General features: G+C 35.6%; 1 protein-coding gene across 2 annotated transcripts; it reads left to right on the forward strand.

Annotated features, from left to right (window-relative positions):
- The first annotated feature begins 40,609 nt into the window (after positions 1-40,609).
- GABRA1 (gamma-aminobutyric acid type A receptor subunit alpha1) lies at positions 40,610-98,430 on the forward strand. Of its 2 annotated transcripts, none has more exons than XM_059417304.1 (10): positions 40,610-41,068; positions 43,354-43,442; positions 46,823-46,935; positions 60,677-60,744; positions 67,696-67,916; positions 70,171-70,253; positions 76,583-76,726; positions 85,460-85,612; positions 89,973-90,175; positions 95,526-98,430. In XM_059417304.1, the coding sequence occupies exons 2-10, from the start codon at positions 43,369-43,371 to the stop codon at positions 95,835-95,837; spliced, it is 1,371 nt and encodes a 456-aa protein (XP_059273287.1). In that variant the 5' UTR covers positions 40,610-41,068; positions 43,354-43,368; the 3' UTR covers positions 95,838-98,430. The 2 variants fall into 2 exon arrangements, with proteins under 2 accessions (XP_059273287.1, XP_059273288.1); XM_059417305.1 differs by lacking the exon at positions 40,610-41,068 and adding an exon at positions 41,081-41,190.
- The last annotated feature ends 7,041 nt before the right edge of the window (positions 98,431-105,471 follow it).

Below are 105,471 nucleotides of genomic sequence, written 5' to 3' on the forward strand. Positions count from 1 at the left end.
ATATATCACCTCACACCAGTCAGAATGGCTAAAATTAACAAGTCAGGAAATGACAGATGCTGGTGAGGATGCAGAGAAAGGGGAACCCTCCTACACTGTTGGTGGGAATGCAAGCTGGTGCAACCACTCTGGAAAACAGCATGGAGGTTCCTCGCAATGTTGAAAATAGAACTACCCTATGACCCAGCAATCACACTACTGGGTATTTACCCTAAAGATACAAACGTAGTGATCCAAAGGGGCACTTGTATCTGAATGTTTATAGCAGCAATGTCTACAATAGCCAAACCATGGAAAGAACCTAGATGTCCTTCAGCAGATGAATGGATAAAGAAGAGGTGGTATATATACACAATGGAATACTATGCAGCCATCAAAAGAAATGAAATCTTGGCATTTGCGATGACGTGGATGGAACTAGAAGGTATCACACTTAGCGAAATAAGTCAATTGGAGAAAAACAACTATCATATGATCTCCTTGATATGAGGAAGTGGAGATGCAACATGGGGGGCTTACGTGGGTAGAAGTTGGGATTGGGAGAGAGACAAACCATAAGTGACTCTTAATCTCACAAAACATACTGAGGTTTGCTGGGGGGAGGGAGTTTGGGAAAGGGTGGTGGAGTTATGGACTTTGGGGAGGGTATGTGCTATGGTGAGTGCTATGAAATGTGTAAACCTGGTGATTCACCTGTACCCCTAGGGATAAAAATACATAATATGTTTATTTTAAAAAATAAATTAATTAAAAATTTTTTAAAAAAAGTGAACTGAATCTACAAGTCACTTTGGGTAATATGGAGATTTAAAAAAATATATTAATTCTTCCAGTCCATGAACATAGGATATCCTCCTATTTATCTGTTGTTGTTATTTTTATTTCTCTCATCAATATTTTGTAGTTTTCCATGCTCGAGTCTTTCACCTCCTTGGTTAATTTATTCCTAAGTATTTTACTCTTTTTGATGCTTATCAATGTAAATGAATTGTTTCCTTAGTTTGCTTTTCACATTGGTTGCTGTTAGTATACAGAAATACAACTGATTTTTGTATATTAACTTTGTATCCTACAATTTTATCAATTCACTTACTAGTTCCAACAGGTTTTTCTTACTTGTTTAAATGTTTGTTTTTTGTGTGAATCTCTAAGGAAAGAAAGAAATTAAACTAGCTCTACAGATGAATTATATACATTTGGGAAATACAGAATAATGTAAAAATATCCCCAAAATTTACCTGTAATTTTACTACTAATGATAATGTTTTATTTCTTTTATGTACATATATTTGCCTCTATATCTGTACATTCCTATATATGTATTTTTATTTAGATGCATGAGTACATATATTTATAAAGACATACCACATTATAGCATGCTTATATCTTATGTCTTATTCTTATATCTTGGAAATTTTCACTTGTAAATCTAAGTTTTTCCAAAGTTCAGTTTTAAATATTTTTTATGCCATTGTATCATACTTTCAGCCCAAATATCTACCTACAGATAAATATCTTCCCTATATCTTTCTTGACAGATAACTGGCATCCTCTGCTCCTTTGTTTATCTGACTCTGATACAAAGCATAAGAAAAAAGTGGGTTGGGCTAATACTTTTTCTTCCTTTTATCCAGGAACCTGGCTTGTTTTAGAGAATGCCCAGGTGACAGAAAATAACAGGCCAGGTGAGAAAGTCAGCCATCTAAAGCTCTTCTTCATTATGAAAAATCAGAATGAATTTTCAGGGAATAGATTTAGATGTTTGGTTGAGAGAGCTGACCTGAAAGAGACTAAAGCAAAAGCGAGGGGGGGTACAGTGTTCAAGTAACATGAAAGTGAGGTCCAGTGAGAGCCTCTGAGGGGGCTGCAACTTTGGTCTGGTAATTTCTTTGGGTATGTTTGACTATCTGGATTCCACATAAATGATTTATTGTGTATAGGATTGTTACAAGAAGAGGCAGAGAGAAGAAACAAAGACCTAACATCGCTTTGTTGTGCAATGGGCAGAAAAACAGTGAAAGCAGTGACCTGCCTAAGTTATCTCAGCAACTCAGACTAATGGGATTTTTGCCTGCTTATATTGTGCAGATAGCATCATAATGGTCTGCTTTATTTTTCAAGCAGGGACACAATCTTTGGAACAATGTCAGGAAAAAAATACAGAATCACATATTTTCTGTGGCTGGGTTCTATATAGGTTAATACAGAGACACATTATTTTATGCCGTATGGATAGAGGGAGAAGAAAGTTGAAGCAAAAAACTTCCTGATCCTTGATCTCAGTTATAAACCTTTGTCTTGAACATATATTCTGTGAGTATAATTCCAGCTTTTGTTCTTCCTTAGTGGTTATGATTAGACAGTACCTGTTCTCTGTTCCTGCAGTATTCTGATATAAAATTTGGGAGTAGACACATGACTTACTGCTTTTGTATTTGTGCCATGTGTGACAATTTTAAGAGAAAGATTTTTTTTTCTTTATTTGTCAATAATCCTTAAAATTATTTTTTTAAAGTTTCTCATTTTTCATAAGCCACCTTGCATCTTTAACACATGGGGCATTGTGTGTTACACCTTTGCGCCTGCTGTTCCTTTTGTCTGTAACACTTCCTCAGACCATCACAGGACTTTCTCCCTCACTCACTTCAAGAGGTTGCTCAGGTATCATCTTCTGTGAGGTCTTCTATGGTCATTCCACTTAAATGTCACCTACCTATCTATCCTTCCTATATATATTTATACCGCCTTTTTGCCTTTTTCCCCCCCTCTTTAATACCTTTCTCTTAATACCTTCTAATCAAGTATAGAATTTTTATATTGTTTATGTGATGTCTTCCCACTAGGATGAAAGTGCTTTGTGGAGAGAAAATTTGGGCTGCTGTTTTAATAATAATAACCAGCACCTAGAACACTGTCTTACACATAATGGGAATATATACAAATATGTTGAATGAATGCTATTACCACAAGAAATTTTTAATGGATAAATATAACTACATACTTAGATTTATTTTGGTAAGCTACAAATCAACAGAAGTCTAACAACCAAGGATATCTGTCTAAATACTTATAATATTATAATTCCCTATTTAGACAATTATTTAAAAATTAAGCAGTCTGCATCAATTTTAAACTGAATAATTTATCATTGATTTGGGCATCAGTTCCTGAAATCTTCTAAAATTTCAGTTTTGCAAGTTATATTTTAGCTTAGAGAATATTCTTGCTATCAAAATATTTTCCCAATAACAAGAGGACAAGAGGATTTTTTTAGTTACATTTTTAAAAGACCCAAAAGAAATTAGAAGAGTTTTACCTAGTTTCAGTCATTAGCTCAAAACACCTGAAACAGAAAAGAGAAAGAGCAAAAAAAAAAAAATTACATCCTGAAAAAAATAAATAAGCATTGTAGTTTCAGATTTCATGTCTTCCCCCCACCTCATGGCTTTTTTTTTCCCCTCCTCTTCTCTCCCACCTGTGTTTATCTGCCTGTGTTCACTGGCAGAGGATCTAGTTTCCTAAAATCTGTTTTCTCTCTTTTTTTTTTTTAAGATTTTATTTATTTTTATTTGACAGATAGAGATCACAAGTAGGCAGAGAAGCAGGCAGAGAGAGAGGGAGGAGGAAGCAGGCTCCCTGCCGAGCAGAGAGCCCAATGCGGGGCTCAATCCCAGGATCCTGGGATCATGAGCTGAGCGGAAGGCAGAGGCTTTAACCCACTGAGCCACCCAGGAGCCCCCTAAAATCTGTTTTCAGAGAGACATTCTATGAATTTGTTTTCCACATTAAGCCTAACTAGGAACTAATTGCTCAATAAAGGATAATACATTTAGTTTATCCTTCATTTATTCATTCAGTATGTACAAAACATTGAACTAGGCTTTGTATTATCACAGGAGGAGTAAAACGGGATCTCAGTCCTCATGCAACTTACAGTCTATGGGAAATAACAACTCGACAGTCCAGGCATGTGTGGTGATACCCTGACCTTTGGGAGCTGGGTGGTACCTCACAGTATTGCTCTCTATATATGATGATCCTTGTATCTGTGAAGTTCACAAGTGTCTTAAGCATTGATAAGTATTGGCTGGCATGGAAACAATTTGTCAAATAAGACAGGAGGCCATACATGCTATTACAGAGGTGTAATCAATGTGCTGCTCAAGTAGTTATTTCTGACCCAAAGACTGCAAAATGGGAAAAGCGGGGGGGACAGAAACTGTAGGTGGTGTTACAGGATTTCCCCCCGAAAGTCAGGTAGATTATTTGGTTTAGATAGAAGAGATTTTATAGATCACTTCTATTTCTATCTTTGCTTTATTGATCAGGAAACAGATTCAGAGAAAGGAAGTGATGAGCCCAAACTTATAGAGGTAGTTAAATGTATTGCAGAATTCTAACCTCATTTATTAACTGTTACTTACTGTCAAACATTATTTTCAGTCTTGAATTTTTCTTTACTTTTTTAATGAGACACCTCTCTGTCAGTCTCTTGATTATTATAGTGGTCTTGGAATTGCCGTGTGATATAATATGGAAAACTTTTAGATAAGATTGTATGTTAAGAATCTGCTTCAAGGAAGAAGACTGTTAAAAAAAAATTTTCATGCAGATTTCCTTAACTAAATGAATTTAAACTAATGATTTTTTATTTTTAGTTTCTTCTTATGCTCTTAAAAAAAAAAAAAGTAACCATAGCAGAAATAGCATGTCATAGCAATACTGATGGGGGTTAATTTATTTAGAGATTATGAAAAACTATTTCCAAAAAAACTAGGAATTTCTTTAAGTCCTCTAAGTCTACTCTGATAAAAGGAATTAGAGCTGGGGAAGTTTGCTCAGGAGATAAGTCAGAAAGTATACCTCCTTGATTGTGTTCCATGTCTGATTTTATCCCCACCTTCCTCCCTGCACAGTAGCTTCATTAGGAAAAAGCCATGTCATTTAAATACTATTTACCTAAAATTAAACTTAATTTTGCATAAATTTACATAGAATTAAACATCATTTAAATCACCCCTCAGGTGCCTGGGTAGCTCAGTCTGTTAAGCATCTGCCATCAGCTCAAGTCATGATCCCAGTGTCCTGGGATCTAAACCTGCATTGGCCCTCTACCCCTACCCCCTGTTCATGATCTCTCTCTCTCAGGCGCTCTCTCGCTCTCTCAAATAAATAAAATCTTTAACAATAAATAAGTAAATCACCTTTTTAATTGAAAAGTCAACATTCTACAGCCTGCAGATAAAAAACCTTTGAATCTTGAATTTATACTTACTCATGTTACTAGGAGTTGAAAATGCTCATATTCCATAGGCACATGTATTTTAGAGTAAAACTTCATCAGCTCAATGTAAATAATTCCCATTGATAAGGCCGGCTTTTCTTCCTAGTCATCAAGAAAATTTTAAACCTGACTCACTAGCTCATTCAACAAATGCTGTTGACCACCTACACTGAAGAGTAGGCACAGAGTGTGTGATGCAGTACATCTAGAGGGCTCTCCTTCCTTCATTTTCATCCATTTGTCTCTAAATCTAGCTTCAGCTTGCTCCTTAAGTAACCAGTCTGTATATTGTAGAATTACGTTTTCTGTCCCTCTTTCTGACCCACAGGGGTACAGTAGGAAATACAGTGCCACAGGACTGGAAACCAGGTGAACAATGGCTCTTCTTTAGAAAGTATCCCTGACTCTACACAAGACAATTCTCATTTCTGATCTCAGAAACATGTTGTGTATACTGCTGCAGATGAAGGGAACAATGAGGTTTCTGTTTTACTTATTTATTTTCACCAAATCTCAGCAATCTCATATTATTTCACTGCTTTGTGGGTGTTTGTATGTCTGTGTGTTTATTTTGCCTTATTCTCAGTATAATGAGCATACAAGAAAGGACAATGTTCTATACTTAATAATATGCATCTTCCTTAGCAAGTAGTGAGGACTCATCTGTTAAGCTGAATTGAAAATGCCATTTGGAAAATATTAAATGAGAGGGTTTACTAATCAAATCAATTTTGCATACTTGAAAAAAGTTATGAATCTGGAATTAAATGATAGTAACTGAATTTTTGAAAGATTCTAGTTCTGGTAAGGTATGCTTAAAAATCCAGAAGCAGGGGCACCTGGGTGGCTCAGTGGGTTAAAGCCTCTGGAGCCCCACATTGGGCTCTCTGCTCAGTGGGAAGCCTGCTTCCTCCTCTCTCTCTCTGCCTGCCTCTCTGCCTACTTGTGATCTGTCTGTCAAATAAATAAATAAAAATCTTTTTATTTAAATCCAGAAGCATTATAATAAGATTAATTATATAAAATGTTTGTTAAATTCCTGCCAACCTCAAATGTAAATCCATCCAGTTTAGGAGATATTGAACTAACTGTAGTGCCAGATTGGCATACTGTTTAGTACCTTGAATATGCATTTCCAAAGTATTCATTATTTTATGACATTTATGAAGAGGAAAAAAGATTAATTTCTATGTGTAGGTATTTCTCTATTAATAACAAAAGTTGAAGAGAATGAGAAATAAAATATTAATGGCAGGCATACTTGAACAGTGAGATTATCATTATATTTTTTCCATGTTTCAGTTACTACACTTTTCACTATGTTAGGTTTAGTATGTATTGCATCTATTTGGAAAAAGAACCATAACTGAAAAATAGGCAAAACAACACTGAAACTTAAAATGATTTCTGAGTCACTTGGTAGATTTTTCCCCATATGTAATTTACTTTTTAATTTTATATTTTCAGTGTTCCAAGATTCATTGTTTATGCACCATACCCACTGCTCCATGGAATATGTGCCCTCCTTAATACCCACCACCAGGGTCACCTAACCCCTCACCCCCTCCAAAGCCCTCAGTTTGTTTCTCAGAGTCCACAGTCTCTCATGGTTTTTCTCCCCTTCTGATTTCCCCCAGTTCACTTTTCCTTTCCTTCTCCTAATATCCTCTGTGTTATTCCTTATGCTCCACAAGTAAGTGAAACCATATGATAGTTAATTTTCTCTGCTTGACTTATTTCACTCAGCATAATCTCCTCCAGTCCCATCGATGTTGATATAAAAGTTGGGTATTCATCCTGTCTGATGGCTGCATAATATTGTATATATGGACCACATATTCTTTATCTATTTGTCTGTTGAAGGGCATCTTGGCTCTTTCCACAGTTTGATGATTGTGGCCATTGCCGCTATGAACATTGCAGTACAGATGGCCCTTCTTTTCACTACATCTGTGTCTTTGGGGTAAATATCCAGTAGTGCAATTGCAGGGTCATAGGGTAGCTCTATTTGTAAATTTCTTAAGTGCTTTCCAAAGTGGCTGTACCTACTTGCATTCCCACCAACAGTGTAAGAGGGTTCCCCTTTTTCCACATCCTCTCCAATGCTTGTTGTTTACTGTCTTGTTAATTTTGGCCATTCTAACTAATGTAAGTTGGTATCTCAATGTGGTTTTGATTTGAATCTCCCTGATGGCTAATGATGATGAACTTGAGGCAGAAATCTATCAGAATCCTAGATGAGAAAGTAGGCAGTAACCTCTTTGACATCAGCCACAGCAACCTATTTCGAGACATGTCTCCAAAGGCAAAGGAAACAAAAGCAAAAATGAACTTTTGGGACTTCATCAAGATCAAAAGCTTCTGCACAGCGAAGGAAACAGTCAACAAAACAAAGAGGCAACCCACGGAATGGGAGAGGATACTCGCAAATGACACTACAGGCAAAGGGCTGACATCCAAGATCTATAAAGAACTCCTCAAACTCAACACTCAAAAAACAGATAATCGTGTCAGAAAATGGGCAGAAGACATGAACAGACACTTCTCCAAAGAAGACATATAAATGGCTTACAGACACATGAAAAAATGTTCATTCCTTTATGTAATTTAGAGCCAGAAAGACGTGTTTGAGGATGCCTCATAAAATACCACAAAATAATTAAAAACTTAAACTTTAAGGAAACATTTATTAAAGATGACAAATTTAGTGGTTTAATTGTACACTAAAAAGTGCCAGTGTGGGACACCTGGGTGACTTGGTTGGTTAAGCATTTTCCTTCAGCTCAGGTCATGAGTCCCACATCAAGCTCCCTGCTCCAAGGAGAGCCTGCTTCTCCCTCTGCCTCTGCCTCTGCCTCTCTTTCTCTGTCTCTCATGAATAAATAAATAAAATCTTTAATATATAATTAAAATGAAAAAAAAAGTATCAGCTCTCCATCATGCTTTGAGGTTTATGGGACCCTTAGGTATCACATGATCTTATTCCAGGTTTTGATGTCTTCACATTTTAATCTGGGCAAGATAGGAGAGGTGAACAATAATGCAGCAGATGGCACTCCTGTCCTTAGGTCTAAACTAAAACAAAATCTCAAGTTTGTTTCACACTTCAGTGTAGAAACAGCACTTAGAAATCTATAAAATTTGTTTATCATAATACTAACATGGATCAATGCAATCCCAATGAAAAGCTCAGTAAGTTATTCATAGGTATTGACAAGCCGATTCTAAGATTTATGGGAAGAGGCAAAGACCTAGAATAGCCAACACAATATTAGAAGAGAAAGTTGGAGAACCGACACTCCCTGACCTCAAGACTTAACTATAAATACACAGTAATCAAGACAGCAGGATATTGGCAAAAGAATACCCAGATCAATAAAACAGAATAAAGAACCCAGAAGCAGATCCCCATAAATACAGTTAACTGACCTTTGACAAGGGAACAAACAATATAGGGGAGAAAATTTAGTCTTTTCAAAAAATGGTGTCATGAGAACTTGGAATCTACATGCAAAAAAAAAAAAAAAAAAAAAAAAAAAAAAACATAGACATGAACCTTACACTCTTCATGAAAATTTCCTCAAAATGGATTACAGACCTAAGTTTAAAGCACAAAACTATAAAATTCCTAGAAGATAACATAGGAGAAAATCTAGATGACCTTGGGTATGGCTATGAATTTTTAGGTATCACACCAAATGCATGATCTATGAATAAATAGTAAGTTATACCTTATTAAAATAAAAATTTTTAGCTCTGCAAAAGACACTGTCAGGAGTGGAAACATAAAATGACAAAACCATTTGGAAGACCGTCTAATGGTATGTTACAAAACTAAACCTTCTCTTATCATATGATCCAGCAATCATGCTCTTTGGTACTCACCCAAAAGAGGTGAAAACTTACATCCATGTAAAATTCTGTACATGAACATTTATAGCCGCTTCATTCATAGCTACCAAAAGTTGGAAGCAACCAAGATGTCTTGTAGCAAGTGAATGGAGGAGTAAACTTGGTGCATCTAGACAATGAAACATTATTCAGTGCTAAAGAGAAATGAGCTATCAAACCATGAAAAGACTTGGAGGAACTTTAAATAGGCATACTACTAAGTGAAAGAAAACTATCTGAAAATGCTGCATACGAACTTTGATTGCAAATGTACCACTTTGGTAGGGGATGTTGAAAATAGGGGAGATTGTGGGGTGCAGGGGATATATGGAAAATCTCTGTATTTACTTCCAAATCTATTGTGAATCTAAAAAGAAAAAAGTTCTTTTTAAAAAACTATTTATCATAATACTAGCATGGACACCAAGTATATTTAGGGAGAGAGGGATGGTATTGGATAAACAAGCTCATGTGATCCTTAGTAAGTAAATGGTATGGTTGAACTATAAATAACCTTGAGTGTACCAACGTTCCTTACCACTTTCAAGAACAGCCCTCTACTGACCTTTCTGCAAACACAGCAATTACCATTATTGCAGAAATTTACAGTCCACTGTGGTTTAAAACTTTTAAAAAGATGTTGACATATTCAGCGTGACAGTCTTCTTTCTCCTGAGATACTCGGCAAATACTGATTTAAAAGGGTCATGTGAAGACCTATTGGAAGGTGCAACATGGAGGGTAAACATTTTTTTCTTTTTAAATGTTTTTGTGTGGTGACACGGGATGAAATACCGACAATACTTCTTTTCAAGCTATCCGTCCTGATACTAACTCAATGTCTCACCAAGTAGATGGAAGGTATAGAAGACCCTAAGGGAGAAAATCAGAATTCAGACTGTTTCTAAAATACATATTTTGTCTTCTTATGGCACAGTGATATATGTATATACATATATATATCTTTGCTTTAGACTTCATAGATTGCATAAATTTTACATTATTTGGTCAGCATCATGCAAAATTTGAAGTTTTCCCACTTATGTTGTACCATGCTCATACACATCATTTGCCAATAGATTATGTTTTTAAAGCAATCCAATTGCTTTATAATTGGATTTTTTATCCAATTTTAACTTGGATTAACTCCGAACTTTTTAAAATAAGAAAGTTAAAGAAAATAATTTCATTTTCTGTACCATAATGCCACAAATTGACAAATGCTAGTGAAATCTTTCAGGAACAAGAGTTAAGAGCTGTATTCAAATTATGATAAAACATCAAGTAGCCTCATTTAAACTTTTAGTCATCCAAATCTTTTGAGTATACAACATCTAATAGGAAGATATAATAAAGATTATTGTTGAGAATAAGAAAGATATATAACATCTTTCTTCTTCAAGGGAAGAATTAATTCTCTAACAGAAACCTACATAAGCTCATGGTAGTCCTTCAGAGACTTATTTATCTGAGATCCTTCTGTACTCAAGATAACCACATTTCCAACATTCAGAAATTTGCTACATGAATTCTGCAAGCAAGAAGCACAAGCTTTGTGGAGCATGTTATCAATACATAGAAGTTGTAATAGCTTGTGATGAGGAACACATACTCAAGTACCCTAGTTTAACGGCCTGGTTCTGCAACATCATAGCTATGCGAACTCGAGCAAGTTAATTGCTCTGTGACTCAGTACCCTCAGCTCTAAGGGAAATATGCTGCATACTATATACATACTATATAGCTTTAAGTGGTACTTTTCTCCTTGTGTTGATATGAAAATTAAACAAGTTAGTTATAAAGTTCTTAGAACACTGCCTATATGTAATAATTGTTATATTGAGTATGTTAAATATGTTTGAGAAATGCTTATACAGTAGCTGTCTCTTTAGAGTCATAATGCATGAGTGTATTAAAACTCCAACAACACAACAGCTGTGTTGTGATAATGAACAACCACAAGATCTCAATAGTTTATAATGACAGATATTAATTTTTCACTCGTACCATATGTAGACTAGTTTCAAGTGTTTGTTCTTTTTTTTTTCAAATATTTGTTCTTAAACTCACATGGCGTGACATTGGGCAAGTGACCTATCTGTAAATCAGATTCCTCCTTTGTACATCAGATTCCTCATCTGTACAGTGGGAATAAGAATCATATGAATATATCGGAAGGTGGCTGTGAGTAATATATCTTAGCACACGTAACATGCTTTTGTGGAATGAGACATTATAGGCACACTAAATGTTAGCTTTATGATTGAAATTCTTTTATAGATAAGAAAATTAAGCAAAAAGATGAGGTGTTTTATTTTTTTATAATTAAATGATGTTTTTATTACTGAGTTCACACATTGATTTTTTTTATTTTAAATTTTTTTTATAAACATATAATGTATTATTAGCCCCAGGGGTATAGGTCTGTGAATCTCCAGGTTTACACACTTCACAGCACTCACCATAGCACATAGATGAGGTGCTTTAAACAAAGTTTACATAACTAGCAAATGATGGATCATAGACTCAAAATAAAATTGGTTTGAATTAAATCCCTTTTTTTTAACATTATATTTCTAGGAAGTTCTTATTGCTAGAAATGGTTATCAATATACTATTAGAAATATGATCAAGAATTTGGAAAAAATAACTTTTTCCCTACTGTATAATATATTTCAGTGATTCATATAAGTTGGCACATTTAGGTACACACAAAGTATGAAAGTATGAGTTTGCAAGTAATAACCGTGCTGGCCCAATATCAGTGTGATTTTATCTTTTTCTCAGTCTTCATTAGTCCCATAATAAACAAGGAAGGAAACTAACATTGAATACTGATCAGGTTTCATGTACAATGCTGTATACTTACACTTAACTTAATTCCTAAAATAGAAACCTTGTAAAATGGTCTCAATATCTATAAATTTTATTCCCAAAGCACTCCAGTATCTCCATTATTGTTTTTGGATTTGTGCTTGTTGAAATTCTGTCACTAATTTCACTATATAACATTTTTCACTTAGCCAAAATGCTTTCTAAGGAAGCCTTTCTTTGTCAAACTGTAGAAAAGAGGCTGTATCCAAGTCATATCACTCATCACTCTCTGAAATTATAATTATCTATCTATCTCCCCTATTATCAGTGGAAGCTTCAAAAATGCAGAGGTATTATCTGTCTTGGTCCCTGCTTAATCCTCACTGTCTATAACAGTGCTTGGGTGAACAAATGAATGAACCTGTGAATGCAGAATTGAATGAATGAAGCTAAGAGATTGTTAAGGAATTTATCCAGTCACAGTTCGTAAGTTGCACAATTGCAATCTTTACTACAGATTTGGGCCCAATCCCTATTGGCATCCCATTGTGCCAACTGTTTCTATCTTTTTTCCAACATTTAATGTCACCATGGCCATGAAAAACAACATTATGTAATATTAGTTTGAACCATATAGATTTGCCTTTCAGAGCTGAGTGACATTTAATCTCTAACATAAAGTATATAAAGCAGCCACTCTGCTAGTAGGAAAGACATCTTATGCAAAAAAGTCAGTAAGGTCAAAGGCCTTATTTTAGGGGAGAGCCTGGGTTATGCTACAGAATGACAAAATGGTCAGAAATTAGTGGGTGACAAGGAGAGTGTTTGAGAATTAGGCAAGGTCTAGATACTGCATGATGCTGTAGGCTATATAAGGGAATTCACATTTTATTCCAGGTGCAGTAGAAGCCACTGGAAGTTTTATGCTAGTAGAGTAAGATGATCTGATTTGAGTTTTTGAGGTTTTGAACTAGTCACTCTAACTGTTGTGTGGAGAATGAACTAGGAATGGGCAAAATATACATGTGCACACATATACCTGCACACCCCACGTGCTGCCTTTGGGTTTATAGGATGGGGAAAAAGAGGATTTTGCATAGAACTTGGCACATGGTGACACAAGTTAATGACTGCATCCCATGTCTCTGAACACCAAATGATATGTCTCCTTTTTTCTTGGTCCAACTGCCTGACTTCTGCAGCATGAGCAGCCTCACATGGACTAGGACCCTGCTGTACAGGTGGCAACTCTAATATGAATGAAACACTGAACCTAGATATAATTTCATACATAAAATATTCAGTGTGTAATGATGACTTACATATTTTCCATTGTTAGTACGCACTTTATTCCAGTATACTACCCAGTTGCTAAGTATGGTTTTCTTTAATTTTTTTTCCTAGGACCATGTGATCCTTCCATCTAATGTTCTTTATTAGCTCCTCATTTTCTTTTACTTTGTAGGATAAAATGCAGGCATTCAAAGTTCTTCATGATCTGGCCCCTACATCTCTCTCCATTCTCACATTTATACACAGTCCTCCCCATCCATCTCACATGCACCCATACTCTGTGTTGAGGCAGTAATGAATATATTCTATTATTGTCTATTATTATCTATTATTGTCTTATTCTTCTGTATCTTTGGGTACTCCTAGTTTTTGGTTTAATGAACTTCTACTCGTTTTTAAAACCTTGGCTATTTTTCTCTTCCACAGAAAGCCATCCCTGGTACTTCCTTAATTAGAGAGTCACACTTTTCTCTAAATTTTCTCTACCCCTTATTTATGAATATATTAATAGATTTCTTTACTGGATTCTTATTCATTTATTACCAAAATGAGTTTCTGGTTGAAGGATTACTTTTCATTTGTTTTATGTTTCATGTGTATAGTAGCATTGGGCCAGAGATAGTTCAGCCATTAGACAAATATGTTCTAGGTTGAAATCGACTTTTCATCTATGCATATATTCCGAATAACTACTATTCACAGAGAAATCAAGTAAATTCACAATATGCAGTAATAGGGAATCCAGGATAATTCTTATTAGTCATTTGTCACACTACAGTGGCAAAAGGTATTGCAACTTAACAAAACAAAGGGAAATAAAATATAGACCCTTTGTGAGATTGCAAATATTTTTAAGAATTTTAATATATTTTGTGGTTTTGGAAATCTATACTTATGATAGATACAGAACAGAATAAGAAAAAATTAAAGTCAATAAAAGTTTTATTGTTTAAAAAATTGGAGTTGGAAGAAATGTGTTAAAATATTGTAGAAACCACCTTTTTTATTGTTTTGATTTAAACACTTTAAAAATAATGTTTCCACTAAGGGCCTTCACCACAATTTATAAAGGTTTTTAGTCTTTACTCTTTTATTCAGAATGCTGCTGACCTTTGAAATTTAAGGAACTGGGAGCTGGAAGGAAAGAAATACAGTATTTATTATTTGAAGAGGCAGTGCACTACTAGACTGCTTTCAGCCCTGACAAACGAGATCATACTTACAAAGGTCTTTGAAAAACTTCAAAAAAAAAGAAAAAAGCAACCTCTATTCATAATTCTGGTAGCAATAATGGAAATGACATACCTTCAAGATTCAAGACCCCAGAAATTAAGAAATAGAGAACATTTGTTATAAAGTACAGGCTTCAGTGGATGTATTTATTATTTGGTTGAATGTTATAACTTTCTGCTCATATTTCCTCACTGCCTTCCACGGGGTCTTTGGAATGTCTAAAAATAGCATAAATGAAAATAATGTCATAATGAATTAATTACATCAGAAAAGGAATCACAGACCTCCATGGTTATATGAATTCTACTAGAGTCTAAGTTGTTTTTCTTGTTCCCTCTGTAAGTCGTGCACCCAAAATATGGGACAAACAATACAGAATCCCAATATTTGTTGGACTAACAAATGATATGTTGAGTACCCATCTTAAATTTAAATGGAAATAATACCATTTTTTCTAATAGTTATGTGAGCTTCAATATTAGTGTGTAAATATCAGATCTTCCAGTTGTTTAATTTTGCCACTTTTGTTCTGTCTCCCAATCTCTCTCTCTCTCTTTGTATATAAACAGCCATTATCTTTTATCTTTTTCTGAAGTTTCAAGAGTAAGGTGTGAACAAAATGTCCCCTTACTCCAAACAGTACATTATTTCTGTTCCCCAAACAACTATATTTTCTTGAATAATAATCACATAACCCTCAAAATAAGGAATTTTAAATTGGCACAATATTACCACTCAATCCCAAGTTCCCATTCGAATTTTGTCAATTGCCCCAACGGTGACAACTTTCCCATTCTGGCTCTGTTTCCTATCCAAGATACCATGTGACATCTAATTGTTAGGTCTTTTCTGATTCTTCCATCCTGGTTCAGTCCCTCAGAATTTTTCTGTCTTTTGTGTATTTGACAAGTTTAAAGAGAGGAGGCCTTTATGACCCTCAACCTGAGTCCATGTGGTAATTCTTCCTGTCCTGACTCGGTTCATGCACTTTTGGCAGGAATTCTGCAGAAATGTTGTTACACACTTCTTGGGGCATCACCTCACGAGACACTTATGAAACAATCCTTTCTCTGGGGACTTTAATGGATACCCTCAACATTCATTGAGCATTACCTTAATTTAAGGCACAATATGATAGTCAAAGCTCATCTCCTACTTTCCCTGTCCTAGTTGTAGGAAAAGTTGGTACTTCAAGAAGCCCTGGTTCCTTTTAGTGAGGTCAGCAGTTAGAAAACCAGTGTCTTAGCACTCACTGTACTGACTGTTACAAGAGTATTATTGCCCTGTCAATATGCAGAGCTTGGATGTATATGTATATGAATACATATACATACATACAACTAAAACTATTATATACATAGCTGTATATATATATTACAAAATCATGAGTCTTTAATTTTAGTCTAGCACCTCATTTTTCTTTCCATCATTTTACCTTTCTTTGTTAATATCTTCTCTTGTTTCGAGGGGCTTCATATTATTCTCAGTACATTTACTTATTTGCTCAATATAGCAAATAAATAAGCATATTTGCTCAATATAGCAAATAAGTAAATATGCTTATTTATGTAATACATACATGTAGCCAAACTCTAGCCATGCCAGCCATCTTTTCTGTCATCTCTAACTTTCTTCTCATTACTCCCATTGTTGGTCATCGCATCTTCTAGTCTGCCTAACATACCTGACCATCATCCCTGCCATTCCATACCTCCATGCAGTTTTTCAACTCCTTCCTCCCTCTCTACCTCACATGCCACTTGTCATATTGTTCTCCTCTAGAAAGGAAAGCCAAAGGAAAGAAAAACTGGTAAAGAATTTTTTTTTAAAGATTTTATTATTTATTTGACAGACAGAAATCACAAGTAGGCAAAGAGGCAGGCGGAGAAAGAGAGGGAGAAGCAGGCTCCCCGACGAGCAGAGAGCCCGATGCGGGGCTTGATCCCAGGACCCTGGGATCATAATCTGAGCTGAAGGCAGAGGCTTTAACCCATTGAGCCACCCAGGCACCCCAAGATAAAGAATTTTTAACACCATTTCTGTCCATTAACAGGTACTTCACAAAATATTCATTAAATAAAGTCTATGCTATACCAACAGGAAAAAAGAAAGGAAAAGAAGAAGGGAAAATAAAAAAAGCTCTTTCTGGTTGCCCTTTGGAGCACATATTTAAATTTGAGTTATCTAAAGAAATGATTCTAGAGACACCTGGGTGGCTCATTCAATTGAGCATCTGACTCTTGATTTCAGCTCAGGTCATGATCTTAGGGTTGTTGGATCGAGCCCCACATTGGACCTCCATGCTCAGCATAAAGTCTGCTTGACATCCTCTCCCTCTGCCTCTCCCCCAAGTCACATGTGTGTCCTCTCTCTCTCTCTCTCTCTTTTTCTCTAAAATAAGTAAATCTTTAAAAAAGTTCTATACTTGTGCCTAAGATATTTCTTTGCAGTTCTATCCCCCAAATTATGTTAAATTAAAGGTGTTTATTGTAGAATTTAAGACATTTGCCATTTGTGAACCCTGGTGTTATAATAAAAAATGTTGTATTGAGATACTAATTCTGTATACAGTTCTAAGTTTATTTCTAGAGAATAATCATGTAAAATTGTATGATTTTTTTAATTCAGTGAAAACAACTATCTTGCCTGCAAAGCCTGGCCTTTATATAAGAGCATATATAGGTAGAGCATATTTACTGTCACCATTTAATGAGAGAGAATACTTAGGCCAAAGGAGCAAATAGTTTTCTAAGATCTCAGAGGTATCCAGTTCTTCCAGTTCTTTCATATACTGCCTCTGACTTTATGATAGCATGAAACATATACCTACAAAATATGTTACTCTCTTCCAAAAATGTACAGTTTTCTGACAATATCTCAGTGGTTGATTTTAGCCATGAACCGTAGAATATCCCATTAAAAAGAGATTAATTATTGTGGATAGATATTACTTCACACAATAGGAAATTTAATGTGAATAACTGCAAATGGTCTGAGATTTCACTTTACCTGAGCCAAAATAGCCTGCAACAGTTTTCATGAGTGCATGTGAACACCAGACTCTAGGTCAGAAACAAAGGCTTTATTACTCAACAACACTAACAACAGCCAGAGTATCAGTTTTTGCTGGTTCCATGCATCCCATTTCCACATGGAAATTAAAAGGTCCAGGTAATATGTGCCCATAAAGTTGGTTGCATTAAAAGAGAAGACCTCTAAACTTAGGAAACCTGAATCGTTTTTGACAGTCTTGCCTATGCTTTGTCGTGGAGGTAAACATTAATTTCATCATACTGAAAAGTAAACAGACTGGCTCTGTTACAGAAGGAGACAGTACCTCTATCTTCCAAGCCTCTTCATTATACAAACGTCCTTGAAAATGTCGTCAGAAACACAGGTAGTCAGTACTGCTTTTTGCAAGAGGTACAGAAATAAAGAGACCCATGGAAAATTGTTTCTCAGTGCTCAGCCAATGGATGATTCCAGAATTGATTTTGCAAGTCAACGATCTCATGGACCCAGATGCTCAGTATGTTAGTCCTCTCTTATCTTCAGCGAGTTGGAAATATTTTTATTTATGGTCGCAAGATGTTTATAGCAGTTTTGTGTTATCATCTTGACATATGGCCATATCTAGTGAAAAAGATATTTTTACTCTTGCATCATTAAAAGATTTTATTTATTTATTTGACAGACAGAGATCACAAGTAGGCAGAAAGGCAGACAGAGAGAGAGGAAGGGAAGCAGGCTTCCTGCTGAGCAGAGAGCCTGATGCAGGGATCAATCCCAGGACCCTGGGATCATGACCTGAGCTGAAAGAGGCTTTAACCCACTGAGCCACCAAGGTGCCCCAACTCTCACATCATTTTGTTTGTTTGTTTGTGAAGCTACATTGACTTTCCTGTCTAGCTCTTTGGTCAGGATTGGGTCACACATTCATAACTAATCAATCACAACCAAAGGGTTTGAGACCTAACATAATTATCCTCTTTCCCCCCCCCCCCTGAACAATGTGAGAGTAAATATCCAAAAAAATGGAGGTTCTGTTGCAAAGAAATAGGCAGATGGGGCAACCAACTGAGACTGCCAGGCTTCTGGATTCCAGGAACATTTCTATTTCTCTGCGCTATAAATTTTAAGCATTTCTTTTGCAGCACAGAGGTAGGAAATGGTCTTCTCTTTCACATACAATAATGGAGTATGAGCAATTACAAAGTCTTTATATTTGGGGAAAACCATAACTGTGAAACTAAGTGGGGCACCTTGCTTCATCCTATTATCTGAGAGTTTGTCTTCTTACTCAACTTGTAAGTTGTAATTCAGAGGTTTCCTCCTTTTTACTCTGAGATTTAGAGATGATGCATTATCACCATTACTCTCCCTTTCAGGAACCCTTCTCAAGCTTCCATTCTAAAGTGTTTCTTCTTATTTGTAACTTGAAAAAAATATAAGTGGGACTACTCTTAAAAATCAGATTTCCTTACATTCCCTTGAGAGCTCATCATTATTTTCTTCATCAAGAAGTCATCTCTTGATTTACCAGAGAGCCAATTAGCATGATTTTGAGAGCATTTTGTATTTGAATGGTCTTTAAATTTGTATTTTATGGAAGGAAAAGGAATATATCTACTTGATTAATTTAATTACTAAAGGTAAAACTCCAAAAAAGAGAATACTTTCCTCCACTGGATTGGCTCTTCTTTTTCCCTGGTCTAAACTTTTATACTGAAGAGCTCTCAAACATGCATCCTGCTGTGATGTGATGGGATCTTATGAAACTGGGTTACTAAATATTTCAGAAACCTAAGGAAGTTTTTTTAGTCTTTTAACCGGTGGAGCCTCAACTGAATATAATAAAGGCCTTTTTAGTTGAAATAAGGTGTTCTCATGTCTCCCTTCCTTAAGGGAAGTAATTACATAAAGTGTTCTACCTAGTTTTGAAATATGATTTGAATTACATCACATTAGTTTCTAAACAGGGGACCTTCCAGTCTTTGATCTCTGACACTGGTTCAGATGCTGTTACTTTAGGTGTTTTTGTTAGATTTTCAAAAATCAAGGTTCGACCTTCTAACAAAATTCAGGAAATCAGTGTGTTCTAAACTATACACACACCTACCTACTTTGTGGAAGGGAGAAAACCTGCGTCCTAGCCCATGGCTTTTCCCCGAGAATAAATTGCCTGGGAGCACACCACACAGTAATAATTTTGAAATATAGCCCCCTCCAAATAGCCACTATTAAATGTGACATTGGAAAAGTCACTTTAGTGCTCTGGGATGTTTGTTTCCTTACTGTGATGTTCAAGCATTGGATTAAATGCTCTCTAAAAATGATCATTCCATAAACTGATCTCAGGATCTTTGAGATTTCATGATTCTTACTAATTTTATAAGACTGTAGTCAAGATGTTTTCTAGACATTAGGACATGCCTATAATTCTTGAAAAAATTTTCCATGTAAACCCTTCAAACGTTCACTACCCTGATTTTTATCTCAATGATTTTTTTCTCCATTTGTGAAAAACAAAGACTGAGCCACATGATTGTTTCTCTGCCTGATTCTCAAATTATTACTGCCTTTTCATCTCATCGAGTATATTGTTCTTATAGAAATAAAAAAAGCTGAATTTAATTTCAGTAAAGGAGAAAGTACTATGTGTAATAATGTCCTTTCCTTTGAATTTGTACTCTAGGACATCAGCAAAACTTTCAGTAGAACAGTTAATAAAGCAGAGGGAGTGTATATACCACTAGCCACTCCTAATTTTCTTTGGGAACTAAATGAAGTCCAAATAAAAATAAACAAAAATATACTTTTATTCTTTTCTACAAGTCATATGCTCCAATCATTACTTTTTAATAAAATATTTATTAAGCTTACTGGGTATTCAGCACAGTCACACAACTCCCCTCCCCCCAATCTGTATACTCAGCCTCTGCCATTATCTGATAAGATAGTGATGCATTTTGCCAAAAATCCTTTAGAGCAGAGTATCTTAGATACATTCTCTTCATGAGGTGATCTATTTCATGTGTTTGAAAGAAAAAGTTTTCCTAATGGAATAAAATCAGAGGCAGGAATCTTTGTAAAAGAATATTGATGGTAGGCAAAAGCAGCATGGAGAGAACTTGAGTTTTAATTCTTCACACACTGACTGAGTCCTCCCTGAAATCTAATCGGCAGGGTGGAATGGATGAGAGTGACAGGTGGGATAGAAATGACAGCAAAACCACAATAAAAAAGATAACCAACCTCCAACCATCTCAAGAGGAAGATACTGATGAAAAGAGGAATCTAAGAATCTCATTCAGAAATATTTTACAGCTCTTCCACAAAGGTTGCAGAGGTAGGACTGTTTAAAAGCTCAGAATCTCTTCAGAATCTGGTGTGGTAGAAGGTTGTTACAAGAACGCATGAAGCTGGGGCACCTGGGTGGCTCAGTGGGTTAAGCTGCTGCCTTCGGCTCAGGTCATGATCTCAGGGTCCTGGGATCGAGTCCTGCATCGAGCTCTCTGCTCAGCAGGGAGCCTGCTTCCTCCTCTCTCTCTGCCTGCCTCTCTGCCTACTTGTGATCTCTCTCTGTCAAATAAATAAATAAAATCTTAAAAAAAAAAAAAAAAAACTCATGAAGCTGGTTACACGCTGTTGTAGTTGTTTTGATTTTAGGGATACTAAGGAATCCTAAAGGTGTTATTTTCTCCCAAAGAAATCACTCTGAAATCAGGACTGTGCAGGTTTTTATTGATGTTGCAGTCATTGGCTCTTAGTATCCATGGTACTACCTCAGTGAAAATGATACTAGCTTCAGTCACAATACTGCAAGCAAGTGTAATGGTAAATACCATAGTAGACAGTTTCTCAGCTCTTCTCAATGTCAGGAATGTTGGCCCCCCGGGAAAATGGAAACCTCCTTGACTACAGATATGAAGACTTGAGCAGACTCTGTTCTCTTATTTCAAAATAGTGAGATATCTTCAAAATGGCAAAGAAATCAAAACTGTCTTCAGCATGGAGCTATAGATCAAAGATGTATCTGTATTTTTGTGCTCTTTATAAATAAAAGCTGTTCTTGGGGCACCTGCGTGTCTAGGTGTCCAACTCCTGATTTTGGATCAGGTCATAATCTCAGGGTAGTGAACTCAAGCCCTGTGTTGGGCTCTACACTGGGTGGGGAGCCTGCTTAAGAGTCTCTGTCTCCCTCTCCCCACCCCCCCCGTGCATGCATGCATGTACACACATGTGTGCTCTCTCTCTCTCTCTCTCAATAGATAAATAAATAAATAAATAAAGTTCTTTAAAAAAAAATTGGAAAATGAGAAGTTTTTCAAAAATTTATTAATTCATGGAATTGGTTTCCTCAAACGCTTTCTATTGGTGTGGGAGCCAGGATTTCTTTATCTCCTATGACTGTTGATAGTTTTATGTAAGTGGTATTGTTTTATTAATAAATCCTAGTAACCTTTTGCTTGTCAGTCAGAGGTTACTACTGCAGTGGCTGATGGCCTCTTGAGTGGAATCCAGTTTGATGTTCTCTTATCTGGTTTTATGCCCTACCTTGCCCACTTTTCACAGTGAAACTCCCTTATCTAGGCTGCACCTTAATGCCAGAGAGGTAATTCAAGAAAACAAAACTGATTTTGTTCCTCGTTGTCTAAAATTGCTTAATAGTGCCACATTGCCTAGAATATAATACCTACGTGCAGTAGAATGACATAAAAAGCCTTGCATAGTTTGGCCTTTGTCTACCTCTTCAAAAGTGTAATTCTGTCACAGGACAATGTATCCAACTGACTTCTGTTCCTCAGCTGTTATCAAAGTTGCTGAAGTTCTTGGGACATACTACTGTCTCTTTGCATTTATCACATTTCCTACTTGTCTTGTATTTCTATTTCTTCTCTATTTAGAAAACTCCTTTTCTCCCCTCAAGACCTAACTGAGTTTCTTTTAAGAAGACTTCCATGGCATATTCAGGGTCAATCATTCTGTCTTTTAGTTTCCCACATCCTCAGCATTTTGCACAGTGTCACATAGTAATTTCTTAATAGTTGTTTTATTTATGAATGTATTATTTATGACATTAATTTCCAGTCTTCAGTGACTAAATGTGCCTGTAAACCTTTAAGTGAAATGTACAGTGCACAGATGTACAACACACAAAGTGTGTATCAAGAATTGCATGCAATTGCTGGTATGTAACAGAGATATAGTCACAATTGTTTAAACACATTAAGATTTATATTTTCACTCCCCTCCCCAAAAAGAGTTAAGATGTAGGTACACCAGGGTGGGTAAGGCAGTGTCACAGAGTAAATTTCATCTGTAGGTTTTTGTAGTGTAAGCCTTGACAGTTAGCTTTTCTTTTTGTGATGCAAGTGTCTGACTTAAGCTTTTGACTGCTGAGACATCCATTTCAAAGGGGCATCTACTTCAAAGACAAAGATTGTTTATCTCCAATAAACACACTGCCAGCCACAGGACCAGAGAAAGAGCCAGGACACCTCTCCCCACATTCCTTTGTTTTAGAGAGCTTGGTTGCTTTCAATAACTGACCATGGTGCTTCTTGTTTTTCTCTTTCTTTGCCTTAAATTCCCATTCTTATGTTTGAAATTCACCAGTGGAGAACCTACCAAACCATTGGCCTCCATCTTCAACCCCACATAAAACTAAATAAGAGTTCTTTATTTTATAAGAAAGAAGAAATTTGGATAAATTTTGCTAGAGATTTTCCAAACAATGAAGTCTTAACTTCATAAAATGTTGGCATTTCCAGAAATATGCGTTTGTTGCAACAGTTTTGGAGAACACTCATCTAGACAATCTGCTTCAGACATATCTCCCCAATATAACGTGTTCTTAGTTACTAATTACCTAAGAAGTATATTCCAGATCCCCTTGGATATGATATTCTATTTTTCTGTTAGATCAAAACCTGTCTTTTTAGTTTTCAGATATTTTTTTCTGTTCTCTTACCTTTGACGTTGTACATTTATGAATCATTCTCTTTAGGATGACAATAATCCTTTCTCTTTAGAGATATTTTCCAAAAACGCATTATTTTTCTTCCAGAGGACCAAAGTCCAGAAGCACCTGGAAAAAAAGCATGGGTCAGCTATATTCTCATGCTAGATGATCGATTTAGGCATTTTTGTCCATCTTATTGTATAGACATTGTACATCTGTTGTCTGCTATGGCATCCACTGGAAAAAAAAAAATGTTGTGTGCTGTATTTCAGCCTCTATTTAGAGCCAGACTTTACAAACAATGCAGATAAAAACAACCAATCATTTTGTTCCATGACTAAACCTAACAATCTCTGGGATACTACAATTCTCTATCAACTGATGACAAAGCTGCCTGCTTTATAAGGAAAGAACATCTTCAGCATGGAGTTGCTGCATTAGAATATGGGCTGCCTATTCTGCAAAGTTTCTGGTTCTAGAGCAAGATAGTTCCAAGGTTCAAATCCTGGCTCAGATATAAGCTAGCTGGAAAATCTCAGGCAAAAAACCTCTTCTCTCTGAGTCTGAATTCCAAATAATGAAAGGAGCATCAAAGCCTTTTGCAACATAATTTTGATGTTTAAAATAGTATATAAAGCACTAAGCATAATTCCTGGTAATGACTCTATAATTTGCTATTTTTCTTCTTGTCTTCTTCCTCATCCTTTCCCTTATCTTTATATTGCCATTTTTAGTAGTAATATAAGTATTAGTGTTCAATATTAATAGTATTTTGTTGCAAATATACTTAGCTCTGTTCTCTAGAAGCTTCTAGGCAAAAACTTTTTTCATTTTTTCTGTAAATCCAAACACCTGCCTTACACAGTGCAAATATATTCCTTATTTTGTGAATACTCAGAGCATCAGTAAACTTTGTGTCTTTTTAAAAATAATGAAGAAAGTGAGCCCATTTAACTTCCTAAAGGAAAAGAGACAGCATCTATTTCATCTGATTGCCTACTGTAGTCTGTAATTTACAATATGATCTGGCTTCTGCACAAATTGCTAAAATCATCCAGTATTACTTTTCCTCTCATTCATCACTCATGTTCCAGCAACACTGCTTTTATGTCTCTTGTTCACGTTTCCTTGTCTCTACTCATGTTGTCTCTGTTTCTCTCTTTTTTCCCTTTTTCTCTCCTCACTTTCTTTCTTTCCCTTCCCTAACCTCCTGGAATGTTCTTTCCCCCAAATTCTACATGACAGACCTTATACCAAATGTTATCACTTCAGAACGGCCTTCCCTTGGATCAGGGGATGGGGTAGTTGGACAATGAGCATTAAAGAGGCTACTTGATTTAATGAGCATTGGATGTTATATGCAACTGCTGAATCACTAAATTCTACCTCTGAATCTAAAGAATACACTATATGTTAATTAAATTGAATTTAAATAAAAGGGAAGGCTTTCCCTGATTACTCTAATTAAAGAAGTTGTCCCTAATTACATTATACTTTTTATTTGGCTTTATAACATTTATGACCATCTGAAATTGTAAAATATATTTGTTCACCTATTTATATTTGTCTCTGGTTATTAGTAGGTATGTAACAAGAGAGAAGAGACATTATCAGTCATAGTCAGTACTGTATTCCTGCCCATTGGAAAGTGCTCAGTATATGAATAAATGAATTAATGCTAAGTGAACCTTTATTAAACATGAAGGAAGGGAATTGCAGGCTAGTGTTTGCTCCTTTATCTTTCTAGAGTTCTTTTCTATGCTGCATCCCTTTATTTCTCTATATTCTGTCAAGAGCTATGAGGTGTCTAATACTTTACTTGCAAACTAATGCTTTATTCTTCTGCAGTTCTTTATTTTTTTTTTAAAGTCTTTATTTATTTATTTGACAGACAGAGATCACAAGTAGACAGAGAGGCAGGCAGAGAGAGAGAGGAGGAACAGGCTCCCTGCCAAGCAGAGAGCCCAATGCAGGGCTCAATCCCAGAACCCTGGGATCATGACCTGAGCCGAAGGCAAAGGCTTTAACCCACTGAGCCACCCAGGAACCCCTTCTGCAGTTCTTTAGATGGACACAGAAGACATAAGACACTTTGGTCAAAGACAAAGGGCTTTATTATTCAAAGCACAACCAGCAGCATAACATTTACATCCCTGCTCCATACCCCAGTTTCCACAGGGCAACAGGAAGAGGGCCAGATGGCACTTGCCTGTAGAGCACAGTGCATCATAGGATAGGAATCTGGAACTTAAGGAACCCACATGTCTTTTTATTAAGATTTTATTTTATTTTACTTATTCTTAGTTGACTCCATACCCTACATGGAGCTTAAATTCGTGACTATGAGATCAAGAGTTGCATGCTGTACCGATTGAGCCAGTCAGGCACCCTAGGATTCCCTATCTCTTATTTATGAGAAGCACCCTGCCCTATGCTCTAGGGCAAGACTATCTTTACCTTTCAGACGGTTTACTACAGAAACATCCTTGAAAAAATAATCTGGAGCAAAGCATCATTTTCTCTGCTTATAATATGTGCAGAAATGCTAGAAAACAATAGAGAATTGCCTCCCAATAAGTCACTTTAACTCTTACTCACAATTCACCCCAATGTCTATTTTTCTGTTTTAGATTCTACCTTTTCTATGACTTAACCAATTTACTTGTTTACTCTGAACATTTCTGGCTCTCAGGAAACCTACAATCTAATGTTAGTGAATAAGGAAATCCAGGTTTTCCAGCTCCAAAACCAGCATTCCCTACGCCATCTCACTCCTGCAAGCACAGCCTCTAGTGGTTGCCACTGCTTCTTGGAGTATAATAGGCAGGAGGTAGTCAACTCATATTTTCTGATGAGAATGGAGGATTGGGTGTCTTCTGAAGCACTTAGAAATATTAAACCCAGCAGGAAAAGTTCATGCACAATTGCACTGAGAACTCCTTCATGTGAATCACTAATACTAGAATTATTTTTAAAGATTTTATTTATTTATTTGACACAGAGAGATCACAAGTAGTCAGAAAGGCAGGCAGAGGGGGAGGGGGAAGCAGACTCCCTGCTAAGCAGAGAGCCTGATCCGGGGCTTGATCCCAGGACCCTGGAATCATGACCTGAGCGGAAGGCAGAGGCTTAAACCACTGAGCCACCCAGGCACCCCAATATTAGAATTTTTAATAACCAGAATATCCCTAATTAGCATGGTTCTAAAACTTTGATTTGGAATGGGCCTGTCATAGCTTGGGATACAATCTATATTTGTACTTTGTATTATATATGTATGTATATAATATATTATATTATATGTATAATACATATATAATACATTATATGTATAATATATAATATATAATACATATATATAATATATAATACATATATAATACATTATATGTATAATACATATAATATATACATACACATATATGTATTGTATGTTATATATGTATTATATATGTACTTTGTATTATATATGTATTTTGTATTATATATGTATTATATACATTAAAAAGTATTATATATTATATTTTAAATATATATTATATATTGTATTTTAGTCCAGTAGAATCCTAGAATCAACTGTCAAATGTTTGTAAATATTTAGTTAGGCCTTCACTTATGCGTGAGGGAATATATGGGCTGGTATACTGGGAAACAATTTTCTTGCTTAATTATTACAATAAGACACATGGAATTTCATATTCAAAAAGAAACAGGGAAGAGGAGGGAGCATACACAATTTGAATACTGCAACATCAACCTGTTTTTACCTATGCATAGATTCGTAGAGCCAAGGAGAAGTAATTGTGCATTCTGACTGATTTAACATCAATATTTCTAAGCCTGAATCTTTTTAAACCTCAGTGACTCTAGAGTGCAGTATTTAAGATAAGATTATCTGAAGACTATAATGACTGTTCATGCTAATATGCCTTGGCATCATTTCTTCTAGGAATCTTGAATTCATCCATTAAATCCTAAATTGTACAGTGCATTCAGAGAGACATGTGTTCCCTGATGTATGCCATTTACATGGCTATTTTGTAAATTCTCAAATGATGGTGACATAGTGGTATTCCCTAAATAAAAACATTATAATGTCAGTGTTTCCAGTAATAGTAGCTATAGTAAAAGTTCCTTTGGATTATTGATTTCTAACCTCACTGTGAAGAAGAGATATTAATCTCAATCCATAAAAATTTAGAAACTCAGTATCAGAAAGGTTTTACTATAGTGATGATATAATATTAATGAGTAGAATTAATATCAGTAACATTAAAAAGTATTCATTGAACATTTCTCATGTACCATGCACTGTGCTAAGCACTTTATTTAAGTTACCTAATTTAGGCTTCTTAAGAAAAAATTGGCTCTTACTCTTAATTTTCAGATGAAAAATTGGAAATATAAAAAACTTAAGTAACTTGTCTCAGCTCAGTAATTAGCTGAGTTCAAACATGACCTGTGTTTCCCTGAAACTGCTTTGCTGTTCTCCTCTTGGACATTTATTTCATTGAGTTTTGAATAGAACCTCTCTGCCATCTTTATGCCCATCCAAGACTGGACACTTAGGCCCTACTGCCACCATCTACTCTCATTTGATCTCAAGAGAAAAGGGGAAATCCTCTTTTTCAACAACCAATCTGGAGACTGATGCATGCCCACACTACACAACTGTCAAATTTATCTTTGTTTACCTACTCTTCTGAAATGCAAACCTATTTTAGCTAAGTGAAAAATAAGAAATGCTAATTTCATCTACCAAAGCTTAATAGTAAATGTAATAATTACTATTAGAAGTGTTTCAATAACTGATCTTTCCATCCTTTAAATAGAAAGCTAGGTTTTCAGGGGTGCCTAGGTGGCTCAGTTTGTTGAACGTTCAACTCTTGGTTTCAGCTCAGGTCATGATCTCGGGGTCCTGGGATTGGGTCCCACATTTGTCTTTGTGCTCAGTATAGAGTCTGCTTGAGGATTCTCTCCCTTCTCTCTCTCTGTCTCAAGTAAATAAATCTCTAAAAAAGAATAAATATAGAGAAAAATAGGTTTTGAACCCATAGAAAAGAGATGCCCAAAGTTGTGTGCTATTCATATATGGAAGAATTGTTTTTCTTTCTTCATACAAAGATACAAAGCAGAACTATACTTCTTTCTTGACCATGAGGCTCTTTCTTGAATGTTTCCGTAAACACTAACTTATAATAGTACAGTTATTGGAGTGAAATAAAGAAATTTGAATCATTTAAATTTACTCTTTATTTAAAACTTGCTTTTCTTGCTAAGGCCATGTGTGTCGGGGGCAGGGGCAGGGCCTCGGGAGAGAACCTTTCAAATGAGAGAAAAGAGCATGCTTAATAGGGATTTGGAGATGTTTACTTACATAACTGTTGTGCAAAACCACACAGCCAAACTTACACATGGCTTCAACAGAAGGAATAGGAGGTGATTCATTTAACAATAGGACTGTGAGAATTATGCGACTAGTGAAGAGTTCCAAGTGCTATAGGCAGAGAGCCAGGTGAAGAACTTTGGTTCCCATCAATGTGATGGGACATACTTAAACACATGCTCCCTAGGGTATCTAGCAGGCACAAAATGAATTCTGCCTGAAACAAAACAAGCAAACAAAAAAAGTGGGTGTAGGTCTCTAAACTCGTAATATTGTAAAATGATCTGGGATTTATAACACGCACCAGAGAGTCTTTTATACTTGCCAATGTCTGTTTAGTTGATTCACAGCCTTTTATTTTTTTTTTTTTATCATTTATTGTTGAGGTTACAGTAAACTTAGAAACATTTTATTTGGAGTAGTGCCTAAGATAGTGAACTAAGTATCTATCTTATTTCTGAAGAGAAGTTTTACTCCTGGATAACTATATAATTAGAAAGATGAAGAAAGTGAGTATGAATTTCTAGCACTGTGCTGCCGTTTCCTGTTCAACTTCCAAGACAAGTGAATGAAATGTCAGCAATTTTGAGAATCCAACTCTTCCTGGGTGATAATTACAATAACAACTGCAATAACAGAATTCTGGGGTTAGTGTCACTGTTTCATTTCTTCTGTATCCAGGAAGCTAAGTCATATCACTTTTCTTTTTTTCTTTCTGTTATTGTTTTATAAAAAAATTTTTGCAAAAGGTATACATATACAAAAAAATATTATATGGAAAAGATAAAATTAAAGGTGTGATCTTTGTTGATGGCTTTATGTATCTGAAATGTGTACCATTTCAGGCCTATATTTTATTTTGTTATTATATGTATTTTGCAAAATAGTAATCATACTATTTATGTTTGCTTTTTGATGTAGCAATACATGGCAAGTATCACTTTATGTGAATGGGTCAAAATTTACTTCATTTTTTAAAGTACTACATATAATTTCATGATATGAATGTACTAAAATTTATTCAATTTCTCCCCTATCTTTGGACATTTAAGATGCCTCTAATTTTAGGGGCATTTACAGATAATCCTACATTAAGCTTCCATCTGCATCTGGGCCAGAACTGTTTAGTTTATTTACTATAGTTTCTTCATGTACATTTTTATATCTGGTAGAACAATCTCTATCCTTAGAATTTTCTCTTAAAATTTTTTTGATGATTTTGTTCCTATTTACTCCTCAGAAGAACTTTAAATGGATTTAAACAGGTCTAAAAATAATCTGATTAGATTATTCAGTACATTTGTAAAGATTCTGTATGAAATAAATTCTGGAAACTCAAATACAGTAATACTTATAGACATGAATTTTGCAAACGGGTATGAAAAAGTGAAAATAGTAGGCCTGAGCAGGTGAGTCCTTTCATATAGTGTGCTGTTAAATGAGGAAATCTCAGATTTGGTTTTGGATTTGGAAACTAGATAAAAATAAAGATCTATGCAAAGGATGGTTACTGAGGCTTCTTTCAATAAAAATGGCATGAACAAATGATTACTTAATATTGTCCAGGAGTCTTTCTGTTAAGACTTTTATATAAAATTTTAGTTTTGCATGGTATTTGACATGCTGAGCTCTGAAGACTATATTTCTCTTCACATCTTCAAAAGAGAAGGGAGTGTAACAACTTCAGAGTTAGCATGATTTTTCAAAGGGAAGGAATGATAAAATTGGGGATTACAATCGCAAATATTGGCAACACTTTTTCTACCTGTTCCCATATATTAGAGTAAAGGAACTGCTATACAGTTTAAACAAATTTAGTACTAAAATATTTGGGTTTTCTCTTACATTTTTCTGGTGACTCACAAGCTCTTCTCAAGGAAAGTGTTAGCCCTTCTTCCATTTGTTATTTTTTTCCCCTTTTGTTTTTATTTATTGCTCACACAAAATCACACACTTATTTTAAAAATAGGCAAATTATTTCTTGTGGATTCAGCTAATTCTGAAATTGAAAAGTAACTTTTTTTTTTAATTTATTTGTCACAGAGAGAGAGAACACTAGTAGAGAGACAGGGGGAAGATAGCCAAATTTTGTAATGGATTTTTTTTTTTTTTTTAATTTATGGGGCCTTCCATGAGTGTATAAATGGGAGATAGATGCTGTTTTGTCTGGGGATAGGGCTTGTATTTGCGTCCTCTTTAAGCCTTTGACAAAGGCTTCTAAACCTTGACTGACCTTCCCCAACCATGTTCTTCCAAAGCCACAAGGCAGTTCTCCTGAATTCGCTTTCTTGGGAGCCTGACAAAAATTTCTCCAGGCACTGAAATCATGATTTAAACATATGGCTGTCAGACTAACTTAGGACAGTTCAATCCCTAAAATAGCTAGTTTTCCTAGAGGTATCAAGTCTCTCAAGGTCACCCAAAGAGTAACTATAATATTTTAACATGGTTCACAGAACTAATAATGAAGGAAAAGAACAGAACAGCAATCTAGTGAAGTTGCTTTTCAAACACTTTTTTTTAAAATTCTGCCTTTATTCCACTTTGGCAGTTTAGAAAAGCATACTTCTAACTGAAATTAACTTATAGAAAGAATTGTAAAACAAACAAAATGTGGTGCATGATTTTTAATTCAGGAGTAGTTGATATTTGTGTTTAATTTGAATTCTAAAATATTGATATGATTCAAATGGTCTGTTATGGAGTGAACCTCCCTGATAAAATAAAATATTCCCACACAAATAAATAAAATCAAAAGCATGATATAAAAAAATGAATCTCTACAAGCTAAATGAAAATGAAATGAAAAAATGAATCTCTACAAGACTTTTCCCTGACCCATTCTTTGTCTAGTATAAGTTACTTTTCGGGGCACCTGGGTGGCTCAGTGGGTTGGGCCTCTGCCTTCGGCTCGGGTCATGGTTTCAGAGTCCTGGGATCAAGCCCCGCATCAGGCTCTCTGCTTGGCGGGGAGCCTGCTTCCCCCTCTCTCTCTGCCTGCCTCTCTGCCTACTTGTGTTCTCTCTCTCTCTGTGTCAAATAAATTTTTTTTAAAAAGTTGCTTTTCAATTTCAGGATTTGCTGAATCCACAAGAAATAATTTGCCTTTTGGTGTTCTCTTCTAGAATTTCTGAACTGCTTAGTCCTTCAGGGGTATCTATCTCCTCTGATTGTCAGAAAAAGAGTAAAACATAGAACGAGTAGAGCTTTTTTCTTAACTTCTAATTTGTTCATTGATTTTCATCCCATCTATTTTGTATTCCATTTTATCTGATTTTAATACTAAGCCATGCTATATTTTGACTAAACCCACATCATCTTATTGGCAAAATAGTTGAGCAGAAGTTGGACAGAGAGAATTTTTCACCTCCTGTTGTGGGGTTATGCTTGAGTCTTGCAGTTGCTTCCGCCTTGAGCATTTTATGTCTTATGTTCTACCACCTGCTGAGTCGAATTTCTCTGAAATAATGAATTCACTTTCCTTCTAAAAGCCAGAGCTTCGTTTGCTTCAGGCAATAACTATATGATGAAAAAAAAAATCAAATGGTCAATCTGATATTTGATAAATTTTGGCTGAGTGAGTTGGTCCAACTGCAAAGCTATAACTTAATTGGTTGCTGTGTATAAAAACTTAATTTCAATATTTGAAAAGCTAAGAAATGTTCTAGGGAAAGTTACACATTATCGCAATTGTTAAGGATTGTGTTAATAATAACCATAGTTACCAACTGCTGAAAATATTTTAATGTATTACCTACTTTGTAACTATTATCTCATGAATATTCCATGTAAAATGAAATTATTAATCCTCTATTATTAAAAAAGAAATACAAATTCAGAGAAATTAAGTGGCTGAACAGTAAGTAATTGACAGAGAAAGAAAATATCCAACTCCAAATTCCACTTTCTTAAATATATTATTCTGCTTCCCCATACTAAATATTTTTAAAAAATTTTATTCATATAATTACATTTCTTCACAAATTGCAAATCTGTGATCGGAAATATTTTCATGAGTCTCTCATGACAGTTCCATTCCCAGCCAACAAGGAAGAGAGACTTACCTTCATTTACTTTATAATCACGAGTTTTTGGAAGCCACAAAATCAGTATCTTCCTCAGGTTCAAATCTGGGCTCTAAATTATGAACCAGGTGTGTCTAGGAAAGTCCACTATTCTTTTGAACCTAGGTTCTCTGTAAACAACATTACTGCAAGAATGCAATGGCAAAGATTATGTGGGGGAGAAAAATATATATAGTTTCTGGTATACTTTAGCTACTAAATAGGAGATAATCTCTTTTATGGGGAGAGGGAGAGGCATTTAAGAGTTCATTCTCTCACGTCCTTAAATGAAATTTAAGAATGGCCCACTTTATGTCGAGATTCTAACACTAAATGCGAGTAGCGATGAACTGTAAGCCTGCTCTGTTGTTTTCAGAAGCACTTCACCTCTTTCAAAGGCAATTATGTCCTGTCATCTTTATAAGCAGATGATGTGTGGAACAAGTAAATCTGTCTTCACTTGTCTTCTTGATCCTTTATGTTAAGTTGATATTGGTCTGCAGGATTTCTGATGTTTTATCTCTTTACCCATCCAATGCAATGCTTTCTGGGCTAACTCTCTAGTTCTCATGCGCAACAGTCCACATTCCTGAGATTTGCATGGGCTGATTGTTTCATAAATGAAATTACTCAAGAGTAATTATCACTCATCTTTAAAACTCTTTTGTTGGGGCGCCTGGGTGGCTCAGTGGGTTAAGCCGCTGCCTTCTGCTCAGGTCATGATCTCAGGGTCCTGGGATCGAGTCCCGCATTGGGCTCTCTGCTCAGCAGGGAGCCTGCTTCCTCCTCTCTCTCTCTGCCTGCCTCTCTGCCTACTTGTGATCTCTCTCTGTCAAATAAATAAATAAAATCTTTAAAAAAAAAAAAACTCTTTTGTTACCCCCTACCCCCGCCCAAGGTCATATATGTAATGAAAATGGAAGTCGTAGAATTTTCTCCAAGAGAAAGTATGGTGAATGTTATTATAAGCAAAATTGGAAGTGAGTTAGGTTGAGATTGTTTAGCTGTAAATTATGGTGAAAAAAAATTAATTGGTTCTGTGTTCTCCATTTAACACAGGGACATTAGATAATTTGGGATATATTTATGATCAACAATAATAAAAAATTCATCCATATCTACAAACTCATTTTCATTTCACTCCACAGAACACAATTATTATAAACATCAAGAATTGGGAGCTACTGAACAGATGGGGCATTAGTGTCTTAATTCTTGATCTTTGTTCTAGTAAATCCTTCCATTTCATATCCTTTCCACAAATCCTATGGCCATTCAGGGCATGATGAATGATTTTTTAAATGCTGCTTTAACGTTTGTGTCACTTTCTGTGTTTTATGATGGCGAACAGATATGTAAATGAAGCTGCCCAGCAGGGTAATGAGACCACATTAAAATCCTCAAATATTCTAAACTAGGTGTATCCTTATCATTTCAGAAGATACTGAATAAACTACATGCAATTTCTTGGTACCAACATGCCTATTTTTTTAATATTTTTTTTTTTTTTTACTGTTTCTGATAAGTGATCTTTCTAAATTGATTCTGCAACTCAGATCTTTATTTTTCCTTTCTGTATGCTAGACACTTAACAATTGATATTGACTGAAATATCTATTTATTATGTTCTTCTTAACAGAGAAAAATAAGGGGAAATATGCATTCTAATAGGTTAGAGGAGTTTACCCAGAGACTATGTGCACATATATACACTTGAAGTTTACTGAAGAAAACATATCCTGAATGGCTGAAAGTTACCATAAAAATAGCAAATGCATGTTTCCTCAAGTCAAGTTATAAAGGATATACCATTTTAAAATACCCAATCTAGAGTTGGGACAACATTCTGCTCATTTTCTTACCTCCCTCCTGACTTGCATTGCAGTCTTCACATTGCTAATGGAATCTACAGTCTAAAATCTTCTCAAAGTTTTGAAAATTATTGATACTTGTTATTTGAAAATAAGTAATTCTTACAACTATCAGCTTATTATCATTCCTCTGAACTCTGAATAAATCTGCGTTTTCCTGCCTGGGTTGATGTGTTTGACATCTGTGAAAAGAAAAGACTGAAAGAAAATGGGTGAATCTGGGTTACACGTGAGCTGCTGATAAACTGAAAACTGCCACAAAAGAAAACTGGATACTGTCCTACTTATGTAACTATTAAAAAGAGTCTGGCTCTCATATACATGTTTTATTCCTAAAGGGTATTTGTTGCATTTTTCTTAAATCTTATGGGAAAATGTTGTATAATGTCTCTTGGAGGAGGGGGTGTGTAGCTGACTGTAGAAGCTGTGGTTGGAGCATGTGATATGGTTGCTTCTATCTTGGAACTGTCTTCAAAACTCCTGGTTGAGAATACATGTAAAATACTCAGTGCCGGGGCGCCTGGGTGGCTCAGTGGGCTGGGCCTCTGCCTTCTGCTCACGTCATGATCTCGGGGTCCTGGAATCGAGCCCTTTGCCACGCTCTCTGCTTGGCAGGGAGCCTGCTTCCCCCTCTCTCTTCTGCCTGCCTGCCTACTTGTGATCTCTCTCTGTCAAATAAATAAATAAAATCTTAAAAAAAAAAATACTCAGTGCCTAAGGCAGGTGTAGTGAGAACCATTCTTCTCAGAGCACCTTAGAGATGAGTATGGGTCTAGGATTAAGCCTCGCAAGTAAGCCAGCTTGTCGTGGTATCTTGTCTAATAACTGGGGGTTTTATGTTTCAGTTAAATCTAATGTGTAATAGGGATAATAGAATTGTTGTGCTATATGAATATGCTGTTAAGAGTGTACTATAGTGCTTGAAAAATAGTGAATTTGTATTGAGATAGAACAGAGAGAAGGAACGTGGCTTTCATTGGGCACCTACTAGGGGTATACAGGAAGACTATGTGATTTGCATTTGTGTTCCCATATAATGCCACAATCAGCAAATGAGGCAGCATTACTTCATTTTATTTATTTTTAAAAAATATTTATTTATTTATTTTAGAGAGTGAGACCATGAATGAGAGGAGCAGAAGGAGAGAATCTGAAGCAGACTCTGAGTATTAAGCCCCATGTGGGGCTTGATTTCACGACCCTGAGATCACGACCTGAGCTGAAACCAAGGTCAGTCACTTAACCTTCTGTGCCACCCAGGTGCCCCTAACATTACCTCATCTCAGAACTTCAGAAAATAAGGTTCAGAAAAGTTCAGCAACATATCAGTGGTCATGAAGCTGTTAGATACCAGTAACTTCAGATATCTATCCATGCACGACAGTCACTGTGCCATGCTAACCCGAGCTCTACTTCTACAAAGATCACAGGAAAAATTACATCATCTTTGATCTGCTAAATTGGTTGGGGCAGACAATCTTTAAATCCCTCTAGAGTGCCAAATATTTATGACACAAATATGAGAAAATTTTGATTTTATTTCTATTATACATACTCTGTTTCTCATATGCTGAGATGTCAAACTAGCATTCTAGCATGGGAAAAAAGAATTTGTCTAAGTAACCCAGATGACAAAGGTGTCTAGGTGAAAGTACAAAAAGTGCTCTTTTACTGAAATCACAATTCTTTTTCCCACTGAGCTATTATTTCAGTACCAACTAGAATAGAAGGTATAGCCCTCTGGATGTGCTCATATAGTTCATTAGCGAGATGGTCTGTATGATAAATAGGAGTATTAGAAAAGGGGGACTAATTTAGTGAGTGTAAAAACTTCATTTTAATATCCAACTGTATATATAAATAAATGTAGGTGGCATTATGTTTAACTGCAACCTGTAGATTATTGTTGCAGATTGATAACCAGGCTTCCCACATGTTAAAATGTACTTGCAGCACCCATATCTAAGCTATGCAAAGACATTTAAAAAGACCACTTTATTCTAGATTTCAGTTGCTGCTTATTTGTTATTTCATTATTTTTGCTTCTTCTTCTCCCTCACCCCAAATTATTTTATAAATGATAAAAAGCCACACTGAATTAATAAGAATACTCTTGCTATTTTTTTTTTTTTTCTCATTTGGTTCACATTTAGTTGGGGAAAGTAAAAACATTTCTGTTGAAAAGAATCAGTACCACTTCTTCAATTAGGTCAGGGCTTCCTGCCATTTAAAATTGACAGAAAAAGCAAAATGTACCAGACTGCAACACTGGAAATAGAACTGTTAGGCCTCCCCAGGATCTGTGGCCCTAGGTTTGACATCAAATCCCTTCTGCCTACAACCAGTGAGGGTTTGGAGGTTCTTTGAGAGAGTGGCCTTGTAAGAAGGAAAATAGCAGAAACCTCCAAAACACTGAAGTAAACCTGACCCTGTGTTGCAGTTTGAAGCACTAGACCAGCAAAAGAAGAATCATGTCCTGAACAAATTTTTTTTTAAAGATTTTATTTATTTGAGAGAGGAAGAGAGAGAGAGAGCATGAGAGGGGAGAAGGTCAGAGGGAGAAGCAGATTCCCCACAGAGCTGGGAAACTGATGTGGGACTCGATCCTGGAACTCCAGGATCATGACCTGAGCCAGAGGCAGTGGTTTAACCAACTTGAGCCACGCAGGCATCCCCTGAACAAATATTTTTTAAAAAATGTTCAGAGGTAGGTTTTATGTAACTGATACGAAGATGGTAAGTATAGATGTAAGATGAATAAAACAGATTTTAACGTGAATTTACAACTTATAGTAATTAAGGAAATAAAGTAATGTAGAAGGATGGTCAAAAAAATAAGCTTTGAAGTCAGAAAATCTGGGTGTGCATAGCACGAATATTCACTACCTATGTGACCTTTGGCAAATCTCACTCTCTCTAACCCACAATTTATTGGATGATTAGTAAAACAGGTGTATTAAGACTATCTCTCACAGACATGTTTTATGAATTAAATTGAATTGGTTTATGCAAGTTTGTTAGCACATTATTTGGCACCAAGTAAACACTTTAAGAATACTAAATATCATGTTACTACTATTATAAAAACTTACTTTATCAGATATAAGTTGCACACACAGTTTGAAGGAATTTATTCCCCTAGGTAGAGGAAAAAACAAGGGTGTCGCCAATGATCTTAAAGATTCAATATAACAAGACAATATAAAGTAATTATTTCCTTGTCATTAATTTTTTATATTTTTTCTTATATTTATTCGTTGTGCATATGTTAATGTGCATATGTTAATGATACCTTGATGGGGGGCACCTGGGTGGCTCAGTGGGTTAAAGCCTCTGCCTTCAGCTCAGGTCATGATCCCAGGGTTCTGGGATCGAGCCCCACGTCGGGCTCTCTGCTCAGCGGGGAGCCTGTTTTCTCCCCTCTCTCTACTTGCCTCTCTGCCTGCCTCTCTGCCTACTTGTGATTTCTCTTTCTCTGTCAAATAAAATCTTTAAAAAAAAAAATGATACCTTGATGGGAAATAATAAACACACTGATAATTTAAAGTTGCAATTGCTGTTTTTGGAGTAGTCAAATTATCAATGTTTTAAATGGCCACTATTTATTAAATTCATTTATTTAAAACATATGTCTAAACAAATCATACATAGATCATCTAGTAAAAACTGCCTTGTTTTACTTAGAAAATCAGTATGGACCTTTCCATTTCTGTAGTTTTAACTGTAGTTTTAAGATAAATCCAATCTTATTTATAAATATTTGTCTTAAAATGTATGGAAATGCTGTGCAGTTGCATCCTATTGGATAGTCACATAGTATTTAATCTGAAGAAAGATGTGATTGGCATTGTTTTCAGAGATTATGGTGCAAATGATAACATTTCAGTAACTGATTGAAAAAAACATAATCAGTAGAGTGATTTGATTGTATGGCATTAGATATAGGATATAAAGTTATTTCCATTTGCGGAGGAGAGTAGAAGGAGCTGTGACAGTTTTACCAGGAGGAAAAAAGAAGATGAAAAGATTACATTCCTAGGACTATCTAGAAATAGTCTTTGTTGAATAGTCTTTGTTGAATCAAAGGAAAACAATGGAATTACATTTTAAATAGATAAGAAAACAATATTTTTAAATTGTTAACTCAGGGTTTCAGAATATTGTTGAAGTGAGTTTTAATTCTCAGAACTGCTCAAGAAGTAAGTGATTAATGGATAAGTACATAAGTAAATAAAAATTGAGGACTCTCATATAGGGAAGATATGATGATCCTCAATGGATATCTTTAAGAATGCATTGATCTTTGTCCTATCTGAACAGAGTAGGCAACATAAGATGGTCTTCAAATCTGTCTTCCTTGAAGATTTATTTCTAAAATAATTTTCCAGTAACATTTCCCTTTCAAAACTCATGATAACCAAGCCCAAATCTGAATGTGGTTATCATTTTTATTTTCCTTCATTTTTTCCAATAAGATACGTTTATTTTCAATTACCTGTCCTATGTTTTAACCACCTAAGCTGATTGCATTGCAGCACAACGTCAAGGAAGGCTTCCAGCATCAAAAACCAGTGAGTGGTATAGACTTGCCATTTAGGGTTTTTTTCCTTCTCCTTGCCAAGCTCCGCCCCTATTTAAAAAAAAAAAAAGTCTCCTCTGCTAGAAGTCTTCGTGGTCAAAATGACTAGGGAGCTCAAAGTTCGGACCTTGCTGACCAGAAGAAATACCTGAAGGCACCCTATCTTTCAGCGCCTCCTATCTAGTCTGGCGCAAGTACAGAAGGGACAGTTTCCAGAGCTTCGGGTCATTTCAGAAACACCCATTTCTTCTGTGCTACAAACACCCATTCACAAAATCCGAAGAGAGAACTCAGTCGCCCCTGGCTCGTTGAAAATTTAGTTAGATTGATGTTGAAATACACCCTCCTTCCCTAAGTGCATAGTTTATTCGTGGGTGGAGAGCCACCAGGGAGGGTAACAGAAGAGGGCAGGGAGGGGGGGGAGGTAGAAGACGGTTTTGTCTTGACTTCTAAAAATCTTTCTGTTAATCTTCTCTCCTCCCCCTCTCCCATTTTCCTAATCCGGAGGATGATGGAGTTCGAGGCGAGGGAATGATTCCGGAAATGGAGCTATGACTCTCAAACCTAGAAATGATCTGGGTGCTTTATTTAAAGTTAAATACTCCTCGTCCTGGGGACCCAGCACAATTCTTACTTAAAGGAGCCCGTGTTTTCTCCTTCATAACGTAAACAGACAAACAGTGGCCTCCAGAGATTAAAAACGCGGTTCCGGAGCGCGTTTATTGCTGCCCTCTAAGCTCCAGACCAAGGTGGGGTGAAAAGCGCTCACAACCTGTGAAAGTGCGAAAGCCTCGAAACCTGGTGGCCAGTGCCCTCCCGGCCAGAACTCTTCCCCGCCAATCTCTCATTATTCGTGACTCCGCAAGACACAGGGACTCAGACATGTGTGTGGGAGTGCGTGTGAGGGAGACAGGCGAGAGGACAGTGGCTTTCCACACGTGCAACCCTGCAGCTCCCTGCATTCATTCATATGCATGCACGGGTTGAATCTTTGATCAAAGGATTAGTTACACTGATGAGTGTTTTTGTTTTTGTTTGTTTGTTTGTTTTGTTTTTGTTTTTTTAATGGGCACACCTTAAAATAGTGTTCATAAATTGAAAGTATGAAAAGGTTCTGAGTGGAGTCCCTGGGTCTCTAATCCTGTCTACCCTTTGCTCCCCCATTCCTACTCCCCAACAAAAAAAAAAAAAAAAAAAAAAAAAAAAAAGGGAAAGCTTGCAGCAGATTGTAGAAGGATTTGAGTCTGCAGCCAGAGAGAAGGGGATTAGGGCCAGAGCGGTGCAAGTTAAATTGTGCTGCATATAAAAAATGGGCGGATTGGTCTCCAGATCCAGAGGCTGGTACCACCTTCCTTTCTAAAATAAAATCTCTCTGGCATGAAGTCACCGCCTATTTCACATCCGGTTTGCCCTGGGACGTATTACTACTGTCTTGGTAAAGAGAAATCTTTTGTTGTATAGCTGCAGATCGGATACTGGGTAGCGGATTTGGGTGTGAAATCTTCAGCAAAGGAGCACACAGAGTCCATGATGGCTCAGACCGAGTGAGTGAGAGGCAGAGCGAGGACGCCCCTCCGCTCCCGGCGCGCCCGGACTCGCGGACTCGCGCTGGTTCCAGGCTCGCCGCGATTTTCTCTTGCACACTTTTCCCGGGTCTTGAGCGATCCTGTGCCCAGAGGGGGCCCGAGGTAAGTGCGGCTTCAGACCGCTACACACTGAGCTTTGAACGTTGCTTTTCCTAGCTGGAGAGACAGGAATGCTGGAGAAAAAAGAGAAAGAGGAACAGGACAAGAGCCCGATCCCATAGCAGGTAGAAACAACGAATGTTTTTCTTTCAGGGTGAAAACCGCAGCGATAGAGAAGCATTATTTTTGCCCCTCTGTATCTCTTCTTTTCTTTCTCCCTTTCTTAGGCAGATATGAATTTATTCCGTGGGGTGGGTGGTGACATGTTGTTTTGATTTTTTTTTTTTTCAAGAGGGTGCTGGGTTGAGCTGGGGAGGGGCTTTGGGGGGCATCATCTAAAGTTAAGACGCTGGGACAGAAAACCTGTCTTAATGCTCTGTCCTATGGAAGGCACTCTCACATTCTGTCTGCAAAAATGCCTCTTTTCTCCTTTCCAGTGGACGCTGCTAAAATGCCCTCTGGTGTAGGGGTCTCTCAGGTTCTGAACATGAAAAACTCAACTTATCATTTGGTATGAGTGGCATGGGATATGGGTGTTTGGAGGGTGTGCGTTTGGTGGGGGAAGGTGGAAAAGGGTAAGGAGGTATCTTAGCATTTCTTTTAAACTATTATGTTTGTATTTGCAAGAAACTTTCTTACTCAACAACTCGAGTACCACGATAGGTTTGTTTTTCTCTTTAAAATGCCAGAGGAGGACAAAAAGCTATGGTACCTTGTCTTGGGATTTTGTTTCATTTACCCCTTCAGGAATACCCCCCCCCTTTTTTTATAAAGACCAATAATTATTAATAGGGCAAGAGAAGTTGCTTTTCTTTCATATTATGTTGAAGATTAATGCAGGGTGAATTATAAATGTGCAATTTAGATGCAGTATTTTAATAGAATGATATTTATCCAATATTTCTTCTCATCCGTGCCAAAACCAGTGACTAAATTAAGTAAAAACTATGAAGCTCACTGCTCTTATCTGTAGATCTAGACCATTTTACTCCAAACACATTAATTATGTTTCATTGCTAACATGCCTGTTTGTAATGGTTTTTACTGATATAAATGATCCCCAAGAGTGTGGAAAGCATTTGTGTAGATGTACTTAAAGGCATATCACATTCAATCATAGAGTGGTTAATGAAAAACATGCTTTAAAAGACATGCAATCCATTAATCACTGTCTATACTAAGGAGTATAGATTCAGGGAAGTGCTAAAAAATACCTTTAACATTCTCATGTTATAACTGCCTCTAATTGTAGCACATGAAATAAAGTGTTACCATATCTGCTCCTTAACCAGGTAGTGCACTAATTTTTAAAAATTGATTCCACAAATAGATCATAATTTTTTGAAATATTTAAGCTTTCCATACTCCTCCTTTCCTCCAGCATCCCACTATCAAGTCTAAAATTCAACAATCAGATAGTGATTGATTGCACTTTACCTAAGAGGGAAAAAAGATTCCCGTATTCATGTAAAGCAAAGCACTCCAGCTTCCATCTGTTTGAGATGAAACATTTTCTAGCAGCAACCTGGCAGAATTCAAGAGGGCTTAAAAGATATGTGTGGGCATGTTTGTATGCATTTATGTGAGTGTGGTTTGTGTGTATGAGAGAGATCAGCACATGGTTTGACTGTAAAGTATGTCCTTTAGCCTCACAGAAGCATTAGTGAGCATATTTAATAAGGCAATCACAGGCAGAGAACATAAGCACGACTTCGGCATTCAACAGTGTGTTTCCTTTTTTTTTTTTTTTTTTAAGATAAATACAGTTGCTTCTGAAATCAAGGTGCATCCAGAATTCAAAGATGAATTCAGTCATTGAAGCATATTAACCTACCCCATCTCAGCTCCAAAACATTTCTCCCCCGTTACAGACACCAGCTTAAAAATTTCAATTCACAGTTCAGGCATAGAAACTCCAATCACAAAGGTCAATATTTTCAGATCATAAACAACAAGAAGAGAGTAATTCACACTATATTGGAAATATAAAACCTAAAGGGAAAAAAAAAACAGTTTTTATGTTGGGCAGTATTGGCACTTGAAAGCATTTCAACTTGTATTTTTTTACAGGAGAAATTAAGACACTGATATATTTCTGAATGGAGAAATGGAAGGGATAGTGGAGAATGGATGGTCCAGGTTTCCATTGCTTCCAATGAGGTGTCATATCCCAGTGAGGTCATTTCCTGACTTCAAAGCATTCATCTGAACTGCCTCAGTCAGCCCTAGTGGTTATAACCTGATGTTTCTTGCGAGAGACATTGATCTCTACTTGTTCTACTTTTCAGCTGCACAAGCCCGCAATGAAGAAAAGTCCGGGTTTCTCTGAGTATCTTTGGGCCTGGACCCTCCTTCTGAGCACATTGACTGGAAGAAGGTGGGGGCACTTTATTTTAAATCTGCATGATAATTTCTGTAACTTTTCATTTATTCTTTCAGGGGGAAGAAAATTGTCCTTGGATGAATTCATGACTAAGGGAATTCAAAAAACTTAACGGCAATAAAATCCCAACTAAGAATAAAGAAGAGCAGTATGAAAAAATAGCCATCCTATTTGCATGATGGTTAGAATACACTTAACACGCTTTTGTTAAAGGAATGTATTAATTCAACATTTAAGTCTTAAATCAAACTTTTCACTGTTCAGTTGTAACTGAATGAAATATGTAGTTTCCAAATTCATAGAGAAAGTTACCCCAATTAATGTCTGCATACTCTATGAGTTGATTTTCCAACAAGAAAATTTCTAGCCAACTGTAAAGATCATAGAGTAACTTGTGACTGCATGAAAGTGGAAAGTTTAAAATAATATTCGTAATATGAAAGTCCTAAGTCTCTATAAATGTGTGTGCATATTATGTTTTGAAACCATTCTTTGTATAATCAATAGAGGTAGAATATACTAAACAAATATTTAAGAACATTACATAAAATTGAACTTCTCTATTTAAGCGTGACTATTGTGGGAAAAGTTATGAGAAAAATTTAAACATATGTTTAACCATATTTGAAAATTTGCTGATGATCCAATCAAGCATATAAACATATTGTAGTAGCAGTGATGTAAGTGACCAAAAATTTCAGATTCTTCTTTATCTGCTTTTATACTTCTTGCGTGGTCTATTCCTGTCGCCCTTAAGACAGTCTTAGACATAAAAACCCAAGGTTCTTCGAGATGTAATGGAAGGTAAACTCTTAAAAAGTTAAGGTGGAGAGAAGGAATAATCTGGAAAGATGCGAATTTGGGAATTTTTTTTTAATTAAGAAGTTGTCTGTTTTTATTTTTTGCTATTGTGTGTGGTAAGTGATGACTATCAGATGAAGAGGAGATCCACCTTTGCCAGATACTCTTAATCCGAGGAGTTAAATGTTTTCCATTTCTTTTGAAAAATTATATGAAGTGTTACTATTGTAATGACCTGTAGATGGAGTTAGTGCACAGTGTTTTATTACAGAGTGGTTCATTCGGAATCAAAATCAGGTACTGTAACTGACATTTCTCTTCAAATTATATATTCTGTTTAGGAAACCTTACATTGGCATAAGTGTTTAAGAGCAATAAACAATCTTGATCTCTATTCTGGGGTTATTCTTTGACAGTTATAACTGGACATGGTAAATTAGACGTGGAGATGAGAAATACCCTCATTAGAAAATCACAGGAAATAAAGATTACTATTCCAGCTGGGATAGCAGAACTAGTTTTCTGGGAGGGATGGAAAAGTCTCCTTTGGCATTTGCATTCTGTGCATACAATTGGTGGAAAAGGCACTTATAAGATAAAACCAGGGATGAAAGTTTTTCCTCAATTTGGTATAAGCTTCAACACGCAGAAAATGCAGGAAAAGGTAATAGACAACTGCATATTCTAGGAATTGTATCCAGAATCGAATTGTGCTCTGTCACTTACCCCATCTCACCTTACCCTTCTTATTTTGCTGCTTTCCTCCTTAGACTACTTGATCAGGCCCTCCTCACAATTTAAAGTGGACTAGCATTTCTTTTCCACCTTTATCAAGATGACCTTCCAGTATCCTTGAAAGATGCATGCATGTGTGACAGTTCGTTTTGTGAAGACTTTTTATAAGTAATTACATTTAGACAACTATTTTTGCTTTACTGGTATCATCTGCTAATGAGACATCCTGGAAAGCTCAGTGAAAATTTGATTTAAAAAACTAGTAAGATGTTTAATTTTGCCAAGGGAGAATAAACTGTCAAGCTGTATGATATTACTGTTGAATTTAGGAGAATGGGAAATTGTTCCATACAGTTGAATTTCATGTATTTAGCATCATGAAGAGCCTTTAGTTATAATAGTTTCAGTTATTAAATTAGAATTCTATCAGAAAAATGGCCATTGAATTTTGACAATATAAAACTAATTACCTTTTTAAAAATAGTGTTTGTTTTTGAAATGATACTTTCTTTATATTTCTTATTCCTGTCAAATAAGTGAATCCTGGTTTCGGATGTTACTATTTTTTTCATTGATCAGTAATATAAACACACAAGAGTGAAGCCAAAAGCATATTAAACAGAGTATGAAAGTGATATTTTTGTGGCGTTTCTTAGTTTACACTCTCCATTTTTTTTTTTTTTTTACTCAAGGTCAGAGCTGTCATTGGAATGTATCAGTGAGTGTGATCCACTGAGATAAAAAAAAATTCTCTCAAAGGATTTTGGAGGTGTCATCCTAATCATTACATAAAGTATGATTCAACAACCATAAATGATAATGTGATTGTTATAAGAAATGCGCAGTATTTGAACTATGGTCACTATGTGGTTGAAACTCAAAGACTAGTAATGATAAGGGGTAGAAATGATTCCTGAAGCTAGAAAGATTTAAATAGGAACAATTAATCCATTATAGAAGAATAGAACTAAAGTTTTAGACTAAAAGTTGAAGAAAACAGGCTTCTAGTTCAAGCTCTGCTCACAGATGGCTATGTTTTCTTAAAACACTAATCCCACACTACAGTTCAATAAACCATAAATTAAGAATATTGGATCATATCTTTTCCGAGGTATCTTTTACTTTAAGACAGAAATGACAAAAATTCATTTAATTAGAGATTTGAATAGGCACATTATAGAAATCAGTTCATAAAACTTGAGGGGAATGGAAATTACACACTGATTTGAAACGTAAATTATCCTAAGAAACAAGTTTTAACTTTTTTTCTCATCTAAATATCCTAAAAGAACATCAAAAGAATAAATACAGATATATGTAGATATTTCTACCTCTATATCTATATACTTATATAAAGTGGATGAAAGAAGTAAATGTTGGTAGGTGAAATCTTAGGCTAATGCTATACGTTACGTTAAATGAAAGCAAAACTACTAATCTGATAGCTCATAAATACGTTTGTTGTTTTTTTTTTTTTTGGAAGAAGTTTGCCAGATTTTATTTCTCCTTAGCATGCATTAGCCTTCTTGCCCAGGGAAACATGCATTATAGCATTGTATACATGCTGAGATTTATACAGGCAAAGAGAACTCATTTCCTATAATTTTTCTTCCATAGTTAGAAATATTAGAATAAAGAGTTTATCATGTGTGATAACAAATATGAGAAAATGGTAAAAATTAAAATGACTTTTTTTTTTTAACTTTGCCGGAAGGAATTTTCAAATTAAGATTCAATAGGAAAGAAAATAGGAAAATCTAGGGAAGGCTTTATTTGGAAAAAAGGTTTTAATAGAATTATGTAATTTAGATTGTTACCTGCCTTTATGTCTTTTTCAGCTATGGACAACCCTCATTACAAGATGAACTTAAAGACAACACTACTGTCTTCACCAGAATTTTGGACCGACTCCTAGATGGTTATGACAATCGTCTGAGACCAGGGTTGGGAGGTGGGTTGCATTATTGTGTTTTTATTTTAGAGAACAGTATCAAATCTTTACTAATGAAGCCTTGCTTTCCTTCTAAATGTAAAGTAGTAAGAATAGTAGCATGTATTTTAAGGACTAATCCTATTTTTAATAGATTGCTCAATGTTAGTTCAATTTACTATGGTATTTCTGTGCACATACCTATATGTAGAAAAAGACAGATACAAACATCTCATAATTACATTAAGAAATGTTACATTTACTTGGAAATCATAATGTTTTCTGTGTAATGATTTTATTATCCGGGGAAAATATGAAGTTAATATTCTCCCTGCTAGTCCAAAGAGTACATCTACTTCATTTGGCATTGCTATATTTACATTGAATTCAAATAGATTATCTCTGAGCCTAATGCTCTAAACATTTATTTTGAATTTTACGTATTGATCCACTGTTTTGCATTAGATTAGTACCAACTCTGGGATAAAAGGTGAATGAGATAGATGGTAATTTTTTTAACCATGAATTTGAACTTAAACCTTAATTTTCTATTGTAAAAATTTACCAATTAATATACTAGTAGATTTCTACTTAGGAAGAAAAAAGCGCTAAATAATACAATATTTATTACAATAAGAATAAATAGTGCTAGATATTACTCACATATTTGAATAACGTTTGAATAAGATAATCCACCAATCTTATTTAGTTAAGCAGAGACTAATGAAGCCAAAACAAAATATTGATCTCAGACTAAAACAAGGGAAGCAAGGAAATAAATTATTGTTTAAAGTCACACAGGAAACCAAGGTGAGAATCTCTGATTCCCAACTATAGCTAATGCTGCACCTTCTCTGAAGCATGTGTTAAAAACTATTTGATAGCAATATTTAAATTCCAATTAGATGGCAATATTAAGAAAGTCATCTCTCCTTCACTGAGGTAGCAAATATATACAAAAAATAAGAAGCTTAGGAATCCAAATTTTTATTTTAAAATGGAACGGTAGCATGAATTTAGTCTTTATATATATAGAGAGAGAGTAGTGTAATCTCATGGAATGTGGATCATAGGTCTGTTTTGAGGCTAACAAACACCATTCGTGTCTGAGAGGTTTAAGAGGAACTGCTTTGTCAAAGACACAATTCAAATATACATCAGAGGCCTTACCAGGTGTTCTTTCTTGTCAATTTCAAACGTCCATTCTTGGACATGCTATACAAATTCTTTCAGGTTTGAATTCCACCTAGTGTTCCTTTACTACATTCTGAGAAAAAAAAGTCTCAAGGAACAATGTTTTGATCATTAAATGGAATGCATAATTGGGTATGCGATGTATTGCAGTGATATTTGTGTATATCTAAATGTTTAAACTGGCTTCAAGAAAATTGTTCTTAATTCATAACATTTGAAATAAGTTGCAAAGATTTCAGGTAGGGAAGGAATGTATAAAAGGAAGAAACAGGATAGTGATACAACTTTTAAAAAGTAAGGCTTTCCAAAGTACTAATGGGCATGCATCTGATTCCTTTACTTCCTGCTCCATGATATCAGTCCTTACTAATCAACAGAATTTTATAATGCATCTATGAAACACTGTTTCCAGTCTAGTTTAGGAAATCCCTTTTAATACTTTAACATGTGAATATGAGTAACCTCTATAAGCTTTATACATAATTTTCAGTTTGTTGAAGAATTCTAAACACACACACACACAGGTACCTTTAATAATCTGCTGTCTTGTTTGGAGTGTAAATAACAAACCCAGAACTGCTCCTTGACATTTAATTATATATAATAATTCTTAAATAAATGTGTATGTTAACTCTTTAAACAAATAGAGTGTAAACAGGAAGCATTTTACCTACTTTTCATCTGCATACCTGGACCTTAGAGAGCCACAGAACTTGGGGATGTATAATGTAGGCTAAGAATGAATTGAAAAGCTAATTTTCAAGAAATGAGATAATGCTAGATATGTCAACAGAAACAACTGCATTGATTGAGCCTGCAACATTACTGTTTTGGTAGAATCTACTTTTAATATCTATTTAGTCCCTCCAAGTAAGAAAAAATAGACATGTGTTTAAAGAACAGAAATAGTAGTTGGCCAAATATAGTCGAAGTATATTCTTTTAAATTGAAATGGATATAATGCTATAATAATAGTTAATCCAAGGACTCAAGAAAATTTAAAGGAATGGTTGTGCTTTAATCTTTGCTAAAGATGACTTATCTGATATCTGTGACTCCTAGAAACATTGATTTTGAGGATTTGGTAGACAAAACAAATTAAAAAGTAGCTCAAATATTTACCTCTGTTTCTATTTTATGTATCATCCTGGAATGTACTACAATTAAATCTGATAAATTTGACAGTTATGAGGAAGCTTTAATACTAACTTAATCTTCATTAAATTCTTTTGGAGTGCATCTTATTACCTTAAGGGATATACTAACATGTTTATTACATGTATCTCCAGAGTCATCAGAACTTTTATGTACATTTTGAGAATGTCTCTCTATCTTTAGAACACTATACCTTAAAATATTAAATACAGTTTTTAGATATTTTCTGAAGCATCATCAGCTATAGAATTAGAAAAATATTACCACAATGCTTTCTGAGTGCTATAAACTGAAATTACTGAATAAATATTTCTCTGTAGTTATTTAATTTCATTTCTTTACCATAGATTTCTCTTAAGTATGATATACATTCCAGTAGATCTCCATTGCAGAAATGTACCTTTCTTATTTTTGTTGTTACAAGATCCATTTTCTTTTTTATCTATCTATTTTCATAGATGAAAAGCCCATGTAGAGCAAATACTTGAAATATTATTATTAGTTTATAAGAGGGTAAAAGTTTCCTTTCAATTGCTTCATCATCACCACTGAGTTAATCTTCTCTTATGAGAGAAATGGACCCACTCTCTTCTCTATTATGACAAAAGTCTGTTTTTGTTTTTGTTTTTGTTTTTGTTTTTTTAAGAATAATGTTATGCAGAAGGCAGGGATATTTTTTTCTGAATGTTCTCAGAAGGTATAGAAATATGATAAGCTGAGACTCGAAACTAATGGAAGAAACTCTTTATGTGCAAATTCATCATGACCTGTTTTTCAGAAAAACATACTGCCACCCGAAGGCATAGCAATACTCTTTGGAGATATACATCCTGGGTCCAATAACTAAGAAACAAAATATATTAACTTGGTTCATCTAGTTGATAGAAACCAGTTTGCAGATTGTCTACCTTTTCAGAGCCCAGAGAGCAATCCTGAGAAGGTGAAAATGCAAGGGTAACGTAAAGAGAGCTATCTGGGAAGGGACTTTTTTTTCTTTTTTTCTTTTTTTCTTTTTCCTTTTTCTTTTTCATTTTCTTTTTTCTTTTCTTTCTTTCTCTCTTTCTTTCTAGATAGGAGAGGTGAAAAGGAATACAATGTGTGGAATTCTAATGATGTAATGTCCTCTATTCAAGAACAAAGGAGAACAATAATTTGGCCATGTTCATATTTTAAATACAAAGTTAATGAAGGAACCTTGAAATAGACTTGAATTTAAATAATCAGTAGCCAGAAAATACAAATCAAAATTGTCAGAAGTTGTGGAATTCATTCTCATTTAAAAGTCTCTTTTTTTGAGGGCAGGGTGTCGAGGGCTACTTCTCCCTTGCAACCAGGAACTAAAGAATGTTTTTGAAAGGCTTTTGCCTAAAGCCTGGTCAGTACAGAGGAATAAAATGGTAGGAGGAGGGGAAAAGGTAAAAGCCAGAAAGAGGCAAGATGGGAAAGAGCAGGTTAGTGAAGAACAGAGAAGGAAAGGGGGCATTGAAGATAAGGAGAGGGAAGTGAGAGGGATAGAGAATGTGAATGGAGAGCAACACAAAGAAACTGGTAAAGGAGAGGATCTGTGTTCTAAAGATGAGTAGACTCAGGTGTTCCTTGATTAATCAAGATTCCTCTTCTCATTTTAAATCAGGACCAAACCAAGCACATTCTGAAACAATTCATCTTCTGAAGGCTTCTCCTCATGAACTGAATTTTCTTGAACTTCCTAAAAAGTTAAATGATACAGCCCCTGCACTGCAACACCTAACTTACATTTTGGCCACCATCACATTGGTTCCCCCTGCGCTCTAGGTGGGGGCAAAAACAGCCTATAAACACAGATCCCAAATTTAATTCTGAAGGGAGGTTTCAGGTTTTTAAGGATAAGTAATTCCTTTCCAGTGACATCTTACCCTTTCCTTTTGCCCAGCTTTATGTACACGCTACATTTTTTTTTTTTTTAAGCATTTAATCAATGATATGACACAATCCCAGGGTGAATCGGGTTGATATGTACAGTTTATTGTCTGGAACATACCACCAAGCTGAGGGGTTACTGTCCCTCCTGTTCATAGGCTTCTTCTTAAACATCTTTCTTCTATAAACAATTTTATTTCATTCCTTGGAAAACTGATTAGGGTAAAACCATTTTTAAATAGAAATCAACCAGAGTAGTGTCAAAGGAATGAGATCTTGGTTGAGCCACATTTTCAAGGGACTACAGAACATTTCACTTGCTCTCTCCCTGCTAATGATAGTTTCTGGAAATATTTTTCTAAATTTCTAAATATTGCCTTAGGTTTAATCTCAGTTATTAATATATAGGATGATGGATGCCTCTCAAAGATTGTATCATCAAACCATAAAGATGAAGATGGTAAAGTTAAGAGAGTGAATGCATAATCATCATGTGACAAACCCAGGGGATGAGCGGAAAAGTAAATCAGTAAATGAGTAGATAGAAATGTAGGTAGATAATGGACTTTATTTATCCCTACCATACCCTTAACAGATATTTAGTTAAGATTTTCTTCTTTTTCCTGTAAGTCATACAGAGTTAGGATTTTTATTTATTTGTGTCATTTTTTACTCAAATGTATCAGTTAGATGAATAATTGTAAGGAGTATAATTGGGGTTTTCTCTCTAGTTATTTTAGCACTAACTAATGTTCAAAAAACAATCATACTTCAAAGCAGACTTTCTCCTTATCTTCCTAATTTTCCCAATTTGGGATTTGTAGCTCAATGATTGCAAGAGATCTTAGCGTTAAGATGTAAACATCTCCAGCTAAGCAGGGTGACTGGGTTGGATATGCATACAGTTGGCAAAGTGGTGTTGACTCCTGGGGGATCTTTGGTTATGGGTTTTTGGTCTTTTGGTTTTTGGGGTTTTTTTTTTTTACATCAAAAGAAGTAAAGGTGGAAAATTAATCACTCTGGATAAAAGCAGATTAACTTTTGGGAAGTTTTTTGTGGCTTTGTAAAGTTTAGGTGACTAGGGGCTAGAGAAAGAAGCATAATTTAATTCTTTTTCAAAATTCAACTTTGTTCTATCTCAGGATTCCAACGCATCCAATATTCATGTAATTTTTAAAATTATTAATTTATAATTTATATAGTTATCCTATCATTATTATTATTATTCTTTGTATCCTGTGTGATTCTGAGATCAGAGACAACCATTTTATTCATGTTCAACTGAATTTTACACATACATTTTATATTTCTATTAAACAGCCAGAATTTCAAAAATTAAGAGGATGAGATATTAAGAGGACAATGTGATGGCTTTTGACAGAATGAAAAGATTCTAAATTAATAACAACATCCAAAAATTTAAAAGATTAGATTCATCTAATATTTTTTGTTGGTGAAAGTGGTGTTATATTTCCTTTACCAGATCATGGCTTTAGTATTACCTTTTGAAATGTGACTCTGGAATCCTTCATTCTGAATTTGCTGTAGCCTTATCTGGTGCATTTAATGTGAGCTGTGGAGCAGATACTCAGACTCTGGCATAATGTAATCCATTTTCACAGAAATATTATATCTAGACATTCCCAAATTCAGTTGAAGTTTTGAGAAAAAGCAGTTACTAAAAACCCAAGAGGAACTGTTAAAATGAACAGAGAGCACCTTTTAACCTTCACTGGCTGGGATCTCTAGTCAGCTCCTAAAGCCAGCTTGTCTAATGAATCCAAGCTAGATACCCAAAGGAATGTTGTAGCATGTTTAGAAACTTTCTACTCTCATCGTTTTCTTTGTGTATAAATCATCGACAGATCAGTGCCAAGAATTTCCTGAATTAAAATGTAGCCACTGAGGCTATGCTCAAGTTATAAAGTCCAAATTATTAGTAACAGCTGCAGTTTATTTTCTGTGCAATTACTTTTGAACTTTTTATAGTTGTCATTTCCCATCTTGATTCTAGAAACAATGTAGAATATTTTTTAAAAAGTTTTCTGTTGGTGATTTTTTTTTTCCGGGTGAAATCTCAATTCCTTACTTGAAAAATAATGTTGTAGTGTTTCTGAGATGGGAAACTCTGCCATTTTGGAAAACTTAAGAGAAGACACAGTCCTAAATAGATCCCATATTCCTCCAAAGATTGCTATAGTGTTCGTCTTATGTAACTAAAATGCTGTGATGGGAACAGGAAGTATGATGCCTCAAAGCTTTTACAGGTTATACATTTTTTTAAAAGATTTTATTTATTTATTTGACAGAGAGCAAGATCACAAGTGGGCAGAGAGGCAGACAGAGAGAGATGGGGAAGCAGGCTCTCCGCTGAGCAGAGAGCTCAATGTGGGGCTTGACCCCAAGACCTGGAGATCATGACCCAAGCCAAAGGCAGATGCCTAACCAACTGAGCCATCAGGTGCCCCAGTTATATAATTTTGATCAAGACTTACATAGACCAAAAGAAACCCATTCTTCCAACACAGCCAACTCTCTACAGGTTACCCCCTCTCAATAGAAATTGCCTATAACATAAGGAGGGAAGGAGGGAAATTCTCAATGGAAATGAGATTCATCTCTGCCATAGTAAACTTGCCCTTTTTTCCCCCCGGAAGATGTTTGTATCATTTGAGTACTTAGAATCTGAAAACACAAAAGGATCAGGGATTGGTTAGTTACCTCGAAATGTGGGTTTCTACCCCATATCCAGATTTAGTAGCTGAACACAGCCACAATTAAGTAGCTCTACATATCAGCTAGAGAAAGTTGCCAATTATTTTAAAGAATTTAGGGAACAGAAATGAAGGACATGGAGCAAAAATGTTGCCCCAGGTAGATTGGCAGGGAGCTGAAACGTTGTCCAATCCAGGAGTACACACTGACGGTTATGTAGGGAGCCCAGAACATTTTCAATTTCCAAACAGGACCATTTCCAAGTGGGATTTTAAGATATACTTTATTATGATGACTAATGTTAGTCCATTTAGTCTCCATACAGTGACTGCTTCTGTGAATTAACAGATAGAAAATAACATAAAGGAGACAATAAACCCCCTTCATAAACTGTAAGTCTACAGAATAGGGCCTAGTGAATATTACTCTGAGTTCCTCAGTAGACAGCATTTCCAGTGAAAATATGGCCAATACCATATTAAATAAATTGTTGTGATAGGCATTCTTAATAAAAACACCATCTTTAATTCTTCATTGTTGATTCCCTATTCCATTTTTTATGACACTCTTAGAACGCATTATTCACACAGCATCAGCTATCTTCTTAAATCACCAGTAACATCATTTCACTTCATTACCCAAAGGCTCTTTATTGCATTAGAATAAAGGTCAGCTGCTTAGTGAAATGCAGAAAGCTCTTTAGGTGTGGTCCCACTCCCACCACAGTGTCCTCTTGTACCATGATCACTGACATAACCAGGCTCCAGATGTATTATCAGACTTTCTGTTTCTTTTTTTAAGATTTTATTTATTTGAGAGAGAGGCAGAGCACAAATGAGTGAAGGGATAGAGGGAGAAACAGGCTTTCTACTGAACAGGGAGACCAATACAGGGCTCAATCCCAGGACCCTGGAATTATGACCTGAGCCAAAGGAAGATGCTTATCTGACTGAGCCACCCAGGTGCCCCCGGGCTTTTTGTGTCTTAAATATCACACATTTGCTCTCACCTCAGATCTTGTTCTTTCTTCTCCTCCTTTAATAATCTTTCTCTTTCTGCTCCTCCCTGAATTTTTTTCATCATTGAGGTCTCAGTTCAAAGTTATCTCTTCAAAAGACACCCTTTCAGAGTACTTACAGTGATCCGAAATGAATTTGTATAATTCGTGTATGTGTTTGGATATAATTATATATGTAATTATATCTGTCACCTTCCTGTCATCTACTACCAATTCGTGCATCTAATCTATCATCTATTTATCTTTCCTATTTATGTTTCTAACCTATCTAAAATAGGTTTTCCCCAAGACTGTAAGATGTGCTACAGAATAGGAACATTTGCACTTTTGTTCACCAACCCAGTATTATTACTTAGAACAGTGCCTGTGTGGCGTATAGAAAATGCTCAGTAAACATTTGTTGGTTAAACTAATATACTCAACAAATGTATTTCACAGTGTTTTTAGCATCTAATCTTATTCCGCCCTTACTCTAGCGTGATGTACTCAACTGTGCAGGTGTTATTTCTTCACTGAAAAGGGGAAGAAACAGGCTCAGAAAGATTAAAGGCTTGTACCTAAAATCACACAGCTTGTTCTCCAGGAGAATCAGAGTTAAAATCTGAGTGTTTTGACTTTTAATCGAGTGTGCTTACTACTTACTATACTATACTGCTTTTCTCATTTCTGCCTCAAGCACTAATCATCTTTTTTAATTATCACTTCAAAACATCTGTTATTTCAATACTTATCAGCAGGATATCAACATTGTAAGAAATCTCTGTTAAAAACAGATTTACTACTGTCTAACAGCTATAGAGTATATAACACAGTATGTGTATGTGTTTGTATATATAGATATACATTGTGTGTATATAAATAACAAATATACACAAATCATATATATAAAGCTTTTATATATGTATATAAAGTATATGTTTGAAGGATATCTTCTTTAAAGACTGATTTTAATTGGTTTATTTATCATCAAAAATTTTGCTGACATTGATGTACTATTTTAAGGTATCCCAAATTACTATAATAATAATCACCAAAATTATAATTTCATTTTACAGAACTATTCCATGATTATCCCTATGACAGTCTAACATGTATATAAATTTATACAAATTTTAAAGACTGTTGATTTTTTTTATAATGGACAGGGAAGGATTACTGTGAAGAAAATACTTTAAAAATTATTTGCTAATTAATCTGCTCTTTGAACATTTCCTCCAACTGGGTTATTTTAATTGTTTCCATTTTCAGACAATTTCCTAGTTTCATAAGGGGTTCATTGATGTTTACATTTGAATAACAGTAAAATCACTCTAGCTAAACTTCATTAGAAGTTCCTGACTCATGTTGTATGGTCTTAAATAAAATATTTTAGAACATTAAAGTATCTTCACTTTTCCTCATGTGATTTGTAGAAAGGCCTTGAGTACTTTCTAGGTATTTCTAATAACACGAGAGTTCAGTGCTGAATCAATAAAGTCTGGTATTAGAGCATAAAATTTGGATTTTAATGTTCTAATGTTCCTTCAATAATAAATAATTCCTTAAATAATAAATAACTTCCTAAAGTTATATATCTATATATTTCTCCCCTTAATGGGGATTTGTGGGAATTTCAAGTTGGAAAGGAGGGGGAAAAGATGACTAAATCTTCCCAGAATTGGAAAAAAGAAGATTCCTCAACAATTCTCTGAGATATAAGCCCAGGCACATACATATGAGCATATCTTCCATTTAAGCCTGATCCTAGACCTAAATGGGTCTGGATTTCAAATCATCATTTCTTTACTGAAAAGGCAAGTTAACTTTTTATAATTTGACTAAAGTACATTCATAACGGTCCTCTATCTTGAACCTTTGCACTCTGAATTATAAATCTTCTGTCTAAAGAATGACTTCATGTATCACTAAGGAAATAGCCTGTGAGTTGTAAGGAAAAACATACTTTTGGTCAAAGGAACCTATTTCTTGTCACTGAAATGTACTCAACTGAATTAGAATGTGGTTTAAGGATAATCATTTGAATAGGGGGAAAATAAAGGAGGAAAGGAATACATCAAGATATTAGCAGTAGATGTATGTGAATGAAGATAATCTAAGGGGGTTAATTTTCTTCATATTTTTCTTTTTGAAATTTCTGAACATACTTTCAAGTTAAAAAAAGATTTAAATAAACAACATGATAAATAACATTAGCCTTATGTTTACCCAAGGCTTTTGTAACATTTTAGAGTAACATTCCCAGATAAGTTTGGGAAATACAGGGATAAAAAAGGTTGATGACATGTATTTAAAACATGATTTCTTAAAGACATTGACATGCTAATTTTCATGATGAATCTTCCAGAGACATACATAATAAGCAGAGTTTTTCAGCAGTGGAAACTGGCCACTCACAAACAGCTGATGACAAATCAAAGAAAACCGTTTGGGTATGTGGCAAGGAAAATATGTTAGAGGGAAAAATACAGAAAGTGTTGTTTCCTTTCTTTAATTACCGTATCCCAAGTTCCAGATGGTTTCCCGGATGTCGTAGCACCATCGTGCTTTCTCTTCTGGTGCATCACCCACCTCTTACATTTAGTAGTTGAGTGTCCCTGCACTCCTCCCAACCCCCACCAGGCAGTCTGCAGTTTGGAAATTTTGCTACCTTAACCTTAGTGTTTGTCAATATGTTTGGAGGGAAAACAGGATGAACAGAGAGCACAAATCAGAAACTCTTTAAGGATATCTGTATGATTAGAGTGCATAGTGAGAAGGTCATCTGGACTCAGGTGAGGGCTCTCAGTCAGGGTGCATGCCTTGGAATATTACAGTGGTGATGTTTGGAAGGTATCAGAGGGAGAGAACTAGTAGAAAATAAGGTCAAGCACTTGAAGATGATGAACTGGTATGGTAAAGATACTTAGGGGCAAGGATAGATAAAGGATTAAAGAAATAGATTTTTAAAGTGTGATTATAGCCATTTGTGTGAACTGCTTTGCATTTATTCCTAATCCTTCTATATGGCACACTAACAATTATGTTTGGCAATTAATGTGTATGAACTTAACCATGTTTTACATTCCATTTTATTGGTACAGTAATCTTTATAAATAGGCTTTTTGGTCTTTATAATTTGTTAGTTATATGGCAACATCATTTACTAACAATTTAAAAACAGCAGAGGGAAATAGCCCATATATTTGGCAAGTGGATATCTCATTTCTTTAGAGCGCTTTATCATGCTAGATAAAACAGATTGGTTGCTCCTAAAACATCTGCTGAGCCAATTTTTGTAAAGCTAGCTACCTTGGAGAGTTACCTTGAAGTATAAAAATTATGCCCTCCCTACATGCAAGAAATAGATAATGGTGATAAAGGAGTTCAGGAAAGCTGTCCCAAACTGCAAAGCACTTGCAAGTATGCTGATAGGGATTCATACATATTTCCCAAATGAACATGCATTTAATAGTAGATCCCTACCACAAAAATAAAAAAGGAAGAATGAACATAATTTTAATTCTGTAGATGTTACCCAGATCTGTAAGATATTCACCATAAGTCTTACAGTTTATATAAACTCAACCTTAGAAACAAAATTAGGTTGAATCAACCACTCAGAAAAATAAATAAAATAACAAGAGGATCCAACTCTTTGAAGATTTTTGTAAAAAGAAAATATAAATATTAATTCTCCTTGATCACATAATATAGGGTACTTTTAAAAGAAATAAATTAATCTATATAAGTAACAAGAAATAAAATTATTACCAATAAGGAGCATACCTGGGATACTAGTAATTAGGAAGAAAATGTGCCCAATTCTCTATTACCTGATATCTTTCTTTTTGTACTATTTTCATGGCAATAAGTGCATTTTTTTTTCATATCAAAGGCTCCTTTGCTTAAACTAGAAAGGAAAATGCTGAAAAAGAAAGGACAATAATGAGCTCAGTTAATAAAATAAATTCCAGCTTTTGGGAATAGATAACATGCATTTTCTTTTTATTATTGTTTTAATTGAAAGTCAGTCCTGGTATTCTAATAAAGTGTGAGCTCTAGATGGAGTCTTAAGAAATAACAGATGTTTAAACTAAGAAAAAGAGTTAATTGAGTAAAGAATACATATGGAAAGAGGGTGCAGGAGAGAAAAAGAGATGGAAGCACTGGGCAAATGCAGACAGAAAGAGGATGGAAACAGCCCGAACAGGCCAGTGGTTACTCCAGCTAAGACATTGCTGATGGCTGTTCCTTTCAAGCTCTTTAGTTGCTGTAGAAGGTTAACACTGACTTTGGAAGGAAGTGAGTTCTAAAGTTTTTTTTTTAAGTTTTCTTTATTTATTTGACAGAGATCACAAGTAGGCAGAGAGGCAGGCAGAGAGAGAGGGGAAAGCAGGCTCCCTGCTGAGCAGAGAGCCCATGTAGGGCTGGATCCCAGGACCCTGGGATCATGACATGAGGGAAGGCAGAGGCTTAAGCCATTGAGCCACCCAGGTGCCCTAGGAAGTGAGTTCTAAAAACACAGCTCTGTTTTTTTTGTCTCAAACTATATCCTCCATTTTCAAGTTTTTTAAAGAGTAAATCTCAGATAATTCTTACGTCAGGGGGCCCATTTAAACATTTTGGAGCCAATGAAATTGTTAGGCAGAAAAAAGGAAGAAAAGAAAGAAAGGGGGGAAGGGAAAGGAGCCAAAAAATATTATATTGGTTATTGGAGGGATTATCTCTACCTCCCAAGTTATATTCTCATTTGTGGTACACATTTTGTACAGTATACAACATGACCTTCTTGAGAGAAATTTATACTGAAAGTATTAACTGTTTACAAGTGAATTGCTGAGAGATAAAATTCTTGATTTTCAGAAGAATTCATTACTGCTTATATTGGATCACCTTTTTAATGTCCTACCTCAGAGATATAAATGTCCTGATAAATAAAATGAATTGCTTAAGATACTGGACCATTATTTCTCAGAGCTACAGTTTAAAATTACAAAGCCATATTTTTCACTCTCACCTCTAAACAAATTGTGTCCTTTTATGAAAGCAGCATTTTTCTATCATTTTTTTTGGGGGGGTGGCTGAATTTCCTTGAAAATGCCTGTGTTGAGTTGTCACCAGACTATAATGAATATGTTTTATTGGTTGATATATATGCCTCAGAGACTAATAAAATAAAATTGCATTGAACTTGAAATGGAATCTACTAAACGAACTTTTTCCGTGCCATAATATATTCTTCTTGTCCTCAAAATTGCAAGTATTGATATAGGTTGTCAGTTTTTCCTGGGGAGTAATTTGGATGATCCAGTTATGATTTAATGCCAGAAAGCATCATTTACAAAACATGCCCTTGAGCCCTTAAGGAGTTAATAAAGCTTGCTACAGTATACTGTATACTTCCCAGAAGTATCTGAAATAGCTAAAGGATCTGGTGAGCTCTGTAAGAGTATTTAAGCTTAAATGACACCCATATGCCAACATGTTTTTTTATTACAATGTGAAATGGCTTGGTATCATTAGGAAAATGTGCCCATTCTTGAGGAATTTGTTAAGCAGCAGCTGACTTTTCCATAAAGTCTGCCTCCCAAAGTGGCATATTTAGGCTTCATTCTCTATTGAAAAATATTAACTGTGAAATTTCGTGTGTAAGCAGTAAATTATCAGGACTACACAGTGGACCAATTTTAGAAATAGCTAATCAAAGCCAATAAATTTCCCATTTGGGTATGAGTATGTGGTAGTGAGATCTAATAAAGACTGTTGATAGACATTCACTGTCCCAATTTCCTGCTTCATCAGAGCGTGTAACTGAAGTGAAGACTGACATCTTCGTCACCAGTTTCGGACCTGTTTCAGACCATGATATGGTAAGTGACACTGCATTTTTGGTTTTCTTGGTGTATTTCATAAGTTTAACTTTTGAAAGGAAAATATAAACCAAGTACTTAGAGAATAACTTGAAATAGCTTAGCTATATCTTTGTGTTTTTCTGTATGCTTATATAATTTATAACATATACTAATATATAATATTTATATCATAGAAAATACCCACTTACTTTCCAGACCAAACCCATTTATGATATCAACCATTGCAGTCTTCTTTTTTTCCATCCCTGAAATGATTGCTTTGACTTGGGTTATGTTCTGTAAGCCAACTAGTGTAATCTGCCTTACATTTTATTTAGGAGGGCATGTTGATTGAAAGATGCTATGTCTCTAGATAGCCAGCATTCTTATACAGTAGCCATGAACATCATGATTTCCGAATTATTCTTGGCTAGAAAGGGGATGTGAGTGTAAAAGCTGAGTGAATAGTTGATCAGAATTAGACAGAGAAATAGTTCAAATAAAACACATTGGTGGGAAATGTTTAGCTTCACTGCAAAAGAAATTCATTAATTATTACCAAGAATAAAAATAAAATTAATGCATACCTGTTCTTTCTTTTCCCAACCTAATAAGTTAACATGAATTTCTCTTCTATCTCATGGGAATTGGTTTAAGAGTAGAACTCTGATGTAATATTTGCATACTCATAATAGCCACACTCCTATGTAATAAAAAAAATCATAAAGAGCCCATGAAGACACACTGTTATGAAATATTTCAAAGATAGACTTATTGAATATTATTTTCAAAATGCCTTTCTATTGATACCATCTTTACATAAAAGTTCTTTGATTTCATAATAGTTCAAGTGATTGAGAATAAAAGTTATAAAAAATATCAGTTAAAACCAGCAATTTTCCAAAGTGTGGAAATTCACAAGTGTACCCACTTTGGCAGCTCTGACAAGTCCTGAAGTAAGGAAACCTGTTTAACTACATTTAATCTAGTGTTTTCCAGTCATATTTGTCTAAACCTTTAATGTGGTAACTGTTGACATTCTGTAGAGCTAATACTCTGTGAGCCAAAAACTGGGAAATGCTGGCTCAGGATAATTAGATAGGTTAGATCTTAACACAGGTTATGAAATGTACCAACTATGCAAATCAGAGTCACTGAGCATAAGAGTGTTAGGTAAGAATATAGATTTCTGAACCAGAATGCTGTCTGGGTTTATATTCCCAACTTCTGTGCTTATAAGTGTGTGTTAAGTTCCTTAACATCTCTTTGCCTCAGTTTCTTCATGTGTAACATGGGAGTGATGATAATACCTCATGGGATTATCATAAATATTAAATGAATTCATACATGCAAGAAATAGAAATATAATAATTAGCACAAGTGTGTATTTATTTCTTTGTCAACGTTTTATAGTGGTTGATCTATAGACCACTTTCTTGAAATACTATTATACACTATTTTTTGCTGAACTCTTCACCCCGAGGACCTCTTGTGATTCCCCCATGTTGGAACTCTGTCTTAAAGCATTATTCTCTTGTGCTACTTTTCTAATTAAGAACATTTAATAGATCCTAGTCAGGTTTAAGGTCAAATTTACCCTCCTCTGCCTGTATTCCGTACAGTTCACAGATGATGTTACCATCCGTCCTCTCTTGTTCCTAATATTGACAATTTACTTCAGTCATTTGCTTAAATATTACTTTCTGTGAGGCCATAGCACTTGGGGGTGAGCTGAACTTGTCTAGGATCCAGGCTGGCTGAATTTACATCTCACCACTGCCAATAGCATGACTTTGGGCAAATCACTAAAGTGCATAAGCCTCAAAGTCTCTACAATGGGTGTATTATTGTAATAGCCTCTCCTTGTAAAATAGTTAGGAATTTTAAATGAGCAATGTAAATAAAGTGTTTATAGATAGTGCTCAATAAACTCTCAGTAAACTAAATAGTTATTACTTTTGCCTCTGAACTCCTTATCATGCTGTGTATCCTTCATAGAAAATTCCCTCTGTTTCCCACCCATCTAAATTCTGCATTTCCACAAAGGCCCAAATCAAGACCCAAAAGCTTAGTGAAAACCTTTTTTTTTTTTTTTTTTTGATTAATCCGATAATGGATGAGGTTTACCTTTCTGTATTCTAGTCAGATTTGTTGACTATAAAATAATAGCTTAGCTTCTGATGTCATTTATAACACTGCTTTGCAAAGTTATTTCTCTTATATAAATGTCTTATTTTCCTAAAGTAATGCCAAAAAATGTAAATATACATTTGCCTCAAATCCCTCAGAGTATCAGCGCATGGTTGCCTCATAGTAAGTGTTGAATTCCTACTTATTTAATGGTAGGTTTAGTTGTCTCTATTGTCTTTACAACAAAGTCTTGTGAGACGCAACAAATAATACCCTCTTTCCTGAGTTCTGAACCTTTTGAGAAATAAGATAATAAGGGATTTGGAAATTGAGAATCATCATCTTCATTACTAATTATTAAGGTCCTGTGGAAGGTGCTTTATATCTGTAGACAAGTGAGTTTCCAGAGAGTAAACATCAGAATCGATCTGATTAACCCACCCAGTCACCTGGTAAGACTTTGGCCTACTCCGTTTGTTAGGGCAGAGACTGTCAGATTTGTTGACTATAAAATAATAGCTTAGCTTCTGATGTCATTTATAACACTGCTTTGCAAAGTTATTTCTCTTATATAAATGTCTTATTTTCCTAAAGTAATGCCAAAAAATGTAAGAGCAGCAAGAAGAGGCTGAGATAGGCAAGATTGATTTCTCCTTCCAGATTTACCCATCAAATGAAATTATTCTTCCCTCTCCCCCTCCCTAAATAAAGGAGTATGAGGGATTGGAGAGCATTCAGAAGTTTTGCACCGGTGAAGCTCTCTTCTCATAAATGGAAACATCAAGAGGGGATGAAGCATTACAAACATCACACACTGATAATGATATTATTCCTCCTCCTCATTATCATTATTATCATTACCATCATCATAATTAAAAATGAATATTCTCTATCGCTGGCATCTTTCATAATGCCTCACAAAGATTAGATGCTCAATACGAGTTGTTACAGGACGGTGCTCAAATAAAGGCATATTTTCTTTTCAAAATATTTGGCATACCTTTGAGTTATTTGCTTAGATTGTCATTTAAGGAAACACTGATTTTTTTTTTTTTTTTGTCTTGGACTAAAGGTGTATGTTGGGGTTTTCGATACACCATTAAGTCTATGACTTATGCATTACTTTTCATAAATGGCCTTTGGTCAAAAATCAGATAGGAAGAAGGAACAGAGTGTCTAAGCCGGTTATACTTCCTGTTGCCTAAAATTTCTGAACAAGATAATGTTTGAATTGTTCCGTCAGAGGACCAAATTACCCAGGTCTACAACTGATATGCTAAGAGGCTACCTGGCCAATTCATTGGAGATTACTCATTTAAACCACATTATGGGTGAATTACAAATAAAGAGCAGTATGACTTAGAGTCTATCAAAATTAGAAGGCCAATGACAAAGCTGTTTTCAAGACAAGAAAAGCTTTGTAGTTTTTAAAGTGATAACTAATAAAATATCTAATAAGGATAACTGTAATAACAATTCAACAGTAATGAATGCTTATAATATGTCAAGCACCATGCTAATAGGTTTATAGATCATATTTCATCTAGTACTCATGATTTTACCTAGGCATTATTATTATCCAGTTTCCAGAGGAGGAAAGTGACCTAGCTAAGTAGCAACTTGAACTCAGGCTGTGTGCCCCTAGAGGTTCCATAGCTCCCAAGGCATCTGACTTCATCTGGAATAGAAAACAAAATTAGGGCAACTCCTTAACTTTATTTTAAAAACCATTAATTGGCAATCAAATGGCACAATCCCAGGGCACTAGGTTCTGACAGAAATATCCAGGCAGCACAGTTGCAGAGCCCTGTTTTCCATAGTGGTGAAAACGTATGAAGTCAAAGCACACACAGATGGTAGTAGATGATGCAAGTGGGAACACTTCAAAACAATATTTATGTAGGAACATAATGGATGTTCTGTCCAGTCTTCAGAGTAAGACTCACATTCTCCAGCAACCTACACTATTGAGCAGGGTAACGTGGAGAGAGACTTGTCACTTGAATGGTGGCAGCTAGAACACTGAACCTTGAGCAGCATCTTTGTCAGAACTTCCTACTTGTTCAGTCTTCTGTAGAGTCTTTTCCTTTGCCTTCATATTTTACTTTACTTGGTTATGACCTCCTCACTTTCCTGAGGTTTCCTATCCTGCTACCAATCCAAACAAAGAGCACTTTTTTCATTCTCAGCGACATTGAAATCTAATATAAATTTGTGTTGATGAGCAAAGAAATGGGGAGACAAATAACTTCTAATGTTTACTGAGAACTTCCTCTGTTTCAGACATTCTTGTAAACTGTTCACTTCCATCATTAACTCACTTCTTACAATAGGCAAGTGAAATCGCTACGGTATGATCCCCACTTTATAGAGTGGAATCTGGAGTATAGAGAATGACCTACAGTCACACATCGGGCAGACAGACAATTTAGTTCTAGTTAAAAAGTTTAGAACTTACATCCATAACCATTATGCTGTGGGTTCTGCCTCTCCTCCCTCATATTCCAGCTTCCTAAAGAAGGAGCTCCGGCCCATCCTGGTCTAGTGCACTGTGTCCCCAAGGGTGAGGTCATGCTGAGAACCTCCTGCTGCTACCATGGCAATGTTGCAAGGGCAGTTCTTAGAAAATGGGACACTAAATTTTTACACTCTTGCTTAGATAGGATCTCATTGTTACCAAGTGTTTTTATTTCACTTTTCATTTCCACTTCCAGCTGAAGGGAACACTTAAATGAAAGCTTATCCAGTTAGTTTTGCAGTGTGTGTGTGTGCATGCTTGTGTGGCCAGTATAGTATTTGGAGGGAGAATATCATATGAATTTGGGAATTTCAGTGTCTGCCATTAGCCAGGTAAGTAAAGCTGGTTGTAAACATGACAAATATGTAAACATGAGGAATTTGGCAAGTTTTGATATAATTTTTGGAATCACTGACTTTGGGATGTATCTTATCAAAGATTTGATAATAAATCTATTTTAAAGTTTTTAAGATATTTAACATTTATTTCATTTCATTTTCAAAAATATCCTTGGAGCAAATGAACAAATCAACTAAATAAAATTTTTGGATTCATAGGAATATGGTCAGTTGGACATCTTGATTTAACAAGTGACTGTTCTTCTACTATTTGACAGGCTCAAGTAGTTCAGTTGGATAGAAAATAGAGCTTATGTGGCTGATTCCTGAGTAATAGAAATGTCCTGACTATCATACCCATATCTCATAAGCCTATCGTGCAGAAAAGAGAACATACAGAGCTCAGGGTAAATCCATCCCTTTGCTTCCTGGCAAGCACTGCTCCTGTGTATCATTTCCCAGTGTTGTCCATAGGTTCCCACCCCATCTCTTTCCTCATGGAAAATACCATTGGATGCCCAACCTACTCCATGAGTTTTCTTTACAGCATCCAAGTTTAAGCAATTTCTCCCTCTGCTAAATTTAAAGATGCTTAACAAATGTTTCCTGGTGAGAAAATTCCCATGTCATGTGACTCAGTGCCTTTTCATGTCACACTTCCAGACACAAGACACTTCCTAAGCAACAAACAAGGTAGTTTGTCTTCCCACAAACATAAACTGACATCATGTTACACTTCCTTGTTGCTGTTTCAGTCAAGATATAGCACTATGCCCGGTCCTCTGTAAACTATCCAATAATTATTAATTACTTGATCAGAAGGTCTTAGCTATACCATATGTGTGGCAGAAGGATAAACCTTTCTTCAGTCTTTACCCAATCTTACTTAAAGCTTGAGGAAAAAAGCAGATAGTTAAATTCATGCAAAATATGCTTAGACACAGACATTTTTTCTGCATGTTCTAAAGATGATATGTATAAGATTTGAAAAAAAAAAAAACAGCTTTCTCTAATACATTAGAGTTTAGGGGATTAAGAAAATGTAGCATGATGTTTTCAAGTTAGTCTTCCTTCCAGTTTGGAGCATGCTAAGATTAATGGAGAATGTGGTAATCTTTATTTCAAACCATTAAGTTCCAAATTTAGTGTCAGTGTAGCAAGTGCTGCAAGGAAGATGGATATTACCCTTTTCAGTTTTAGGAGCTGGTAAGTCACATTGCTTGTTTTCAGATTAGCAGATGTTTGTCTCTGGGTATTGCCATAAGGAATGCTGTGTTTATTCAAATAAATAGATTCCCTGGCTGTGAATGATGATGAGCTTCACACATTTCTCATGTGTCTTCTACACACATATACTCAGATACACACTCACACACACCCTCATATTCTGCTTTTTTTTTTTGCAAAGATTCCCAATTAACAGTGAAACAGATTATTTTCATAATCTTCTTTGTTGTGGAAAATTGAAAGACTATAAACATTATCTGTAAAAAAAAAATTGTTTTTGCTTATCCATAAAAGAGATGGGGATTACCAGGCTAGTATTAGAACCACGAATGATTTGAAATTGACTGTGAGGTTTCAGACTAAGGAAGGACCCCCCAAAATACTGTATGTAAGTAGCTGTCATTATCTAATTTAAACAGTAAGCTCCAGCATGAGTTTTGTTTTTATGTGTACTGTATTCTATTTTTTTGAGTGCTGGTGTGGTAGAGGTATAGGGAGAAGGGCATGATTTTCTTTTCACATACTTGAGGAGATAATTGTGAATTTTTTCTGACCAAGCAATATTTCTGGCATTTTAGATATTTTAAAAAATGATTCACTGGAAACCACTATGTACAGACCACCACAAATTTACTTTTGAAAACGTCACCTAGCTCATATTTTGCCTTTAAAGTTGTAAAAATTATGCATTGTCTGAGTATTTGCATTGCAAAATACAGCTCCCTGAACTCTTTGCCATTTTCCAAAATTATCTAGGAATATACAATAGATGTATTTTTCCGTCAAAGCTGGAAGGATGAAAGATTAAAATTTAAAGGACCGATGACAGTTCTCCGGTTAAATAACCTAATGGCAAGTAAGATTTGGACTCCGGATACCTTTTTTCACAATGGAAAGAAGTCAGTAGCACACAACATGACCATGCCCAACAAACTCCTGAGGATCACAGAGGATGGCACCTTGTTATACACCATGAGGTAAGGGTGACTGTGTTTCTCTCTGTGATTCTTTCTGTACTTCTCTTCCATATATATGTGATCATGAAGCTGATGGGCCATGGTGGAGCCTCTGGTTTCCTCTTTGCCCTCTTTTTTCAACCTTAATAATTATTCCGCTATAAAAAAAAATAAACAGACTGTTTAATGCAGGTATTAAAGCATTAAGTAAAATGATTAGGTAAAGTGGGGGAGGCTTATAATGTATATTAAGTAATATGTCACAAGTATCTCTCCAACTTGCTCTAATTCAATATGAGGAACTTCTATTCCTACTAACCTCATATATTGCTGCCTCCCAATAAGTTCTAGATCATATTTCTAGAAGCAATCTCAAGGTATGTATCCAAAAATGTTTCTACTTAAAAAAGGAGGGGGAAAAAAAAAAAGAACAGTTCAACTATCTTAAAAACTGTAGATTCATGTGGAAGTATGCACTTAGAAGAAGTATCTGAATTTATAGTGTTATTATTAGACTGAGAATATAAATATTCTTAATTTTGCTTACATTGAAGAATATTTACATATATGAAGAACATACGTGTGTGTGTGTGTGTGTGTGTAAAATTCCTGCTTAATAAACATTTCTCCATTTTGAGATTATTGGAAAACCTGGCAGCTAGATATCTTTATTCATTTATGGTTCAATGAAGAAAATATGAAACAAAAAACATTGTGAATACTTTTAAAGAAAAAAATGTTTAAAATATTCCTAATTTGTAAGCAATTAAAAAATGTCCAGAACTCATTCTTAAGGGAAGTAGTTATTTCATACCCAAGTGACTTGTTAGAGTGTTGTTTTTATAGACCTGGACAGTACTTGGTAATTCAGACCGTCCCAAGTGTTCCTCTGGCACAAAAAGGTAATGGAGACAAAATCCTAGACTTGGTGGATTTTGTTTAATGTGGGAATAAAGTGATTCTTGCTTTTGAAGAAAGCTGCCAGAATTTCTATGTTTTTATACAAAATATCCAAATGAAAAAGAAAGGGAAAAAAATGCTTCAAGAGACGCTTTAGATGTTAGACTCAACTAGTAAACATGTAATAGAATTAAAGAATGACAATTTTCTAAAAAAGAGAGAGAGAAAAAAAAATGGAGGATCAGTGGACAGACGTGCTGAGACCTTTTCAGATCATCCAAGTAGGATCTATTTATAACTGAGACTTGAAATATTCTCCTCTTACAAAACACCCTACACTTGTTTTTGAGCCTAAGTTCCATATTTATTCCTCGCAGCTGACAATTTTCTGGGGCAAGATTTGTACCTACTGAAAAGTTGCCCAAATCATACTACCTGGGGAGTGCTGTGTTCTTCGTCAATAACTAGCCTGTTACTGTCCATCTCCTAAACTTTTAAACTCCTAAACCACCTCTGCTAATATGTCATAACTTTCCTTAATATTTTGATTTTAAGATGCAAGTTTGATCATTAATTTATACATTTCATATTTGCGTTAATCAACATTGCAACTTAATGAGTTTACTGACTATAAAGCCATCCCTACCACATTTCTTGAGCTACTTACTAATATGAGTGAATATATTTTATAAGAACCATGTGAGGAATTTGACATAAATTCCCTCATAATTCCACCAAACAAAATCAAGTATATTTCAGTGAAATATATTTTTCAAATGTAAATAGAACTGAAGATAGGGACTAAAGAGAAGCCAAGCAGAGTCCTGGCTTCCATTAGACAGTAAATTTGTATAAAACGAAATGGTGGGAATATAGTGAGATCACCTGCAACTCTCCTTTGCCTATTTCCTTTGTTGGTTTATCCCATTTGTGCTGTTTTAAAGAAGGAGATAGGGAGAGCTGCCCTGAGCAGAGGAGACATCCTCTTCTCTTCCTAGATATCCATGTCTTCTTCTCCACCAAGTCTTTATCCAAGTATTTATTTGCTTACATCTAGTTTTAGTCCTGAGAGATTTTCTGGGTCTGGGTGGATTAAGTAATGAAGCTGGTCCTCGGAAACATAACAAATGCTTGCCCATCATACAAAATCTGATGTCAATGTTTTTCTCAAAACAAAAACAAAATCCAATCGTTGTTGGAAATAATTCCTTTTAGATACTTTGGCTAAGAGCTCAGTATCATGCTGCTGTTGTGCCTGCCTCGCTTGCTTTTCTTAATATATTTGCTATAGTTAATAACATCGAGTCATATTTATCAGTAAGTGCCCAATCTATAGGGCTCTTGTTTATATCCTCTGTTTTCCTCAACTGATAAGGCTGACGGTGAGAGCTGAGTGTCCAATGCATTTGGAGGACTTCCCGATGGATGCACATGCCTGCCCACTAAAATTTGGAAGCTGTGAGTAAATTTTTAATTTTAATTTTTTTTTTATTCTTATGAGAAACCTAAGTATTTCTTTTAAGATTTTTTTTTATTCATTTACTTATCTGAGACAGAGAGCAGGGGGAGGAATAGAGGGAGAGGGACAAACAGATTCCATACTAAGTGCAGAGCCTGATGCGGGGCTCAATCTCACAACCCTGATTTCATGACCTGAGCCAAAAGCAAGAGTAGGATGCTTAACTGACTGAGCCACCTAAGCACCCCTGAGAAACCTAAGTCTTTAAGCAAGAAACCTCCAATTAGTAAAACCTGTTAGAAAACAGATAAAGAAAAAAATGAAGAAAGTTCAGTGATTTGCTGCAAATACTTTCTAGGGGTGCCTGGATGACTTGGTACGTTAAGATTGTCTGCCCTCAGTTCAGGTCATGACCTCCATGTCCTAGGATCAAGCCTTAATCAGGATTCCTGCTCAGTCTTTTTCTCCCCGCTCCCACCCCACATCTCCCTCCTCGTTCTCTCTCTCTCCTTCTCTTTCTCAAATAAATACATAAAAATTTTTAAAAAATACATTTTATAAGTAATAATCTTTAATTTCATTTTTAATGTTATTTCAGGAAGATATTATTATAAGAAAGAGTGGATTTAATTAATTAGGGAAAAAAATCTACTTTTGTTAAAGCTGTATTCATGGAAAAACAAGTGGAGTATGGATGCTTTTACCACATAGATAATAACTCCCTGCCAATAGATGGAGATCACTGTGCTTATTTTGTATCATTGCTGACATTTGTTTGACTTTAAGAATATTGCAAGTTGTTTATCAGATGAAAATATTGGTAGGTGACAGCAGTGGATGATAATTGTTTCTTCATAATGAAGCCTACACCTAACAAATATTGCCTGATGAGAATTTACCCTAATCGTAGCCTTTTGAAAAGTTCTAGATCTGTTTGGATATCCCGTGAAATTTATGTGTATATTAATGCTTTTGAAGGTATCCTAGATACCTTTATGATAACTGTTAAGGCTTCTGCTATTTGAAACTATGCAGGCACACATTAGAGGAGCCAAGAGAACAGAACTCTGCCCAGCAGAGTCAGGTTCTCTTGTCTTCCTCTAGCCTTCTGCTTTTGACTAGTATGCATATGTAAAGGGAGTAAGAAGTAAGAACAATGTATTCCTGGTTTCCTGCAGGAGAGTTACTTTTAGACTGAGTCAGCTCCTGGACTACCTAACCATCTTTCTGTTCCCACTAGACAGACAGTCTAAGCAACTATTTTGGTGAAGATATGATTCATAGAAAAAAAAAAATAGTGGTGGTGTAGGAAGACAGCAAGCAAAGAAAATAGCAAAGGGCCTTCAGGCTCCTAGCAGCTCTAGTCATGGAAAGACAAGTTTATTTATAAATCGAATTCTATACTGAAACCCAAGGACAAACTACTTCAAAAATTGTCAGCCAAACAGGCCTTTGGTGATAACTCCCTCCTCCTCACTCTTTTCCCAATTTAATGTATATTCTATGTTTCAGACTACTATATTTTCTCCTGATTACCACCTCCATTTTTAACAATATTATGTATTATGTGTTACTGGTATGCCAGGCAGTATTTTAAACATTTGTATATGTATCAGCTCATCTAATCCACAAAATCTTATACTTAGGAAGATCATGCGTTATAGGTTGCCTGGGGCAGTACTTACTTTTGCCTTATATCCTGGTATAACTACTAGTAGTGCCCCCTTTTACCTTCAGAAATACCTTGTTTTGAACAACAAATTACTTGTTTAGTGTACTAGTCAGGAATGCTTTCAAGCCGTGAGTATAGCTAGCTGAAAAAGAAGAGGGGTTTATATTTTTATATAAGATGAATGGTGGTAAGTGATTGTTGGTTGATTGTTGTTTTGTCAGCATCTTAAAAATGATGATGTGTTAAGATGCCCTTAGATGTTCTTCCTGATCACAAAATGGTTGCTGCAACTCCAGCCATTGCATCTGCTTTCAAAATAAAGAATAGTGGACAAAGAAGAAAGAACGGACACCTGTATTGAAGAGATAAAAGCTTTCCCTAAAATCCTAGCAGACATTTATGTGTATCTCATTAACCAAAGATGTGTCTCATTGCCAATGCTGACTACAAATGAGGCTGGGAAGAAATATTCTTAACTAAGCACATTGTTAGCCTGAAGAAAATAGGAGGTATTTTAGGAAGGAGGAAATGGATAGCAAGTAGAAAACACATAATGTCTCATGTAAGAAAACTGAAGTTAAATAAAAATCTGCTTTCTACCTCAGAGCCTTTATACATGCTCTTTTCTCTACTTGGGTTACTCTTCCCTTGGTTCTTTATGTAAGTGGCTTCTTTTATTTTTCACTTCTCAGCATAAATGTCATCTTCTGGGGCTTCCCTAATGACCTTATCTAAATTTACATACAGTCCCACCCATCTTCTTGATTATAATACATGTTTAATTTACATGTGTTATAGCAATAATTATTAGTTTTATTTATTGGTTGACATTTTTATTGTCTGGAGACTGTAAAACTCCCATGAAAGCACAACCTATTTTATTCAGCATTTCCTAGTACAGAGCCTAATATGATGTAGACACACAAAAAATATTTATTGAATAGATGAAAATTATAGTAATCGGGTTTTAAATGCCCCTTTAATGTTTAAGTCTCAGAGAAGATTGCTTCAGAAAAGGGTTTAAGACCTGTGGGTAATTAAACAGAGAAGATTTGAAATTGGAAAATAAGCATCTGAGCTCAGTGGGAGAGTGCCATGACTAATTACCATCACCTGCCATTGACTTGAGAAGGAGTGGTGGTTGATTTATTGTATAGTTAGTTCTCTGTCCTGGCCTAATTAGCATACTTCTGAAATGAAGAAACTGAGGCAAAAGTGGGCTAAAAATGCATTGACCCAGTTTTTGAAGCAAACATCTTGCCAGAATCACACAGAAGAAAATAATCAAGAGATAAGCTAGAAGATTTTGTAATAATTTAGTAGAATACTATGTAATAAATGTTAATGAAGCAAAATCATCCATATGTTGATAGGAACTAACCTCTGAAAAGCAGATGTTTTCCACTTTCCATTACCACTTCCATTCGACCCTGATTGTCAGTGCTATATCACTCTTTTTGCTTATTGGGGATAAAGCCATCTTCCTAAGGCCATATAACCAGAAGACAATGTGCATGATTTAGTTGACATCTTTTAACAGCTTTTGAGGAAAATACAAAGAAGGCTTTGATTCTAAATGAAGAGATTCAGATGATATTCTGACAATAAGATCTAGGCAAGTGCTAGATCTAGTTATGGACTCAATAAATGATGGTTTCCTGGCTGATTATCAAGCATAGTGCCTTGTAAATAAGGAGAGAGGGATAAGTAGAAATTTAAACAAATTCTGAATAATAAAAAACTTTGGAAATTATTTAGTGCGCCTGCTTCATACACATGAAAAGACAAAGGCCTGTAAAAGTGAAGAGATAGTGTCTATAGCAGATGCTCTTCTTCCTTTTTTTTTTTAATTTTTTATTTATTATAAACATATATTTTTATACCCAGGGGTACAGGTCTATGAATCGCCAGGTTTACACACTTCACAGCACTCACTCTTCTGATACCAAGTCTATGCTCCCAGTGTTGTAGCACCGCAGAGTTCTTTCACAAGCCCAAAGTTTTTTGTCTTCTTTTTAAAATTTTTCTGAGGTAATCTGCTAATTTTTTTTAAATCTGAGCTCAACATTTTGACTAAGTAGCTGAAGACTCTTTTTAACCTTATCTTCTTTATGCTGACTAGTCTCAAATGAAGAAAGCAGTCATAGGACCTCCTTTCTAAGTACTAAAATAAAGAAATAAGGTATATCACCTATTGTGATGCCTTATATCATGAAACACAAACTTTCTTTTTTTTTTTTTTAAGTTTTTATTTAAATTTCATTTAGTTTGTTGGGGCACCTAGGTGGCTCAGTCTGTTGAGTGTCTGCCTTCAGCTCAAGTCATGATCCCGGGGTCTTGGGATCAAGCCCCACATTGGGTTCCCTGCGCAGTCGGAAGTCTGCTTCTCCCTCTGCCCCTCCCTCTGCTTATGCTCTCTCATGCTCTCTCTCTCTCTCCCCCCCTAAATATTTTTTTAAATCTTTAAAAAAATAAATTCCAGTTAGTTAGCATACTGTGTAATATTATTTTCAGGTGTACAATGTAGTCAGTCCACTCTTCCATAAAACACCTAGTACTCCTCACAAGTGCGCTCGTTTATCCCCATCCCCTGTTTAGCCTTGTGGGTCCACTCTGCATTTTGGGAGATTTCCATTGAGAGACATGGACAATATGTCATCTCCACTTTCACAACAACGCTGAGTTTATTGTAGGTTTCATACACAGTGGAGTTTCTAAGAGATTGCAGGTGTGAGACATTGAATTATATGAAGTTTAAAGGGGATGGTAACAAATTTTAATCGTCTGAAACTATATTGGCAGCCTATCAGCAACACATGATGAAGTTCAAAAAAGTAGAGTTCAGGCACTACTGCTAATGATAGTGCAATACAGTAGCAAGAGTTTTTTTATTTGTTACAAAAATGACACGAGGTTTAGAATTGGTTTCATCCCAAATTACCTGACCACTAAGTATCCCCTTGCTTGGATGTTGAGCATATAATATACAGTTTTTGCCTAGGAAATCCTTATTAATAACAGTAGGGTAGAAAGAATGTCATTCTATGCTCTTACCTCTGTTTTTTTTTTTTTCCACTAAATAGCTATTTAAATATTTAAGCCCCTAAATAAGCCATTCAATGTTTCTGTGCTTTATTTAGTTTGTCATCTGTAAAATGAGACAAACTATATAACCTCTAAAGTCCTTCCATGTTAACAATCAATGATTCTGTGTTACCATAAACTTGAGATGTGTTCTTAGGTTAGACCTTTCCATTTAAAAAAGAAAAATTTACCATGATGGGAAAAATATTTTACTGAATATAAGTTCCTACAAACTGTGAGCAATATGGTTCTTCTCAACTAGTGCTCTGCACTTCTTTGAGGGATTTTTAAAAATAAACATGTTTTAGATGCTAACAAATGCAGTCCTCCTCCTTAAGAATTGCAATGCTGAAATGATTCAAAATTTAAGTTAATGGGACATGTTGGCTCAATGGTATGAATTATTTCACAGTGTATATGTATATCAAATCTTTATGTTGTATACTTTAAATACCTTATCATTTTATTTTCAATTTTACCTTGATAAAGCCGTGTGTGTGTGTAAAAATCTAACAGCATATACTGTCATATACTGTCATTCCACCCCATGTGTTGTACCCACAACTATCTGTTGTACCCAACTTTCTATCTGTGACTAGAAACCAGAAAAGCTATGGAATCCCTTCTTCTCCTTCTCACCCGTTCTGTACAGCTCTCCCACCAACCTTCCTGAACTACGGATCAGGATTATGACCTCATCTCTCATGTAGAAGGATGGCTAGGTTAAAAGTAACACGGAGAATGAAAATGATTGAGAAGTGCAATGAGCTAAATGGTGTAACTCATCAACATCATCATCGTGATAGTAAACATCCATAAAAAGGAGAATTAATTAAAAGAAAGTAAAGTTACACTTCTTTTAAAAATGGGTGCTTGGTAGAATTTCTGGTGTTATATTTCACATGTATCATGACCTTCCCTTGGCCTGACATAATCCAGACCCAGGCTTCTGCCTCTAACTGTATTCCATCTCTCATGTACACAGATTTAGTCACATTGGTATTCCTGCTCTAACTCAAACATATCAAGCTTTTACCTGGACCAGAGGAAGAAACTTCTTTGTTGACCTATCCAGCAAACTCTTCCCCAAGACATACCCTACTCTCATTTCTGTCATGCATTTAACTGTCATTTCCTCAAGGACCCTCTCTGAGTCCTTCATCTAAAATAGGCCCACATCCTTCATTCTCTACTCCCTTAGCCTCTTGTGTGTGGTTTTATGGCATTTAACACTACTTGAAATTATGTGTTTATTAGCTTGTCTGTTTTTGTCCCCATTACTCCTGTGCATATTCCACAACATCAGGGAAACTTGTTTGTTACAGATTTTTTCAGCAAGGTCCTTTGTCTTTTGTAGATGCTTAATAACCATTTGTTGTAAAAGTGAACAGATGACTGAACAAATCAGGAAAACGTGTTTTAATTTTCTAAGCTAAGGGACATGGGCTCTTTATTTCCTGGCCTGCTCTCTGGAACCATGCAATTGAAAATAGGAAACTAATAGCACTTACTAGCTGGTGAGGAGTATCAAAGTAACATGACACATGGACATTTTCCTTCCTTTCCTTTCAGATGCCTATACCAGAGCAGAAGTTGTTTATGAGTGGACCAGAGAGCCAGCACGCTCAGTGGTTGTAGCAGAAGATGGGTCACGCCTAAACCAGTATGATCTTCTTGGGCAAACAGTAGACTCAGGAATTGTTCAGTCTAGTACAGGTAAGTGCCAGTTGATTATTCCAGATATGTCAGAAGAAATATAAACAGTTTTTGTGAGAATGTGACAAATCAGTAAGTTCTTCAATAACACAAGTAGAGACAGAGAGAAAATTTCACTAACCTGCGACCAGCTAAGCTAGGAACTAGTGTAAACTCTATAGATTTGTGCCCTTGTATTCCTCACTTAATGTCTTCTGGCCTCTGTTTCTTGGTTTGCAACATAAGATGCTAGTTCTATGTGATCAGGGTAGCAGAGTATTTAGAAATGTGAACTTTGGGGAAGAATGTATGGATTAAATTCTTACTCTTCCACTCTGTCTGTTGATTGTGGTCACCTCACAAGGTTATTAGAAGGTATAAATTAAATCCATGAAGAGTACCTTAATAGCTTCTGGCATATAAAAAAACTCTCAAAAAATGTTAGCTATTAATATTATCTAGGCCTGATCTATCTATAAGTCAGTGAATCTTGGTGAATTTGTAGCAGTGATCATTATACATGAGAACTAGAGCATATACTATTAAGCGGCTAGACCCAAATTTTAAATTTTGAAGTTGCTTCAAGAAATAAGAGTTTAGTTATGCAAATATCCATTTGTGACTAAATGTAATGTGATTGTTGGGCTGGAAAACTATAAAAATTTGGATTTTAACCCTCCCTCAATCCCAATAATTTTAATTATGTTCAATCAATGAAAGCTTAACAAGAGCCAGAAGTTTTTATAGCTGTCTTTAAAATTTTAAATTAGTTCACCCACTTTGGTAATTTCTTTAAAAATATGCAGTTTGGTAATATATAAGGGCAGATGTGCTATTCTTGTCAGAAAAAATTTCTTCCTTAAATTTCAGGTTTTATAGTTTTATATTAGAACCCTGATAATTCTAACAAGTTCAAGTAATAGGTCAATATATCTTATTCTGGCTATTGGAAAATCCTTGTTTAATGGGATTTGCATTTTGCTTATTTTGTCACTACCATGGCTACTCTGGAAGCCCAAATATTTATGTTTCTTCTTTTGAAAAATGGAGAAGATTGTTGCTCAGTTTTGCCCATGTTAAAAATGCATGTGGCATAGTGGAAAGATTTTAGGCTTTGTAGTGAGAAAGATATGCCCTCAAGTCCTGGTCCTGCCACATAGAAGTCTTGTGACTTTGGCAAAGTCATTTATCCAACTAGAAACTCTGGTTTCCTCTAAAATGTGGGCATTTTGTACTTTTGCAATAAAGATGAGATGATGTAAAACACTAAGCAGAACATACATATGGTAAGTGCCCAAAATGGTATGTAGTCTGAGATCCCAGAACATGGAAAAATACTGAAAATTTCTCTCACTCATAAGTTATGTGGGAAAACATTCTAAAATGAGCAGTGTTCACCTTTAAAAATCAAATGCTATTATAAACTGGATATTGTGGTAGATACCGGAGAGTCAATCATAGGCAAGGCAGAGAGCTTGCTGTCATGGAATCTAAAGTCTAAGGGAAGACAAACACATAAACTATAATTATCAAAATGGGTGGTAAATGCTGTGATTAACATTTTTGTGAGGGCAGGAACCATATCTATCTTCTGTATCCCTATCATTTACTATAGTAGCTAAAACAGAAGAGGCACTAAATAAATATTGTGAACTAATGAATAAAACAATAAATGTACCCAGCCTAGAATAATCAAGGAGGAATTGCTGCAGGGGTTGACTTTCATGTTGTTAATCTGTATTTGTTGGAAACCAAATAATCACTGTTTTAGGTCCAGAACATTGAAAATAATAAACATAGAACTTTCCCTCAAGAAATTCTCCATTATCATTAGAATAAAGGCGGAGGGATGTGAAAGCAACAATAACTCAACCCCAGTGGCATGCATTCAATAGCAGAAGTAGACACAAGCCAGGAGGGTTACCCAAAGAAAGGAGTGCCTCCACTCTAGTTGTAGTGCTAGTGACCTTGACATGTCATTTCATCCCTCTTTATGACCAATTTCCATGTCAGCAAAGTGAGTGGCTCATTCTGATAAACTTGGAGATGTTTCTGGCTTCATCAAGATTTAGCCTACATACACCGTAGTTATTCAGAAATGATATACAGGCATACGTGGAGCTAGGAGATGAGAGGCAGTGGCCCAACCCCCCATCACCAAACTGACTGTACCTCATACTCTGGGTCTGTTGAAAGTACGTATTCTGTGCTAAAGCAGCAAGTTTATCTGTACAAATAAGAGCTGTTTCTTGTCATTCCCATAATTGATTTTGGTGGGGAGGAAGGGAAGGGAGGTGAGGAAAATAGTGAGCAAATTCTCAGATGCAGGGGTTCAGTTTGGTGTACCCTTTCAACCTCACAATAAAACACTGAACTAAACACTTCCTCTGGGTCCACTTTACCTCATCAAAAGTCCACCCTGATAGATTTCTGTGGGAAGAAACAAAGATCTTTTTAAGGTCTTCAATTCCATATTTCACATATCCTTGTGGAGTCCTAAAAATATTAAGTTAAATGGAATTGAGTGCTTTACCTCCCTATTTTTGCCAGAAGACTAGGAATGATAGCAAGAAAGAGCACCACACGGAGAATGATTAGGTAAAAAACCATCTTCCTCTATCTTAAAATTCTCTGCAGGGAGAGAAGCAATTCAAATCACCTCTTAGAAGGGGTTTCCCTACTTGCCTGAACCAACTTACATGTGAACACACATTCATAGGTACTACCAGTAATCTCTTTCAAGTCAAATACCTCTAGATCACTTCAGTGACATAGGAGTGGGGTGGAATATGAGGCTCCATCCAATGCTTGGATTTTTTAAATTCAGTACAAAACCATTAAAGTCCCAGTATCTTTCCTGAGGTCTGCCACCAGATTTGGGAGAAGACAGTAAGTTGGAGAGTTAGTTTGAAGTACACCTACTCACCTGGCAGAGAAAAACCTTTAAAGTCACGTGGAAGGATGAGTCCAGTGAGCTCGCAAATCCAATACAATTCTATGTTATCCAATACAATTTATTCACTAATTCCTTCAACCATTTACTCACTTTCTGTTGTTTGACATTGTAATTGGGCCTGGGAAAGATAGATGAAGGACATTTAGTTCCTGCCCTCAGCAAATTCATAATTGATTGCTGTAAGTAGCTAACATGCTCATGGCATTGTTCTAATACGACAATCCCAGGATATAGGTATTAACGTTATTATATCCATATTGCAGATGGGACATAATTGAAACCAGAGAGATTTAACTGCTTTTCCTAGATCACACAGCGAGGAAATGGCAGAGCTGAGATTTGAACCTGGGGGTAGTCTAGCTGCAGAGTGTTCAACCACATGACTAGTAACAGGCAACATAGACATGTGTGAAATGCAAGGCTGTGGTACAGCATGGATTTAAGAGTGTGGACTCTGGAATTATACTGTGAAGTTTTAAATGCTGGTTATACTACTTATTAACTGTCTGACCTTTGGCAAGACATTTCTCTGTTCATCTTTCTCTTGCACAATTTGTAGATGATAAAAGGATCTACTTCATGAGCTGCTCTGAGATTGGAATAAGAAAAATGCATGTAACCTGCTTAGCAGAGTGTCTGACATATAAAAATTATGTAATAAATATTAGATATTACTATTAATAATGATGATAGAGTTAGTGCAAGGGAGTGACATAACATAAAGAAGTCATTTCTGCTTGAAGTATCAGAGAAGGCAGTTTGGAACTGGACCCCAGACATTGCCCCTTATCTCATCTATCTTACCTTATCTATACTGCATTATGTTTCCTAAGTAATTTTTTAAGGAGAGCCTATACAAAAATTATAACAATGACTAAAGAGCATGAAAATATGACTTATCCAAAGAAATATAATAATTAAATCAGTGACCAGGCATAATGATAAAATCATGGCCAGAAAATAATAAGAATATAATAATGCACAATGCCTTTTTAAAATACATAATGGTGCCTTAAAACCTTCATATTTACCAAAGTCAAAGACAGATTTGATCAAAGGAATTTTAGGTTAGCCTTGCTGAATAAGAATGTTTCTTCTTTATGAGTGGCTGTCATTTATCCTTAGAACAAATGACCAAGAGAAATTGTGAGATCCCCTTTCTTAAAGAAAGTCTTTCCTGGATGTGTTGATTTAAGGATGACACTGCAGGCTCAAAATGAATGTGGAAAACAAGCATTTTCCCTGACCAGGGCAATAAGAGTGATCGGCATTCATCCAAGGATCCTTAGAGCCCCCATTTACAAAGCCTAGTACATGATCTCCAGAGAAATAACTATAGCCATAAAATGTAAAAAGTAGGGATTGGAGGTAGGGCAAAGAGACTTCTGCAGTTATCTAGTCAATTCATATTTCAGATGAAGAGACAGGTCTAGATTCAGTAGCCTAGAACTCTAGCCATTTTTTTTTCTTATTTCTATTCCAGAACTCTTTGACACAGATATTAAAGTACCAGTTCCTCCCTCAATGATATTTTTGATTTCTCATTCTTATTAAAAAGCAGCATAAAAACTTGGGAAATACATAGCTTAGAAAACACAAAGTTAAGAATACTTGGAAGGAAAGTGATCTATTAAGGATCTGTTATCTATTAGGGACCGATTTATAGGAACCTAATGTTCATTACAACTTTGTTGACATGAATGGTTGCTTTCTAGAGCTGGAGAGAATATATTTCTATCGTTTCTATCTTGCACTCTCAATTTGCACATGACTCAATTTTTTTTTAATGACTTTTGTATCTATCATTTTATTGTATCCTCCCAGCATCCTAGGAAATAGTTACGTAAAGCACTATTATTTTAATCGAACAAATTAGGAAACTGAAGTCAAATAAAGTTAAGCAAAGTATTTACTCTTCAAGTAAATGAAAGCCATTTACTAAACAAACCCTCCAAGCTCCTTTATAGAATTCTATCCCTGCTTCTTTTCTTTCTTCTCCTTAATTTTGTATGGTAATGTATCAGAAATATTGTCACATCTAATTTACAAGCTTCCCTGAGGGTTACATGATATGCAAGGATATTTGAATTACAATTCTTCTAGACTGTTGAATTAGAGGAAAAGAATTTGCCATGCTTAGTGTATAAGCACTTGATGTCTAGAGATTTCTTTCAATTCAATTTAGGAGATTGATTTCTTTGTTGTTGTGCTCTTCTTTTATTTTTAAACTATTACAACATGATTCTGATTTTGCTGCCTTTTTTCTCCTTACTTACATGTTCTGTGCCAAAACTTCTTAGATTTTTTTTTTAACTTAGGAAAATGATTTCAATAGATTTGAAATCCTCCTATTCTTTCTCTAACTTGTTAGTGAGGAAGTGGTTTATAGAACAAATATAATGTGGAATAATAGCTCCTCCAAAATAATATTCTCTGTAGAATCTTCCTAAAATGTCACATTGCAAACAACAAAAGATGATAATGGAATATGTATAGACACTCATCTTTCTGACATTATATGAAAGATGGAATTTTTTCTTTGAGCTGATGACATTTTGTAAACCAGAGTTGAATGAATGGTTAGGAATAATAATGCATACTCCTGAGAGGGTGAAATGTAACATGGCCATGTCCACACAAGACTACATTTTAGTAATCCTGGAAAAATTGGTTTTCTGCCTTTTTCTGAAATTTGAATCACTCATTTCTTTCAGATGACCTTGGAGTCATCACCCAGGGTATCTACAGAAACCAAGAAGAAATTAGTAAACATTAAAAAAAAAAAAAGAAAGAAATTAGTAAACATTGAATTTACCCTCCCAAAGAGAGAGTCTCATGGATGTTAATTTAAGTGAGTGCCCTTACACCTCAATGCGTCCCTTTTCACCATGCACAGATGTTGAATACTTAAAGTATGTAAAACCATGCTATATTTAAAGAACTGTCCTCTTCCAAATTAACTGTCAGTTTGATGAAAGGGATAGAAGGATATAAGTTAGCTAAAATAAAAAGTGTGAGATTTTATCATAAATGTAAACAGAAGCTATGAATAAATTTGAAGTTACTTACTAGTGATCAGTCAATGGCAATTGTTATTAACAATTAGCAGTGAAAGCATACTTGTGTGTGTGAATGATTTTCTCCTATAAAGAGTAAATGCATTTATTTTACCAATATTTTTACCAATTCTGATTGGAGGGAAAAGAGAAGAAAATGGAGAAGGGAGCCAAAATTTATTTTGAAACTCTTACATAGCATTATCTTAATTAGAGCCCTTATTCTTTATTCTCCCCACAATATATTTCTCACCTTTTTTTTTTTTTTAAAGATTTTATTTATTTATTTGACAGAGAGAGATCACAAGTAGATAGAGAGGCAGGCAGAGTGAGAGGGAAGCAGACTCCCTGCCGAGCAGAGAGCCCGATGCGGGACTTGATTCCGGGACCCTGAGATCATGACCCGAGCTGAAGGCAGCAGCTTAACCCACTGAGCCACTCAGGCGCCCATACTTCTCACTTTTTTATAGAATAGGAAACTGAGGATTAGAAACTGTAAGCAAGTTACCCATGGCTATCCAGAAAGAAAATAGCATATCTAAGTTCTGAACCCAAATCCATTTGCTTCCAAAGCTAATAAACTTTCCTTTACAGCACATTTCTTCCTATTCCGCTATGGACTGAACCCAACCCAAAGATGAACAGAATACTCAGCAATAATAGATGTGAAGTAGAGAATTTTGTTGGTCATGATACTGAGATGTGAAATGCATGGTAAGGCAAGAAACATGGCACTGAAATGCTTATTAGAGTATGATATGGAGAGTCTTAAATGCAGGTAATAGAGTTTGCTTGTCAGTAGGAACACTGGAGACTGTTGATTGTCACACTGGAGAAGGGTGGGACATTTGCTAGTATCATCTAGTGAGTAGAGGTCAAATAATCCCAAAACATATGGGACATCCCCCACAACAAACAATTACCTGGTCTGAAATGTCAATAGTGCTGAGGCTGAGAAATCTTAATGTAGGTAATGGAATCTATTAAGGTATTTTAAGACTTTATGTATGCTTTAAAAAGATTACTCTGACATCAAAATTTAGGGAAAACTCGAATGAGGAAGTGATTGGAGATAAACAAGGCAGTTAATAGATCTACAAAAGAGATAAGAGCAGTGACCATGAGATAAGAGATAGACTGAAAGATACTGCACAGGAGAAATTAAAATTGTAATGATCAACTGATTCCTTCCTCTCTCTCTCAGAAGCCGTACTTAACATCCAAGGTTTGATCCCAGGATTTTAGTCTGAGTGAACAGACAGATGAGAAAGTATCATGAATTTTAGAGATAGATTTTAAATGGGAAAGCAGCACAGATATATGCTGGTCATTATTTTTTTTTATGGGAAAGGTTAACTAAAGTCAGTTGTTTAACATATTTAGTTGGTGATGTCAATGAAAAATCAGTATTTCTGAAATGTCCAGTAGATATTTGGGAATACAGGTTGATTTTGAAAGCAGTGTCACGTAGGGCTGTAGATTTGGCAGCCCTTTAGATACAAATGAGTCTAGGGGCAGGAAGAGAAGGGAAATTCCTGGTTAGAGTCCCCCCGCCCCCCGAAAAAAAAGTGGAAGAAACCTAAAAGCAGAACTACACCAGGAACCTCTATGATTACTTTGCAGAAGGATGAAGAGTGGGATATTAAAAGGTCGTGAACAGTTTTAGCTACATTTGTAGGAGCTGAAGCTAGATGTTCATGGGCTGAGACATAAATCACAGGTTGCATAGGGCAAAATTTGGAGTTGAAAGGAAGGAGAAAGGTGAGATAATTTGAATGCCAAAGAAAGCTATGTTTTCTTAGTAAGAATACACCTATTTCTCTCCTCCCCCCCCCCCAATAGCTAAGTATATACTCACAGTGGATAAAACTAAAATTTTCTAAGATTTGTAATGGAAAAAATATAACATCAGTTTAGGAAAAAAAAAATCCTATAATTTGGGTTGCATGTCAATTGCTTTGGTAAATGAAACTGCTTTTCTGAATGAAATCAGACTTTGATATATACAAAGACATTAAGTGTGCCCAGCTAGTCCATTGTTTCCTAGCCCAGGCTATGAATTGGAACAGTTCAAAAGCTAGATTGAAGTGGATTTTCCTCTGCCTCCCTTAAAGAATGGTTTGTTTATCTAGGTTGGACCGGAAGAAATGAATGTTTCAAAACCTTCCCAGGTGATTCTGGTGGAGGTATTCCTCAAAATAAATTTTGAGAAATCATGGATTATATCCCACTTTCCTCATTCCAAAGATCAGACTAAGCTAAATGAGTTACCCAGGGCCACAGAGCAGCTGAAAGGAAGTGCTGGCATTAGAACGGGAATTCCCCCAAAGTTGGACACCAAAGCTCCTTCATGAGACAGTCTGAATGTCCTCCACAGTGGTAAACTGGGAATTTGATATGTTCTAACCCATTACTCTGTGTCATCAGGATCTTACACTTTGCCTTCATGGTCATTAAAGTCATTCTGTAAATAGATACTCTATGTCTCTTACATGTTTGATACACCAGGATAAGGGTGTAGCAATATCCATAAGATCTCTGGCACCTCAGTCTTATCCTCAACCCCATTTTGGTGTTTTAATAATGTCTCTGTTCTTTCCTGGATAAACGTTTTCTTTTCTGGAACCAGATGTCACATGGGACATGTTTTAAGTCTAAGATTTTGCTGTTGATGGAAAAAATCCAGAGATAATTTATTTTCAGGGTCAAATTGCTCACTTTACTGTATGTTTCACCCTCTAGGAGAATATGTTGTTATGACCACTCATTTCCACCTGAAGAGAAAAATTGGCTATTTTGTTATTCAAACGTACCTGCCATGCATAATGACAGTTATTCTCTCCCAAGTTTCATTCTGGCTCAACAGAGAGTCTGTACCAGCGAGGACTGTCTTTGGTAAGTGCCAATCAAGACATACAGGCAAGGGTCTGGAGGGCAAGTTATATTATTCTGGTGATGTTGCAAGTAGAATAAAAAAATAATTATACATTAAAATCTGAAGTTAGCACAATAGAAAGGTTCAAAGAATTACCATTCTCATTGTGGTGTGATTTAAAAAACAAACAAAAAAAACCAAAAACCTCTTTCTTTAAATAGAAAGCTGTTTTAATGTATGTAGATAAATGCATGTGAATATCAACTAGGCATGTGCTATGTTTAAGACTCTACTATGGAATAAAAAGCCTTAAGATGTTTATAATCTAATCTGAAGATTATTCATGTGCAGAGATCCCTATAGTATCATTCTTCAAGAATAGGCAAGAATGGAAAATCAGTTATCTCAGGAAAAAAGCAAGACTTTGCTACAAGTGCCCTAAAGAGAGTCTTTTCTTCTGAATTTATCAAAGTGCTTCCAGGTTGAAACTGCCAAATCTTTGCTCTGACAGTAGCCTAGGAACACAGGTATATTAAGATCCAGAATGTTTTCAGTTGCAGAGCACAAGAGTAGTTCATTTCAAACTTTTTAAAAAATTATCATCTGTTAATATTAGCTAGTGTTGAAGCCATTTACTAGCACTAAATACTGAACTCTTGTCAAGATGTTTATTTCTATATGTATATTCAGTTTGAGCCCTTTATTCACTGAAAATTAAGAAAAATAGCATATGTTTTAATTTTATTTTTTAAGAATGAACAATAACACTATAGTGAAAAAGATTTTTTTAAATGTTCACACTTCCCCCTTCTTACCCTAATAAATCTTACTCTTCCTTTTTGAAAATTCTCTAAAGCATTTGAAATGTTTAATAAGTCAAAAACCTTGCTCTTAACATTTTCAACAATCTGATGTCTCAGCCAACTCATGCCCTTTCGGTGAGCATAACTACATATCTGTAAACTCAAATATGGCAAGTATTTCTGTGTATCAAGTTATATATTTCTAAGGTTTTAAGTTCAGTACAATCACAAATACAATTTCCCAAGACCTTTAGCCTTTTAACATTTACTTAGAACACATGTTTCTATTGTTTTTAGTCTCAACTCAGCACTTTCCTCTGTGCTGAATGAGAAGTCTGAGAGGGTCACAGATATTTAAAGAAACAATACACAAAGGGAAAAGGAAAAGGTACAAAAGTTGTACTTTGTAACAGTTTAGTATAAGGCATCCAGAATGCAGCAAAGCTGAAGCCTGTTTTATGTCTTCAAAAGTCATCTTGCTGCTCCATGCTCTCTGTCATTTAGAGGCAATGTGGTCATGTAATTTTGCTGCCAGATAGATCCAAGTTTTAGGTTCCATCTTCATTTGTGTAAGATTCAGTTGCCTAAAAGTAAGGAGTTTGGGGGGTAGGGAAGGAAAGATGGGATGGGGAGGGAGACAAATCATAAGAGACTCTCTTAATTTCACAAAACAAACTGAGGGTTGCCAAGGGGAGGAAGGTAGGGAGGGGGTGGTTGGACATTGGGAAGGATATGTGCTATGGTGAGTGCTGTGAAGTGTGTAAGCCTGACGATTCACAGACCTGTACCCCTGGGGCTAATAATACATTATATGTTAATTTAAAAATTAAAAAAAAAAAGATTCAGTTGACTATAAAATGATAGTACAGTTAAAGTAAAATAGTGCTGTTTAAAAGATTGAGAAGAATAAAATAAAGTATGTAAATTATCAGGTTGAATTCTTGGAACTCAGTAGATGCTCAACACTTTTTTGTCACACACACGCACATGTACGTGTACACACACACCCTCTCTTTATGTCCTTAATTTATGGATACATTTAGTTTAAGAGCATGCATTTCCAAATTAGCTTCTGACAGTTGCCTACATGAACCAAATTTTGAAAAAAAAAAAATGGAATTCACTCTAGCAGAGATTTATTAACAAGGACTGAAGTTGTCAGTTAACATTGTTCAACATTGTATCAACAAGTTGATAGCCATTAACTTTGTTCGTGGTATCAGGTTCAATGCTAAACACTATTACAGTAGTTTATTTAATACCCATAATAGCCCTCTGAGTTAGACTTATTAATTTATAAAGAAATAATTTTTTGAAAGATTTTATTTATTTATTTGACAGATAGATCACTAGCAGGCAGAGAGGCAGGCAGAGGGAGGAAGGGAAGCAGGCTCCCTGTTGAACAGAGAGCCTGATGCTGGGCTCAATTCCAGGACCCTGGGATCATGACCTGAGCCGAAGGCAGAGGCTTTAACTCACTGAGCCACCCAGGCGCCCCAAGAAATAATTTAAAAAAAAAAAACAACAGAAGTTCAGAATTGTGAGGCAATTTTCCCAAGGTCATTCAGCAATTAAAGAACTGGGATTTGAAAACTGGGTTGTTCTGTTCCTCAAATACTGACATTTAATTACCTTGCTCTTTGCTCATGTTAACATTGATAGGTAAATTTAAGGGCTGTTTACCAGTCACTATTTCTTAAACCATTTGTTGGTTATATAATATAGGTAATGCTCCAGAACTTTCTGTAACATCTCCAAAGTTTAAAGTAAGTCCATTCCTACATCTGTGATCATGTATCAAAAATGTGATTTAATAGAAGTCTCTGTTTCTTCTTTATTTTTTTAATTTAAAAAAAATTTTTTTATAGACATATAATATATTTTTATCCCCAGGGGTACAGGTCTGTGAATCGCCAGGTTTACACACTTCACAGCACTCACCATAGGACATACCCTCCCCAATGTCCATAACCCCACCCCTTCTCCCAACCTCTGTGTTTCTTCTTAATCTTCTAACTTCCTAACGTAGGAAGTGTTGCAAAGATCATCTACCTTAAAATTCACGGAAAACTAGGGAATATTGGATGGTTTAAAAAAGGGGCACCTGGGTGGCTCAGTGGGTTAAAGCTTCTGCCTTCAGCTCAGGTGATGATCCCAGGGTCCTGGGATCAAGCCCTGCATCAGGCTCTCGGCTCAGCAGGGAGCCTGCTTCCCCCACTCTCTCTGCCTGTCTCTCTGCCTACTTGTGATCTCTGTCCGTCAAATAAATAAATAAAAGCTTTAAAAAAAAAATGCTATGAAAAATGAACTACCTACCAGCTTTGTTATACTACTGATTCTCTAAAAATTAATCAAAAAGTGTAATCATAGACACAAGTTTTATACATATCTGATGACAAAATCTTCCATAGCAATAATTTATCATCTTTAAAATGTTTTATATATTGTTACATTTAATCCTCAAATAATCTTGTGAATAACTGTGCAGAAATTTTTCTTAGAATTTCAGCAACGATAGGTAGTTGAGAGAATGAAATCTAAATGACCCCTCTTACAGATATGGAGACTGGGGTCCCTAGACCTGAATTTTCCTATGTGGCCATTGAGTTAGTAAGTGGTAAGTTTGGGACTAGTCAAGGGAAGAGGTGAGAAGTTTTTCCATACCATATAGCTTACTGGGTTACTGTGAATTTTTTTAATACTGTGAATTTTTTAATACCCTTTCAAATAGCTTGCAAGGTATCTTACAATATTCTATTCCTACTGCATCACATATACTAATTATCCAAATAAGCTAAAAGCAACTGACTTGAAAACTGCTTTGAATATTGGCAACTTTAATCACTAAGGATGGATGTGCAGACTGAGGGCAGATGAGGCAATATTAACAGAGAAAAAGAGTGCTCCAAGGTTTATTTTGTCACTTCTGTGCTGTGTGCCCTCAAGGAAGTGACATGCAACATATTTCAGGAGTTTCTTCAAAAGAGGAGCTATATCAGAATTAGGAGGGAAAGAGAGTGTAAAGCAGAAGAGTTTGTAACAAAATACTATCCTCAAATTATTAATTTAAAATAATGTAACAAGATATTATCCTAAAACAATTCAATTATCTATCAATTATTAACAAAAAGCTTTTGGCTTCTTGGTTTATACATTTAGGATATGCAGATAGAATATTAAACAGAGCTGAGGATCCAGCAATTTCTTGTGGGTCCGAGACAATGATGATCAGTGCTTTCAGTTTCAAGGAGTTGGGTGAGACAGTATTACTTCCTTTTCTGCTGAGGATACCTTATTCAAGGCACCCATTTAAAGGAATTCATGATCTTATTAGCTGCTTCTCGATAGCAGAACAGTTTATCCCTCCAACAGTTTATCCCTCAATCAAGCTGTACAGTGAACAGCCCACTACACTGGGGTTAAGTTAAAACTCATCCATCCCAAATCAAAATGGGATGAACTAAAAAAACACTGTATCTATGGTCCTGCTGGTTTCCCTTTGCACAAGTAGACTGACCTTCAGTGATCAAATTTTGTGATGTGAACCCACAGATTCACTTAATTTCTTTCTTTACAGGAGTAACAACTGTACTCACCATGACAACTTTGAGTATCAGTGCCAGAAATTCCCTCCCTAAGGTGGCTTACGCCACTGCTATGGACTGGTTCATTGCAGTGTGCTATGCCTTTGTGTTCTCAGCTCTGATCGAGTTTGCCACAGTCAATTATTTCACCAAGAGAGGTTATGCATGGGATGGCAAAAGTGTGGTTCCAGAAAAGGTGAGTACTTTAATATCCCCTATGATCTGTCACTGGTATGTTTTATTCAACCTGTGAGATGGCATGCTTGGACTTTGGGAAATGGATGAAGAGTGCAGACACAGAGTAATGAGAATTCTCTGTTTCCTAAATCTTAAGTGACTGTCTGCTGTGGCAATTTTGGTACTGCTAAAGAGAGAGATTATTTTAAGGGGGCCGATGTGCAGAGTAGAGTGAAGGAGATAAAAGAGAGACGAACATAAACATTTATTCTCAAATATGTTTTCCTGGGGTCTCTATTGATTTAAGAACAGTTTTAATCAACTTGACATTAGGTGCAAATAAATTTATACCATTGTAATTTGAACTTGAAAGTAATAGTCTTTTTGTTGTTTTCAAAGCTTAATCACTTTGGTCATAAAAATTATTAACTCTAATGCCTCTGTTGAACTTAGTTTACAAAATGTATTATCTCCAATTTCAGTGAAGTAAAGGACAGGAAATATATTTCCTTTACAAATTAAAGGTTTGCTGTAAGGATAATACACAAATCACAGAAATATTCTTCATTATAGAAAATTATCAAGTCAAGCTCATTACTGTTTCTCTAAATTACAACCTAATTTGGAGTGTATTTTAAAGCACATGTGGTGAGGATATTTCTACCTCTATTGTTTGAAGGAAAAATATGTCAAAATGCAAGTGAGTCTTGGGATGGTAGAAAGAAGGTCAAAGTCAGAGACACAGAGATTCTAAGATGTCTAGAAATAATCTAGGAGGAATCACTCTATAGCAGCTTTTTCCCAAAATTCTATTCCTCAGATTACTAGTATCATGAGTTAGTCTCTAAGAATAAAGTCTGGTTGAATACTCCCAAATAATGCTGCGTTCTATATCATAGAGTCTCAAGATATTCAAGAATCTAAAAGGGTTTATAGTAAAGGGATTAACTGTGGTATTTTTCTCAGGGCTTCACAGATGTACTAGAAAAGAGAATCCTTTCTGGTGGAAACATCTACCATATTTAAACTAATTTAAAGTGTTAGCTATTATAGGATGGGCCATTAATATATGCATAAGTAGGAAAGAAAAGATGCTGCCAAGTCAAAGCTCCTTTAGATTTACCCCTCAGGCACAGATGAATCAGCTGAACACCCCAGTGGTCTCCTACACAAGTAAAAGCAAAAAGAAAGTCTGTGTAGAATGCATTATGGCAGCCAACAGAACCTGAACCAGGCCCTCGAAATTCACTTGTCTTCAAACATGCTTGCTAAGTATGAAAAAAAAAATTTTTTTTTTCTCTTAATTTGCAAACCAAGGACCTTGGCTCAGGTTCCATAGAGAGAAAGGACAAGACGAAGGGATTTGCATTTACCAGTTGGAGGGAGGAGAGAAAGCGTGAGGACAGAGTGACGGTCAGATCCGTACTTTAGCCATGGATGGTCTCCATTTGTTCTAGAACAGAAGGGCAGCCCAAAGGAGAGTGAGCCAAACTCTGGAAAATAGTTAATCACAAGATACTACCAAGTGTGAGACATAGCCCAGAGTCTCAAATGTGAACCTTTTTAAATGCACATCTCAGAATCGGGGAAATAGTCTGCTAAAGTGCTTCAGAATTAATGGTACGCAAACTTGGGTGATAGACAGCAGAAAAGTGATATGCCAACTGTGGGAAAGATTGCTTTTCTAGCTGAATACTTTCTTTGCTGCAAGAGGCCAGTGTCTTTCTGATTCTGTCTCATCAGTGTCAGTATCAGTATCATGAATTTCGTCTGAAAAACATACAATTTGGATTGAGGCATTGGTTGAGCTCACAGTCCACCTTATATTTATCTCTGTCTGACCCTGTATTTTTTTTTTCAAGTGCTATGTCTCATCGAAAATACTCTAATCTCCATCAATATACAGCCCATGTTTTTCAGCATATAAATATAGATGTAGGTAGTGTCATTATCCTATCTATATATATGCATATATATTTATCAGTAATTCATCTAAGCTCATCCCAATGAGAAAGATAACACTTTCTGTAAATTATCTATGCCTCTAAAATAATCTTCCCCCGGGCTTAGCCAGTTTCATTTGCTTATATCAGGGAGTGTGAGCACAGTGTGAACCAGGTCTCATTTTGACATTCAGAGAAGATGAATAAAATATGTTTTCTATGACCAGGTGAGTGTTTTCAGGAGAGTTAAATTTTCCGTCTTTAACATGGTATAACTTGAAATTAAAAAGCAACTTTCTGTAAGTCATCACATTATCAACAGAGGATTCAGGAGCCTGCTTAAAATCCATGTTCATATGGTAAATTGCTAAAAGAAATACCAATTTCTTAAAGAATATGGGGGAACTCAACATTCTCAAAAGTTTAGAAAGATAATCAAGTATTCTTTCCTGATAAGCCAACCACGTATTTCTCAATATTGTATTCAATATGATGTTGCAAAAAAAAAGTTCTTAACTTGAGAAGCGTTAGTATTGGAGTATTATAATAATTTGAGACTAGGAAAAATGAAATATATCAATAATATAAACTCTTCTCCAAGAATCATTCCTGCTACAGATTATTTGTTTCAGTTTATCTAACAGAATGTCTGTCACTCAACAAGTTTTGATTATATTGGAACCCATTGCCTCTCTTCCACAATAGAGTACATAACCATTTTATCTAAAGTACATGCATGGTTTTTTAATGTAGTCTGCAATGTTAGAACTTTTATTTTTAAGAAATGGACTAACACAAGTTCAGTTTGGCTGTTTAACTGTGTTGAAATAAACCATATCTATTCTTTCATTCCAGTAAAGATGATACAAAGTGTTACATTAATTTCAGGTGTACAACCTAGTGATTCCCCAACTGCATACACTAATGCTGTGCTCACCACAAGTGTAGCTACCAGTAGTCACCATACAATGCTGTTACAATACCATTGACTATATTCCCAATGCTGTGCCTTTTAATCCTATGATGTATTCATTCTGTAACTAGAAGCCTATATTTCTCACTTCCCTTCACCCATTTTGCCTATCCACCCCTGTGCCCTCCCCTCTGGGAACCAATAATTTGTTCTCTGTATTTATGGGTTTCTTTCTGCTTTGTGTTTATTTATTCATTTGTTTTGTTTATTAGATTCCACATATAAGTGAAATCATATGGTATTAGTCTTTCCCTGTGTGACATACTAAACCATATTTATTTTTGACCTGTAGTCACTTTGACATTGAAAGAAAGAATCACTTTTACTTGCATTATTATTGTACAAATAATTATGGAAATTTCTGTCACTCTTTATAAAGCTTAACCAAATCTGTCTTCACTATAAAATAGGAGTACATCTGAAGTAAGTGGCCTTACTTTTTTTTTTAAAGATTTATTTATTTCCTTGAGAGAGAAAGAGAGAGAGCGTGAGCACATGAGTGGGGGGAGGGGCAGAGAAAGGGAGAAAGAGAATCTCAAGCTGACTCCACACTGAGCAGGGAGCCTGATGCGGCGCTTGATCTCAGGACTCTTAGACTATGACCTGAGCCAAAACTGAGAGTTGGACTCTTAACTAACTGAGCCACCCAGTGCCCCTAAGTGGCCTTACTTTTAATGACGTTATACTAGAAAGAAAAAATTCTGGGCTTTTTGTCATGTCCTAATATAATTCTTAAGGATTTGTGGGGGGGAATAGCAGGTCACAGGGCTGGATAATTTAAAAAAAAAAAAATTAAACTGTTAAAATTCCTGACTAGTGTGCCTTGTGAAAAGCAACAGGTCTTCTGGTAGTGATATTTTATTCTGATTCAATAATAAAAATACAGATTTTCCAGAGAGCATTGAGTCTGGTTGGTCAAGTTTAGAGGCTCATCAGTATTCTCTGTATACCCTTTTGCAGTTTCTGTAACCAGACTCTGCTCTTGAGGAATTCTGATTGAAAATATGAGATTGTGCACAAGAGATTTGCCCTTTAAAAATTTTTAACTAGTGGTTTAGTGTGCACAAAAGAAAGAGAACTACTCTGTTATGCCAGTGCTGTCCAGCAGAAATATGTGGGTCACAAATGTGAACCATATATATAATTTAAAATTTTCTAATTAGCCTTAATTAAAAAGTACAAACCAGTGCAACTAAATTTTCTTTTTTTTTTTCTTTCTCAAGTTTTTATTTGACTTCTAGTTAATGTACAGTATGATACTAATTTCAGGTGTAGAATTAGTGACTTATTAATATGCTTTAACCAATATACCAAAAATATTTTATTTATAATAGGCCTTCAGAATCCTATACATATTTTATACTTACACACTAGTCACATTTCAAGTTCTCAATAGTCGCAAGTGACTAGTGGCAACTGTATCAGACCACATAGCTGTAAACAATGATCTGCTTCAGTTTTTAGAAATTTCTTTATGACAGAAACCCCAAGAAATGCTGCAGTTGTGACTCATTGTACAGGTAACATGGACAAGCAGCTGACATGGAACAAGAACTGACTTCGGGATACCCTGAATAACTCTGCTTGATCACTTGCCCACTGGCAACATGGCGAGAAGGAGCTAACTAATAGTTCAGCACCTTACTATTGTAAAACAAACCACTCCAAAACTTAGTGCCTTAAACCACCACCACTTTGGGGCTGGGAACAACTTGGTGGTAGTTCCATTAGTAGACTATGGGCTCAGCAACATGGTTGCAGTACACAAGAGGCTCCACCAGGGGGAGATCATCTGCAGTAGCCACTCATTCTTCTGGGGCCTGGTACTGGCTGGGCCTCTCCCTGCACGTGATGTCTGGTCACCCAGTTTTCCAGTCCAGACTTCTTCATGAGGCAGTAGTATGTCTCCAGAGGGTAAAGGCTGAGGCTACAAAGCTTCTTGAGAATAGGTTTCTACACTGGCGTCATCTCACTCTACCTCCTGATGGGAAAGCCAGGAAAGTACTGGGTACTTTTTTCCAGCTTTATTAAGATACGTGACATTGTGTAAGTTTGAGGTATACAGTGTGGTTCATATGATACACTTATGTATTGTGAAGCCATCACTACCATAGCATCAGTTACCATCTCCTTCCTGTCACATAGTTACCATTTCTTTTTTGTGGTGAGAACATTTAAGACCTATTCTTATCAACATTCAAGTCTAGAATATGTATTATATTAGCTGTAAACACTGTGCTGTATGGTAGATGCCCAAACTTGTCCATTTTATAACTGGGAATTTGTGTCTGCTTTTTTAAATCATCTCCATAATACAGCCATATATCACATTTTTCACATTTTAAACAAATAATGGGTTTGGGTTCCAAAGTAAAGGTCACTTTGCTCAGCAACTTATAAACTTCCTTCCCACAGCTGACTGAACAAGATGCTTTTACTCTTTCCTTCTACAGCCAAAGAAAGTGAAGGATCCTCTCATTAAGAAAAACAACACTTATGCTCCAACAGCAACCAGCTACACCCCTAATTTGGCCAGGGGTGACCCTGGCTTAGCCACCATTGCTAAAAGTGCAACCATAGAACCAAAAGAAGTCAAGCCGGAAACAAAACCACCAGAACCCAAGAAAACCTTTAACAGCGTCAGCAAAATTGACCGACTGTCAAGAATAGCTTTCCCGCTGCTATTTGGAATCTTTAACTTGGTCTATTGGGCTACATATTTAAACAGAGAGCCTCAGCTAAAAGCCCCCACCCCACATCAATAGGTCCTTTCATTCACATTCTGTTGTTCAGTCCTCTGCACTGGGAATTGCTTTCTGTTCCCACGCAGTGATTCCCACCTGCTTTATTGCCTCTGTCTTAAAGAATTTGAAGGTTTCCTTATTTCCATAATTCATACAAGAACAACAGACCCCTGTCCAGCAGTCCTGAGCAAAGCAGAGCATACAGCTGAGAGACAGGATTCTGAGAGAGGAAGCAAGAGAGAAAAGTCATGACAGAAGGAGACAGAATGGAAGAGAGAGGAAAGGTGGGGGACTAGGTCCAAGCTAAGAGGAAAAGTGGAAGGAAAATAAAACTTTAACTCTATTAACTCCAGGTCATTTGTAGATATATATTTCCAAGTATTCTTAAAAAAAAAAAAAAAAGAGAGAGAGAGAGAGATACTGTATATGTCAAAAAATATTTTTATGTGGAGGTGTTTCAAGGAATAAATTATAAATGTTTAATGAAATTTTAAAAATCTATGTCTTTATTGCACAAACTGCTGTGTGGTTTACATTTTGTTTTGTTTTTTAAGATGATGTATAGCTTTAACACTTTGTTTCCAAAGCTAAAGATCCCTGTTTAAAAATGGCTAATGCATTATTCTGTTGTTAAAGGCATTTTAAAATTCATGAAAATTGCATAGGCAAACATGTAGTTCCTTACCGTTAACCACATTTAATCCAAAAGAGAGAAAAGGTTTAATAAATAAGTTACTTCACCATCATCTGAGCTTTTATCACTAGATTCAATGAGGAATCATTTTAACAGAGACATGCACTCATTAAAACCAAAAACTAAAATAAATAAATAAATAAATAAATAAAAACAGTTAAAAAATACTCCCTTTGCCACCCTGTCTATATGCAGATAGCACATGGGTCCAATGATCACTTGATTCTCATTACGAAAAGATGTTTTCAGAGGGGCAAACATATTTTGCAAGCTCTAGAATTGTTGAATGTATTATTTTATATAACAATACATTAAAAGCTTTAGATTGAAATTTATGATTAGTAAATATAGATTATTATATAAATTATGTATGTAAATATACAGCATGAGATTGTACATTTTTTACTTTTTTAAAGTTGTGTTCTTACAATATTGTGTAGGACTCACCGCTCTTAGCTGTTAGAATGTTGTGAAGTGCTACGGAAATACCTTAGAGCCTGCATTAAAAACAGAACAGCCTGTGGGAATCAGATGGAATTTAAAATAGAAGGGTATAAAGCCCGCTTATATAGAGAAAGCCTATAATTGTAAACTATCATCCAGTGTGCAGTAGTAAATCAGTTGCTCTCTGCTCAAGTCATGCCACATTTCCCTATTTGAGGCTCTTATAAAATAGAGAGAAAATGGAAAAGCATTAGTTGGAGCTAGAAAATCAGCTGTATAATATTGCTATAATTGCTGATACCAACTATCTCAATAGGTGTTGTACCATATGTAGCATTAAATATAAAAACACATGAAAGAATGTACAGGAAATAGCTTTTATTGAGTAACATTATTACATTTCATTTATACTGTAGCAATATATTTGTAGGTTTACTATGTAAGGGCTTTAACTACAAGAGGTCCATTAATACTCCCTATAAAAATTCTGGTCTGTTTCATTACTTCCCAGATGTTTTAGAAATGAATATTTATGCAGAAGGTATTTTTGAAGTCTCCTTTTGTCTGATAGAATTTCAGAGATGTTTAAAATTAGCATCCAGAATCCGCAGGTCATAGTCTAACCACATTTAGAATAAATACTACAACATAAACCTATCAGCATAATTGCCAAATAAGTCTGTTGGGATCTGTACCCAAGTTTTGAGCAATGTTTCTTTCAAAAAGCTGCTATCCAATGATATAGGAAAAAACAGTTTGTGTTTTCCTAAACAAACTCTGGTTTTCTTTTTTAAATGTGCTTTATTGTTTGATTTGGTCCTGCCTAAATTCAATGAGCTAGGCCAATAAAGACTGAACCAAGGACGTTTCATCCTCTGGTATCATGTGTAGATATCATGTATAGAAAATAAAATGAAATATGGCTCTAACCTCTGTGTTGCTGTTTATATGTTATTTTTCGGCGTTAACTCAGTGTGTTTATTAAGAGCATTTTACCTTCCAGACTCCTCATGGCTAACATTTTGTCTGTATTTTGCTCATTAGATGTGAATATTTCTTATTAGTCTGCTTTCTGCTATGCAATGATTGCATTTCTATCATTTCTTAGTTTGTTAGTATGTGTGGATAGTATTCTATTGTATAAATTGATTGCACAATTTATCAAAGACAAATTATTCTATGTAGCTTTTCTACAGTGCTTTGCTAAACCATGTAATACTAGTTAAGTCTTCCTTGAAAATAAAGATACACTCTTATAGAGGACAGTTCCTGTTTACTCCCAGGAACATTTTTTAAAAGATGACACTGAATGTTTATTGCACCTTAGTGCAGTGAAGTGGCAATAAAACCTAATATGAATCGAGATTGTTTATGGCAGATGCATGTATTGCTTTACAGAGTTTAGCAAAAGCTCTTAATTTTATGTCATACTGTATTCTATTCTAATAATAAAGCTAACATTATTCAATAACCAAATGGAATGCTTGACTCTCCTTTCATATTATCCTAGGACCTACCACTGACCTGCTTTAAACATTTTCACATGGGAGCACCTTAAAGTGCCAAGTGCTAACAAGAATCTAGGGTACAGAGAAGAGTTTTGAAGCTGTGTCAATATTCTGACCCTAAACTATGAATGAATCACTTTGTAAAGAGGAATTAGGACGGCCGTGTGGCTCAGTTGGTTAAGCCACTGCCTTTCGCTCAGGTCTTGATCCTGGGATCCTGGTATTGAGTCCCACATCGGGCTCCCCGCTCAGCAGGAAGTCTGCTTCTCCCTCTGACCTTCTCCCCTGTCATGCTCTCTCTCACTCTCTCTCTCTCTCTCTCAAACAAATAAATAAAATCTTAAAAAAAAAAAAGAGGAATTCTATCTCTACAAATAATCGCTAAAAAAAAATGATTGAGGATTTAGCAAAATTAATAATTTTTAAATCCTCCAACCAAATTGTTTATTCAATCCAAATAAAACTGCTCATGTAAACCAACTGAATCCGTATACGCTGATTTCTTGGCTCTTACAAAAATGAATGTAGTGAACTATGGTAATTTTGGCTATCAAAATAGATCCATGTCGGGACTCACCGTGATAATTAGCCAAGGAATCAAAACCAGAATGGACTTGGCATAATTGCTGACCATCTGTTTGAATTTCATTATACCTGTTTGTTAAGACCTTCTGTTGGAGTTTTCTAAAATCTCGCCAACTCTGGTAACCCAACAAGAACAAGCATCTGACTTGGTTATGTTATAGCCACATTTTGGCCAAATAAACTCCAAATGTTAATTTAATTAAGTTAAATTCTGCTAAAATTTGCTGAGTCTCTATCCTGTATTAAGTATTGTGCTCTATGATAGGCAGGAAGCCATAAATAACTCATGACTTTTTTTTTTCCTTAAGGAAATTGCTGTTATAATAGAAAAGGAAGAAAGAGTATCAAGGAAAGATAATATAAATACTATGAGAAGAGTAGAGGATGCTAAGAGACAAATAGCAGGGATAACAGCACTCTTCATAAGTTACATAGTTGTAACTGTAGGAACTAATCATGCCCAAGCTAAAATTTAAACTGTAAGAAGAATCAAAGTTGTCCCAGAACATTTGTCAATGGCCTGGGGTTATGAGGTCCTATGCTTTGTGAGCCATTTAACCACCATCTAACACAGGAGACCTCTTTGAATCCTCCAGCTACTGTGGTAGGTCCTGAGAGGACAGAAGTGAAGATGATGGGATGATCTTGGAAAGTTCGTAATTCATAGAGAATCCAAGTGAAGCTAATGTTAGAACACTTTAAAGAAAATGTACAACTACTAATAAATGTACACGGTATAGGGTATTTATTACTTGGGCAGTTTTGTGAGTTTTTAAAAGCTGACTCAATATTTATCAGGCGGTTTGTTGTTGGGGATGGTTGATGATGAGGAGGGACAGGGCTTTCATTGAATGATGAGAATAACATGGTAACACTTCACTCAGCGAGTCACAAAGGCTATTGCCAGGAAACTAATGCATGGGTGTGAAGTAGACCATATACTACACTAGAGCAAGCACTCAGATCTGTGAGAAACAGGCCACATGCCCAGTCTCTTTAGTTAGCCTCAGCCCAGCTATGTTGTACCATGTGGAGAAGGGGGCTGTATATTCTTACAGATATCCCAATGATACAAAACAAAACAAAACAAACAAAAAAAATGTCTTTTTAACTCCAATTTTGAAGCTTACTGTATTTGCCAAATATATGATCCAGTTGAATCGGACTAATTCAGCTGACTAATGATCTCTGTTTTTCAGAAAATCAAGACAGATTCATACATTAATTTGAAAATCATTAATTGAGCAGATATACTATGTTTGGTGCAAGAATTACTTCACAGAGAAAGGAAAGGTGTTCCTCCTTATTAATAGCAAACTTGAAAACTTGTATTTGAAACAATGTTGATTACCTACATTTTCTAAAGTCACATTATTTTTCAATAAAACATATGTGGCCTAAAAAGAAGTCGTTTTCTGCATGGGGCTGTGAAATACTAAGGGATTATTTTTTTGTTTGTTTCCTTTGGTAATGTACCTGTATTTCTCTAACTGAAACATGGAACACGTTTTATTATGGAAAGTATGATTTCTTCATTAATAGTCCATCAAGGTATAATTACAGATATTATTTTCTTTGATTCTTCCCACAAGCAGTGTAGTTATAAAAGAAGAAATTTATGTAGGTCTGTTGATTTGCCTAAAACACTGTGTAAGTAATATTGCCTTCACAATAAAGCAGATACTTTCAGAATTCATCTTTTTAAAAAAAAAAATTACACTGAATTTCCTTGACTGATGGTCTATGTTTGTTTGAAAAATTAATAATCTTATAAAATATTACAAACAACACAAACACAAGTCATTTCAAATCAAAAAGAAAGGTCATATGAAACAAGCTAGAGATGAATAGGGTGGCTCATAATGGACACTTTCATATTCATCCCCATCATAGCATAAAACAGGCACTGAAATCAGAGATCTCACTTTAAATATTGACATGGCCCGCTGATCAGTTCCTGCTGAGCTTTATTTATGCAGGAAACAGGAATAGTAATAATAACTAATGTGAACATTGCTAGAATGGCAAATAAAGACCTGAACAAATCTACTTTCCTAAGACAAAATGAAGCTTGATAGGTTTTCTAAAACAATAATTCAGAACTCTAGAAATCAACCAAAGCCACACAATAAAGGAATATTTATTCAACACAAAAACAAAATAGGGCTGAAACTTTTGGAAGAATATTTATATGCCATGTTTGAATCTGGAATTACACTCATGATCTCTTTATTTACATTTTTGCAATAATGCTACCAGTGGAGGACAGGCTGTGTTAACAAACACCTTCCCACCTGAAGAGGTCCTTAATTTAGGGCAAAGCAGGCAGAAGTTCCATACCCATGGATACTGTTAAAAACAGTAGCAATCTTACAAGCAAATGAATAAGAAGACTAATATTGAAGGTAACTAGAAGTAACAATCCCAGGTAAAGCAATCAGAAGACCCAAAGAACCAAAAGTAGAAATTTAACAGGAAGATGAGGAAAAGAAGGCATCCAGAGTGGGCTGATTTCAAAGCAGTATAATCAGTGTGTCTGAAGAATCAAAAAGCTATGTTCAAGTAATAGAAGTATTAGGACAATGATACATTAAATAGAGAATACCAATAAAGAGGTAGAAATCATTAAAAAAGTAAATCTAAAGGGAAAAAAATCTAGACTTAGAATAGCTGAAAAAAGGAGTGCCTAGTTGGCTCACTCAGTTAAACCCCTACTTTCAACTCAGGTCATGATCCTGGGGTCCTGGTGTCAAGCCCCATGTTGGGCTTTCCGTGCTCCCCATGCTTGGTGGGGCATCTGCTTCTCCTTCTCCCTCTGACCCTGCTCCCTGCTCATGTACTCCCTTTTGTCTCTCTCTCCCAAATGAATAAAACCTTTAAAAAAAAAAAAAAGTAGCAGAGACAATATAGTCACTAGAGGAGCTCAAAAGTAAATGTGGACTCTTATTTTATTATTTGCATATATCCACATTACCCACAGCCTATGTTTATGGGTTCATTAGTTTTATTTCGGAAGCTAAAGTAACAATACCCTGGGGTGAGCAAGGAGGGAAGACTGAAGATTTAAACAACAAAGCATAACTTTAATAGGGAAGGTATGTACATTTTACTATAAATGACAAGGAATTCAAAATTTTATTGAAAGAAATCTTAGAGATTTCATCTCATTCAGTATAAAACTGGTAACTGTAATAAATTGTACTCACAAATGAAAAAGTGAGTACAAATAAAGTGGAGAAATAAAATTCAATGAACCTGTTAAAACTGAGAATTTTTTTCCTGACATAATAAAATTCGAATATTTTTGAAAATTAAATTGCTTTGTCCCTTTTAGAGAAAATTCAATTTCAGACATTACAAATGAGACTCTATTCTGCTCTCTACATTCTAGTACAGCGGTTTGTAGGACACTCAGTACCATTTGCTCCTGCTGTTTGCAGTCCATTTGCTCATGAGCTACAGTTTTCAACTGATGTAAGAGCAGGAAAATGTCTGTGGATATTATAATTATTATAAATGCATATGATCTTCTAAGAGGAAATGCAACCTATGCTTAGAATCCTCTAGTTTTAGGGGCGCTTGGGTGGTTCAGTGGGTTAAGCCTCTGCTTTCGGCTCAGATCATGATCATGATACCAGGGGCCTGGGATTGAGCCCCACATCAGGCTCTCTGCCCAGCGGGGAGCCTGCTTTCCCCCTCTCTCTCTCTGCCTCTCTGCCTACTTGTGATCTCTGTCTCTGTCAAATAAATAAATATAATCTTTTTTAAAAAATTCTCTAGTTTTAGAGGGTGCCAAATGGACACTCAATAATGAAACACTGCCTAGATCTTCCCCACATTGAAGGTTATACAAAAGATTGTTGAATAGAATTAGAATTTCCGGCATAACAATTAGCTCAGGGTGAGGGGTTCAATAGAGTCTCTTCAAAATATTGTTGAGCATTTCTCTTTAACAAGGTTATTCAGGTACTAAAAGGTTAAACGTTTAAATTTAGTTTTACAATGATATTGGTGATTCTCTGTTCTTCTGCACTGATTACCATTGGGAACTGATGAGTTGACATGTGGAAACTGAATCCACATATGTGGAGGTCAGCTGTCCACAGTAAGTTCTGCTTCTTCCCTCATGGCCACTATAAAAATAGAAGACATAGGAAGAATATAATAAAACTGCTTTTTAAATTCAAGCCTTAGGTAGTACCTAGTAGAGAAGTACTCTCAGGAACATTTTTCATTCAAAAGAAGTTTTCTCGAGTAAGGAATTATTCAAAGGTAAGAGTAAAGTGCTATGTGGCCCAAAGAAAAGGGATTTTTTTCTCTTCAACCAGTTTTGGCCAGTGCTCCAGGATAAAGTTAAATCTTGATGTTCCATCATATTTGTGTATTCTGTGGATCCTAAACAAAACTCCCGTAGGAAAACAAGCCATTGTATGATGTAACAAGAATGATAATCACTGATTAATTGTTCTCAATGACGTATTGCTTTCTTAGTGTCAGGGATTACACTGTATTATTTCATAGCTCTTTCATTTAATTCTTATATCACTGTGATGCACTGGTGACAATTCTCATTTTACAGATGAGAAAACAAAGGCTTAGAAAGATTACAGAACCCACCAACTGTTTTGTAGCTATAAAATGCCAAACCAGGATTAGGAACAGGATCATATGCAAATAGTGGTCCAAATTATATTTAGCAATCACTGATATCTGGAAATTATTTTGATGGTTTAAAAACAATATGACGTCTCAATAAGCAGTATTTGCTAATGGATGGCGTTAGGATATGACTAAATTCTCTTATTGACCCATTGAAAGCAGGTAGAGGGCTACTAGTTAAAAGATCTTACTTCCTAAAGCCTACCAGGCTATTATGGGATTATTTATTTGAACTACACTTCCTTATCAAGTCATATAGAGGTTTATGATTCTTTTATACATTCTGTCAAAAGTGAGGGTTACAATGATAGCAATACCCTTAGCAAGAAAATAATTACTCAAACTGTACTTGTAAGGATATAAATACTATATTTATACATCATCAGTACAAACCACTATGCAATTTTCCTATTGAAAAGTCAGTTTTCCAGAGCAGAGGGCAGGATAGCCAAGAAAAAAATGATGAATTTTTTTTTCTTTTAGAAAAGGGAATGATTTGGGTAAGCATTTGAAACAACCTTGCAAATAGTTAAGTTTTACGTAACTAACACCAGCCTTCCTCTCCCTTACAATAAAAACCCTAACTGGACATTTACACACAGAATAGTGAAATTGCTTATGATGCTGAGTGTGATGATGATGTATATACTTACCCCCAAACTCACCAAGTTGAATATATTAAATATGTACAGCTTTTTGTATATCAATCAAACCTCAATAAAGTAGCTTGTAAAAGCTAAATCTGGGGCACCTGGGTGGCTCAGTGGGTTAAAGCCTCTGCCTTCAGCTTGGGTCATGATCCCAGGGTCCAGGGATCGGGCCTCGCATCCGGCTCTCTGCTCAGTGGGGAGCCTGCTTCCCCCTCTTTCTCTCTGCCTGCCTCTCTGCTTACTTGTGATCTCTATCAAATAAATAAATAAAATCTTTAAAAAAAAAAAAACAATCTTTGAGGCAACTGGCTGGCACTGGTTGTGTCTGCCTTTGGCTCAGGTTATGATACCAGTGTCCTGGGATGGAACCCCACATCAGGCTTCTTACTCAGCAGAGTCTTCTTCTCCATCTCCCTCTCCCTCTGTTCCTTCCCCTGCACTCATGCTCTCTCTTGCTGTCTTTGCTCTCTCTCTTTCTCAAATAAATAACATTAAAAAAAATTTTAAATGAAATCATTAAGATAATAAGTACAATGAAGAACATAAACCAGTATAGATAACACCTATGGTTGATCTTTGTGGGAAATCAACACATTCTGGGACATAAATGTCAAGGAAAAGCCAGAAATTGATAATATACCCCAACCAGACAGAAGGCTGTATGGCTGGTAAAAACTCTAGCAAATAAATCAAATACACATACTGAAATATTGTGGGTAGGAGTTGGAGGAGATGGTGGCCAGGTAGCAGGGATCTTAGATCTTAGGAGCTGTTGTAGACTATAAATAAGAGGCTGGAATTAATTTTAAGTTTTTGAGGAGCTGTTGCAGCTAATCAAATGCTAAGGGTCAGGCTTCTTTGTCTGAATTAAAAATTCAAGTCCTTTCAATGCTACCCAGTATCATAGCTCATACTTGTTTTCATAAGAGAGCCGGGGAGAGTCGGGGGAACATGTAGAGTTAATTTGAAAATAGGTAAGAATTGCTTCAGGAAAAAAAAAAAATCATGATCACATACTACATAGATTTTAGGGAAAGAAAAAAAAGACAAAAAGGAAAGAAAGAAAGGAAGGAAGGAAGGAAGGAAGGAAGGAAGGAAGGAAGGAAGGAAGGAAG

Source organism: Mustela nigripes, chromosome 12 (genome assembly GCF_022355385.1).
Source record: "Mustela nigripes isolate SB6536 chromosome 12, MUSNIG.SB6536, whole genome shotgun sequence".
NCBI lineage: Eukaryota > Metazoa > Chordata > Mammalia > Carnivora > Mustelidae > Mustela > Mustela nigripes.

Coding starts and splice junctions, on each gene's coding strand:
- GABRA1 (XM_059417304.1), top strand. CDS start 43,369: ATGAAGAAAAGTCCGGGTTTCTCTGAGTATCTTTGGGCCTGGACCCTC. Junction 67,917..70,170: donor ACCTTGTTATACACCATGAG/GTAAGGGTGACT, acceptor TCAACTGATAAG/GCTGACGGTGAGAGCTGAGT. Junction 85,613..89,972: donor ACCAGCGAGGACTGTCTTTG/GTAAGTGCCAAT, acceptor CTTTCTTTACAG/GAGTAACAACTGTACTCACC.